The following is a 144,179-nucleotide window of genomic DNA, read 5'->3' on the forward strand; positions in this document are numbered from 1 at the left end:
CTACGGTCAGGGACAGTACATGTCATTTACGGCACACTGGGTGAACGTGGTGCCGGCACAGCCGCACCAGCAACTTGGACAGGTCACGACGCTTTTGCCTTCACGTTTGCACGTCCTTGGTCCAGCAAACATGTCCGCCTCTACCACCTCTTCTTCTGCCGTGTCCTCAGCCGCCACCCCCGTGCCAAGTCCCATTACCCGACCGGCATATCACATGTGCAGGGCGCAACGGTGTCACGCTGTGCTGCACCTGGTATGCCTTGGCGAACGTAGTCACACAGGGGAGGAACTTCTGAGTGTAATGAACAGAGAAATCGACAGATGGCTGTCTCCGCGCAAACTGAAAATCGGAACCATGTTGACCGACAACGGAAAGAACATGGTGTCTGCTCTGCGTCAAGGAAGGTTGTGCCATGCGCCATGCATGGCTCACGTGTTCAATCTGGTTGTCAAGCGGTTCCTAAAATCCACCATCCCACTGCAAGACATCCTTAAAATGTCACGTAAACTTTGCATGCATTTCAGCCATTCCTACACCGCAAAGCACACCCTCCTTGAGCTGCAGCGGCAGAACGGAATTCCACAGCATCGCCTGATCTGCGACGTTGCAACAAGGTGGAATTCAACCCTACATATGTTAGACCGCCTTTACGAACAGCGAAAGGCCATCACCGATTTCCTGATGTTACAAGCGGATAAAGGTACTCCCCTGTGTAACTTCGATGTCAGCCATTGGCAGCTCATGCGTGACACCTGCCGCTTGCTCAGGCCCTTTGAGGAGGCCACGCTATTCGTGAGTCGGCAGGACTATGGGATGAACGACGTCATTCCTCTGTTGCACGTCCTGGAACAAATGCTGTTAACAATGGCTGGTCAGGGTGCGGTAGACGTGGCGCACAGATCTCAACGCCACATGACCCCTGTGGGGGCAGGACAGGAAGAAGAGGAGGAGGTAGAGGAGGACATTGGTGCTCAGGAATTATTGAGTGAAATGGGTGGTTTTTCCACTCAGCGGACAGGAGTGGAGGAGCAGGAGCATCTGGTAGAGGAGGAGGAGGAGGAGACAGAGGACCCAGATGCACCGTGGCAGTATGCTGTGGAGATGGAGGCAGGGAGTCCCTCGCATTCCTTGGCACAAATGGCCCATAGCATGCTCGGTTGCTTGCGTAGCGACAGCCGAATAATAACCATCAGACAGAGGGATGACTTTTGGCTGTCCACCTTGTTGGACCCTCGCTACCGTTCCAAAATGGTGGCCTTTTTCACACCTGCTGAGAGGGAGGCCAAAATTACGTACTATAAAAACCACCTATGTAGTCAGTTGGTCTCTGCCTTTCTGCGCCAACGTCCATCCTCAGACACTGTGGGCCCTGTACGCTCGCGTTCTGCTGCCATGGCAGAAGGGGAGGGGTGGGGTGGTAGGAGCAGTGGCAGCTCCACCAGCAGCGGCTGCCTCAGTCTGCAGTCGATGATGAGTAGCTTTCTTCACCAGCGCAGTGAGGAAACTACTAACCATCCGCAGCAGCAGCATCAGGTGGACCTGGAGCAGGACCTCAAACAACAGGCTTGGGCCTACTTGGACAGCACCCTGCCAACCGAGGTAGACAATCCCCTTGACTACTGGGCAACGAAACTTGACCTTTGGCCCCAACTAGCTGAATTTGCCCTTGAAAGGCTGTCATGCCCGGCCAGTAGCGTGGCATCGGAGCGCGTGTTTAGTGCGGCAGGAGGTATTGTAACTCCGCGGAGGACACGACTGTCCACCCAAAGTGTGGAGAGACTCACGTTTGTGAAAATGAATCAGGTGTGGATTAGTCTGGATTTCAAACCACCAGTTCCTGACACAACTGACTAAATCCGCCATGAATCATGCCCCAAACATGTTATTAGGGACAAATAGGCCGCTGTCTTTACAACTTTATAATTCCATGCAGTATATAGCCCTATCGGCCACTTTCTGGCATCCAGTTGCTGTAGCCCCCATCACCACACTGTGCCACGGGCCCCTGTACCGCCTTCTCCTACTGCTGCCAGATCCATCCTCTGCCATGTGCGTCTTTGTCGTCTGCTCACGCTGCTGGGTTCCAGTTTTAAACCTAGGCCTGTGCCTGCCCCAGCAGCGTGAGCAGACGACAGAGACACATGGCGCAGGGTGGCGGTGGATGCAGCAGTATTCGGAAGCCAAACACAGACCTCGGTTAAAAAGCGGAAGCCGTCAGCAGCGTGAGCAGACGACAGAGGCACATGGTGCAGGGTGGCGGTGGAGGCAGCAGCAATGGAAGGCCATACAGCACCCTATCACAAAATGGAACCCACCAACAGTGGTCTCCTTACACTGTTGGTGGGTTCCATTTTGTGATAGGGTGCTGTATGGCCTTCCATTGCTGCTGCCTCCACCGCCACCCTGCGCCATGTGCCTCTGTCGTCTGCTCACGCTGCTGACGGCTTCCGCTTTTTAACCGAGGCCTGTGTTTGGCTTCCGAATACTGCTGCATCCACTGCCACCCTGCGCCATGTGTCTCTGTGGTCTGCTCACGCTGCTGACGGCTTCCGCTTTTTAACCTAGGCCTGTGTATGGCTTCCAAATACTGCTGCCTCCACCGCCACCCTGCGCCATGTGCCTCTGTCGTCTGCTCACGCTGCTGACGGCTTCCGCTGTTTAACCGAGGCCTGTGTTTGGCTTCCGAATACTGCTGCATCCACCGCCACCCTGCGCCATGTGCCACTTTCAGGTCTCCTTACACTGTTGGTGGGTTCCATTTTGTGATAGGGTGCTGCATGGCCTTCCATTGCTGCGGCCTCCACCACCACCCTGCGCCATGTGCCTCTGTCGTCTGCTCACGCTGCTGACGGCTTCCGCTTTTTAACCGAGGCCTGTGTTTGGCTTCCGAATACTGCTGCATCCACCGCCACCCTGCGCCATGTGTCTCTGTCGTCTGCTCACGCTGCTGACGGCTTCCGCTTTTTAACCTAGGCCTGTGTATGGCTTCCGAATACTGCTGCCTCCACCGCCACCCTGCTCCATGTGCCTCTGTCGTCTGCTCACGCTGCTGACGGCTTCCGCTTTTTAAACTAGTCCTGTGTATGTCTTCCAAATACTGCTGCCTCCACCGCCACCCTGCGCCATGTGCCACTTTCAGGTCTCCTTACACTGTTGGTGGGTTCCATTTTGTGATAGGGTGCTGTATGGCCTTCCATTGCTGCTGCCTCCACCGCCACCCTGCGCCATGTGCCTCTGTCGTCTGCTCACGCTGCTGACGGCTTCCGCTTTTTAACCTAGGCCTGTGTATGGCTTCCGAATACTGCTGCCTCCACCGCCACCCTGCGCCATGTGCCTCTGTCGTCTGCTCACGCTGCTGACGGCTTCCGCTTTTTAACCGAGGCCTGTGTTTGGCTTCCGAATACTGCTGCATCCACCGCCACCCTGCGCCATGTGCCTCTGTCGTCTGCTCACGCTGCTGACGGCTTCCGCTTTTTAACCTAGGCCTGTGTATGGCTTCCGAATACTGCTGCCTCCACCGCCACCCTGCGCCATGTGCCTCTGTCGTCTGCTCACGCTGCTGACGGCTTCCGCTTTTTAAACTAGTCCTGTGTATGGCTTCCGAATACTGCTGCCTCCACCGCCACCCTGCGCCATGTGCCACTTTCAGGTCTCCTTACACTGTTGGTGGGTTCCATTTTGTGATAGGGTGCTGTATGGCCTTCCATTGCTGCTGCCTCCACCGCCACCCTGCGCCATGTGCCTCTGTCGTCTGCTCACGCTGCTGACGGCTTCCGCTTTTTAACCTAGGCCTGTGTATGGCTTCCGAATACTGCTGCCTCCACCGCCACCCTGCGCCATGTGCCTCTGTCGTCTGCTCACGCTGCTGACGGCTTCCGCTTTTTAAACTAGTCCTGTGTATGTCTTCCGAATACTGCTGCCTCCACCGCCACCCTGCGCCATGTGCCACTTTCAGGTCTCCTTACACTGTTGGTGGGTTCCATTTTGTGATAGGGTGCTGTATGGCCTTCCATTGCTGCTGCCTCCACCGCCACCCTGCGCCATGTGCCTCTGTCGTCTGCTCACGCTGCTGACGGCTTCCGCTTTTTAACCTAGGCCTGTGTATGGCTTCCGAATACTGCTGCCTCCACCGCCACCCTGCGCCATGTGCCTCTGTCGTCTGCTCACGCTGCTGACGGCTTCCGCTTTTTAAACTAGTCCTGTGTATGTCTTCCGAATACTGCTGCCTCCACCGCCACCCTGCGCCATGTGCCACTTTCAGGTCTCCTTACACTGTTGGTGGGTTCCATTTTGTGATAGGGTGCTGTATGGCCTTCCATTGCTGCTGCCTCCACCGCCACCCTGCGCCATGTGCCTCTGTCGTCTGCTCACGCTGCTGACGGCTTCCGCTTTTTAACCGAGGCCTGTGTTTGGCTTCCGAATACTGCTGCATCCACCGCCACCCTGCGCCATGTGTCTCTGTCGTCTGCTCACGCTGCTGACGGCGTCCGCTTTTTAACCTAGGCCTGTGTATGTCTTCCGAATACTGCTGCCTCCACCGCCACCCTGCGCCATGTCCCACTTTCAGGTCTCCTTACACTGTTGGTGGGTTCCATTTTGTGATAGGGTACTGTATGGCCTTCCATTGCTGCTGCCTCCACCGCCACCCTGCGCCATGTGCCTCTGTCGTCTGCTCACGCTGCTGACGGCTTCCGCTTTTTAACCGAGGCCTGTGTTTGGCTTCCGAATACTGCTGCATCCACCGCCACCCTGCGCCATGTGTCTCTGTCGTCTGCTCACGCTGCTGACGGCTTCCGCTTTTTAACCTAGGCCTGTGTATGGCTTCCGAATACTGCTGCCTCCACCGCCACCCTGCGCCATGTACCTCTGTCGTCTGCTCACGCTGCTGACGGCTTCCGCTTTTTAACCTAGGCCTGTGTATGGCTTCCGAATACTGCTGCCTCCACCGCCACCCTGCGCCATGTGCCTCTGTAGTCTGCTCACGCTGCTGACGGCTTCCGCTTTTTAAACTAGTCCTGTGTATGTCTTCCGAATACTGCTGCCTCCACCGCCACCCTGCGCCATGTGCCACTTTCAGGTCTCCTTACACTGTTGGTGGGTTCCATTTTGTGATAGGGTGCTGTATGGCCTTCCATTGCTGCTGCCTCCACCGCCACCCTGCGCCATATGCCTCTGTCGTCTGCTCACGCTGCTGACGGCTTCCGTTTTTTAACCGAGGCCTGTGTTTGGCTTCCGAATACTTCTGCATCCACCGCCACCCTGCGCCATGTGTCTCTGTCGTCTGCTCACGCTGCTGACGGCTTCCGCTTTTTAACCTAGGCCTGTGTATGTCTTCCGAATACTGCTGCCTCCACCGCCACCCTGCGCCATGTGCCACTTTCAGGTCTCCTTACACTGTTGGTGGGTTCCATTTTGTGATAGGGTGCTGTATGGCCTTCCATTGCTGCTGCCTCCACCGCCACCCTGCGCCATGTGCCTCTGTCGTCTGCTCACGCTGCTGACGGCTTCCGCTTTTTAACCGAGGCCTGTGTTTGGCTTCCGAATACTGCTGCATCCACCGCCACCCTGCGCCATGTGCCTCTGTCGTCTGCTCACGCTGCTGACGGCTTCCGCTTTTTAACCGAGGCCTGTGTTTGGCTTCCGAATACTGCTGCATCCACCGCCACCCTGCGCCATGTGCCTCTGTCGTCTGCTCACGCTGCTGACGGCTTCCGCTTTTTAACCGAGGCCTGTGTTTGGCTTCCGAATACTGCTGCCTCCACCGCCACCCTGCGCCATGTGCCTCTGTCGTCTGCTCACGCTGCTGACGGCTTCCGCTTTTTAAACTAGTCCTGTGTATGTCTTCCGAATACTGCTGCCTTCACCGCCACCCTGCGCCATGTGCCACTTTCAGGTCTCCTTACATTGTTGGTGGGTTCCATTTTGTGATAGGGTGCTGTATGGCCTTCCATTGCTGCTGCCTCCACCGCCACCCTGCGCCATGTGTCTCTGTCGTCTGCTCACGCTGCTGACGGCTTCCGCTTTTTAACCGAGGCCTGTGTTTGGCTTCCGAATACTGCTGCATCCACCGCCACCCTGCGCCATGTGTCTCTGTCGTCTGCTCACGCTGCTGACGGCTTCCGCTTTTTAACCTAGGCCTGTGTATGGCTTCCGAATACTGCTGCCTCCACCGCCACCCTGCGCCATGTGCCTCTGTCATCTGCTCACGCTGCTGACGGCTTCCGCTTTTTAAACTAGTCCTGTGTATGTCTTCCGAATACTGCTGCCTCCACCGCCACCCTGCGCCATGTGCCACTTTCAGGTCTCCTTACACTGTTGGTGGGTTCCATTTTGTGATAGGGTGCTGTATGGCCTTCCATTGCTGCTGCCTCCACCGCCACCCTGCGCCATGTGCCTCTGTCGTCTGCTCACGCTGCTGACGGCTTCCGCTTTTTAACCGAGGCCTGTGTTTGGCTTCCGAATACTGCTGCATCCACCGCCACCCTGCGCCATGTGTCTCTGTCGTCTGCTCACGCTGCTGACGGCTTCCGCTTTTTAACCTAGGCCTGTGTATGGCTTCCGAATACTGCTGCCTCCACCGCCACCCTGCGCCATGTGCCACTTTCAGGTCTCCTTACACTGTTGGTGGGTTCCATTTTGTGATAGGGTGCTGTATGGCCTTCCATTGCTGCTGCCTCCACCGCCACCCTGCGCCATGTGCCTCTGTCGTCTGCTCACGCTGCTGACGGCTTCCGCTTTTTAACCGAGGCCTGTGTTTGGCTTCCGAATACTGCTGCATCCACCGCTAACCCTGCGCCATGTGTCTCTGTCATCTGCTCACGCTGCTGAAGGCTTCCGCTTTTTAACCTAGGCCTGTGTATGGCTTCCGAATACTGCTGCCTCCACTGCCACCCTGCGCCATGTGCCTCTGTCGTCTGCTCACGCTGCTGACGGCTTCCGCTTTTTAAACTAGTCCTGTGTATGTCTTCCGAATACTGCTGCCTCCACCGCCACCCTGCGCCATGTGCCACTTTCAGGTCTCCTTACACTGTTGGTGGGTTCCATTTTGTGATAGGGTGCTGTATGGCCTTCCATTGCTGCTGCCTCCACCGCCACCCTGCGCCATGTGCCTCTGTCGTCTGCTCACGCTGCTGACGGCTTCCGCTTTTTAACCGAGGCCTGTGTATGGCTTCCGAATACTGCTGCCTCCACCGCCACCCTGCGCCATGTGCCTCTGTCGTCTGCTCACGCTGCTGACGGCTTCCGCTTTTTAAACTAGTCCTGTGTATGTCTTCCGAATACTGCTGCCTCCACCGCCACCCTGCGCCATGTGCCACTTTCAGGTCTCCTTACACTGTTGGTGGGTTCCATTTTGTGATAGGGTGCTGTATGGCCTTCCATTGCTGCTGCCTCCACCGCCACCCTGCGCCATGTGCCTCTGTCGTCTGCTCACGCTGCTGACGGCTTCCGCTTTTTAACCGAGGCCTGTGTTTGGCTTCCGAATACTGCTGCATCCACCGCCACCCTGCGCCATGTGTCTCTGTCGTCTGCTCACGCTGCTGACGGCGTCCGCTTTTTAACCTAGGCCTGTGTATGTCTTCCGAATACTGCTGCCTCCACCGCCACCCTGCGCCATGTCCCACTTTCAGGTCTCCTTACACTGTTGGTGGGTTCCATTTTGTGATAGGGTGCTGTATGGCCTTCCATTGCTGCTGCCTCCACCGCCACCCTGCGCCATGTGCCTCTGTCGTCTGCTCACGCTGCTGACGGCTTCCGCTTTTTAACCGAGGCCTGTGTTTGGCTTCCGAATACTGCTGCATCCACCGCCACCCTGCGCCATGTGTCTCTGTCGTCTGCTCACGCTGCTGACGGCTTCCGCTTTTTAACCTAGGCCTGTGTATGGCTTCCGAATACTGCTGCCTCCACAGCCACCCTGCGCCATGTGCCTCTGTCATCTGCTCACGCTGCTGACGGCTTCCGCTTTTTAACCTAGGCCTGGGTATGGCTTCCAAATACTGCTGCCTCCACCGCCACCCTGCGCCATGTGCCTCTGTCGTCTGCTCACGCTGCTGACGGCTTCCGCTTTTTAACCTAGGCCTGTGTATGGCTTCCGAATACTGCTGCCTCCACCGCCACCCTGCGCCATGTGCCTCTGTCATCTGCTCACGCTGCTGACGGCTTCCGCTTTTTAACCGAGGCCTGTGTTTGGCTTCCGAATACTGCTGCATCCACCGCCACCCTGCGCCATGTGTCTCTGTCGTCTGCTCACGCTGCTGACGGCTTCCGCTTTTTAACCTAGGCCTGTGTATGGCTTCCGAATACTGCTGCCTCCACCGCCACCCTGCGCCATGTGCCTCTGTCGTCTGCTCACGCTGCTGACGGTTTCCGCTTTTTAAACTAGTCCTGTGTATGTCTTCCGAATACTGCTGCCTCCACCGCCACCCTGCGCCATGTGCCACTTTCAGGTCTCCTTACACTGTTGGTGGGTTCCATTTTGTGATAGGGTGCTGTATGGCCTTCCATTGCTGCTGCCTCCACCGCCACCCTGCGCCATGTGCCTCTGTCGTCTGCTCACGCTGCTGACGGCTTCCGCTTTTTAACCGAGGCCTGTGTTTGGCTTCCGAATTCTTCTGCATCCACCGCCACCCTGCGCCATGTGTCTCTGTCGTCTGCTCACGCTGCTGACGGCTTCCGCTTTTTAACCTAGGCCTGTGTATGGCTTCCGAATACTGCTGCCTCCACCGCCACCCTGCGCCATGTGCCTCTGTCGTCTGCTCACGCTGCTGACGGCTTCCGCTTTTTAAACTAGTCCTGTGTATGTCTTCCAAATACTGCTGCCTCCACCGCCACCCTGCGCCATGTGCCACTTTCAGGTCTCCTTACACTGTTGGTGGGTTCCATTTTGTCATAGGATGCTGTATGGCCTTCCATTGCTGCTGCCTCCACCGCCACCCTGCGCCATGTGCCTCTGTCGTCTGCTCACGCTGCTGACGGCTTCCGCTTTTTAACCGAGGCCTGTGTTTGGCTTCCGAATACTGCTGCCTCCACCGCCACCCTGCGCCATGTGCCTCTGTCGTCTGCTCACGCTGCTGACGGCTTCCGCTTTTTAAACTAGTCCTGTGTATGTCTTCCGAATACTGCTGCCTCCACCGCCACCCTGCGCCATGTGCCACTTTCAGGTCTCCTTACATTGTTGGTGGGTTCCATTTTGTGATAGGGTGCTGTATGGCCTTCCATTGCTGCTGCCTCCACCGCCACCCTGCGCCATGTGTCTCTGTCGTCTGCTCACGCTGCTGACGGCTTCCGCTTTTTAACCGAGGCCTGTGTTTGGCTTCCGAATACTGCTGCATCCACCGCCACCCTGCGCCATGTGTCTCTGTCGTCTGCTCACGCTGCTGACGGCTTCCGCTTTTTAACCTAGGCCTGTGTATGGCTTCCGAATACTGCTGCCTCCACCGCCACCCTGCGCCATGTGCCTCTGTCATCTGCTCACGCTGCTGACGGCTTCCGCTTTTTAAACTAGTCCTGTGTATGTCTTCCGAATACTGCTGCCTCCACCGCCACCCTGCGCCATGTGCCACTTTCAGGTCTCCTTACACTGTTGGTGGGTTCCATTTTGTGATAGGGTGCTGTATGGCCTTCCATTGCTGCTGCCTCCCCCGCCACCCTGCGCCATGTGCCTCTGTCGTCTGCTCACGCTGCTGACGTCTTCCGCTTTTTAACCGAGGCCTGTGTTTGGCTTCCAAATACTGCTGCATCCACCGCCACCCTGCGCCATGTGTCTCTGTCGTCTGCTCACGCTGCTGACGGCTTCCGCTTTTTAAACTAGTCCTGTGTATGTCTTCCGAATACTGCTGCCTCCACCGCCACCCTGCGCCATGTGCCACTTTCAGGTCTCCTTACACTGTTGGTGGGTTCCATTTTGTGATAGGGTGCTGTATGGCCTTCCATTGCTGCTGCCTCCACCGCCACCCTGCGCCATGTGCCTCTGTCGTCTGCTCACGCTGCTGACGGCTTCCGCTTTTTAACCGAGGCCTGTGTTTGGCTTCCGAATACTGCTGCCTCCACCGCCACCCTGCACCATGTGCCTCTGTCGTCTGCTCACGCTGCTGACGGCTTCCGCTTTTTAAACTAGTCCTGTGTATGTCTTCCGAATACTGCTGCCTCCACCGCCACCCTGCGCCATGTGCCACTTTCAGGTCTCCTTACACTGTTGGTGGGTTCCATTTTGTGATAGGGTGCTGTATGGCCTTCCATTGCTGCTGCCTCCACCGCCACCCTGCGCCATGTGCCTCTGTCGTCTGCTCACGCTGCTGACGGCTTCCGCTTTTTAACCGAGGCCTGTGTTTGGCTTCCGAATACTGCTGCATCCACCGCCACCCTGCGCCATGTGTCTCTGTCGTCTGCTCACGCTGCTGACGGCTTCCGCTTTTTAACCTAGGCCTGTGTATGGCTTCCGAATACTGAAGCCTCCACCGCCACCCTGCGCCATGTGCCTCTGTCGTCTGCTCACGCTGCTGACGGCTTCCGCTTTTTAAACTAGTCCTGTGTATGTCTTCCGAATACTGCTGCCTCCACCGCCACCCTGCGCCATGTGCCACTTTCAGGTCTCCTTACACTGTTGGTGGGTTCCATTTTGTGATAGGGTGCTGTATGGTCTTCCATTGCTGCTGCCTCCACCGCCACCCTGCGCCATGTGCCTCTGTCGTCTGCTCACGCTGCTGACGGCTTCCGCTTTTTAACCGAGGCCTGTGTTTGGCTTCCGAATACTGCTGCATCCACCGCCACCCTGCGCCATGTGTCTCTGTCGTCTGCTCACGCTGCTGACGGCTTCCGCTTTTTAACCTAGGCCTGTGTATGGCTTCCGAATACTGCTGCCTCCACCGCCACCCTGCGCCATGTGCCTCTGTCGTCTGCTCACGCTGCTGACGGCTTCCGCTTTTTAAACTAGTCCTGTGTATGTCTTCCGAATACTGCTGCCTCCACCGCCACCCTGCGCCATGTGCCACTTTCAGGTCTCCTTACACTGTTGGTGGGTTCCATTTTGTGATAGGGTGCTGTATGGCCTTCCATTGCTGCTGCCTCCACCGCCACCCTGCGCCATGTGCCTCTGTCGTCTGCTCACGCTGCTGACGGCTTCCGCTTTTTAACCGAGGCCTGTGTTTGGCTTCCGAATACTGCTGCCTCCACCGCCACCCTGCGCCATGTACCTCTGTCGTCTGCTCACGCTGCTGACGGCTTCCGCTTTTTAACCGAGGCCTGTGTTTGGCTTCCGAATACTGCTGCATCCACCGCCACCCTGCGCCATGTGTCTCTGTCGTCTGCTCACGCTGCTGACGGCTTCCGCTTTTTAACCTAGGCCTGTGTATGGCCTTCAATTGAAGCTGCTTCTGCTCCGCCACTCTGCCATTGGACTCTTGATAGTCGTCTCCCCACGCTGCTGCTGGGGGGACTTTTTAACATAGGCCTCTGTATGGCCTTCAATTTTAGCTGCTTACGCTCCGCCACTCTGCCATGGGCCCCTGTACCGCCTCCTCATGCTGCTGCCAGGCCCGTAATCTGCCATGGGCCCCCGTACCGACTCCTCATGCTGCTGCCAGGCCCGTAATCTGTCATGGGCCCCTGTACCGCCTCCTCATGCTGCTGCCAGGTCCAGAGTTTGTCATGGGTCCCTGTACGGCCTCCCATTGCTGCTGTCTCCATCGCCACACTCTGCCATGTGCCACTTTCAGGTCTCCTCACACTGCTGGTGGGTTCCATTTTGTCATAGGGTGCTGTATGGCCTCCCATTGCTGCTGCCTCCACCGCCACACTGTGGCTCCACACTCTGGTTTTGGCCCCGTGACTGCCCAAATGAGTGAAGTGTGCGGTGATTCTAAGATCGACGGCACTCATCTGCATGTCATACTGACTGACAGTATTATTTCTCTTCCCCAGCAGACTCCAAGGGCATTTATATTAAAGGTACAGTGTTCTGCACTAATATAAAGGCTCTCTGAAGCCTAGAAACACCCTTTTTATAAGTTAAATTCGCAGCGAATATATTCGCCTTGAATCGAATTTATTCCGCAAATTCGGCGAATCAGCCGAATCGAATTTTTGAATAATTCGCTCATCTCTAATCAGAAGCATCAGAAGTACAACTGAAGAATTATAATTAAATTTAGCTTATAGCAGACATCTGTATTCTTTAATAATTCTGATTCTCCAAAGTCTGCATATTGAGACTCAGCATTAGCTAGCTTAAAATTAACCGTGTCAATGGGCTCTGTAAGCAGGTGTTCAGGTGCACCATGGTATTTTTTAATGGCTAAGAGGTCAGTAGGTCAGTGGCTTCCCATCCTAAAATGTGACACTTGGAATGCAGTGAAGAGTTAAGTAAGAGATAAGAAAATATATTTTATAAAGAGAATCATTTCTAATCTATAATATAGCTAGTTAGTTAGTTATTTCATTTAGTTAGTTAACTAATTACTTAGTTAGGAATAGTGTGTGATAGTATAGTCTCAATGATAGTTGATTATGTTTATGCATTTATGTGTTTTCTGTCCTTAAACTGCAGGTTGAACCTGTTTTAAGGAGAATGTAGTTATGTGATCTTATAGCATGGGAAGATCATATAACAGTCTAATGTAACAGTATTGTACAGTATCTCACAGAAGAGAGTACACCCCACTGCCCGAGGGCCCAGGGTCAGTAGGGGGCCCCGTGAAATGCCCCTGTTACCTTTTTATAGGCTTTTTTGGGTGTGGCTTTGAGAGTGGGCAAAGACACAGGGGCCCCATGATCCCCTATTGACCGGGGGCCCCATGAGTTGTCAGTCCGCCCCTGGTACACCCCTCACTTTTTTGTAAATATTTTATTATATCTTTTCATGTAACAACACTGAAGAAATGACACTTTGCCACAATGTAAAGTAGTGATTGCACAGCTTGTATAACAGTGTACATTTGTTGACCTCTCAAAATAACTCAACACACAGCCATTAATGTCAAAACTGCTGGCAACAAAAGTAAGTACACCCCTAAGTGAAAATGTCCAAATTGGGCCAAAAGTGTCAATATATTGTGTAGCCACCTTTATTTTCCAGCACTGCCTTAACCCTCTTGGGCATGGAGTTCACCAGAGCTTCACAAGTTGCTACTGGAGTCCTCTTCCACTCCTCCATGATGACATCACGGACCTTGCGCTCTCCACCTTCCATTTGAAGATGCCCCACAGTTGCTCAATAGGGTTTACAACAGTCTAACGTTACAGTATTGTATGTTGCTGTCGACCGAAGTATTTTGTAGATAACGTCAGCAAAGAACCATACATATGTTTAGAACCCTTACTAATATGGCTATTACACATTTAGCTCACAATGAATTAGGAAATAGCTGTACAGTGGGATGACTTCTGTTAGGAATGGACTGGCCAGCAATGGTGGGACTCACCTGCCTTTTGATCTGCAGTACCAGGGCTGGCCAGCGGGTGCTCCCAGCAATCAGAGACTCAACCTTTCAGCCAGCTAACACCTGGAACTGATGATACTGGTGTATTTAAGGGATGGCCAGACTTGCAGACTCTGCCTTGGTGTTTGTCCTGGGCCCTGTATCTGTCCTGCATCCTGTTTCTGTTCCTTTGCTGACTTCTCCTGCTCTGATCCTGGCTTGTGACCCTGACCATCCCTCTGTCTGACCCTCTGTACTACGCTGCTTGCTACCTGTTCTGATCCCTGGCTTGTGACCCGGACCATCCCTCTGCCTGACCCTCTGTACTATGCTGCTTGCTACCTGCTGAACCTGGCCTGTGACCCCGACCATTCTCCGCTTGCTCCCCCTGTACCTACCTGCCCAATTGATATTGACCCGGCCTGCCTGACGACGCTTGCTTGTATGTACTGTTATCTGTGGGTGGTTTGGTTTGGTTGCACTGTATTATGTTTTAGTATTGCACTGCGTTTATGTTTGTACTGTTAGTGTTAATAAATTATATTGTTTATAACATATCTGAGGTCTGCGTTTCCCTGCTTCAGTCACACACCTCTGGTCATACCTGGGAGCCCTGACATTACACCAAGGCCAATCCTGACCAGAAGTGGCTGCACAGGGAAGCCATCTTGACTTGTTGATGGGAAGGATGGATCTTGAGGAGGTTGAGTATTTATATCTGCTAGTGTTTGATGACAGGGAGTATGCTTATCAAACTCTGAAGGAGTATCCCCGGGATGAATTGCTAGAATGTATACGGCTCGCTCATGTTCTAGTAGATCAGGGCACAGTGTTCTCTGAGGTGCAGCCATTGATTGAGGTTTGTGCAGAGTTGGTTTCATCTGGTTCCCCCGAATGCAGGGATGAATTTTTGCCACCATTTAGTGCAGACCAGGTAGAGTCCCTGGTGTGGTTATTAGAGGATGATGTGGGTTACTTTCTGGAGCATTATTCCACATGTTCACCACAGACACTGAGAGATTGTAAAAACGCAGTGCAGTCATTGACCAGACAGACTTTGTGTAAGCTCAGCTTTGTTCAACCCCTACTGCAGACATGGACAGATTTGTTGCACCCAGCCTCAGTCAGCTTACAAAGACCCAGTCCTGCTTCTAACTCTACTCCTGTATTCCCACCAGCTCCTCCAGTTACAGCCCAGTATACTTGGCTATCTACCACATGTCAGTCCCCTGTTCCCACTCGCTGCACCTACCCTGCCTTTAACCCTGTAAAAAAGCCCTCTGTAGCAACTGCTCCCTCTCCTGTTCCATCCTCCAGTTCTTCTCTGTCTCCAGCTGCTCCATTCGTTTGCAGACCTGCGTTTACTTGCAGTGCTCCAGTAGTTAAAACCAGAAAAAAGCGAAAATTCTTTCCAACCAATACCATCCTGCCAGTATCCAAACCGGTGAGCCTGCCTTCCGTGGTTCAGACTGATGCCTGTACGCAGCCTGATGCCTCTACTCGGCCTGAAGCCTCTCCGCGGCCTGAAGCCTCTCCTCGGCCTGAAGCCTCTACTCGGCCTGAAGCCTCTACTCGGCCTGAAGCCTCTACTCGGCCTGAAGCCTCTACTCGGCCTGAAGCCTCTACTCGGCCTGATGCCTCTACGCGGCCTGAAGCCTCTCCTCAGCCTAAAGCCTCTACGCGGCCTGATGCCTGTACTCGGCCTGATGCCTGTACTCGGCCTGATGCCTGTACTCGGCCTGATGCCTCTCTTCAGCCTGATTCCTCTACTCGGCCTGATTCCTCTACTCGGCCTGATTCCTCTACTCGGCCTGATTCCTCTACTCGGCCTGATGCCTCTACTCGGCCTGAAGCCTCTACTCGGCCTAATGCCTCTACCCAGCATGATGAACTGATCCAGCCTGACGATCCTATTAGGCCAGTTGACTCGATGCCCGCTGTTGATCCAGATGATCCGGTACCTGATCCGGTGCCCGCTGTCGTGCCAATTGACTCAGAGCCCGCTGTCGTACCTGGTGACTCGGTGCCCACTGCCTTGCCAGATGACGCGGTGCCCGCTGGCAAGCCAAATGACCTGATGCCTGGTGACCTAGTGTCCGCTGTCATACCTGATGACCCGATGCCCGCTGTCGAGCCAGACAATCCGGTACCTGATGACCCGGTGCCCACTGTCGTGCCTGTTGACTCGGAGACCACTGCCTTGCCAGATGACGCGGTGCCCGTTGTCGAGCCAAATGACCTGATGCCTGGTGACCCGATGCCCGCTGTCCAGTCAGACGATCCAATGTCTGACCCAGTGCCCGCGGTCATACCAGTTGACTCGGAGCCCACTGCCTTGCCAGATGACGCGGTGCCCGCGGTCGAGCCAAATGACCTGATGCCTGGTGACCCGATGCCCGCTGTCCAGCCAGACGATTCAATGTCTGCCCCGGTGCCCGCGGTCATGCCAGTTGACTCGGAGCCCACTGCCTTGCCAGATGACGCGGTGCTCGCTGTCGAGCCAAATGACTTGATGCCTGGTGACCCGATGCCCGCTGTCCGGTCAGACGATCCAATGTCTGACCCAGTGCCCGCGGTCATACCAGTTGACTCGGAGCCCACTGCCTTGCCAGATGACGCGGTGCCCGCTGTCGAGCCAAATGACCTGATGCCTGGTGACCCGATGCCCGCTGTCCAGCCAGACCATCCAATGTCTGACCCAGTGCCTGCGGTCATACCAGTTGACTCGGAGCCCACTGTCGTGCCTGGTGTCTCGGTGCCCGCCGCTCCGCCTGGGGGCCCGAGACCTGTTGCTCCGCTTGGGGGTCCAGCGTCCGCCGCTCCGCCTGGGGATCCGGCGCCCGCCGCCCCGCCTGGGGGCCTGAGACCTGTCGCTCCGCCTGAGGGCCCGAGACCTGTCGCTCCGCCTGGGGGTCCGGCACCTGCCACTCCGCTTGAGGGCCCGAGACCTGTCGCTCCTCCTGGGGGTCCGGCGCCCGCCGCTCCGTCTGAGGGCCCGAGACCTGTCGCTCCATCTGGGGGTCCGGCGCCCGCCGCTCCGCCTGAGGGCCCGAGACCTGTCGCTCCTCCTGGGGGTCCGGCGCCCGCCGCTCCGCCTGAGGGCCCGAGACCTGTCACTCCGCCTGGGGGTCCGGCGCCCGCCGCTCCGCCTGAGGGCCCGAGACCTGTCGCTCCATCTGGAGGTCCGGCGCCCGCCGCTCCGCCTGAGGGCCCGAGACCTGTCGCTCCGCCTGGGGGTCCGGCGCCCGCCGCTCCGCCTGGGGGCCCGAGACCTGTCGCTCCATCTGGAGGTCCGGCGCCCGCCGCTCCGCCTGAGGGCCCGAGACCTGTCGCTCCGCCTGGGGGTCCGGCGCCCGCCGCTCCGCCTGGGGGTCCGGCGCCCGCCGCTCCGCCTGGGGGCCCGGTGCCCGCCGCCCCGCCCGGGGGCCCGGTGCCTGTCGCCCCGCCCGGGGGCCCGGTGCCTGTCGCCCCGCCCGGGGGCCCGGTGCCTGCCGCCCCGCCCGGGGGCCCGGTGCCTGCCGCCCCGCCCGGGGGCCCGGTGCCTGCTGCTCCGCCCGGGGGCCCGCTGCCTGCTGCTCCGCCTGGTGGCCCGCTGCCTGCTGCTTCGCCTGGTAATCCGATGTGCCTCTGCCCGGAGTCCTGCCCGATGTGCCTCTGCCCGGAATCCTGCCCGATGTGCCTCTGCCTGGAGTCCTGCCTGATGTGCCTCTGCCCGGAGTCCTGCCCGATGTGCCTCTGCCCGGTGTGCCTCTGCCCGGTGTGCCTCTGCTCGATGTGCCTCTGCCCGGAGTCCAGCCCGGTGTGCCGCTGCCCGGAGTCCTGCCCGGTGTGCCAGTCTTTGATATCCCGCCAGTTGCCAGACCCGGGCGGTGGAACATTTTGCCCAGCTAGGACTGTTTGGAGCGTCCTGAGGCCGCTCCTTGAGGGGGGGGTACTGTTAGGAATGGACTGGCCAGCAATGGTGGGACTCACCTGCCTTTTGATCTGCAGTACCAGGGCTGGCCAGCGGGTGCTCCCAGCAATCAGAGACTCAACCTTTCAGCCAGCTAACACCTGGAACTGATGATACTGGTGTATTTAAGGGATGGCCAGACTTGCAGACTCTGCCTTGGTGTTGTGTTTGTCCTGGGCCCTGTATCTGTCCTGCATCCTGTTTCTGTTCCTTTGCTGACTTCTCCTGCTCTGATCCTGGCTTGTGACCCTGACCATCCCTCTGTCTGACCCTCTGTACTACGCTGCTTGCTACCTGTTCTGATCCCTGGCTTGTGACCCGGACCATCCCTCTGCCTGACCCTCTGTACTATGCTGCTTGCTACCTGCTGAACCTGGCCTGTGACCCCGACCATTCTCCGCTTGCTCCCCCTGTACCTACCTGCCCAATTGATATTGACCCGGCCTGCCTGACGACGCTTGCTTGTATGTACTGTTATCTGTGGGTGGTTGGTTTGGTTGCACTGTATTATGTTTTAGTATTGCACTGCGTTTATGTTTGTACTGTTAGTGTTAATAAATTATATTGTTTATAACATATCTGAGGTCTGCGTTTCCCTGCTTCAGTCACACACCTCTGGTCATACCTGGGAGCCCTGACAACTTCTTTGATTCTTTGAAAAAGAAGTGACCCGTGTAACACACACACACACACACACACATACATTCTGTCTACTTAAGGCCTACAAGACATGCTACTCCAACACCTGTTGTCTTCCCTAAGAGACTGAAAGACTCTTCATTTGCTACTTCACAATAGAATGGGCATGAAGCTCAATATTTTTCTAAAGCTTATTTCATTTCTATAGCTACAGCTTTTATTTCTTATATTTTTGTTTTACTACGCTAAATTGTATTTTATCTTTTGTATCCATATATGTTGTTGCCAAGTCACACTGTTTTAAATCAGCCTGGCACTAGAGCAATTTACCTAAATGAGCAAAATGGTAGTGTGACAAGAACACCCCTACCTGGAAAAAGAAGGTTACTAAATGATCCACGCGGAGTAATATGAATTCAAAAATATTCCAAACAATTCTTTATTTGATCACATAGATCATAAGGAGGTTAAACATGAGCATGGTGTACAAATGAAAAAAAAAGTTTTTGGGTTCCTTCTACCAACAAATATGTGGTACCTCCATGGGAGCACCTTGGGCCCCGGCATATGCATGTTTACATCTAGGTCTATGGGAAGAGGAGTTGGTATATCCCTCTATTCCCTATAACCAATACGCAATAACTTGGTTGCGATATATTGATGATGTCCTGATGGTTTGGGATGGTAGTATTGATGAACTCAAAAGGTTTATGGAATTTCTGAATGATAACGATAGGAACATTAAACTTACTTACACAGTAGATAGAGAGGTGATAACTTTCTTGGATTTGTCAATCTCTATCTACGGAAACGATCTGGTTACTAAAACATTCAGAAAGGAAACAGCGGCTAATACACTTCTCCATGCTAATAGCTACCATCCAAGGAGTTTATATTCATATTACTCCGCGTGGATCATTTAGTAACCTTCTTTTTCCAGGTAGGGGTGTTCTTGTCACACTACCATTTTGCTCAGTATGTACTTTTTGGGTTCATGGATCCACACTTATACAAGTGAGTCGGAGATAAATTAATGACACTAGTTATATGTGTCATTCTGGGTGGCTTGTCTGTGTCTTATTGTTGCAATTTACCTAAATGCCTAAGAAGGACACTTAAATATTATAAGTGTCACAATACTTAACAATGGGCAGTAGTTGTGACAGTAAAAGTAGTACTACCCCAGTATGGGCAGGGCCAGTGCTAGGAGTAGGAGTTACTGGAGCAGCTTTAGTCTCAGTGTAAAGGTAGATTAGGGGTAGTAGTAAAAAAATAGTAAGAGTAGTGATAAAGTGGCACTGTATTATATATAGTTGGTTAATCAGTCATAGTAGTAGCTCTCACATGTGTTAGTAGATGCAGCAGAGGCATAGTGGTAGTAGTAGCAGTGAGTGTTGTAGTAGGTCACCTGCACAATTTTAAGTCAGCCAGCAAAAACTTTAACTAAGCTGCTTAAGCTGTTCAGTGGACCATGTTTGTGTGTGTGTACTTTAACCACTTGCCCTCCAGAGGATTTACCCCCCCCCCCCCCCCGCTTGCTCACCAGGCCCTTTTTTGCAACATGGCACTGCGTTACTTTAACTGACAATTGCACAGTCATGCAATGCTGCACTCAAATTAAATTTATGTCCTTTTTCCCCACAAATAGAGCTTTCTTTTGATGCTATTTGATTGTCTGTGCATTTTTTATTTTTTGCGCTACAAACAAAAAAAATCAACAATTTTGAGTGAAAAACAATATTTTTTACTTTTTGCTATTAAACATGTCCAGTAAAAACATTTTAAAAATCTAATTTTGTCATAAATTTAGGCCAAAATGTATTCTGCTACATGTCTTTGCTAAAAAAATCACAATACGTCTAAATTAATTGGTTTTCATGAAAGTTACAGTGTTTACAAATGGAGGTATATATGTACTAGAATTTTTTTTTTTAAATAGTAATGGCAGCAACCAGCGACTTACAGGGGGACTGAGGTGGGCATTCTGACACTGGGGGGAACTGACTTGGTTTCACTGACATCCCCAATGACACCAATACAGTGATCAGTGCTAATAAAAAGCACTGACATTGTACAAATGGCACTAGGCAGGAAGGGGTTAACATGTGGGGCGATCAAGGAGTTAACTGTGTGCTGTTTCACTGTGTGTGCTGTGTGAGTGCTTTCCACTGTAAGCACACTGCTTTGTATGGCTGTGCTATGCACAGCCATACATAGCAGTATGCAGGAGTTGACGGGAGAGATCTGTATTGTTTATACACAGGTCTCACCCCCTTTGGTAATTCTCAGAGATCGCCGGGTGCCACCGGGAATCACCGTCCGGGACCTGGTGACTAACAGCCAAGGCCGCAAATGGCAGCGGGGGTAAGGTGCACCCATGTGCCGCTCTGTAGCAGTATTTCTGCTATAGGGTGGCGCAGAAGCAGTTAAAAAAAGTTGTTCTACATATTTACTACAATTTTACATGTTTTAATAGGATTTGGGTGTTTAATATACTGTTGTTGCAGTATATCTGTTGTTTTTACAGAATGAGATACATTAGAGGTATTTGGGTAGTCAGCTTGGTACAGAAGAATGGAGGTAACATATGTGTTAGGTTAGAAAAAAAAACAGAGCCGCTTACGTTCCAGAGAAATTGGAACTCCAGAAGATCAATATGCCAACTGTGGCCAACTATGTGCCAGCTTCCCATAGTGTGGAGTACTTAGATGGCTCTTAGGAAGAGGCAAGGCCTCGAAACGCATCAGACTGTAGGTTCTTCACATCGACACCACTGTTTGTCATGTCCCGTGTGCTGGATCTTACGGTTTATGTGACAAGCAGAGATACATCTGTTGGTTTGTGAGTATGAAACTTACCACGCTTTTTAATAATACAGAGAATCTTTGAGGATAATGCATTAGGCTGGTGCGCCCTATCTTTCCTTTATATTTTTGTGGAGGCCTTAGAGATTGAGCCCTTATTGAGTCTGAAAAAATCCTCTAAGGCTCCAGATAAGGTGGCCTTATTGTCTGCATGACGAAGAAAGAAATAGTTCAGACACCAATGATGAGAGGTGGATTTCTCCACTGCTAAATGCAGAACTATAGAAGAAGGATCCGACCATGTAAGCATAGTAATTCCTGAATCAATCAGAGACTTAAGCAGAGTGAGGTAAAAAAAAACATAGTCGTCTGGTATAGACACTATGAACCGATGAATAAAAAGAGTATGGTTCATATGGAGGGTGTTTCACTCACCAGGAGTCAAACAATCAATGTTCCTTGACCCATAGGTGAAAGGAAACAAACTATTTAGACTGCTGCTTAGAAGGTTGGTGGCTTCGAATGGATCTCTGATCCCTTGTTGGGGATATCATTAAATCAAAATCCCCTCCTATCACTATCTACGGAGGAGAAGATTGCAATAAGGGGGAGATAGTATTTTGAAGAAAACCTATTTGGCTGGAAGTGGGGGCATAGACCGTTAGAATCTAAATAGGAGTATCACCATAACTACAATTAAGCAGTATCTAGCAGATGCGAGTGTCTAATTTGAAGGTGGACTTGGAGTGGACGTGTCTGCTTTATAAAGATGGTGACTCCAGCTTTCTCTGGCAGGTCTGAAGACACATACCCTAAGGGGAAATATTTAAAGCAGAACATCACACTCTCAATCAACATGGGCTGTGTTTTTCATTCATTATGCTGATAGCATTAGTAAAGAGATAGGAAAGTATATCATATTTACTTGTTTTAAACTGTTTTTAGAATTGTTCAGTTACTTCCTGGTTTCCAGACCAAAGCAAATTATGACATATATCCCAGGAGGGTTCTCTCAGCCAATGTCTGATCTAAGGGCAGATGGATTCCAGGAATAAAATGCTACATGAATCATATGCCGACGACACACAAATCTATCTCTCAACCCCCCACCTCACCCCCTCAGTCTCTGCCCGAATCACACACCTACTGAGCAACATATCTGACTGGATGTTGCTCCACTTCCTTAAACTGAACCTCTCCAAGACCGAGTTTCTTGTCTTCCCCCCCAGCCCCGGACACCACCCCCCATTGACTTCTCCATCATGTCCAACAACGCCACCATCAAACCCGCCCTGCAGGCCAGAGTACTTGGTGTCATTCTGGACTCCAACCTATCCTTCCAGCCCGAAGTCCAACCATTAACAAGCTCGTGCAGACTCCACCTCCGCAACATCGCCAAAATCCGCACGTTCCTAACCCCAGAAACCACTAAACAGCTCATCCACTCCCTCATCATATCACGACTCGATTACTGCAACTCCCTCCTTACTGGCCTGCCTCCCCGCTGGCTATCCCCGCTTCAGTCGATCCTGAATACGGCAGCCAGACTCATTCACCTTTCCAACCGCTCCATCTCCTCCACCCCCCTCTGCCAATCCCTTCACTGGCTTCCGATTGCACAACGGATCACATTCGAAATCCTAACACTGACGTACAAAGCTGTCCTCCATACTGCCCCAAATTACATCACCGATCTAATATCCAAGTACCACCCAGCACGCACACTCCGCTCCTCACAAGACCTCCTTCTCTCTAGTTCCCTGGTCTCCTTCTCCCATGCCCGCCTCCAGGACATCTTCAGGGTGTCACCCATCCTCTGGAACTCCCTGCCCCAACCCATCAGATTATCACCTACTCTCCTCTCCTTTAGGTGCACCCTGAAAACCCATCTCTTCAGGGAAGCCTACCCCACCCCCTGCTAACTTGCCGACCTCCTCCACTCTTCCTACCACTACATCCCCCACAGCTATCTCCTCCTGTGCCACCATTCCCTCCCTCCCAGATTGTAAGCTCGAAAGAGCAGGGCCCTCAATCTCCTCATGTTTTGCATTATATTGTTATTGTTCTGTCACATGTTCTGTCCCCCTTTGTAATGTACAGCGCTGAGCGAACTATCGGAGTTTTATAAATACTGTATAATAATAATAATATGCCCTTACGCAAGATGGCCATTGCCAGAAATACCAGGGGATGTTTTTCCAAATGAGTAAATGAGTTCTCAGCAAAATAAAGCATGGGGACATGGATGGATGGGTGAGTTTGCTTTGAATATTGACAATTAATTAAATAGCATTTTGGTTTGTGGTGCTCAGATGCAGTGCACTTCCACTTTAAGAGCAAACTTAAATAAACCACTTTTACAAAAGTGAGTTTTCTGTATTAGGATAACCTTTAAAATGGGAATATCTAAAATCCTTCATAGCCCGCCACCTCTTCCTTTAACAGCCACCCTTTAATACTGCAATAAAACAAATATTAACACAACAAAGTGAAGTGGAATATTAGTGTCATATAAATGTGAGGCTCATAATTGGACAGCAACAAAAGTAACAGATTTGTCCGAGAGGATAAAAGGTTCATGTAGAAACAGTAAAAAAAAAAACTATAAGAAAATATATGCCTAGTGAAGGCCCATTAGCCTGACTCATAAGGAATGTAACACAGACAAAACCTGAGACCTATAGCCTTCTCAGGAATCTATGGGGCATACCATAGGTGGTCAGAGGGAGCATGGGGATGACAAGAGCCTCCCACAACCTCTCTATATCCAACGGGTACTCAAAGAGTAGAACAACAGGGTAGATCCAGGCTATGATCCATAAGGGAAGATGTAGGTATCCAAAAATGGATGCAGAGTGGTGGCCATGAATGCCAAGAATAAAAAAGAAAAAACTGAAGTGAACTATTGAGTACTTTATTACCTTCATGTTCCAGCAGAGTGTCTAGAAGTAGGCATGCGTTGACAGACTGGCATGTGGGTCTTCATCTTGGACTTTAGGGTCCAGATCTTGCTGTGGATAGAAATAGGACAAGGCTTAGGAATCTGTACAGACAGTGCCTCATCCAGCAGGGGTGGAAGGCCCAAGGTTTTTCAGAAAGGCCTCTCTCTCCTGAAGATCCCAGATTCTGTGTTGAACTCCATCTTTGGTCACTGTAAGCCTAAAGCAGAACCCCGAGCAATAAGTGACACAATGCTTCTGCAAATAGAGGGTCACTGGTCGCAAGGAGTGCCTTTTGGCCAACGTGATAGGAGAAAAGTCGCTGAATATTTGTATTTTCTCCCCTTTATGGTTGATTGTTAACTTGTTGAGGCTGGGATTAAGCAAAGATTATTTACTGTCATAGTCATGAAAACAAACAATAATGTCCCATGGCCTTATACCTGTCGGTGGCTTTGGGGACAAGTGAGTGATGGGCCTTAACCAATGCGCCAGTCTATATCGAAAACATCAGGAATGTTGTAAAAAGTCTCAATCCTGAAGCTCCACATTCCCGACCAATTCAGTGACTCCCTTGATGCGAAGGTGCTCTGTTTTCTAAGTCCTCCTGCTAGGACTGTAACTGTGATACTTGTTTTAAAATGTGGTTGTCCTCTTTGAGCACCGGACTGTAGTAATGTTAGAAAAAAAAAAAAGTTTGAGCCCCCCACATACGTATGTGTACATACAAAAACACATGCGTTGAGGTGCCTACGTACAAAAATGGCGATTGCGCTACACATGTTACATATCACCGTGCACGCCAGAGCTACTGGGTTACTCCAAACTGATGACCTGTAAGCGCTTTTAAAGCATTGTCTTTAAAAAGAAAATTTTTTAAATACTCAGCCAAGCCCGTCTGGCACCAACAACCATGCCATGTTCAACGTCTCTTAAATCTCCTTTCTTCCCCATTCTGATGCTCGGTTTGACCTTCAGCAAGTTGTCTTCACCACATGTAGATACCTAAATGCATTGAGTTGCTGCCATGTGATTGGCTGATTAGCAAGTTGTGTTACCAAGCAATTGAACAAGTGTACCTAATAAAGTATCCTTTGAGTGTATGTTATATACACACACTGCATTTTGAGCCGGAAAGTGTTCAGTCTGGCATTTTTTTTTCAGGTCTGTTTGCATGTTGCTGGCAGCAGACATTTCTAGCATTGCGACTGGAGCAGCCGCATGATCACCATCTCCGCCGCCCCCCGCTGAATCCACCGCCATCCGGGCAGTAGCGGGCTCCAGAGCAACCACCGGAGGTCCTGCCAACACCCAGGAGGGGCGCTGGGTGTTCTGTCCCTCCGGGGGAGCTCCAAAGGATTGCAGCCTACCGTGGCCTACCATACCGTAGAGGCAGGAGAGGATCAGTGTTTACAGAGAATAGCCGGATCTAAAGGGTTGCTGGTGTGGGCTATATCCTCCCAAATTTCAAGTGCGACCCCCCCCCCCCACCCCCGGCAGACTCTATCCAATAGTAGCTGTCTGCAGGTACTCACATAGCCTAGACACCATACTTCCCCTTCTCTTCCCTTCATTGACAGGAGAGGAGAGAGGGGAGAGGGGATTAATGTACACTGCCTCCTCGCACCCCTCTCCTCCTGTCTGCCCCACCCACACTCCAACTCCTAACCACTGCTGAGCCTGAGAAGATGTGTGGGCGGAAAATTTCAAGCACTGTAGCCTACAACTACATCGTACCTGCAAGACAGGTTCCTTTTCCTGAGCCTGCAGAGACCAACCTGGGTGAGTGAGCTGAGCTCTGCACTACAGCTGAACTCTTCCCATCTGCCTCCCTCTCTCCTCCCTTCATCTCCCTCCTTCTCTTCCTCTCCATCTCCTTCTTTCTTCTCTCCCCCATCCATTTTCCCCCTTCTTCCCTTCTTCTCTCCATCCTCCATTTCCTCCCTTTTTTCTCCCCCCCCTTCATTTCCCCCCTTTTTCTCTCCCCCCCTCCATTTCCCCGCTTTCCCCCCCCCCCCCCATCACCCTCCTTCTCTCCCTACAGCGCTTACCTTGTCCTTCGCTCCCGCGATGCGTCCCCTGCAGCATTCCCGGCCATCTCCTCCGGCCGATGCCGGCATCTGGCTTCCGTGTTCCGGTCCCTGTGACGCCGGGACGTACGGGCGCCGGAACCAGCGGCAAATTTGAAAATTTAAAAAAAATGAAATTTTTTTTTAAACGATTGTTTCATAGCAAAACATTCCTGTATCAAAGCATTTCACATACAGTTTGTCCCTACTGCTTTGTCCTGTGCCCTGCCTGCATTTTGACTGTTCTTTCTGCCTGGAAACTTAGAAAAGTCCACGGCGTCCAAAAAGCGTCCCTTTAGGTCAAAATAGGTTTTAGACCAGCTAGAGAACAGCGATAGTAAATCAGAACCACTTGCAGAATTTAGTGATAATGATTCATGGGGGAAATTCGTCATCAGACACTGAAAACGATTTTGCGACTTTGCTCAGTGATGTGCGAACTTGGCGCTATATATTGTAAATTTCAGTGTTTTTGGTTTGATTATATTATTGAATTAAATTTATTATTATTATATTATTACAGTATTTGCCGGCGTATAAGACGACCCCCTACTTTTCCTGCTAAAATGTAGTGTTTGGGCTATACTCGCCGTATAAGACTACCCCTCTTCCAATGCACACCAGTGGGAGGAATAGTGCCCCATCATCGGTGTCAGTGGGAGGAATAGTGCCCCATCATTGTCATTAGTGGCAGGAATAGTACCCCATCATTAGTATCAGTGGGGGGAATAGGTGCCCCATCATTGGTGTCAGTGGGAGGAATAGTGTCCCATCATTGGTGTCAGTGGGAGGAATAGTGCCCCATCATTGGCATTAGTGGCAGGAATAGTGCCCCATCATTGGTATCAGTGGGAGGAATAGTGCCCCATCATTGGTATCAGTGGCAGGAATAGTGCCCCATCATTGGTATCAGTGGGGGAATAGTGCCCCATCATTGGTGCCAGTGGGAGGAATAGTGTCCCAACATTGGTGTCAGTGGGAGGAATGGTGTCCCATCATTGGTGTCAGAGGGGGGTGGAATAGTGCCCCATCATTGGTGTCAGTGGGGGGGGGGGGGAGTGCCCCATCGTTGGTGTCAGTGGGAGGAATAGTGCCCCATTATTGGTGTCAGTGGGAGGAATAGTGCTCCATCATTGGTATCAGTGACAGGAATAGTGCCCCATCATTGGTATCAGTGGCAGGAATAGTGCCCCATCATTGGTATCAGTGGGAGGAATAGTGCCCCATCATTGGTATCAGTGGCAGGAATAGTGCCCCATCATTAGTATCAGTGGGGGGAATAGTGCCCCATCATTGGTGCCAGTGGGAGGAATAGTGTCCCAACATTGGTGTCAGTGGGAAGAATGGTGTCCCATCATTGGTGTCAGAGGGGGGTGGAATAGTGCCCCATCGTTGGTGTCAGTGGGGGGGGGGAATAGTGCCCCATCGCTGGTGTCAGTGGGAGGAATAGTGCCCCATTATTGGTGTCAGTGGGAGGAATAGTGCCCCATCATTGGCATTAGTGGCAGGAATAGTGCCCCATCATTGGTATCAGTGGGAGGAATAGTGCCCCATCATTGGTATCAGTGGCAGGAATAGTGCCCCATCATTAGTATCAGTGGGGGAATAGTGCCCCATCATTGGTGCCAGTGGGAGGAATAGTGTCCCAACATTGGTGTCAGTGGGAGGAATGGTGTCCCATCATTGGTGTCAGAGGGGGGTGGAATGGTGCCCCATCGTTGGTGTCAGTGGGGGGGGGAGTGCCCCATCGTTGGTGTCAGTGGGAGGAATAGTGCCCCATTATTGGTGTCAGTGGGAGGAATAGTGCTCCATCATTGGTATCAGTGACAGGAATAGTGCCCCATCATTGGTATCAGTGGCAGGAATAGTGCCCCATCATTGGTATCAGTGGGAGGAATAGTACCCCATCATTGGTATCAGTGGCAGGAATAGTGCCCCATCATTAGTATCAGTGGGGAAATAGTGCCCCATCATTGGTGCCAGTGGGAGGAATAGTGTCCCAACATTGGTGTCAGTGGGAGGAATGGTGTCCCATCATTGGTGTCAGAGGGGGGTGGAATAGTGCCCCATCGTTGGTGTCAGTGGGGGGGGGGGAGTGCCCCATCGTTGGTGTCAGTGGGAGGAATAGTGCCCCATTATTGGTGTCAGTGGGAGGAATAGTGCTCCATCATTGGTATCAGTGACAGGAATAGTGCCCCATCATTGGTATCAGTGGCAGGAATAGTGCCCCATCATTGGTATCAGTGGGAGGAATAGTGCCCCATCATTGGTATCAGTGGCAGGAATAGTGCCCCATCATTAGTATCAGTGGGGGGAATAGTGCCCCATCATTGGTGCCAGTGGGAGGAATAGTGTCCCAACATTGGTGTCAGTGGGAAGAATGGTGTCCCATCATTGGTGTCAGAGGGGGGTGGAATAGTGCCCCATCGTTGGTGTCAGTGGGGGGGGGGAATAGTGCCCCATCGTAGGTGTCAGTGGGAGGAATAGTGCCCCATTATTGGTGTCAGTGGGAGGAATAGTGCTCCATCATTGGTATCAGTGACACCAATGATGGGGCACTATTCCTCCCAATGACATCAATTACACTTGCTGACCCTGTTCTAGTATGGTGCTGCTGCAGCCAGCATATGTGGTTGCAGCAGCACCTCTACACTGAACACTTACCTGCTGCAACCACATATATATATTTTTCCTGCACTCGATTTTTGCTGGGCCGCTCGGCTCAGCCCCCTCGTCGGTGATTGGCCACCTGTGTGCCTTTCCTGAGCTACAGTACTGGTGGCAAATCACTGGTGAGGAGGCGGAGCCGAGCAGCCGTGCGAACATCCAGTGGCCGAACTGAAGGAGCAGCCGCTTCATGGGCCGGATCGTCGTGGGACCGGAGCCAGGTAAGAAACAGCCCCTGCCCACCCCTGTACTTAGTGTCCCGACCGTTGGAAGGGGGGGGCAACGGTGGCACCGCGCCGCCCCCCTAAAAAGTGTCAGTACGCGGTATACAAGGCGTATAAGACTTTTGAGAAGATTTTCAAGGGGTAAAAAGTCATCTTATACGCCGGAAAATACGGTATTTTTTATGAGTATTTATTAAGTAAGTAATTACTAAGAATTGCAGGCCTACAATACATAACACCAAATTTCCATGCAAAAAAATGGTACCGCTTTTGGTACAAAATTCCTGACATAATCATACCGCCAGGGAGGTTAAGGAAAGGCTCAGTAAAGCAGCCTGTACATTAGCCTATACATTAATCTTTTTTTTTTGTTCAACAGTGGGTTGAACAAAAAATAAAAATCTCTCATACACAAATTCAACGTGAATGGGGGAATAACTCCCGCTGAGGCAACGAGTTCTGAAAGTTCTGAAATTTCAACACACCCTTTGGTGCCTAGTGCGCTGTGGCATTAGAAAAATTATGCAATTGTTGTTTCTTTGTTTGATTAGACTGACTTTACTCTGTAATTCCTCCAATGCCGCTCTATGGATGCAGTAGGTTTAAAGAGCACACCGAATACTTTAGTTAACTTCTTTAATAACTTCAATCTTCTTCATATAACACTGCTTACAATGGCTTGTTTCATTTATCATACAGTAGCTTATTTCTTTCATATTACAATGGTTTGATTTGATAGCTTATCTCGATAGGTTCAATAGATTCAATAAATTTGTTCTGTATATTTCGATAGATTGATAAATTCACTTGGATTTATAAATTTGTTAGATTACTCTACAGTGACTTGATTCGTAAATTCGTAAGTTCGGTGGAACTACAAGTAAACACATACAACAGTTTTTAGACACAGATCTACCTGCACTGTTAAACAATAGAGGAAAACACAAGTGCATTAAATACCTATTTGGCCTTCTCTGCCTCCATGGAGCTTCTCTGATTGGAACTTTGTTTCCTCTTCTGTCTGGTGAGCATGTGTCTCTAGAAAATCCTAGCAGGGAGTTTTACACAAGCATAAATGTGAAACTGGCTGGGATTGGTTAAGTCTCTGTACAGTGTGAGGCTGTCTGTGATTGGCTCAGTTCTTTACTAACTCTTAAAGGCATATTTTCCTTTTCTGTTTCTGCTAACACAATGAATATATAAATGTCATATAACAATCAAAGACATAAATCACAGCAATGATTCTGCTTTGGCTTTAACATATGCACATATATACTGTACTGAGGTTATTGGCAGGTTTGGTATACACATATATGTGAACCATATTAACAACCTAGGACTGGTCTTAGCTGGCTAGCTACATTTGGGCACATGCATTTGCCACTTATGATGCAAGGATTTGCATGTTTATATATGTATATGTTTTAATTTTTTTGATGGACATATGTTTAATGTTTGACGATTTCAACACACGTTTGGGCACATGCGTTTGTCACTTATGACACAAGAATTTGCATGTTTTTGTATGAATATTTGGTATTTATTGGAGTATATCTGTTTACTACTCGCAATGATATATGTTTATGGTATACATCTACTTATAACACTGGTATATTAGAGCATTATTTGTGCGCTACATATACACTTATTCATTTATTTACTGTATCTGGGAACACATTCTATGCAGGCAGCACATCACTGTATAATCATATCAACACCATATTGCACTGAGGTTTTTTCAATATATATGAGACTCTATATGTATATCTTTATTTTGAATACCTCTCATTGAATTACCCCCTTCTGTTAACACCTTTCACACAATAGGTTACCCACTCTCATAATGTCCACTCATGATCTGTTTATTATCGAACTTTACTTACTCCTGCTGATGTTTATATCAGGAAACATGGAGGCAGCTTCTGGTTTTGCTATTTATACATACCATGCCTTCTTTAGAGGTACACTCTGGGCACCTATATTTCTATAGTTTGCAACTTTTAAGATTTTACTTATCTATCAGTATGCTTGATGGAGCCATGGTGAGGCCTATACTATGTATAGTGCCCACCATGGCACCATATATTCTCATACCCTGTTGATGCATTCCTTAATGGAAAACACTCTATTATTGTACCTGACCAATCCGTTTTCATTGTATTGTACTGACTAATTTCTATCATATTTCTGTTAGAAAAAAACCTAATTAAGAGATAAAGTAAAAAAAAGAATCAAATCACCAATTACATAAAGAAGTTTAAAGAATATTGAAAGCAAACATTTACCATAAGCATAGCAGTATCAATTATCAGTCATACATGACAAGGGGGTTGTACAGATTGATATTGCAGCAGATAGAAATTTATCTGTGAAAGAGCAGAGAAGACATGAGGAGAAAGTGATAGAAGCAGTGATGAAACTGCTACAACACTCGTTAAAGGAACACTTAGAAAAAAAACATGGTGTCTGCAACTGACCCCTGTCATGCAAGGAAAGAAGGCTTTCTCACATCAACTCTGGATATCTTCTTCAAGGAGCTCCATGTTGAAAAGGTGGGTTTGTTCCTTGAGGTAGGCACCATTCTACAAAGCTCTAGAGATGAAAGACATCTCATAAAATCTGGGGACATTGGCGGATCCTGACATTTTGGGTTTGATGTCTTCATCCGTAAATTTAGTCTTGGATGTCAGTTTGAAGTTCTGCAGCACAGTTGTTAAGAAAAGAAACAGCTCCATGCGGGCCAGAGCTTCTCCAACACAAATTCTCTTTCCTAAAAATAAAGCAAAAAGACAGTAACATACTGCATTATATTAAATACATTTTTACTAAGTGCCCCCTACAAAAATGTGAATGGTCATTTTTTTAGTGAAGGTCATGAAACAAAAGAAAGAAACGACTTATTATTGGCAAGAAAGAGGAGAAAGTTTTAAATGCTAATCACAATTGTTTTGTCTAAATAACATAGAAAGTATTGAGACCCTAGATAGTCAGGCGATTAGCATTTTAAAAAGTGGTAGAAAAAGTAGCAAAAGCAGCCTACATATTTCTCTCAAAACTGTTTTCTATATTTCTATATACTGTAGGCCATCTGTCAGCAATTTTACCAAGAGGCTGTTCTTCTGAAGCAAGCACTGAATCTTTATTGCTGAGTGGAGATGTGAGGACCAGAGTGATTGAGTCACTTCATCTTCTGAATATCATATTGTGGAAAGTGGGCTTTGAGCAACAATAGTAATATGACATTGGTTTCACCCTAATTGCATTAAGCGTAGCAATTAGAAAGGAAGAAAGATAAGTGATTGTGACGAATGTGGTGCCCGACCCCTGCCCTTCTCACCAACTCGTGACAAAGGACTGGCCAATCTTACACTGCGCTGTCACTTACGGAACAATGCCACCATTGGCTACACCCTGCAAAAAGATTTTCCAGCTCGTGGGACCATAATCTAGGTGCCAGCAGCCTGAGAGCAATTGTCACTAGGTTAAGTTAACTAAGTGTAAAGCCCTCCAAGTTAGATAAGTTGTTTGTTGTTTTATTTTTTTTTTAGATAGAGGCTGAATAGCAGCTTGGGGTGAGTCAGCCTGGGAGGGAGGTAGTGAGGTCACCTCAGTATAGGCTGGAAGGCTCTAACAGATCAGGGCTTTTGGAGCCAACCCACCTTTTCTAGAAAGTGTAGAACGTTCTGGAATAGGAAGTGGAGGGGGGGAGGCCCAGATATGGCAAATCCCCTGGCAGGAGGCTGGGCATGGTGACCAAGGCAACCCTCAAATACCAGAGAGAGTAGAGGGCAGTGGTCAGTGTCAGGTGGAAGATGGATTGAGGAAGGCTGGAGTGTGGAGCCTGGGAGGGGTCCCGGGGAGGGGGCCTACATACAGGCAGGTTGCTGGAGAAGAAGATCCCCACTGCCTCAACATCTCCTGGGGAGGACAGCCTGTGTATCAGGGAGGGGGCCAGCCCAGCGCAAGGCCTGAAGGTAGCCACCAACCCACTAAGCTAACAGGAGAAGATAGTGTCAGTACTCTTACACCCCCTGGATCAGATAAGGGAAGAGGGCAGTTAGGTGCAAGACACAACTAGCTCTTCATCTGGGACTGTTCTAAATTGGCAGCTCTTAGGCCCCTTGCTCAGAGATACCCTCTGGCAGCTGGGTGAAGAGGATAAATCTGAGGAAGTCTGAGGAGGTACACCAAGGAGCCTTTAGTGTTCTTTAAGGAGAGACAGTTGCTATCAACATTTTGTACATAGTTGCTAAGGAGTTGTCCTCACGCTCTGCAGTTCCTAGGGCATTCCATATACCCCTAGACCCTATCCAAGTTTAACTCCTTAATAAAATTACAAAACCAAGCTCAAACACTGTTTTCTGACTGTTTTGTGATAAAAAATGTGTGTTGCCTGGCAGTGCATATTTTAGGGGGAGCCCAAACTCAGAGACTTCTACTGGTGTAGTGCTACATGTGGGGGCTCATCTGGGATTTCTCTATAGCAACCTGCACGGCTGTTGCCCCTAGCAACCAGAAACCATTGAGCCAGATTATCATGGTATGTTGTATAGTGTTGCAGAGCTGAGCAGGAAAAAACCTGCACAAAAGTCTCGCTGGTGACAACATGCCTGAGAAAGGGGTATGGTCACGCCCTTAAGTCCGCCCAGTATACCCAGTATGCTGAGAATGAGAAAGAGTGGAGTAAGATGGAGGGTATTGTACAAGTTGTTCCACAGTTTTTGTAGTCATAAATGCCGGAGATCACCTTGGTGGACACAGGAGTCCACCTTGAGCATCACAGTGGCTTTGCCCCGGGCTGATGAAGGAACAGAGAGATTGTGTATGATTTGTCCTGAATGCAGGAAGCTTGTGTCAAGTGCAGGCACTGTGGAGAGCCCCCTAACAAACTGATGTCCAGTGAACTGGCACCTCGCACCTAGAGTGTGGATCTGCAGTTGGGCCTATTTACCAGGAAAACTGAGAGTCAGAGCCGGAAAGTGTTTGGAGCTTGGAGTGCAAAGTGGGGTTGAGTCTTGGGACCATGACTCCCCACTCACAGACCTTTGAAGGGAAGGATGGCTGCCTGCCATCACTTATCATCTGGTCAGAGATGTTACTGGAGGGCTGGTGCCCAAAAGTGCTGCCCAGTCAAAACCAGTGAATGCCCCGGACCAGCCAACCTTACCAACCCTGATAGTTCCGTCTGGAAGGAGCCTATCTTCTAGGATCCCCAGTTCTATGGTGATCCAGCGGAGAGTGTCAGTGGTGGGGGGATAGATTAGTAGTCACCCAGATGCTAGTTGAGTTTGGGCCCCTAGAGGCTGATTGTGAGGACTGGTCCCCAGATGATACTGAAAAAGAATGGGACTGGGCGGCGACTACAGAGGACTTGGGCTGACAGGGCCATCAGCAAGTTCCCATACCCCAGAATCAACTGGACATTCCAAATGGACAGAGCCCATGTGGATACCGCCTTTAGACCCAGACAAAATCATCTTCACATTGGCCTATGGCCAGGGCCAATGATGTATTTTTAAAGAAGTGGATTCTTTTGTCCCCATACTCCTGTGTGCAGCCAGGATTGGGTGACAAGTAACTGTTTCCCTGGTTCAGGGAGCTGAAGTCAGGATGTACATATGTATACCTTGCTATTTAAAATGTGTATACACAGTGTTATATTTTTCTACTTTATACATATCCCCTTTCAAGTTTGTTCTCTCTTTTCCCCTCCTTTTTTTTATTTGGGATGCCCTGCCACTGGACTCAGGAGCCATACTTTTTTCTTTTTGTTCAACAGCTAGGACATTTCTGTTTTGTAGTGGAGGGGGGGGGGGGGTGTAATGCCCACCTAGTTAATTAGATAGATCATCTGTTGTAGTTTTGTTTTGTTTTCTATATATAGAGGCTTAGTAGCTGCCTGGGATGAGTCAGCCTGGTAGTGAGGTAGCGAGGTCAAGATGTTCCCTTTGGTTAATGGTACACAAGAGCTGTCAAAGTGTCTTGGTATTCCCTTCTTCTGTGGTATCAAAGCAGTGTTGACAGAGACCATCTGACCAATCAGCTGGTTTAAGGGGTGGTGGCTGGGAGGTCACCACATATATGACCAAGTCCCAAATACAGTTTCCTATTTACAGTCTGCTAACATGCAGATTATTGTCCTGCATGAAATTAGCATTAAAATTGATATACTGTATATATGACAGATCTCAGATATCTGTTTCTCATAAGAGGGGTGTGGAGGCCTAATCTACTCTGGTACCTCCTAGCATAGGGTTTTTTGGGTTCAAAATGCTAATCAATAACTGATGATGGTGAATACATCCTCATTCTGGCTGTACTATTATTATTTTATGAGTTATGAAATGCTAAGGTTTTAGAGTCATGGCTGCTAACCATTCTAGCAGAAATGTAGATTGGCCATTCCCTTCAGCTGAGATCTTTACGACTGCGTATCTGTTAGTTCTCTGGATTGCTCAAGCTTACGAGGGTGCCAGTTTTATTAGGGTTTCCAGACTGAAATTGTGGACTGGGTAATGGAGAGGTCTGGATGTCCAATCAATGGATTGCTAACAAGGTTCTGGCATCAGTTAACAGGTTGTTTATTGTATAAACCGAAGGTGGGGAAGGTCATTGTGCTATGCCTTCTTGTGATGAAATGAGTTCCACTGACACCAATGATGGGATACTTCTGGTGAGCCTGTGATGACCCCCAAGTGTGAGTGACACCATTCCTGGGAGTCTGCTGCAGCCCTAGATGACGCCATTCCAGTGACCAGACCCTGAAATCTCCACAGATTATTAACATACAACGCTCAGTTTGTATGTACTTCTGGTAACTGCATTATTGTACTATCACCTCACGGAGTAGCCAGAAGTATATCACATCACTTTGACCTCTGCAATATTGGAATACTTTACATCAACAGGACTTTTAAGTTTTTGCTTTATGAAGGGATAATCCATTCGAACATTCTGTTTGCATTTGATGGTCAAGAACACAAATAGCTGTACGGGACCTGCATGAGGTCCCGATTCATGTGATCAGTGATTGGCCAATCAGTGATCACATGAACAGTAGTAAACAAAACGTCACTTCGTGACATCATTGTATACTACTTGTCAAATCTGTGAATGATCACAGAGGTCATATGGCACAAGGCTATTCACAACAGCCTTGTACCATGTGACAAGCTGTGACCAATCACAGCTCTCACAGTATTTCTTAATGGCTGTAAGAATGCAGCCAGAGACAAAGAGAAATTAATGATTTTACAGCCTATATGGGTGTAAAAGCAATCAGTGTAAAAAAAAATAAATCTTCATCACCCCCCACAAGTTGTAAAGTGTTACTATGGTGGCACTGTACTGCTAGGGTGACAGTATGTAAAATAAATAAATACATAAATAATATAATAAAAAAATAAAAATGCAACACTTTTTTTGAAAAATAATATTTTTTTATAAGCTAATTTGGGTTATTATTTTTTTACCAAAAAGATAGCTGAATACATGTTGGCCAAGATTTATGAAGAAAGATTATTTATTTGCAAAATAAAAAAAAACAAAACACTTTTTTTTAAAAAATTGTTTGTTTCTTTCATTTATAGAGCAAAAAATAAATAAAAATCCCAGTGGTGAATAAATACCACCAAAAGAAAGTTCTATCTGTCTCAAAAAAATGCTAAACATTTCATATGGGTACAGTGTTGCACAACCGCACAATTGTCAAAGTGTGACAGCGCTGAAAACTGAAAATTGGCCTGGGCAGGAAGGGGGTGAAAGTGTCCAAACTTGAAGTGGTTAACCTAAGAATGTGGCCTGTAGTTAAAATGTAAATGTACTTCACAAAGGAAGAATACCAAGAAGCAGGACTCCTCTTATTTCCATTATTTTGAGTATAGTTGCACCCTCCTTAAAGCAGTCTTTGCATCAGTCAGGTTCTTCACAAACAAAGGGTCATCAAGGAAGATAGCAAAAACAAGACCACTCTCATAAAATGTAAATGTACCTGCTGAGAATGGCATAAAGGCTTCATTCTTCTTAAAGCAGCCATTGCTGTCCAGGAAATGATTGGGGTTGAACATAGTGGGAGTAGTAAACTTCTTGGGGTCTTGATGAACAGAACACAGTAATGGATAGACATCTGTACCCTAAAGACATACAAAGAAGACAGAGTGACCCTGAAGGAGATGGCTTAATAAGTTTCAGAATATAAAATATTATTTAGACAACTAAGCGGCTTGTATGCATTATAACAATGTAAAATATTACCCAATAAATAAAATATACAACACTCTCCTCATAATTTCATAATTAAACCAATAATCGTTCTTTTTTTTGTCAAACTAATGTCAATGATTTGAAATGCGTTTATGCTGACATGCAAGAAAAAATGGTATTGACTACACCTAAGAGAATAATTTTATTAAAAAAATCTTTTCACAGTGAGGAAAAAATCCCCCCTACCTTAGGAATGGTATATCCCTTAAAGTTGATGTCTTTTGTCACTAAGCGTGCAACATTAGCTGGAAAAATATCACTGAATCTCTGGAGCTCATGGATTACAGCATCCGTATACGGCATTTTGCTCCGGTCTTCAATGCTGGGGATGCGATTTTGTCCAATAACCCGATCTATTTCCTCAAGTACTTTGTCTGGGAAATATTAATATAGATATAAAGCAAAAAAGCAATGCTTTAACAATATCAGAAATGTATTTATAAAAAGAAACTTGCTGTGCAAATGTCTCAGTTTCTGCATAGCCATCGCAAATAATCCCTGTAATGTGTCTAATATATTTAATTCCTATGATCGTCACCTCCATCTAGTGGCACTAATGCAGTATTTTTCTGAAATATCTCAACCAGGAAAATACTGCATTATGGCCACTAGATGGAGCTGACAAATAAACAGATTAGACACATTATGGGGGATATTTGCAAGCGTATCATGACCTGCCTGTGTGGAAGATAAGACATTTGCACACAAATTTTATATGAATAGACCCTAAGGCTAGGTTCACATCTGTGCGGGTGGTGCCACTGCGGATCCGCACGAAAATCCGTGCAGCCGCACCACCCGCATAGAGGAATGCGGACCCGCGGGCGGGTGCCATTAGTTCTAATGGCACACCACCCGCGCTGGAAAACGCAACTGTACTGGGAACCGAGGTTCTCGTGCAGGCTGCCTTTTCAGAAGAAGTGCAGGGACTTCTTCCCTGCGTGTCACGGGGCACGGGAGTCCATTCAAATGAACGGGCTCTCGTGTCTGCGCAAAACGTGGTCCGCACGGCCACAGATATGTGAACCAGGGCTAAGTGTACAGTAACACAAAGCAAACAATAAGAAGTCAACTCCCTTACTCAACATATTCTAGATCAGTGGTTCTCAACCTTCCTAATGCCGCGACCCCTTAATACAGTTCCTCATGTTGTGGTGACACCCAACCATAAAATTATTTTCGTTGCTACTTCATAACTGTAATTTTGCAGTGGGAGGAATAGTGCCACATCACTGATGTCAGTGGGAGGAATAGTGTCCCATCGTTGGTATCAGTGGGAGGAATAGTGTCACATCATTGGTATCAGTGGGAGGAATAGTGCCACATTGTTGGTGTCAGTGGGAGGAATAGTGCCCCATCATTGGTGTCAGTGTGGGAGGAATAGTGCCCCATCATTGGTGTCAGTGGGGGGGTGGGGAATAGTGCCCCATCATTGATACTAGTGTGGGGGGAATTGAACCCCATCATTGGTGTCAGTGGGGGGGGGTAGTGCCCCATCGTTGGTGTCAGTGGGGGGAGGAATAGTGCCCCATCGTTGGTGTCAGTGGGGGGAGGAATAGTGCCCCATCGTTGGTGTCAGTGGGGGGAGGAATAGTTCCCCATCGTTGGTGTCAGTGGGGGGGGGAATAGTGCCCCATCATTGGTGTCAGTGGGAGGAATAGTGCCCCATCATTGGTATTAGTGACACCAATGATGGGGCACTATTCCTCCTACTGACACCAATGATACTTACCTTGCTGACTCCTGCTCCAGCCTGGGCTTGCTTCCCTCCCTCTCCCATCTACAGCCAGTATACCTGGCTGCAGCAGCACCATCTGCACTCTACAGACACTTACCTGTCAGCTGTCTTCCTTCTCCGGCCGCTCCCTTGCTCGATCTTCTTTGAGCTTCGCGCTGCTGCTCGGTTCCTCCTCCTCGCCGGTGATTGGCCGCCTGTGTGCCTCTCCTGAGCTACAGTTCCGGTGGCCAATCACTGGCGAGGAGGCGGAGCTGTTGAGTGATCCCGGGGATGTGGCCAGATGACAGGGGCGGCATGTCATCCCGCGCACACATCACGGTCCAGGGAAATGTGGACGTATCTGCATGTGGGCGGACCCGCCTGGAGACTGATAGAGGAGCGGTGTCTCGGTTCCTAAGACCATCGGAAATATGTGTTTTCCGATGGTCTTAGGAGACCCCTGTGAAAGGGTTGTTCGACCCCCAAAGGGGTCACGACCCACAGGTTGAGAACCGCTGTTCTAGATGGTTGAGAACAAATATATGATTTTTTTTTGACTGGCAAAGGCACCTCCTTTCTCCTTTCATGAGTCTTTTACGGTGTTCACCTCACTATTTACCTTGTATTTTAGGATATCTCACAAGTATGAGGAATCCATTTCGCAGGGTGCTGCTGACAGTTTCGGTTCCACCAAAGAACAAGTTGAGTATTGTCAGTATCATGTTTCTTGTGTCAAAGTGTGGATTGCCCTTTTCCTAAAAACAAAATATTATGATGATGATAGGAAATAGGAACTTAAGATTTCTCTATATACAGAATAAACTGAGTTAGAGTTGTAAAGGAGTGTGCCCTTGCTTTGTATAGAAAAGGAAAAATGTTTGTATGTTTAAAAAAAATAGATAATAAAGCAACATTTCTAATAAAATATCCCTCTGCAAAAAAGAAAGTAAGTACCGTACTTACCATTCCCACACAGTTTAAATGAAGAGGAATCACTGACTGAAGAAATCATTATTATTATACAGGATTTCTATAGCGCCAACAGTTTGTTTAGCGCTTTGCAAAATGAAGGTAGACATTACAGTTACAGCACAATTTGGTACAAGAGGAATCAGAGTGCCCTGCTCATTAGAGCTTCCAATCTAATAGGGAAGGTCAAGTGATACAAAAGGTAATAGCTGTGAGGGATGAGCTGATGGGGAAAGTAAAAAACACAATGTATTAGTTAGAAGCAGGATAGGCTTCTTTATCCACTTGCCCTCCAGAGGATTTAACCTCCTCCCTGACCAAGCCATTTTTGCGTTACAGCGCTGCGTTACTTTAACTGACAATTGCGCGGTCATGCAACACTGCACCCAAAATAAATTTACTTCATTTTTTCCCCACGAATAGAGCTTTCTTTCGCTGATATTTGATTGCCTGTGCGCTTTGTATTTTTACAATATAAAAAAAAAAGACCGACAATTTTCCACGCCTTTGCTAAAAAATATCCCAATACGTGTGAATTAATTGGTTTACGTGAAAGTTATAGCATTTTCAAATAGCGGTATATATTACTGAGATTTTTTTTTTTACTATTAATGGTGGCGGTCAGCGACTTATAGCGGGACTGCGGCAGGCATTCTGACACTGGGGGAATTGACTTGGTGTCACTGACATCCCCAGTGACACCAATACAGTGATCAGTGCTAATAAAAAGCACTAACACTGTACTAATGATACTGGGCAGGAAGGGTTAACATGCAGAGTGCTCAAAGGGTTAACTGTGTGCTGTTTTACAGTGTGCTGCAGGGGCGGACTGACCATTTGGAAACTCGGACACTGCCTGAGGGCTTGGGATCAGTAGGGGGCCCCATGAGATGCCCCTGGTACCTTTTTCATAGGCTTTTTTGAGTTTGGGCAAGGACACAGGGGCCCCATGATTCCCTAATGCCTGGGGGCCCCATGAGTTGTCAGTCCGCCCCTGGTGTGCTGTGTCTGTGTGCTTCACTGTAATCACACTGCTTTGCATGGCAGTGTGCAGGAGCTGACAGGGGAGAGAACTGTATTGTTTACATACAGTTCTCTCCCTCCGTCGGTAATGCTCCTCGATCACTGGGTGCCATTGAGTAATCAGCGGTCAGGATCCGGTGATCGACAGCAGAGGGCACAAACAGCAGCACGGGTAGGGCGTGCACGTGTTTCGTGCATGACCCCTACCCAGTGGTGTATTCAGGATTCGTGCTGCCCTAGGCAACACAAAAATTGCCCCCCCCCCCCCACGGAGAGACCCTGACACCAACCAACACCCCCCTCCCCCACAAAAAGCCTGACATTGATCAACAACACCCCAGCCCCACCCCCACCCGAGAGAGCCTTCCACTACCCCCAACCCCATACACTGGCAACCCCCCCACCTTGGCAACATAGAAGACACTCACCTTCACAGCTCTGGACATCCCGAGGAACAAGAGTCAGGCTCTGCATATATCAAGCAGCCCGAAGCCTCTCTCAGATCCCACCTGGTCTCCATGCTGCGTGTGTCCATTTTTCCATCCCTTCTTTCAGGGGGCAGCGCTGCCGCCTGAAAAATGTCACTGCCCCCCTGAAAAATGCTACCCTAGGCAAATGCCTTGTTTGCCTTGTGGTAGATACGCCCTGCCCCTACCTGGAAATGCAAAATTACTATATATATGTGATTTTGCGCACCTGTGCTGCCCTGTAGCTGTATTACTGCTATAGGGGGACGGGAAGTGGTTAACCCCTTTGCGCCAGCGCCTCCTGACCCTTAAAGGGGCTTCTGATGCCGGGAGGCGGGGCGAAGGTTTAGGGTCATGCGACTACAGCGATTGGCTGTCACAGTGGTCACATGATTGGAAAGGTCCCAATCGCAAGAAGATATCGGGACCTTTCCGAGGGACACCGACATGTGCTGGGAGTGCGTAGGGTGTGCGCTCTCAGCACATGTTTGTTTACAAATGGTGCGCAAATATGTGGCCGCTCAGCGTCAAGGCCGCAGAGAGGTTGCATATTTGTATACGCTCAGGGTGAAGGGGTTAAAGAGAAGGGTTTTCATAGATTGTCTAAAAGTGGATAGATTAGGAGATAGCTGAACAGATTGGGGTAGGGAGTTCCAAAGGGTTGGAAAAGCTTGGGAGAAGTCCTGGAGGCGAGCATGGGAGGAGGTGACATGGGAACTAGAGAGCAGGAGGTCTTGGGAAGACCGAAGAGTGCGGTTTTGTTGATATTTTGAGACCAGGTTAGTGATGTAGCTGGGGGAAATGGACAGTTCTGATGTTGTCAATCTCTAGTGTCCTTTTCTCAGTGTTTTCCTTTCACCATCCCCTATATTATTAGGGTGTCCTTTAGTTATGCAAGGGTTGGTGGGATCAACTGAGGAGTGCAGCAAAGGGCTTTGGAGATTGACTCTCATGGAATTGTTGGGTTCCCAAGAGAGTTGGGGATTCACCTTCCTCACCTTGCTGTATGAGGGCATGGGCAGATCTTACTTTGCTGTAATTAGGTTAAATTAATGTACTTGTTTTTTGTAGGTTCCCACAATTATCATATCATTGGTTGCCTGACTGGACAGGCCTGAATGTCTAATATGCAGTAATTCACATACTTGCAGCTGCTTGACAAGAAAACAGTCAATTAAATCCCGAGGACAGTTGGGATCGAACATCTCCTGGTTTATCTTGACTCTCTCCAAGACGAAATTCCTTAATTTATCCAGATGTTCATTTACTCTCTTATGAGGTCCTGGAATGTAGTACATGATTTCTGGGAGCATTTCCTGCAACTGGATCATGCATAAAGGTAGTAGTTTTTTTACAAGTCTCCAAATTAAACAAAATACAAAGCTCAATTTGTGGTACAATTCAGCTGCATTTTGAAAATGTTCATCAAAATTATAGGGGTATTATATTGCAGCCTACCAATTATTAGATATGGGGGCTGCATTCATTTTCTTTTAAAGTTTTTTTTTTTACATTCACACATTGATGTGGCCAGTAAGTCTTCCTTTAACAAACCAAGCTGCCCAGCAAAAGTGGCAGTTTAAAAAATAAAAAAATGCAGAAAAGAGTGAGGGAGATGAGCAAATGCCCCCCCCCCCCCTCCCGCCTTTCCTGATCTGCCAGGATGCATGCTGGGATAAGGGATAGGTATGGATTTTGGGGGGACTCCCAAAGCCATTTTTTTTTTATTTAACATGGAGTTCCCCTCAAAATCCCTACCAGACCTAAGCACATTGTATGGATTGGGGGCCCCCCCATGATGTTTTTTTCTCAAGCAATAGTTGGCAATTCTTTTAATTACAGTCAGCTGTCAGCAGAGAACCCCGCTGACAGCTGATGAGTCATCCGTTGCTAAAGACGCGGCGGCCGGCTTGCCAGCCTGCTCCATAACAACCAGCTGTTCACTGGTCGTTAAGGATGCCAGTGGCCACTAATAAGAAAAACAAATGCTGGAAACCAGCTCTTAGTAGAGGTTACCAAAAATAAGATATTCCTGCGCCAATACAAAATAAGTGCCAAATACAAAATATGCCTCTTCTAAATTGCTGCTGTGCAAAAAATGTGAAAACACAAATAATATTTATAAATAAAACAGCGCAAAATAGACCTTCATGCAAATTTAGTAAATCACAAAACATAAATGTCCCATATTCATTAGTGCATATCTCTATCAGAAAATCTTCAGGAAAGACACCCCAAAACCACTTGTGATGAAAGCTGAGGATTCCAAATGCTTTTAGGAAACTTCCACCTATCGAACCGGAATTGCGTCAACGCATTTCGCCTCGTCTTGAGAACGCCCTGTGGGAGGGGCGAAACACGTTGACGCAATTCCGGTCCACACATCCGACGTCACTTCCGGTGAGTGGAGCGCACGCCGGGCGGTGCGTTCCAGCGGCCATTTTGAGGGATTCAGGCTGGTCTTCTGCTGTTCCTCTGCTCTTACTGGCTTTATTGGTGTGAGAATCCTGGATTTTGTGGCTGTTTGCTGGTTCTTAATATCAGGCTGGTGTTGGCTTAATAAATGCGCCTTTTACAAGTTGTAAAAATGTGAGTGGCCTGGATTTTGTCTTCTGTCATAACATTTATCTGGCAATATTACACTATATAAGTTTTTTCTCTGATACGGTGGAGTTAACAAGGATACCACGGTGAGGACCTGGGAGAAGATCTAAACCTGGTGGGGCAGGTTATCATTGAGCTGATGCAAAGAGGGTTTAGGATTTCCCAAAATCCTTAAAGGCTTTTCATTCACCAAAATCTGGTGAGTGTATTTGATGTTGGTGTGCACGGGTGATAGGTGGAAGTTTCCTAAAAGCATTTGGAATCCTCAGCTTTCATCACAAGTGGTTTTGGGGTGTCTTTCCTGAAGATTTTCTGACAGAGATATGCACTAATGAATATGGGACATTTATATTTTGTGATTTACTAGATTTGCATGAAGGTCTATTTTGCGCTGTTTTATTTATAAATCTTAGTAGAGGTTAGCAGCTTTTAGGAGCATTCAGCATATTTTTCTGCTGGCAAATTGCTCCCATCAACGCAAAATAAAGCGTTTTTTTTCATGCTTCTAGAAGCTGAAGCTTCAAAAAGACTTCTCGACTACCATAGTGTACATGGACACATGGGATAACAAAATTTATGTCTAGGGGCAGAAAAAAAATGCTCAAAAGTAGCTACTAGGGGCTTATTTTTTATATTTCAATGTTTTTTATTAATTTTAAAAAGTGTAAAACAGAGGTAACAAAACACGCCCACGCAGGGGCTATCAAATGCACATATAAAAAATAAAAAAAATAGAAAAAACAGTGCACTAACGCCAGCAGAGCAAAAGGTACATAAATTACAAGAACATTAGTATAACTCTGACTGTAACTCAAACTAAAAGCAGCTATCCACTGCCACACCAAAAACAAACAGAAAAAGAAAAGAAAGGAGGAGTACAAAGAGAGAAAAAATAAATAAATACAAATTAACAAATTAACAAAACCAAAGAGCAGGGGTCCAAGAACGCCAATACCGAACACCATCACATCTCCAGACTAGCCGGGGGGAGCATGGGAAAGGCATATTGCAACCACGGCTCCCATAGGTGCCTATTTTTTAACTCGTGTTTGCATGGAGCCTAAAAAGTGTTAGGTGGAGTTAGGCTTTATTTTTTTTTTTTTTTTTTTGCGAAATACATCTAAATCCACTAATGAATCTAGCACTACCTTTTTCCAAGATTGACAATGCTTCCATCCAAATGTGGATCCATTGCTCCTCTATCCAGAGTGGAGTCACCCTGACTCTAGGTTCACACCTAAGCATGTTTTGCAGAAACGCAGTACAGTCCATTTAATATGATTTCCTATGGGACATGTTCACATCTGTACGCTTTCACCCGGTGCGTTTTTTGTAAAGGGTCAGGGACTTTTTTGAACGCAAAAAGTTGCCTTTTTGGTTCTATAGACTTCAATGGAAATGCTGCAGAAAAGAATGTATTGCATTTTTTATGTGTTTTTGCTGTGTTTTTGAAGCATTTTAAATCTGCCTAGCAACAAGCAAAATAAAAAAAATGAAAAAAAAAACCCCTGCCAAAAACGCAGGTGCAAAAACGCAATGCAGAAATGGCTCAAACACAACATACATAGGTGTGAACTTAGCCTAAGACAGGATGTGTATTACTGGCCAGATCACCAAGTGAAAAAAAAAGAAAAAAAAAGCCTAAAAAAAAAGAAAACAAATGCAGCTACCATATTTAACAGTCTGTACGCTGCAATATGTCCATTTTTTTTGCATATACATTATTTATAATGAAAAATAACATTTACAAAAGTATAATTTTGAACAGCCTCTTCCTGCCCTATATCATTCACTAGAACTTGGTAATCAAAGGGTTTTTTTCAACCATGATTTCAGCAGTTGATTGCTTTCTTGTATGCCTGTTTTTATTATTATTGTTCAAACTGATTATGTCAGCATCAAGTCTTACTATATTGTTCCAAATGAATGATTTAAAGTCGACCCCCCTTCCCAAGTACACAATTGGTTTGTAACATTTTTGGGGGGGTTAAGTGGCTTTTCTTTGGGACTGGGTCCTGGCACTACCTGCTTTCTCACCTAGATGATAATGATGTCACCCCCGCCCTCCTCCCATCCCCAGGCCATAGCCTCTTCAGATACTGAAGCCACACATCGTAGGTGGCTTCAAGGCAATCTACACTGCACTGTTCACCTGCCAGAAACTCTCTGCCACTGCACTGCACATCATCAGGGACGTAGGATCGGGGGGGCTCAAAGAACCTGGACAAAAAAGCTGGCACCCTCATGAAATCAGACAAGAACATGGGGGTGTAGGACCCAAAGTGCTGAGACAGATGGTGGCTGACATCAGACAATGCCAGATTCAATAAGTGGTCGAGTATGTTTTTTGTAGACAACCCAGCAATAAAAATAAAGTTCTTCTTTAAGTACAATGTTCCTCTGTAAGCCGTGTAGCATCAGCACAACTTACCTGTCCCGAAGGGCAGCTCAGGTCTTGGAATGTGGCACTGAACAAGCTCACAAGTTGCCGAAAACTCTGATTATCATATTCAAATCGGTTTCCAAACACTATAGAGCAGATGACATTGGAAACAGCCTGCGATAGGAAGCTTGATGGGTCGATGGATTTTCCTGCAGGCAAATATTAAACATATATTCATTGTACAGGTTTACAGCCCTCCATACTTCATACTGTATAGTTATGACTCCGTATGGGTGTTATGGATGGGGGGGCACATGACATTTTAGAGACATCTCAGTCACTAATTCCATAGTGGTGCCTATAAGCACAGGCCTAAGAGCACAAACCCAATAACAATCCTGCTCTGGCTTGGAAGAATAGGTAGATACCAGGGGCGGACTGACCATTCGAGCACTCAGGCACTGCCCGAGGGCCCAGGGTCAGTAGGGGGCCCCATGAGATGCCCCTGGTACCTTTTTCATAGGTTTGTTTGAGTGTGGGTGAAGACACACGGGCCCCATGATCCCCTATTGCCCAAGGCCCCGTGAGTTGTCAGTCTACCCCTGGTAGATACTGTAGATTCAGTCCCCAACTGGGACTACATATCAGTCAGAGGTGAACTACCAACACTAACCCTGATTATGGACTATTGTACATGGGCATACCACTATGCATGTAATATTCATTTGAAAAATTCAAATCTTCAAGCGTAACTCTTTAGAGAACATATGTTGCTTATTTAAAGTTCCAAAATAATACAGTAGGTGGCCCTCATGTGATATGTTTGGAAACAATAAAAATATGGAGTGATGTTTTGAGTGTCTGAAGGGGGACTGTTGTTCTTTTATTCTTGTCTGGTAACCATTCAGATTCTTCACAACTGGAGGATGCTAGAGGAGACAAGCACAGTTTTTTTTCAGATACATAATTAGGTCCCAATTGGGTAACATCAACGAAAAATGTATCCTGAGAAGCCCTACTGAAATTTTTGTTTTGCACAGCATGTACATAATTTTTATTTCTTTTTCATACATTCCAGGCAAACAAAGCATCTACAAATTTATAACGATAGGTAGACATGTGCAGTTCATTTCATTCCGAATCGAAAATTGGGTGAAATCTTCGTTATTCAGATGTATCCGAATTTCCGAATTACAATAGTAACTAATCCGAAATAACAAAACAAATTGGAAAATTAAACATATTGCTGACTATTGCTGATTTCCTTCAAAAGACTGTGTGTATTAGAATACAGCCATCTGCAAAAATTTTAATTTCGAAAAGAAAAGAATAAAACAGAATAGAATTGAAAAAAAGAATAGAATAGAAAATCAAAGCAAATCAAAGAATGAAATATTCTAGAATAAAAAAGAATAAAAATAAAAAAGAATAAAAAAAAAGTCCACCACCACCCCTCTGTCCCTGTCTGTCTGAGAAATCAGATTAGTCTGACAACTTCTGTCTTTCATGAATCCATGCTGTCTGTTGCTTAAAATATTTTTTCCAGTAAGAACTCATTTATGTGGTCTTTTTATTAAACTCTCCAGTATCTTCCCAACTATAGAAATTAAGCTAACTATAACTATAATTACTTAGTAAAGACTTTGACCCCTTTTTAAATATTGGCACCACATTGGCCTTATGCCAGTCCAGTGGTACTATGCCAATCATTAAAGAGTCCCTAAAAATTAGAAACAATGGCTTTGAAATGACAGAGCTCACTTCTTTAAGGACCCGTGGGTGTATGCCATCAGATCCTGGTGCTTTATTCTCCTTTATACTGTCTAAATATTTCTGGATCATATCAATTGTGAGCCAATGTGGATCATCTGAAGCTGTGTCAATACCATGCCCATTATGGACAAGAGCTCCCCCATGCTCCTTTGTATACACAGAGTTGAAGAAGGTATTTAATAAATTTGCCTTCTCTTTGTCCCCAGTCACCCACTCTAGATTATTTTGTAAAGGGCCTACATGCTCGGACCGAACCTTTTTACTATTAATATATTTGAGGAATGTGGGGGGTTTGTCCTACTTTCTATTGCAATCTGTCATTTCTGGTCACCACTGGAACCTGCAAAACGGGACCTTGTTCAAATATATATCGCTTTGTGGACCAATAGGGTGCTATACAGGCCAAGGGCAGTGGTCACCCATGAGGGAGTAGAGTCCCTGAAGGCCCTTGTGGTGAAGCCCCTGGGAATGGGTGAAGATTGGCCCCTTTGTGGAGAGTACTGCAGCGGGAATTGTGAGTGCCCTGCACCCTACCTGACTTTTTTATTTTTTGGGACTACAGGTCACAGCATGGACCTTTATGCAGATGTTATTTAGAGGCCACTTAGAATGTTCCATACACTGGTGATGCTAATTTTGTTTCCTTCTTCCACCTTTATCTGGGTGGCAGATTAGGCCTACTTGCCATGGTGGGGGGGGGGGGGGGATCATTTGGAACTGTCTGTGTTTTTTATATATAGCCCAGAAGCTCAGATAGCTCCTCTATACAAGGAGCTGAGGGGTGGTCAGGGCTGTGTCAGGAAGCCGTGAGTTCCTCCCTGCACAGGAAGGGGGCAGAGCTGAAATTAAATGAAAGGATGTGATGTTATTTTGAGGCGTTAGCAGCCATATTTGGTTATTAAAAAAAAAGAACAGTGATTTAGCTTACAATACTATGTTTAGTATAACCCTTCTTAATGTTCTGCACATGTTCTCTTAGATGTTTCCACAAGAAGGGTTACAGTAAACAGTATTTCTAAGTATTTTGCCTTGTACCATAACAAGGACCCCTCTTTTCTGAAATTTTGGGGCATTGAGAAATATTGCCCACATTGAAGAGGGAGTAACAATATCCATGCATTGATCCAAATTGAATCTATATGGATTTTTCAGTTGCAAACCTTAAATAAAATAGAATTTGATGTTAATTGTTGTATTAGTGATTATTGAATACTCCTCACCATTTGTTTGGAGATTGATGCCTTTTGGTTTTCTATTGAGAGTGCTCCTTTACGTTAGTGGGTCAATTAGTGGTCTGGATGATTTTAATCTGATTGTTTGTTACTTACTTCTTGCTCCTGAATGTCTTGTTTTTTTCATTTTTTTTGGATAGGGGGTTTATGAGTATTGATTATTCCTAATTTTTTATAATTATATATGTATGGTTTTAACGTAGCGTGTGCCATTAAGATAGTGAGGGTTGATAATGTCTGGTCTAGAGTTATTCTTAGATTGTACGCTCCTTGAGGGTTAGGGACTGATGTGAATGTACCATATATATATGTAAAGCGCTGCGTAAATTGACGGCGCTATATAAGTACCTGAAATAAATATATGAATAAATAAATTCTTTAATCAGCACCTTATTATACTTGCTCCTTGCTTTGTTCCTTAGTTCACCAGAGAGGGAGTTTACTAGTGTTTTTCATTATGTCTTAGGTAGTTTTAATGCCAGCTAATTTTATCTTTATTTTTAATTATTTATAATTTATCATGTATATATATATAGATATATATATATTTTTTTATATGTAATATAGCCTATCCTGCTTCTGTCTAGTAAACTGCTTTTTACTTCCTCCATCAGCCTATCCCCCACAGCTATTACCTTTTGTATCGCTTGACCTTCCCTATTAGATTGTAAGTAGAGATGAGCGAATCGAAGTATCCGAAGTGGAATTCGAGTCGAATATCGGAAAAATTTCGATTCGTGCCGAATCCGAAAAACAGCCTAATTCGGACGCGCGAATCGAAATTTTTCCGAAAATGGCGGCTGACATGTGCGGCGACGGAGCGGGGATGTCGGGGAAGGCGCGCAGACAAGGCGCGCTGCCCCATAATGCATTCCTCAACGACATGTGATCGCATCAGCCAATCAGCAGCCAGCCAGCCAGCACTGTGTAATGGTCGAGGTATATATAGCGGCCATTTTGGAAATCTTCATTTGCCTGCAGTCATTGAACAGAGGCAGACCGCTCTGTACTAGGGACAGGGACAGAGTTAGGGCCACAGAAACGAGAATTGGGGACAGAGAGAAGTTACTTAGGGACAGAGAACCATTACTCAGGGACACAGACTTGTTAATGAGGGCCACAGAATCGTTATTTAGGGACAAAGAAACGCTAGTTAGGGCCACAGAATTCATACTCAGGGACAGACAGAATTTTCACTCAGTGCCAGAGAATTGTTACTTAGGGCCACAGAAACGTTATTAGGGCCACAGAATTTTTACTCAGGGACAGACAGAATTGTTACTGAGTGCCAGAGAATTGTTACTCAGGGACAGACAGAATTGTTACTGAGTGCCAGAGAATTCTTACTCAGGGCCACAGAATTCATTCTCAGGGACAGACAGAATTGTTACTCAGGGACAGACAGAATTGTTACTGAGTGCCAGAGAATTGTTACTCAGGGACAGACAGAATTGTTACTGAGTGCCAGAGAATTGTTACTCAGGGACAGACAGAATTGTTACTGAGTGCCAGAGAATTGTTACTCAGGGACAGACAGAATTGTTACTGAGTGCCAGAGAATTGTTACTCGCACAGACACAAAATTGTTATTGCACAGACACAGAATTGTTACTCGCACAGACAGAATTGTTACTCAGGGCCACAGAATTCATACTCAGGGACAGACAGAATTGTTACTGAGTGCCAGAGAATTGTTACTCAGGGACAGACAGAATTGTTACTGAGTGCCAGAGAATTGTTACTCAGGGACAGACAGAATTGTTACTGAGTGCCAGAGAATTGTTACTCAGGGACAGACAGAATTGTTACTGAGTGCCAGAGAATTGTTACTCGCACAGACACAAAATTGTTACTTGCACAGACACAGAATTGTTACTCGCACAGACACAGAATTGTTACTCAGGGCCACAGAATTCATACTCAGGGACAGACAGAATTGTTACTGAGTGCCAGAGAATTGTTACTCAGGGACAGACAGAATTGTTACTGAGTGCCAGAGAATTGTTACTCAGGGACAGACAGAATTGTTACTGAGTGCCAGAGAATTGTTACTCGCACAGACACAAAATTGTTACTTGCACAGACACAGAATTGTTACTCGCACAGACACAGAATTATTACTCAGGGCCACAGAATTCATACTCAGGGACAGACAGAATTGTTACTGAGTGCCAGAGAATTGTTACTCAGGGACAGACAGAATTGTTACTGAGTGCCAGAGAATTGTTACTCAGGGACAGACAGAATTGTTACTGAGTGCCAGAGAATTGTTACTCGCACAGACACAAAATTGTTACTTGCACAGACACAGAATTGTTACTCGCACAGACACAGAATTGTTACTCAGGGCCACAGAATTCATACTCAGGGACAGACAGAATTGTTACTGAGTGCCAGAGAATTGTTACTCAGGGACAGACAGAATTGTTACTGAGTGCCAGAGAATTGTTACTCAGGGACAGACAGAATTGTTACTGAGTGCCAGAGAATTGTTACTCGCACAGACACAAAATTGTTACTTGCACAGACACAGAATTGTTACTCGCACAGACACAGAATTGTTACTCAGGGCCACAGAATTCATACTCAGGGACAGACAGAATTGTTACTGAGTGCCAGAGAATTGTTACTCAGGGACAGACAGAATTGTTACTGAGTGCCAGAGAATTGTTACTCAGGGACAGACAGAATTGTTACTGAGTGCCAGAGAATTGTTACTCAGGGACAGACAGAATTGTTACTGAGTGCCAGAGAATTGTTACTCAGGGACAGACAGAATTGTTACTGAGTGCCAGAGAATTGTTACTCGCACAGACACAAAATTGTTACTTGCACAGACACAGAATTGTTACTCGCACAGACACAGAATTGTTACTCGCACAGACAGAATTGTTACTCAGGGCCACAGAATTCATACTCAGGGACAGACAGAATTGTTACTGAGTGCCAGAGAATTGTTACTCAGGGACAGACAGAATTGTTACTGAGTGCCAGAGAATTGTTACTCAGGGACAGACAGAATTGTTACTGAGTGCCAGAGAATTGTTACTCAGGGACAGACAGAATTGTTACTGAGTGCCAGAGAATTGTTACTCGCACAGACACAAAATTGTTACTTGCACAGACACAGAATTGTTACTCGCACAGACACAGAATTGTTACTCAGGGCCACAGAATTCATACTCAGGGACAGACAGAATTGTTACTGAGTGCCAGAGAATTGTTACTCAGGGACAGACAGAATTGTTACTGAGTGCCAGAGAATTGTTACTCAGGGACAGACAGAATTGTTACTGAGTGCCAGAGAATTGTTACTCGCACAGACACAAAATTGTTACTTGCACAGACACAGAATTGTTACTCGCACAGACACAGAATTATTACTCAGGGCCACAGAATTCATACTGAGGGACAGACAGAATTGTTACTGAGTGCCAGAGAATTGTTACTCAGGGACAGACAGAATTGTTACTGAGTGCCAGAGAATTGTTACTCAGGGACAGACAGAATTGTTACTGAGTGCCAGAGAATTGTTACTCGCACAGACACAAAATTGTTACTTGCACAGACACAGAATTGTTACTCGCACAGACACAGAATTGTTACTCAGGGCCACAGAATTCATACTCAGGGACAGACAGAATTGTTACTGAGTGCCAGAGAATTGTTACTCAGGGACAGACAGAATTGTTACTGAGTGCCAGAGAATTGTTACTCAGGGACAGACAGAATTGTTACTGAGTGCCAGAGAATTGTTACTCGCACAGACACAAAATTGTTACTTGCACAGACACAGAATTGTTACTCGCACAGACACAGAATTGTTACTCAGGGCCACAGAATTCATACTCAGGGACAGACAGAATTGTTACTGAGTGCCAGAGAATTGTTACTCAGGGACAGACAGAATTGTTACTGAGTGCCAGAGAATTGTTACTCAGGGACAGACAGAATTGTTACTGAGTGCCAGAGAATTGTTACTCAGGGACAGACAGAATTGTTACTGAGTGCCAGAGAATTGTTACTCAGGGACAGACAGAATTGTTACTGAGTGCCAGAGAATTGTTACTCGCACAGACACAAAATTGTTACTTGCACAGACACAGAATTGTTACTCGCACAGACACAGAATTGTTACTCAGGGCCACAGAATTCATACTCAGGGACAGACAGAATTGTTACTGAGTGCCAGAGAATTGTTACTCAGGGACAGACAGAATTGTTACTGAGTGCCAGAGAATTGTTACTCAGGGACAGACAGAATTGTTACTGAGTGCCAGAGAATTGTTACTCGCACAGACACAAAATTGTTACTTGCACAGACACAGAATTGTTACTCGCACAGACACAGAATTGTTACTCAGTGCCAGAGAATTGTTACTCAGGGACAGACAGAATTGTTACTGAGTGCCAGAGAATTGTTACTCAGGGACAGACAGAATTGTTACTGAGTGCCAGAGAATTGTTACTCAGGGACAGACAGAATTGTTACTGAGTGCCAGAGAATTGTTACTCGCACAGACACAAAATTGTTACTTGCACAGACACAGAATTGTTACTCGCACAGACACAGAATTGTTACTCAGGGCCACAGAATTCATACTCAGGGACAGACAGAATTGTTACTGAGTGCCAGAGAATTGTTACTCAGGGACAGACAGAATTGTTACTGAGTGCCAGAGAATTGTTACTCGCACAGACACAAAATTGTTACTTGCACAGACACAGAATTGTTACTCGCACAGACACAGAATTGTTACTCAGGGCCACAGAATTCATACTCAGGGACAGACAGAATTGTTACTGAGTGCCAGAGAATTGTTACTCAGGGACAGACAGAATTGTTACTGAGTGCCAGAGAATTGTTACTCAGGGACAGACAGAATTGTTACTGAGTGCCAGAGAATTGTTACTCGCACAGACACAAAATTGTTACTTGCACAGACACAGAATTGTTACTCGCACAGACACAGAATTGTTACTCGCACAGACACAGAATTGTTACTCAGGGCCACAGAATTCATACTCAGGGACAGACAGAATTGTTACTGAGTGCCAGAGAATTGTTACTCAGGGACACCTAATCGTTGAATTAAATAGTATGTCAGACAACATGCAGAGGAGTGGCAGAGGAGGCAATGTTTTAGGAGCGAGCAGACGTGGCAGCAGAGGAAGGGGTCGAGGCAGCAGTATTCGCAGCCAGAGGCCAGTGCTCCCGGTGTCATCCAGCGGTCGTGTCTCCACCGACAACCCTGCCGTCATTGATTGGTTGGCTCGGTCGTCTTCCTCTTCCCAGGTCACCTCTGACACCTACAGCCAACGGTCGGTGGGTACGTCAGACACAACCGTTAGTTGGCATGGCCCGGGAGCAAGCCCACAGAAATCACGTGTCCTCTACCTGCCCCTGTCCTTTGCTGTTCCCTCACCAAGCGAAGTATCGCATGCTGTGGGCTCAGCCCCACTGTACAGTGAGGAAGAGCTAACAGAGGGCGGTCAGGAACGGGGGGAGACATCGGCCTTTTCAGCAGCCAAGCGAACAAGTACTGGTGAGGAGAGTGGCTCGGTAGCCGGTCTAGAGACAGGTCTGTCTCCTGACCCAGACGCAGCCGAGGGGGCTAGTAGTGAGGCGGAGACCCTACTTGATGATGATGAGGTTGATCGCACTTGGCAGCCTCGTCGTCATCAGGCAATTTCTTCCGCATCATCAGGAGAAGAGGGTGGCAGCTTGGCAGCGAGCAAAACAGTCGGTGGGTTGCCCAGGAGACAGCAGCAGGGTCGCATCAGTGTCAGTGGAGCCAAACGTCCACGGAGTAGAGCACCAGCTCCACTGCAGCCTACCACCACGGCCAGTAGTGGTGCCGGTGCGCACGGAGGAAGTAGCAGTCAGCCAGTGAAGAGTAGCGGGGGCAAAGTTTCCTACTCGGTGGTGTGGCAATTTTTCCTCAAGCCGCCCGAGGAAGTAAACGTAGCCGTATGTCGACTATGTGGCCAGAAATGCAAGCGTGGCCAGGGGGCCCATGTTGGGACTACAGCGTTGCGTCAGCATATGCAGCGTCACCATTCGGTGGCCTGGGAAAACCGTGATAAACATACGGCGGTTCTGCCTGCCCCAGCCCCCGCTCCATCACCCGCTCCGTTACTTGCTCCGTCACCCGACGTCGTCAATCGCCCTCTATCAGCCAGTCAAGGCTCCAACACCTCTGCTGAGGGGAGTTGTCGCTCGTTGGCATCTTCCGCTCGTTCAGATGCTCCTTCTCCTGCTACTCCTCTTCTCGGATTCCGTCAACAGTCTTTCTTGGAATCCGTATCCAAGAGACAACAGTTTGCGAGCACGCACCCGACGGTGCAAAAGCTGAACGTCCTCCTGTCCAAGTTGCTGGTGCTGCAGTCCCTCCCTTTCCAACTGGTGGACTCAGCACCTTTCCGAGAAATGATGGCTTGTGCCGCGCCGCGGTGGAGAGTGCCAAGCCGTCATTTCTTTGCCCAAAAGGCAGTGCCAGCCCTGCATTCACATGTAGAAGAGATGGTGGGCCAGTCTTTGAGCATGTCGGTCTCTGCCAAAGTGCACGGCAGCGCCGACGTGTGGAGCTGTAACTACGGTCAGGGACAGTACATGTCATTTACGGCCCACTGGGTGAACGTGGTGCCGGCACAGCCGCACCAGCAACTTGGACAGGTCACGACGCTTTTGCCTCCACGTTTGCACGTCCTTGGTCCAGCAAGCATGTCCGCCTCTACCACCTCTTTTTCCGCCGTGTCCTCAGCCGCCACCCCCGTGCCAAGTCCCATTACCCGACCGGCATATCACATGTGCAGGGCGCAACGGTGTCACGCTGTGCTGCACCTGGTATGCCTTGGCGAACGTAGTCACACAGGGGAGGAACTGCTGAGTGTAATGAACAGAGAAATCGACAGATGGCTGTCTCCGCGCAAACTAAAAATCGGAACCATGTTGACTGACAACGGAAAGAACATGGTGTCTGCTCTGCGTCAAGGAAGGTTGTGCCATGCGCCATGCATGGCTCACGTGTTCAATCTGGTTGTCAAGCGGTTCCTAAAATCCACCATCCCACTGCAAGACATCCTTAAAATGTCACGTAAACTGTGCATGCATTTCAGCCATTCCTACACCGCAAAGAACACCCTCATTGAGCTGCAGCGGCAGAACGGAATTCCACAGCATCGCCTGATCTGCGACGTTGCAACAAGGTGGAATTCAACCCTACACATGTTAGACCGCCTTTACGAGCAGCGAAAGGCCATCACCGATTTCCTGATGTTACAAGCGGATAAAGGTACTCCCCTGTGTAACTTAGATGTCAGCCATTGGCAGCTCATGCGTGACACCTGCCGCTTGCTCAGGCCCTTTGAGGAGGCCACGCTATTCGTGAGTCGGCAGGACTATGGGATGAACGACGTCATTCCTCTGTTGCACGTCCTGGAACAAATGCTGTTAACAATGGCTGGTCAGGGTGCGGTAGACGTGGCGCACAGATCTCAACGCCACATGACCCCTGTGGGGGCAGGACAGGAAGAAGAGGAGGAGGTAGAGGAGGACATTTGTGCTCAGGAATTATTGAGTGAAATGGGTGGTTTTTCCACTCAGCAGACAGGAGTGGAGGAGCAGGAGCATCTGGTAGAGGAGGAGGAGGAGGAGACAGAGGACCCAGACGCACCGTGGCAGTATGCTGTGGAGATGGAGGCAGGGAGTCCCTCGCATTCCTTGGCACAAATGGCCCATAGCATGCTCGGTTGCTTGCGTAGCGACAGCCGAATAATAACCATCAGACAGAGGGATGACTTTTGGCTGTCCACCTTGTTGGACCCTCGCTACCGGTCCAAAATGGTGGCCTTTTTCACACCTGCTGAGAGGGAGGCCAAAATTACGTACTATAAAAACCACCTATGTAGTCAGTTGGTCTCTGCCTTTGTGCGCCAACGTCCATCCTCAGACACTGTGGGCCCTGTGCGCTCGCGTTCCGCTGGCATGGCAGCAGGGGAGGGGTGGGGTGGTAGGAGCAGTGGCAGCTCCACCAGCAGCGGCTGCCTCAGTCTGCAGTCGATGATGAGTAGCTTTCTTCACCAGCGCAGTGAGGAAACTACTAACCAGCCGCAGCAGCAGCAGCAGCATCAGGTGGACCTGGAGCAGGAGCTCAAACAACAGGCTTGGGCCTACTTGGACAGCACCCTGCCAACCGAGGTAGACAATCCCCTTGACTACTGGGCAACGAAACTTGACCTTTGGTCCCAACTAGCTGAATTTGCCCTTGAAAGGCTGTCATGCCCGGCCAGTAGCGTGGCATCGGAGCGCGTGTTTAGTGCGGCAGGAGGTATTGTAACTCCGCGGAGGACACGACTGTCCACCCAAAGTGTGGAGAGACTCACGTTTGTGAAAATGAATCAGGCGTGGATTAGTCTGGATTTCAAACCACCAGTTCCTGACACAACTGACTAAATCCGCCATGAATCATGCCTCAAACATGTGCCACTTTCAGGTCTCCTCACACTGCTGGTGTGTTTAATTTTTTGACATAGGGTGCTGGCAGATTACGGGCCTCCTATAGCTGCTGCCAGGCCCCTAATCTGCCATAGGCCCCTATATACCGCCTCCTCATGCTGCTGCTAGGTCCAGAGTCTCTCATGGGTCCCTGTACGGCCTCCCATTGCTGCTGTCTCCATCGCCACACTCTGCTGCCATGTGCCACTTTCAGGTCTCTTCACACTGCTGGTGTGTTTAATTTTTTGACATAGGGTGCAGGCAGATTACGGGCCTCACATAGCTGCTGCCAGGCCCCTAATCTGCCATGGGCCCCTATATACCGCCTCCTCATGCTGCTGCCAAGTCCAGAGTCTCTCATGGGTCCCTGTACGGCCTCCCATTGCTGCTGTCTCCATCGCCACACTCTGCTGCCATGTGCCACTTTCAGGTCTCTTCACACTGCTGGTGTGTTAAATTTTTTGACATAGGGTGCAGGCAGATTACGGGCCTCACATAGCTGCTGCCAGGCCCCTAATCTGCCATGGGCCCCTATAAACCGCCTCCTCATGCTGCTGCCAAGTCTAGAGTCTCTCATGGGTCCCTGTACGGCCTCCCATTGCTGCTGTCTCCATCGCCACACTCTGCTGCCATGTGCCACTTTCAGGTCTCTTCACACTGCTGGTGTGTTTAATTTTTTGACATAGGGTGCAGGCAGATTACGGGCCTCACATAGCTGCTGCCAGGCCCCTAATCTGCCATGGGCCCCTATATACCGCCTCCTCATGCTGCTGCCAAGTCCAGAGTCTCTCATGGGTCCCTGTACGGCCTCCCATTGCTGCTGTCTCCATCGCCACACTCTGCTGCCATGTGCCACTTTCAGGTCTCTTCACACTGCTGGTGTGTTTAATTTTTTGACATAGGGTGCAGGCAGATTACGGGCCTCACATAGCTGCTGCCAGGCCCCTAATCTGCCATGGGCCCCTATATACCGCCTCCTCATGCTGCTGCCAAGTCTAGAGTCTCTCATGGGTCCCTGTACGGCCTCCCATTGCTGCTGTCTCCATCGCCACACTCTGCTGCCATGTGCCACTTTCAGGTCTCTTCACACTGCTGGTGTGTTTAATTTTTTGACATAGGGTGCAGGCAGATTACGGGCCTCACATAGCTGCTGCCAGGCCCCTAATCTGCCATGGGCCCCTATATACCGCCTCCTCATGCTGCTGCCAAGTCCAGAGTCTCTCATGGGTCCCTGTACGGCCTCCCATTGCTGCTGTCTCCATCGCCACACTCTCCTGCCATGTGCCACTTTCAGGTCTCTTCACACTGCTGGTGTGTTAAATTTTTTGACATAGGGTGCTGGCAGATTACGGGCCTCCCATTGCTGCTGCCAGACATGTAATCTGCCATGGGCCCCCGTACCGACTCCTCATGCTGTGACGTTGCAACAAGGTGTAATTCAACCCTACATATGTTAGACCGCCTTTACGAACAGCTAAAGGCCATCACAGATTTCCTGATGTTAAAAGCGGATAAAGGTACTCCCTGTGTAACTTAGATGTCAGCCATTGTCAGCTCATGTGTGACACCTGCGCTTGCTCAGGCCCTTTGAGGAGGCCACGCTATTCGTGAGTCGGCAGGACTATGGGATGAATGAGGTCAAATCGGCCATGGGCCACCGTACCGCCTGTTCACGCTGATGCTGGTCCCACAGTGTGACCTGGGTCCCTGTACGGCCTCCCATTGCTTCCACTCTGCCATGTACCTCTTTGAAATCTCCTCACACTCCTGCGGTTGTCCATTTTGTCATAGGTTGCTGGCAGATTAGCGGCCTTCCATAGGTGCCGCCAGGCCCCATATCGACCATGGGCCCCCGTACCTCCTGGTCACGCTGCTGCTGAGCCCACAGTGTGACCTGGGTCCCTGTACGGCCTCCCATTGCTTCCACTCTGCCATGTGCCACTTTGAAATCTCCTCACACTCCTGCGGTTGTCCATTTTGTCATAGGTCGCTGGCAGATTACAGGCCTTCCATAGGTGCCACCAAGCCCCATATCGGCCATGGGCCCCCGTACCGCCTGGTCACGCTGCTGCTGGGCCCACAGTGTGACCTGGGTCCCTGTACCGCCTCCCATTGCTCCCACTCTGCCATGTGCCACTTTCAGGTCTCCTCACGCTCCTGCTGGTTTCCATTTTGTCATAGGTTGCTGTATGGCCTCCCATTGCTGCTGCCTCCACCGCCACACTGTGGCTCCAAACACTGGTTTTGGCCCCGTGACTGGCCAAAGGAGTGAAGTGTGCAGTGATTCTAAGATCGACGGCACTCATCTGCATGTCATACTGACAGACAGTATTATTTCTCTTCCCCAGCAGACTCCAAGGGCATTTAAATTAAAGGTACAGTGTTCTGCACTAATATTAAGTCTCTCTGAAGCCTAGAAACACCCTTTTTTAAGTTAAATTCACAGCGAATTTATTCGACTCGAATCGAATATTGTCCACGAATTCGCCGAATCAGTCGAATCGAATTTTTCATTTCTTCGCTCATCTCTAATTGTAAGCTCTAATGAGCAGGGCTCAGTGTTTCCTTTTGTATCAAATTGTATTGTAATTGTAATGTCTACCTTCATTTGGTAAAGCGCTGCACAAACTATTGGCGCTATATAAATCCAGATTACAAGGGCATCTCCTATGCATAGCCCTCTTCAGATCACCCCACAGATTTTCGATCAGATTCAGGTCTGGGCTCTGGCCAGGTCATTTCAAAACTTTAATCTTCTTCCGGTGAAGCCATTTCTTTGTTGATTTGGATGTATGCTTTGGGTCATTGTCATGCTGAGAGATGAAGTTCTTCTTCATGTTCAGCTTTCTAGCAGAAACAAAGGTTTTGTGCCAATATTGACTGGTATTTGGAACTGTTCATAATTCCCTCTGCCTTGACCAAGGCCCCAATTTCAGCTGAAGAAAAAAAACCCCAAAGCATAATGCTGCCACTACCATGCTTCACTGTGGGTATGGTGTACTTTTGGTGATGTGCAGTGTTGTTTTTGCACCAGACAATTCTTTTAAAATTATGGACAAAAAGTTCAACCTTGGTTTCATCAGACTATAACACATTTTCCCACATGCTTTTGGGAGACTTCAGATGTGTTTTTGAAAAATTTAGCCGGGCTTGGATGTTTTTCTTCATAAGAAAAGGCTTCCATCTTGCCACTCTACCCCATTGTCCAGACATATGAAGAATACGGGAGATTGTTGTCACATGTAACACACAGCCAGTACTTGCCAGATATTTCTGCAGCTCCTTTAATGTTGCTGCAGGTCTCTTGGCCACCTCCCAGACCAGTTTTCTTCTTGTCTTTTCATCCATTTTGGAGGGACTTCCAGTTCTTGGTAATATCACTGTTGCGCCATATTTTCTCCACGTGATGATGACTGTCTTCACTGTGTTTCATGGTACTGTATATCTAATGCCTTGGAAATTCTTTTGTACCCTTCTCCTGACTGATACCTTTTAACAATGAGATCCCTCTGATGCTTTGGAAGCTCTCTGTGGACCATGGCTTTTGCTTTAGGAAGAAAATGTCAGGAAAGACCTACAGCTGAACTTTATTTGGGGTTCATCAGAGGCACTTTAAATGATAGCAGGTGTGTACTGACTCCTATTTAACATGATTTTGAATGTGATTTTTTAATTCTAAACACAGCTACATCCCCAGTTATAACAGGAAGTGCACACTGAATCCCCCTGCACATTGCACATTTTTACAGCTGCTGTTTTTGGCTTTTGACATTTTTTTCTACAGCCAGTAAACTCTCCAGCATGTTATTCTATGTGTTCATGCACACATAGACTGTAATCAACATTTTTCAGAAGGGGCGTTTTTTGGCTGGAAAAAAACCCAGGACTAATGGGTTTCTAGAGGAGTTTTTTAGCTGTAAAAATGCTCTAATGCTGCAAAACATGGCAAATTGTGGTAAATCGTGGCAAACCGGCATTTTTTGACTTTTTTTGACCAAGAGGCGGCATCAGATGGACTGAAACATGATATTCCAGAGGTGTTCTATTGAATTTAGGTCAGGTGAGCATGGGGGCCATTCATGGAGCTGGGTATTGTCGTGCAGCAGGAGGAATCCATGACCCATTGCACCAGCATAGGGTCTGACAATGGGTCCAAAAATGGGTCCAAGGATTTCATCCCGATACCTAATGGCAACCTGACTGCCATTATCTAGCCAGTAGAGGTCTGTGCGTCCCTCCATGGATATGCCACCCCAGACCATCGCTGACCCACCACCAAAACGGTCATGCTGAATGAAGTTACAGACAGCATAATGTTCTCCACAGCTTCTCCAGACCCTTTCACGTCTGTCACATGTGCTCAGGGTGAACCTGCTTTCATCTGTGAAAAGCACAGGGCGCCAGTGGTGGACCTACCAATTCTGGGGTTCAATGGCAAATGCCAATCGAGCTCTATGGTGCCAGGCAGTAAGCACAGGGCCCAATAGAGGATTCCTGGCCCTCAGGCCACCCTCATGAAGTCTGTTTCTGACTGTTTGGTCAGAGACATTCACACCAGTGGCCTACTGGAGGTCGTTTTGTAAAGCTCTGGAAGTGCTAATCCTGTTCCTCCTTGCACAAAGGAGCAGATACCGGCCCTGCTGATGGGTTAAAGACCTTCTACGGCTCTGTCCAGCTCATCTAGAGTAACTGCCTGTTTCCTGGAATCTCCTCCATGCTCTTGAGACTGTGCAAACCTTCTGACAATGGCACGTATTGATGTGCCATCCTGGAGGAGTTGGATTGCCTGTGCAACCTCTGTATGGTCCAGTATTGCCTAATGCTACCAATAGTGACACTGAAAAACACTGCAAAACTAGTGAAAAACAGTCAGAAAAGATGAGTAGGGAAAAAATGTCAGTGGCCTACACCTGTAAAACCATTTCTGTTTTGGTGGTCGTCTCAATGTTGCTCATCTAGCGCACCAAAGCAACTGAAACTGATTAACAACCCCCTCTACTACTTAACTAACCAGATCAATATCCGAGGAGTTTAATTGACTTGATGCTATTCTCTGATTGATTAAACAGTGTTCCTTTAATTTTTTTGAGCAGTGTTTATATATATATACAGTATATACATCCCAGGGCTTGTGTTAGCAGGTCAGCTGGGTGTTTATTTTGTATAATATGCTGATTTTTTTCACATACTGGTTGCACTTCCTATTTTTATTTCATACTATGTGTGCCATGTGTTGGAAGTTCAGCCTGGCACTTATTTGTTGAATTTAATTTGCCTTTTATAGGTGGTTTATATTATTTGTGTTAAGGGTTTTTTGGTGATTTGGGTCACTTACATTCTATATGTTATTTGTGTTAGACCCTCAAATGTTTTTTTTATCAACGCAGCAATATTTTTTTTTTTCTTATTGTCACATTTCTTAGTGTGAGAACACGTTTGGGTACATGGAGCTGTAGTTTAGTTTTCTCTCTGGCACTTTATAGTTTGTTTAATCCTGCACAATGTCCTTTTGTCTCAATGTCTTTTGGTCTCTTTCATGCAGTTGAACATGTCCACTGCGCTTACGCTCATCAGACGCTGTTTTCCTGGAAACCGTATATGCTGTCATAACCTTTGATACTGTACCTCGCGATACGGCAAACAAATTTGTGACTTCAGTCACAGAGGCACCAGCCATCTGCCCTCTTTGAAGCTCAGTAAGCTCTAATATGACTCTGTATTTCTAGCAGCGCACACAGTGAATGATGAAACTGAGGCTTCCCACTTGTTAGCTAGGTGTCTCATCACAAAGCAGGAGCAAAGCTTTCAATGTGAATCATGTCATCACTTTCACACCTGAAAATCATGTAGTACTTCCATTTTTTCGTCTAACCCCTGTACCTCCATCACTGCTTCAATTACCACATTAAATAAAATATGTGTGACAAAATCTCAGGCTTAAATCTAAGAGGGTGAGATTCTACCGTTTCCAATGAAAGCCCATCCTACTAGGAGTGTTGGGATTTCCTGGGCTATTCATTGACAGGGCTCAGTAGCTCAGATTTGTTAGGTGGCTACCTAGGCTTTGGTTCATATCTTTACTAAGTGGATGCTTCTTTTAGTCAGCACAATTTGCAGGCAGCCGTGTGAGATTCTTACCTAATTGGGATCGGTGGTCGTTAGTTGGTTTCTGTTTGCCTTTCAATTCAATTATTTTGAATTTGGAGATGCTCTGTGTCCCAGACTATATGACAAAGACAGATTTTTGGTTACCTGTAAAATCCTTTTCTTTGAGTATATCACAGGACACAGAAGAGATCCCACCAGTCTTGCTGGTGTTTTATGGCTTGCTACAAGAACTGGAGCCTGGTCTAAACAGGACAGGGGATTTCCTGTCTTTGGTTATTTTTTGTCCAACCACCTGGAGGTGCCAGCATAACGTTATCATTGTGAATTTGAAGTTGCTATGTGTCCTGTGATGTACTGAAAGAAAATAATTTAATAGGCAACTAAAAAACTAACTGTAGCGCACTCCAAATGTGGAGAGGTCCGCTAGGTAAATTTTAGTTTGGCTCCCTTGTAGGAGGAGGAGGAGGAACTGGGGTTGATTAGTTAGGGCTGCTCAGTGTTTCACAGGGTGCTTCTCCATTACTTCCCCCTGTCTTCTAGAGGATTCTAGAATCACAGTGGGAGGAAGGACGGGTAATGGAGAAGCACCAAACAGGGTGCTTCTCCATTACTTCCCCCTGTCTTCTAGAGGATTCTAGAATCACAGTGGGAGGAAGGACAGGGTATGCAGCCTGAATATTGATGAGACTCTAGCCAATCCATGGCGTGGTGTGCCCAGTAGGTGGTGAGACAGCTCATAAATAGTCTGAGGCCTGGGCAGGAGAATGTAGTGTCCATGGGTCCAGTCCTGCTTAAATAGATCCATGTGCAGGGGCTCTGCCCCTGGTGCAGGATCCTAGAGGAAGTCTTCAATTAAACACCAAGGTCCCAGCTAGGCTTAGCTGAGGGGCCTATTTGCAAATCTGCATCCAGGGATGGAGAAGCTTACTGGAGAGTGCTAGGAGGAAGTTGATGAGAAAGAGTCCAGCTGGTGGTGTGTTTGCATCTCCCTCACTAGTAAAGGCCTGGTTGATATCAGCAGCAGGAAATCAATGATCCTGTGGCTATGCGAGTAGATGACCCCAGTGCTGAAGAATAATGACTGTGTTTAGCTTTTAACTCTAAAAGAAGTACAGGTCAACAAAAGCATAGAGATCCTGTGGGACATTAATTTGTGTGCAACACAGCTAGCAGTTGAAGAGTCCTCAAGTTGTTCAGTTTATATAGTTTATTGGATTATCCCATGCTCCCTATCCAAGTAATTTGTTCCCAATAAACACCCCTCCCCCAAACACTCCCCCCCCCCATACTGTTCATTGAAGCCAGTGAAAGAGTACAGAGAATGTGGTGTGATTGGCTGTGCATGCTCTAAATGGGACCAAATACAACAGTGGCTCCTTAGGGGGTGCGATACACAACTATCCATCCAGGACACACAAGCAGACAACATACCTTTCTGAGATTTGATCTCTGCCACCAGGAACCCCGCTTCTTCCTGTATTCTCTCCTCAATAGATTTCTTCCCCATCCCAAAATTTCTGAGCATGGTGAGTGAAAACCTGCGCAAATCTTTCCATAGTTCCCCATTGCTGAAGACCATTCCTACAAAACAATGAACAGTAATGTACAGCAAAGGAGTAAAAAGTGCAGTTATATGAAAAATTTAATTACCCTTAACATCCATAATTATTTCAATTAAAACACATGGAATTAAAGAAATGTTAGGCCAAATTTAGGCCATAAATTTGGCATAAATTTATGAAGCAATTTGATTTTTAACATTTTTGGGGGGAATGTTTTATAGCAGAACATAAAAAATATTGAGGTTTTTTGTTTCCAGATTTGTCAGACTTTTTGTTTATAGCGCAAACATTTAAAGTCAAATTTAATTTGGGGGCAGCATTGCATGACTGTGCAATTGTCAATTAAAGTAATGCAGTGCCGTATTGCAAAAAATGGCCTGGTCAGGGGGGTAAATCTTGTGGAGGTCAAGGTGTTAAAGCGGGGTCAATTTTTTTTGTAGTTGTAGGAGGAGGTTAGGAGGAAGTTGTAGGAGTAGTTAGAACGTATATGTTAATTACATGTCTCCATTGGAAAGATTCCACCATTGAGTTATGTCACTAGGACAGGAATTGTTTTAAGTACTTTTAGTAACAGAATGTATTTCAGGTTTCATGTTGTATTGCTTCTTCCTTTCACACCTCGTCCTTGCTGGACAAGCACTGGAAAAGGTTGGTACCAAGTCAAACTCAAGTATTTACATTGCTTGCATTAAAAAATGCACTTAATTATGTATTAATGATTTCAGAGCTACATGCGTGTTCTTTTTTTATTCATCTAGAGTTCTCAGCATTGGTCATCAGTGTCCTAAGAAGGTTTTTTTTTTTAAAAAAAAAATGAATAAAACCTTTTTTTATCAAAGGCCTTTTTTTAATAAAGGACTAGCAGTCTATCTATTAGATTCTGAATTTAAAAGTGAACTGTTAATCAATAAATTTTGTCTGTAAAACAAAGATGCAGTCATATAAGTTGAAAAAGAATATAGAAAAGATACATTAAAAAAAATCTTTTTCATTGTTCGAATAGTTTAAAAGTATTAATTTATTTTTTAGACAATGGGCAAAAAACAGAGTAAAAAAAACAACCTGAAAAATGGAAAGCAACAAATGAAATGGAAAGGAGACAAAAGGTAATGAAGGGTATTTTTGGTTACTGTTTTGTCCCATTTGATAATCAGTGGTGAAAAAAATAACTCTCAAAAATTAGTGCACACAAAACACAATGAGCTTTTTCATTTTTTTTAGACAATAGGGGGAAAAAATGTAGTCCAAAAAGCAATTTGAAAAAAATCTAAGAGAAAATTCAGTTTTAAAAACTCTTTTTTTTCTATTGCTTTTAATAATGATGCATTGTCCCAGGCTCAGGTTTCCCACTGATACATTTACGTTTCACATTTTAGGCTGGTGTGCCTTGAGATTTTGCATAATTTTAAAGGGTATCGTAAAAAAATAATACCAACAGCTGGAGACCGGAGCAACTCAGAACAAAGGATATGTCAACAGAAATTCAGGAAATTCCATAATAGGGTCCAACGCTTTATTGAGCAATCACAACACAGAAAAGGATAGCAATGTTTCAGAGCCATGCAGGACCTCTTCACATGCCTGATGAAGAGGTTGTGCATGGCTCCTAAATGTCACTATTATTTGCTGTGATGTGATTGTTCAATAATGCCTTGGACCCTATTATGGAGTTTCCTAGTGTGCTGGTGACATATCCCTTGTTCTGGAAAAATGTTGAGAAACACTGCTCTAAACCACCATAATTTCCCCTTACCCAATGGTTCCAATGAGTTTCTCCAATGAAATTCTACAGAAAATTGACCAATATTGCTCTTCACTAGTCAGTTATGTGTTCAAAATGATAAAATAAGCTACAACCAGCTCCATTTTTATTATAATCTAAGTCAAGCCTACATCCTTATTTTGAAAAAAACTTACCATGCCCTTTGAAAAAATCCTCAAAAGCTGGACTCCTTCCACGCCCACCGAATTCCTCTGCTCGGTCCAGTAATGCCTCTTTTACAGTTTCATAACCACTTAGGACGACAATAGGATTATGGCCAAAATAAACAGTATATACTGATCCGTATTTCTCTGCAAACTGAAGTAGAATATGAGGAATTTTTATATTTGGCATACATTACGCAAGAAAAAAACAAGGTTTTCACCTACTACAGTTTAAAAGCATGGAGACTGGAAGAATCATCACTATTCCATGACTGAGCGGACCCTGATGGTGATCTCACGAACTTTGTCTATTGATGGCTACAGGCCTATAAGCCTTTTTATCGATCAGCGAAGACAATTCTTGTGGGCTAACTTTTGAGCTGCTTGCCTTCTATTCCCCAGTGAGGGACTATATGCACATACTGGCCGTAAGGGTCATTATATCCTTTCAAGTATAAGGCCTTTTGATACTATTAGCCTGAAGATTGTTGAACTAATACATGGAGTTTGTACGTTTGAGGTATCTCGTGGGTCTCTCGCCTACCCATGGCCTAGTTTTTCCACCCCCATAACCGACTTTTGGATGTCATTACCCATGTGTGGACCTAAGGGAACCTGCAGTTGCATGCCTTGGGGAGTCCATTACTGCGCAATGCACACTGGTTAACTTTATAAATTGCTAGCCCCTGAAGAAGCAACATTTTGTCATGAAACATATTGTGTGTTGCTTGCACAGCTTGAATATCCCCTACCTTCCTGAAGAAATATCCTGTTCGTACCAGTTGTACTGTACATATCCATTGGAATTTATCTTTCTATGGTCGGTTGGTTATGGGATGTTAGCTGTGGGCTAATTGTGCAATGTAATTGTATACAAGATACATTTTAGAGGCAATATGTTAATAAAAGAACATTCATTTTATTTATTTATTTTTATTTATTTCAGGTACTTGTATAGCACCATCAATTTACGCACTGCTTTACATATATAGTGTACATTCACATCAGTCCCTAACCCTCAAGGGGCATACAATCTAAGGTCCTTAACTTACATTCATACATACACACACATACTAGGGCCAATTTAGACAGGATCCAATTAACCTACCAGCATGTCTTTGCATGTCTTTATTTCTGTGTGAACTGCGGTTTTGTGCCTACAAAGTCCATCCAATATCCTTCTTTCCAATATTTAACTTCCTGAACTATGTACAAGTGGTTACAGCAAACAAAATCCTCTTCTTGAGAGCTAGCCAGGGTCTCCTGTAGTATCACCCCAGACCCCAGAAGCTCTTCTTTCTGGCTGCCTGGAGGAAATCCAGTTGGAGGCTAGTTAGGATTCCCTCCCAAATGTCCCCCCCTACTCCAGTCCATGGATTTAGGAGTACCCACTATTCCTCTCCTGCAGGCCTGTTGGGTTGGTGGCTGCTACCAGGCCTTTTGCTGGTCTGGCTCCTTCCCTAGCTCTACAGGTGGTCCTCTCTTTGGGGACCGGTGAGGTTGAGTGTTCCTCCTTTCCAGATCCAGGCCTCTTCCCACTGGACCCCCTCCCAAGTTCCTGCACCTCATCCTTACTTTTACATCCACCCAAACTCTCCCCAGCTGAGCATACTCAGTTACGCTTAAAGGTTTGTCCTGGCCCCTTGCTTAGCCTCCTTTTGGGGATTGGCCAGGATCCCTTAGGAGTACAGACCAGCCACTCCTCAGATCCACCTATAGCCTCTAGATCTTTCTCCAAAGTTCTAGAACGGGGAAATTGCAGATAGCTGATCTTCAGAGCCTCTCAGCTCTGACCTAAATTTGACTCACCTGGCTATCACAGCCAGGCTGCTACTTAGCCCTCCTAATGGACAATTGAAGCTAGAGCCCCCCCAGCTAACAAGGAAGGTGCTACACTTCTTATGTTTTAGTTGCAATGTATTTATATACTGTACACTATCATATGTTGTCTGACATAGCTGTTCCTATCTTTGCATTTTTGTATTGCTCAATTACTCCTTATTGATTCCAACAAAAGTTTTATGTTACCAGTTAACTCTAACCAGTCCACTCTAACCAGTCTGATATCCTCTTCTGTTTTCCTTTATCAGATTTTATAAATAACCACAACACCCAACTGGTTATGGACATGTAGCACTTACCCCCAAAGGTGCAGCTATTTTCTCAAGTCTCCTGTTCCCAGAGCCCATAATTCTGTAAGCAGCACAATGCTCTCTCATACACCCAGGCTAAAAAGGGGATGTTTACTGTGACTATATATATACTATATATATTATAGCATTGAAAATAAGCCAATAGTCCAGAGGATGATCCTTAAGCTCTATACTGGGGATGACCCTGCCTAAGGGGCAAAGGTACAGTAACACTCTGTCAGTCTGTAATAAACCCTTTCCCTACTACCCAGCACATTGGAGCCCAAATCTGGCACTGGAGCACTCAAATTCTCCAAACCCGTATATAGTAGCCTGCACTGTGGCCCAAATGAACAATATTGTTACACTTTAATATGGTGCAGTATGGTTTGGGTTGTGGCCTCTCACCAACTCCTGGGGTGACAGTTGGTCTCCCTCTGTTCTCTTTCAGAAGTCAGCATCAGTAGCATTCTCCCCAACAATCAGTAGGCAGCAGCAGTCAACAACAGTGCCGTTTTCCCCAATGATCAGGTGGCAGCACCAGTCAGTGACAGTGGCATTCTATCTAATGATCAGGTGGCACTAGTCAATGCCAGTGGCATTTTCATGTACCAGGAAATATTCCCTACTCCCTGATGCGGTGACAAAAAAGGTCAGGGCCAAAGACCAGAGTCAAAGGTCAGGGTCAGTATTTGTGGGGGCAAGATTTTTATTTATTTAATTTACCAAATAATTGAATTTGCAAAAACAGAAAATAAATAAAGACTGCTTCATGCACTACAGTATCTAGCTACTTGATGTAAAACAACTACTTAAAAAAATGGGCGCACTTTCTCTTAAAAAGCATCTAGTTAAGCATCTAGCTTATTATTGTCTATACCAGGGGCGGACAGACAACTCATAGGGCCCCCGGGCAATAGGGGATCATGGGTCCCCTGTGTCCTTGGCCAAACTCAAAAAAGCCTATGAAAAAGGTACCAGGGGCATCTCATGGGGCCCCCTACTGACCCCCGGCCCTCAGGCAGTGCCCAGGTTTCCAAATGGTCAGTCTGCCCCTGGTCTATACATACATACATTTGTCCATCTGTACGGATATACACTCTTCTATGTTATTATTTGATTTTTTCCTTACATTTATTTAGGTTATTGTATATATTGAGCTCCCATTATCAATTTTCTTTATAAAAATATGGTTTGATATAGTTGCAGTGGATATAAAAAGTCTACATACCAATATTAAAATGTCAATTTCTGTGATGTAAAAAATGAGACAAAGATAAATAATTTCAGATCTTATTCCACCTTTAATGTGACCTGTACAACTCAATTGAAAAACAAACTGAAATCTTTTAGGGAGGAAGCAAACATAGAAAACTAAAATAATGTGGTTGCATAAGTGTGCACACCCTCTTATAACCGGGGATGCTGCTGTGTTCTGAATTAAGCAATCACATTCAAAATTATGTTAATTAGGAGTCAGTACACACCTGCTATCATTTAAAGTGCCTCTGATTAGCCCCAAATAAAGTTAAGCTGTTCTAGTAGGTCTTTCCTGACATTTACTTAGTCAAACACAGTCAAGACAATCATCATCAAGTGGAGAAAATATGGCACAACAGTGACATTACCAAGAACTGGACATCTCTCCATATTGATGAAAAGACAAGAAGAAAACTGGTCTGGGAGGCTGCCAAGAGGCCTACAGCAACATTAAATGAGCTGCAGAAATATCTGGCAAGTACTGGCTGTGTTGTACATGTGACAACAATCTCCCGTATTCTCCATATGTCTGGGCTATGGGGTAGAGTGGAAAGACAGAAGCCTTTTCTTATGAAGAAAAACACCCAAGCCCGGATAAATTTTGCAGAAACACATCTGAAGTCTCCCAAAGCATGTGAGAAAATGTGTGTATGGTCTGATGAAACCAAGGTTGAACTTTTTGGCCATAATTCCAAAAGATATGTTTGGTGCAAAAACAACATTACCCATCACTAAAAGAACACCATACCCACAGTGAAGCATGGTGGTGGCAGCATCATGCTTTGGGGCTGTTTTTCTTCAACTGGAACTGGGGCCTTAGTCAAGGTAGAGGGAATTATGAACAGTTCCAAATACCAGTCAATATTGGCACAAAACCTTCAGGCTTCTGCTAGAAAGCTGAACATGAAGAAGAACTTCATCTTTCAGCATGACAACAACCCAAAGCATACATCCAAATCAACAAAGGAATGGCTTCACCAGAAGAAGATTAAAGTTTTGGAATGGCGCAGCCAGAGCTCAGATCTGAATCCAACTGAAAATCTGTGGGGTGATCTGAAGAGGGCTGTGCACAGGAGATGCCCTCGCAATCTGACAGATTTGGAGTGTTTTTGCAAGGAAGAGCAGGCAAATATTGCCAAGTCAAGATGTGCCATGCTGATAGACTCATACCCAAAAGACTGTGTGCTGTAATAAAATCAAAAGATGCTTCTACAAAGTATTAGAGAGAAAACAGGTGGCGCACACACCTAGTGCATTATCCAAGGTTTATTGTAGGAATTAAATCATAAAGACATACTCACAGACGAAGCATGTATCTAAAAAGCATAGAAAAATGACAATGGCCACAACGGCGGGCAAGGTGTTCTCACTGTCAGTGCGGTCAACAGCAGGGCTCTTACTTTACTTTCCATTCATCGTGCATCAGCATCAGAGGTTGGTCATCAGCTCTGAGGAAAGGGATTTGTCCCCGAAACGCGTCAGCCATTTGACCGCACTGACAGTGAGAACACCTTGCCCGCCGTTGTGGCCATTGTCATTTTTCTATGCTTTTTAGATACATGCTTCGTCTGTGAGTATGTTTTTATGATTTCATTCCTACAATAAACCTTGGATAATGCACTAGGTGTGTGCGCCACCTGTTTTCTCTCTATCCAGTGGCTGATTTCCCCGTCTGAGGAGGGCTGCACCCCTGAAGCATTTCCTTTGGTTGTCGCTGTCCTGGTACCCTTGGCTTCCCTTTTGGCTGTGCATATCCTGAGGCGCTGGAGAGTACATATTCTACAAAGTATTAGTTGAACCCCTTCACGCTGATGTCACACAAATATGCGGCCTCACAGAACTGGGCTTTGTTGCGTGGGGACGCATATTTGTGTACCTGCCTTTCTTCTGAGAGCGCGCCGCACAGGGCACTCCCAGCACAAAGACAGGGGTGTCACTGAGAGCTCCATGTCCTGTTTTAATGGTCGGGACCTGGGACTCCCGATTCCGGGTCACATGATCGCTATGATAGCCTCTGATTGGCTATCACAGTGATCAGTCACTGTATAGCCCACCCCCCCTTATTTTATTCTTCTGTATGAATGGAGGAGAGAGATACATTGTATCTCTCTAACACCTTGCATAGAGAGAAAAATAATGTTTGTTAAAAAAAAGAAAAGATAAATATTAAAAATTAAACCAAAAAATAAAGAAAAAATACCTAGATCAAGGTTTGATCTAGTTCAGTGCCAGGGTTAGTGTTTGGGTCAAGGTCAGGGTCAAAAGTCAAGGGCAAAAGGTCAGGGTCAAAGGTCAGGTTTTTTTTTTTTTTTTTTTTTTTTAAATTGGTATCAGTGTTAGTTAATGTCAGGGTCAGTGTGTTTTAGGTAAAAAAAAAAAACAAAAACAAAAACAAAATGTGCACTATTATTTCTGGGCTGTACTACGGGTACAAACAACAAATAACATACACATATATGGTATCGCTGTGATTGTTAAGAGCTGGAAAATTTATTTTGGATTGTTCTTTGGTGGTAGGTTTTGGTAGTAATAAGAAACACACAGCTAAATTTAAAAAAAAAATTCTTTACTATTTTGGGTCAGTTTTCCTTTAGTAATAAAAAAAACATAAGGAGCTATCCATTACCATTTACCACCAAATGAAAGCCCAATTTGTCATCAAAAAACAAGGTATGATTCACCTGGATGTACAAAGTATTTATGATGATATGTACGGTTTTACTAACACATGTCAACATTGCAAAATTGTGCTTAGGCATTTCAATTTGTTTTACCCTTAGGCATGAAGGGGTTAAGGATTTACACACTTATGTAACCATATTATTTTAGCTTTTAGTTTTACTTCCCTCCACCTAAAAAATTTCAGTTTGCTTTTCAATTGAGTTGTACAGTTTATAGGTCACATTAAAGGTGGAAAAAGTTCTGAAATAATTTATCCTTGTCTAATTTTTTTTACATTACAGAAACCTGACATTTTAACAGGGGTGTGTAGACTTTTTATATCCACTGTATATTGTATGCACAATTGCACTTTGGAATTTTTAAGAGACAGCGTGCCCATTTTTGAAGGAGTTATTTTCTTTAATTAGTATCAGTGTTCGTGTGTTTCAAGTAGGATTAAAAAAATAAAAAGCAAAATACACATTATTGTTTGTGAGCTCTACTACGGCTACAAACACCAACTAACATATACATATGTGGTATTGCTGCGATCTTCAGTAGCAGGAGAATTTATTTTTGGTTGTTCTTTGGTGGTAGGGTATGGCAGTAGCAAGAAACATATAGCTAAATTAAAAAAATATATTTTTTTTTTTACTATTTTGGGCCAGTTTTCCTTTGATAATAAAAACAAAATCAGGAGATATTCATTACCATTTACCACCAAATAAAAGCCCAATTTGTCCTGAAAAAATAAAACAAGGTATAATCTACCTGGATGCACAAAGTAGTTGTGATGATTTGTATGGTTTTACTAAAACATGTCAAAGTTGAACAATTGTGCTTAGACATTAACATTTGATTTTCCCTTAGGCAGGAAGGGGTCAATTAGCATAAGAGTTAACACCTAACCAATACCAAGCACACAAGCATTGGACAAGCTCAGCTTGCAGAGATGTTTCTAACTTTTTGGAAGATTTCTACAACTGCTTCAGAACGGTATTTCTCCTATAGAGAAATAGACTACTTATTATACCACTTTTCCTTACCCAAGCCTCAGAGAAGAATCTTGATAATACTGACAGATCTCATAATACCGCCCATCCTCTAAGAGCTCTGTCATCTAAACAATGAATCCAAATCTTAAGATTCTATTTTCATTAAACTGACCTCCATTAGGGATTGAACTAATTTCCCTCTCTTTATCTGTAGGACGTTGCCCACAATGGGGAGCGGTGTTGGTCCTGGTGGCAGGTTACGTCTCGGATACATGGCATTCCATGATGAGTAGATGATACAGGAGATGATCAGAGCCAGGAGCAGAGTGCTTATCCATGTGATATCCATCTTGTATGGGAGCAGAAAATCAGAATACCCTGCAGATCCACTTTTTTATAGTTAATAAATAACTGATTACAAAACAAGTTCCTTTTCTAGCCACAGCTTGCACTGGTTGTGCAACTAATGAAATGCTTACGTCTATTTTCAGCCATAGGTTGACATCATTCTTACATTCAACTATGAAATTATTAAGTACACTATGCAACCTGCAAAATGCAAAGTCTGTGATTACATCCTATCCCTGTTGTGTCTTCCCCGCCTATACTCCCCCCCCCCCACCCCCATGAACACACAGCACTAAAAGGGCTTGCTGTGTATGTGCAGGCTCCAAGTTGGATTACATAAAGAGTGCAGGAAGTACTTTAGATTCTGGCTGCCTGAGGGAGTAGTGGGCAAGTGCAGACATACTGCACTGCCACCTCACCTTGACATTTGTTGCCATTTTCTATTCACATAAGCACTTTATGATTGCATTTGTCACTTATGCTTTAGAGCTGCACTTACATTTGAATTGCTAACTGTGGGTTTGTTACCTTGCCTTTTGTGCTAGCGGCTACCATATTATCTGCGCTCGCCTCATATCTTGTGTTATATCTCTGGTTTTGGGTAACAACAGGCTGAGCTGCGTTTTAGTATACATTATGTTTTTGAAATGCGTTCTAAACGTCCTGCTATTACGGATGACGTATTCACTAAAGATGAAGTAGCAGATAACCTACATGGCTTGTTTTTGCACCTTCAGAATTTAACCACTTCAGAGATTCGCACTTTATGGGACATCTCTTTCCTTGAGAAATACATTAGGGAGAGATGGTCCCATGCTCTCTACGCTGGGAAGTCCCACCAGAGAGAGATGACAGCAATAACAATATCGAATGGTATCAGTTTTTTACTAATACAGGCTTAGATTTTCTTAAATTTTTAATCTTACACAAAAAGAAAAAGCTGATGCGTCTAGACACGGAGATTGACACAACCCATGAGAATCTCAATTTTGTAGAGAATAAGGATTATAAAGTTGAGTCTGACAAATTGCAACAGATACTAATACAGAGAATGAACAAAAGACTAAAAAGAGAAAAAAGTATTTACGGGATATTAAGGATTATAAGGAGGATACGATCTTCAAGTGGCAGATACCAACTGACATGAATGCGGAGACTAACAAAACACATAATGTCAGATCTGACACTACAGGAGCCCCTCCATCACTTAAACCCTTTTTTAGGAGATTCTCTAGTGCTGATTTGAGGGGACACTATCCCCAGGCACAATATTACAGAAGAGATACCCTAGATAGTGCCTCCTCCATGGGAGGAATTCCCTATCCCCACTTCTAATAGGTTTCAGGCACTTCAAGACCTACAGGATGATGAGATAGGCACAAGAGACATGAGATCTGTACCCTATTCAGATAATAACTACCGGAATGGGAGACAAGGAAATTTTACTCCAAAGGGAGGTGCCCCCAAAAGGAGACCAATGGTCAACTCAAGGAGGACACCAACATACCGTGACGTCATTGCTGCCGGAACCACGAGGAGGTCCGAAGGCCATTTTTAAACTGGTTAGTGCTGCCATAACTCTGCATTGTACCCTTTTTTTAAAAACATTTATACATTTCTGATTTGATTATAAATACTACACTATGGGCATTCGTTCTGTGGCTCTTTTATGAGCTATTCAGCCTACAGATGACCCATGCCTACCAGTATCCAGAGGAAGGGAGCTCTGTAACCAGCCGAGCACCCATCCAACCTAAAGGGGACCTTTGAATTGGCAGATCTCTACCTAAAAACCAAGACCTGCTGCTGCGCTGACCTATCCCTAGAAGGAAGCTCACCAGTTACCTGCCATACCCCGCCTGCCTAAGTGGTCCACGGTGGATATATTTACATCCGCATTTCCTATGCGCTTCTGGTGTTTCCAGGCACAAGTTTTTCACTACAAGGAGGGATCCTATGCACATTTTATGAACTTCATTTATGAATCTTATGAACTTTCAATTTTAGGTCATTTTTTCTTATCTTAATATTAGCGCTGCAGTTCTTACACTTACAGTGGCCAACACTGGTTATGCATCTCCGCATCACAATAGAAAGGGCTCTAATAGAAACAACTTTCTCACGAGATGACTATAGAGCTCCCCCTATACAGAACTGGGACTCTCATAATACTAATAGGCCCTATACCTATTCAAAAACCAACTATCAAGGCCAAAGGAACTCTCAGTACACTGATTATGCTTATGGCCACCCATCACGGTTCCATGGTCATTCCCGTGGCTATAGGAACACATCACAGGGTGATATACAATACTCTAAGCACAAGACAATCATATAACCACTACCCTTCAGCCCAGGGGTCCCCTTCTCCCGCGTACATAACAATGGACCACAGCTCGGTATGAATCAACCCCATAATCAGAATTTTTTAGGGGTGGGATACAACAGCAACAAAAGAAATCTATATCCAGAAGAGGTACCAGAGGAGGAAAGAAGGTCAACAGACCCCAAAAGAAGGTGTACCTAGCCAGTAATGGCATATTCAATCTCAGTAAAGTAACACTAACGCCTGAAGAAACTAATTTACTTAACAAAGGTCTGAAATATGTACCTCAAGCCAAACTTAATACGTTTCAGGCTTACATTAATATCCATACAATTCATATGCAACGTCTCATTAAAGAAATACTTTATAGAGAATTCTATAAAGACTAGACCTCCTACTATAAACATTAGTAAAAACTCCAATCTCAGAAACCCCTCCCTGTTCAACCTTCCTGCAGGTAATAATCCACTCATAACCACGTTTAAAAACATGGTACTCATGGATCTTGAATCACTCCAAATTAAACAGGTACATCAATCACATGCTGTCTCTAAAAATATCACTAGCCTCTTGTCCAATAAAGATTTGGTCAAACGACCAGCTGACAAAGGCGGTGGTGTAGTGGTCCTGGATAAATTGGACTACATGACAGAAGCACATAAAATACTGAACGATGATTGTACGTACCAGACCCTTCCCAGGGATCCCACTCTGACGTATAAGAGATTACTAAAGAGTTTAATTAAAACAGGCTACAAAGAGGGTTCATCACTAAGAAAGAAAAAGAGTTATTATGTCCCTCTGCTCCTAAGATAGCTGTTTTCTACTGGCTACCTAAAATTCACAAGGACCCGGTACATCCCCCAGGTCGTCCAATATTAGTGTTATCAGTTCTCTGTTTTCCCTGGCAGGGGAATACATTGATACATTTTTACAACCCATTGTCTGTACCACTCCTTCCTTCTTAAAAGATACCAAACAGGTTTTACAGGATAGCTATTATTCCCAACACATTTTTGGTCGCAACAGATGTGTCTTCTCTATACTGCAACATTAAACATGATGATAGTTTGAAAGCTGTCAGGTATTACCTCCGTGATATGGAAGAGCTTAGAGACCCTCATAAATCATTTATACTTAAGTTATTGGATATGGCTATGTCACATTTCTGGTTTAATAAACAATTTTATCTACAAACCAGAGGAGTAGCCATGGGGGCGAAAGTTTCCCCCAGTTTGGCTAATTTGTTTATGGCCTGGTGGGAAGAAGACCTTATATACGTGAGAGACTGGCATGAATTGATGTTTTACAGGAGATATATTGATGATATCCTCTTTCTCTGGCAGGGAGATAAGGAATCCCTAGATAATTTTATTAGCACTTTAAATGACAATACTTTGAATATTAGTCTTACCCACACTGCCAGCCGTGATGAAATCAACTTTTTAGACCTAACACTTATAAACAATGGGACTAATACAGTAACTAGATCTTTTTTCAAGTCTACCAACAGAAACAGCTACATACCTACAGACAGCTGTCACCACCCACTTTGGTTGAAGAATATTCCCAAAGGACAATTTATTAAGATTAACTATCATAACCTGACTTCCACCTACAGGCCAACACCCTAAAAAACAGGTTTCTGGAAAAAGGATATGCTAGTCACATTCTAGAGGACACCATCTCCCAAGTAGCCAGGTTGGATAGGGCTTCCGTCTTCAACAGACAACTAAATCGAAATCCTGTATAATTTGTCCTTTCGTGACTTCTCGATACAACAGGTCAAAAACATTATGTCCAAACATTGGAGCATGTTAAAGAGTGACCCTATACTGAAATATTTCCTCCCACCAAAACCAGAGGTTATCTTCAGAAGAGCTCCATCCTTGAAAGCCAAAATCGCACCATATGTAGTCAATCTCCCACAGGAGATTTCTTTGTTTAAAGACGTGAAAGGCTTTTGTCCATGCAACTGATGCATGATCTGCCAACTAGATGGAGGGAGGTGATCTAAAATGACCTCTTTTACCTCTAACGTTACTGGTAGGACCTATACCATTAATTCCTTCATCTCATGCAATTGTCAATACATTGTATAACTTTTGGAATGTTCCGGTAGTAAGTAATACATTGGAAGGACCACTAGACGCATGAGGGACAGAATGAGAGAACACGTGTACAACATCAAAAAAGGTTTTAAGTAACACTCATTGTCTAGACACTTTAGAGAGTGTCACCACAGAGATCCACAGGGCATTAAATTCACAGGGATTGACATTTTAAGCCCCCATTGGACGGGGTGTAGTAAGAGAAGAGTGGTATCCCAACTTGAAACCAAGTGGATATATCAATTACGCTCCCTGATGCTCATGGGCCTCAATGTAGAAATTAATTTGAATTGTTTTATTGATAATAGCTGAATTTGTTAGGTAGATCATGTATTTCTGCATTAAATCGCCTGCTTTTTGATTTGATTGATTTTTTACTCATTCTATTCAATTCTTACTCATTCTATTAATTTTACTAGTTTACCCATTCTATACATTCCTTTTTTCCTTTGTCACCTTTTTTGTAGTATGGGATCCACTTGTGCACATTTTTTATCCCGTTTTATTTATTTTATTTATTTTGTGACATTGATATTAATTTTATGCCACATATGAGTTCTCATCCGGATCGGATTTATCACCTTTTTTACACTCTTACATCATCATCCCCCTTCTTTTTATGAAGCATATCTTGGTAATACATTTTCTTTATATGCCTCTTTGCAGAGAGTGATTCTGCCCTTTTAGTACATTTTTATAATGATCGTTTGTTCACAGCAGTTTTCTCCCGGTTTACATCGTTTCTTAGCAGTATTTGTTAGGTAGATAATGTGTCTCTGCATTAAATTACCTGCTTTTTAATTTGATTGATTTTTTACTCATTCTATTCAATTCTCACTCATTCTATTGATTTTACTTGTTTACCCATTCCATACATTCCATTTTTCCTTTGTCACCTTTTCTATAGTATGGGATCCACTCGTGCATATTTTTAATCCCTGTTTTATTTATTTTGTGACATTGACATTCATTTTTATACCCCATATGAGTTCTCATTCGGGTTGGATTTATCACCTTTTTCACACACTTACATCATCATCCCCTTTTATTTTTATGAAGCATATCTTGGTAATACGTTTTCTTTAGATGCCTCTTTGCAGAGAGTGATTCTGCCCTTTTAGTACATTTTTATAATGATTGTAAGTTTACAGCAGTTTTTCACTGTTTACATCGCTCCTTAGCTGTACATATGTCATCAAGTTTGTACTATGGGATCATGGCTCCTGCTATTCTGTGATCACTTCCTGTCTCCAACAAAATGGCGCCAACCAATTTAGATGGTGCCCTGCAGACTATTTAAACAGAGTCTATCCATGACTTTGGCTAGTAAGTGTGCCCCTGAAGACAAGCATGTGCACAAAATGCATTGGATGGAGCCTTATGTGCTGACGTCACGCATCCGTGGCCGGAGCTCGGAATGGTGGCCATTTTGGTATGCTTTTATGCATTTAACTCCTTGCTGTATCCACGTGTATTGCCTTTAACTATTTACAATAAATACTACACTATATTGCCATACCTGGTGGTGAGCTTCTACCCCTAGGAGGATCCTTTGCTGGTTTTGCATAGCCCTGACCCTGGAGAGGTCCGTTCCCTATTTATGGCTTCCTGAGATCCCCATAAGGATCAGCATTAACGCTCTTATACAAGTAGCATTCTGGTGAGTGCACATCCATATAAGGTGGCGGATTCCTATGGTGGATCATGAGCACTCTTGAGCATTCCAGCTGGTATTGCTGCACCTTGCAACACGGGGCATTGCTGTGACCTGTAGTGCCATGGACTAAGTATAATAACCATTATTGCTAAATAAGCACACACATATCACTTGGCACTTCTGTGACCTGCAGTTCCACGGACTATCCACTATTTATATTCAGAATTTTAGAGTTTTTTAATGATTTTATGATTCTATGTTATCTGAGATTTTTTTTATTTATTTCACTGGAATATTGTATGAACACTTCTATTCAAATAAGCACTTTATGATTGCATTTGTCACTTTGTCACTTATGCTTTAGGGCTGCACTTACATTTGAATTGATTACTGTGGGTTTGTTACCTTGCCTTTTGTGCTAGCGGCTACCATATCATCTGCGCTTGCCTCATATCTTGTGTTTATATGTCATGTCATTGCAAGGGACTGCATTCCTTAAGCTCGGGGTGTAGGCAGGTGCAGTCTTTTTCTCAAAAATGTAAGGTTACCACAAACAAAATATAAGCGGGGTAGCCTAATAGAATGAGCCCATACTTTTTTTTATTATGTTTATATTTCTTTTAAATGGGAGTGGTTGGGGGGGAATCTTTAAAATATCATTTGTTTAAACGGTTCCATGATATCTCACTTTTGAGACAGAGAAAGGGACTGAGGATTCTCCAGTCCCTTTCTCTGCAGCCATAGCTTCAGTGAAGATCCTGTTCATTCAAAAACTGAAGCATAGTGAATACAATTTGCTATGCTTTAGTTAGGAATGAACATAGTGAGTGGCTTTTACCAATCACCCACTGTGTTCATTCAGAGAGGGAAAGGGCTGAGAAATATGACATATTTACTGCCCCCCCAGCACTCTCCAACCTGAAATGATCCTCCTGTATGCTCACAGCAGCTGTTGGGAGGGAGAGAAGGGATTCCCGCAGTGTTGTGAGTAGAAATAAAAAATAACACACAGGAGGGTCTGGGCAGCATGAGGAATCAGATAGTGGACAAGGAGGGTGATCGTTGCAGCAGAAGGGGCAATTACAAGAACTGATCCCCTGTGTGGCTCTCCCTGCAGCAGCTGAAAGCCAGCAGTAGGGAGAGGAGAACCAGCTTTCAGCTGCTGTAGGGAAAGCCACACAGGTGATTGGTTCCTCTAATTTCCTCCCCCACTGTACCGATTACCCTCCTATTCCATGATCCAATTCCCCCTGCTGCCTGGGTCCCCCTGATGAACTGTTGGAGCTTGAGCCCCGTACAGGAGGACAGGCTGCAGTTGCCATGTTAGGAAAACCGGTATCTACTTCTCTCAAAAATTTCCTGGCCATTTTAGGTCACAGATATGCTATGTATAAAACAGTCAAGGGTCCATTACAGTAGGGACATTTCAGATAGGGACAGGACCTCAATTTGATAGGTTAAAAAGGACTGACCTAATTAAATCTTAAATAAAACTTGACCATGTCAACTACAGCTGTACTGATTTAATTAATATACTGTTTTTAGTTTGTGACTGACATTTTATTAAAAACATTTTATACACACAAAATAGAATCATTTTTATAACACGTTTTCTTATCCAATCTTCAGAGACAAATCTTGATATTACAGACAGATCTCATAATGCCTCCCGTCCTCTATGAGATCTGTCAATTAAACAATGAGACTAGATCTCTAGAATACATTTCCATTAAAACTTCCATTAGGGGTTTGACTAGTTTCCCTCTCTTTATCTGTAGGACATTGCCCAAAATGGGCAGTGGTGTTGGTCCTGGTGGCAGGTTACATCTCTGAAACATGGCATTCCATGAGAAATAGATGATACAGGAGATGATCATAGCCAGGAGCACAGTGCTTATCCATGTAATGTCCATCTTGCATGGAAACAGAATGCCCTAATACTCTACAGAACTACTTTTATGAAGTGAATACATAATTGCTTATCAAAAATTTACCTTTTTTGGCAGAGCTTGCCTTGGTTGTGTAACTATTGAAATGTTAGAAGCTACAAACATTTTCAGCTATTGATTGGCATCATTCTTATATTCAACTCTGAGATTCCTATTTACCTATTGCAAAACGCTGCATGCAAAGTCTACAAATGCAGAGCATACATAATCCTTTATTGTCCTGGCTGGCAGAAAAAGAACCAATAACTTTTCTGGGACTAGTGTTATAGAGTTACTATGCCTTCACTCTTTGTGTTATAGGATACATTTCTAAGCCCTAAGGCATGTCTCCTTTGAATTATATATTCTTTTTTTTTCATTTATTTTTTTATTACAATTTTACCATGACAAAAATCCACAATGTGTCTAACAATTCTTAAATACATAAATACTACAAACTTTATGCCTATTCCCTACACCACCCACCCTTGCTACCACTCCACCAATTCCCCGTTCAGCATTCTATATTCTTTCCATGTCTTCCTCTATTTTTCTATCTATGTCTATGTCCCTTTCCTTCATCTAAAGACCCATAAAAAATCAGTTGCCCTTTCAAACTCTCCCAACTCCTACTACCTTAAGCTCCTACCCAATATCTTTTAGATGATGAATTATATATTCTATATAATACTGAGTATGTAATATGAGTCAAATTTGAAAACAGCGCAGCCGTGTGGGGCTCTGTCCACACGGCCGCATCATTCAATCATGGATTTCTATGAATGAATGAACTGCAAGTACCAACAGCCTTAGTGACTGTGGGCTTGTAGTTTTCAATGAACTGTGTAACTACCACAATGTGGTAACTACCACAGAGCTCTGGAGCACCGTGGTAGTTCATTGAAGCTTCCTGTCAATATATATATATATATATATATATATATACACAGTATATACTCTGTAAATAATTTTGTTCTATTTAGTTTTTACCCAGTTGATGAACTGAAATGGTATGGTTTAGTATACATGTTGTTATATCTGCCTGAAGTTTTTATATATTGATTTTGATACTTCCAATACTTTTGGTAATTGGGTTTTAAGCATGACCCAGAGGAGGGGATGTTGTATTGATATCTGATTGACATGGGGATATCCTTATATTTTTCTAGCCCTGATGAAAAGTGCACTCTTGGACTCCCAAATCGCATCGGTTAGTTTTTGGATTGTCCCCCTGACTTTTCTTAGAATAAAGTTGTATCTGGACCTCTTGAGTTAATGAATATTGCCATAGGACGTAGAAAAAAAGAAACCACAAGTCAGACTTTGCTATTTTGAAGATCTGTTTATTCACTAGAACTGGACATTGTAGGGTTTTAATTTGAGATACAGTTTTTATACCCCTTAAGTTATAGGAACCAAGTAATGGTAGTATGGGACTGGATATCTAAATAATTAAAGTAATTTAAACAGGATTACATTACTGAGCCCAAAATCAAAGTAAAGAAATCAACATGACAAGTCACATAAGTAACAATGACAAGTAACATGGTCAGTAACTTTACCTCCATTCCATGTTTGATTGCACAGCAGTCAGCAAAAATCTTACTAGGTATGGCTTGCTTTTGTATTTTTTGATTTGCAATTTTTGTATAAATAAATATGATAAAATCTTTATGATTTTCATTCAGCTGTTCTGTTATTACTATTGTTATTAGCTATCTATTTAAGCTATTGGCATTTTTTTAAGTCTTGCTGGTATCTAATATAACTAGTGATGATGATGATGATTCATGAAGTCTTGTGAAAGTGGTAGGACAACATATTTGGCAATCCATTGGGGATCTATAATCGTGAACATGTTAAGAGCCCCTTGGTTAGTACTCTTTAGGGATGATTTACTAAAACTGGAGAGTGCAAAATTGGGTAAAACTCTGCATAAAAACTAATTAGCATCCATATTTTGTTTTTTTGTCAAAGCTTAATTGAACAAGCTGAAATTAGAAGCTGACTGGCTACCATGCACAGCTGCCCCAGGTTTTGCACTCTCCAGTTTTAGTAAATCAACCCCTTTTAAATATTTGTTATATTTTGCATGCAAGGGAATAAGAATCAACCAAGCCAAATATATAATACCTGTCATTGTAATGTGGAAGATGTTTATGACCAGCAAACGACTAATATTTGTTTGATAAGCAGGTCCATGTTCTAAACACCAGAAAAATGACTTGTAGATATAGTAGTTGGGGCAACACAAAAACCTTTTCTTTCAGGTATGTTTTGGTCCCATTGAAAATGTAGAATGGAATAATTTGATATAAAATTTAAATTTTTGTTGCAGAATGGATACTAATCTAAAATGATCTAACTCGAGGAATGAAGGACATCTCATAAGATATGGGAGCACTGGCAAATCCAAGTGTTCTGGGTGTGATGTCTTCGTCTGTGAATTTAGTCTTGGAGGTCAGTGTAAAGTTCTGTAGGATGGTTGTTAAGAAAATAAACAGCTCCATACGGGCCAAACCTTCCCCAAGACACGTCCGCTTCCCTGAAAAGAGAAAAATCTTAGTTAGATATTTTATTGGGATCATGACAGAGTAGGGTGGCCTGAAAGTCACATGTATTTATCTTAAAGAGGTACTCTAGGAAGTAGTTAAAGCAAACCTCCAGTTAAAAATTACAAGCCTTTCCCTTACTTCTCTGTCAAGATCAACTATCAACCCGTCCCCACATGCCAAGATACTAGATATAATCCTGGGCTCTGAACTCTCCTTTCGGCCCCACATCCAATCAATGTCCAAAGCCTGCCACCTTAATCTTTGCAACATCTCCAAAATATGCTTCTTCCTAACCAATGACACCACCAAGCTCCTACTTCACTCCATGGTCATCTCTCTCTTCGACTACTGCAACTCCCTCCTCATTGGCTTACCTTTACATAGGCTATCCCCTCTTCATCCATCGTGAATGCTGCTGCCAGATTCACCCACCTTACCAGCTGCTCAGTGTCTGCTACCCCTCTCTGCCGATACCTCTACTGGCTTCCATTCACTCAAAAATTAAATTCAAAATACTAACTTTAACTTACAAAGCCATCCATAACTCTGCTCTCAGCTACAGTATATCCCTGACCTAGTCTCAAAATACTAACCCACTCATTCTCTTTGTTCCTTCCAAGACCCCCTGCTCTCTAGCTGCCTTGTCACCTCCTCCCATGCTCGCTTCCAGGACTTCTCCCAAGCCTACCCCATCCTCTGGAACTGCTACCCCTTCTACTTTGTCCACTTTTAGCCAAACCATGAAAACCCTTGTCTTCAGAGAGGCCTACCCTGCTCCCTCTTAACAACTATATCTCCACTTTCTCCATCAGCTCATCCCCTACAGGTATGACCTTTTGTATCTCTTGACCCTCTCTCTTAGATTGTAAGCTCTAACCAGTAGGGCCTTCTGGTTCCTACTGTATTAAATTGTATTGTATTTGTACTGTCTGCTCTTATGTTGTAAAGCACTGCATAAACTGTTAGTGCTATATAATAATAACAATAATAATAATCAAAAGATAAAGTAATGCAGCCTTTGTTGGAATATTCAGCTTCAGTTCAGAGATTTCCACACAGTACTATCTTTCTCCAAATAGATGTCTTGTCTTCAGTTTAGTTACCTTTTATCATTTGCCCCACTTCCTCTGAGCCCAGGTGTTCCTGGACCCACTCCAGCTTGTTACTGAATAGTGAAAGGACAAGCAGCCCAGGGATCTGCTCATCAATGTCACTTTTATTTCTTTTCCTATTAGCATGCTTCTTGATTAGCTCCTTGTGCTGCTTCTTCATCTGACACTTCAGTCCTGCTGTACAGGGGCAGCAAGAGGCTGATACCAGGTCAAACTGAGATAATTACACTGTATTTAAAAAAAATACTTTTAATGATGTTTTGATGATTTACAGTCCAGCATTAATTTGTGTCTTTTATATCTATGTAGAATTCAACTTTAAGAATTATCTAACAAACTAAAATATATTCTGTGGCGCAGGAGTGTATTAACCTTTTTTTAAGAATTATCTATTTACTCCTGAGCAGGGCCAGAACAAAAGGTGGAGCAGGTACCCGGGGAGCAGTGTGGGAAGGGGCTCCAGATTGCAAGCAGAAAAATCTGTCCACAAAATAATCTATCTGCAACACCATTGTATGCCCTGTGTTACCTGACCAAAAACAGAGTGGATATACTCTTACTTGCTGTCTGCCGCTTATCTGCGGCAGCAGGCATGCCCCTTTTGAGGAAATAAAAAAAACTTGCTCTCTCCTGGCCTCTCTCCTTGCATTCCTGTCAATCTGCCCCCCTGGGTCAGGACTGTTACAGTCCTAGCGACATTACAGATGGGTGGAGCAGGAAGAGAACCTTAAAGTGGAGTTCCACCCAAAAGAGGAAGTTCCGATTTAATGCTTTGTCCCCCGCTCCCCATTAAGGATTGGCATCCATCATTATTCATTATTGACATCCCAAGAATATTGCTACACTGAAACAGTTTTGTGAAGAGGAGTGGTCCAAAATGACTCCAGATCGTTGTGCAGGTCTGATCTGCTTACAGGAAACGTTTGGTTGAGGTTATTGCTGCCAAAAGAGGGTCAACCAGTTATTAAGTCCAAAGGTTCACATACTTTTTCCTCTCTGCACTGTGAATGTTTACATGTTATGTGCAATTAAACCATGGCAACATCTAATGTTTGTGTAGTATTATGGTCAGCAGACTGTGTTCTTCTATTGTTGTGACTTAGATGAAGTTCAGAGCACATTTTATGCCCAATTCATGCAAAACTCCACGTAATCCCAAGAGGTTCACATACTTTTTCTTGCAACTGTATATGTATGTAGGTGCAAAAGGCTGCATAAGGAGTAGTGCTGTGCACTAGGGTGTATATACTCCTTGTCTTTGCACTCTGTATTTTACCTGCTCTTGACTCCTGCACAATGTATATTAGAAATGTCCAAAATCCATGTAAGGAATGGATCTGTGTTCATACCTATGAGCACAGATCCCTTCCTTACACTAGCAACGGATGGAGTCTGCCATTTGTTTTTATTCAGACAGAGTGACCTTTAATATTGTTTACTGAATTATATGCCATTGGTCCCCCTCTGGACCCTGTTCCACGGCTGCTTTTCCTTTTTTTTGTCATGGCATGTGGTGGGTGGTTGACCCTTAGGTTAAGATGGTATTTCATAATTATGACACATGTATACTCCTTTTTTTCTTTAGATCAATTTTGATACAATACTAGACTGGCAGCTCCTGAAGAAGTGGAATATTCCATGAAACGCGTTGGTCCACAAAAGACCAGCATATATACTATTTTTATCAAATGTTTTGGTGAAACTAATGAATAATATTGTATTATGGATTGATTTTATGAAATATTGTATGTTATATTAGTAGGTTTATATTTAATTGAATGTATATTTTTAATACATGTCTCAAAAATCCCATCTTTCACAATATGCTACTAGAAATTTACATAACAGAGGTGTGGCACTGTACAATTTATTTATGGTCAGTGATATGGTGTGTTAAGATTCCTTTCTTATGGAATATTTCACTTTTTTTCAAGGCATCTTATGATTGTGCAATGCTGAATCATCAATAATCACTAAATGTATTTAATATCACCTGGATTGTTGGATTTTTGCATCATTTTACAGTGTAAACACATAAATTGATACTTATCCCTTTAAATAAGTTCACTGTCTGTAGGTACCTGCAGAGAATGGCATGAATGCATCATTTTTCTTAAAACAGCCATTGTTGTCCAAAAAATGGTTGGGGTTGAATTTATCTGGAGTAGCAAACTGCTTGTCATCTCTAAGAACAGAGCACAACAGTGGGTAGACATCTGTACCCTAAATAAAAATAAAGAACATAGAGACTTTGATTTTGGTTATTTAGAGTTAAGTTGCTTTTTTACCTGTAGAATGGGTTGGCCAAGACATTTCTTTCATGGCAGTGAGCAACCAGGCCTACAATAGATTTGGTCATCTATCTACTGGTAACTCTAAGTTGTTGTCAAGATGCATGCCCCCGTTACAGCAGTCCTGTCATTTATTGCAGCCCAAAGTTCCAGAATATTGTCAAAGCCACTAACACCTGTATTCTAATTGGCTTAATATATGATATCTGAGGAAGATTATAAAAGTAGGAGTCTAAGCGAGTAGTGAATATTTATTATCTTAAAAGTAAGACAAAAGAATAGTTATTCAGAGAGAGAATGCAAGGTTTTACGCAAGCCTATCTGCAATGGGAGACACTGTCCTTTGAGACAAACACAGTTCTGACACTTCAAAGGGTGGGTGTTCATGACAAGCTTACAGGATTGCAAAAACCAACTGTATATCAATTCCCATTTGGAGTTTACTAGAAGGCACGTAAGACACAAATTATATAAGTGGAAAAAGGCTCTGCCAAGGCCAAAACCAAAGTTGTGGTGCTAGCTCAAAATGTTGTGTGCGGTGGAAAGCTCAAACTGGTGAAAGATGGCGGTGGAAGCACCATAGTGCGGAAATGTTTTTCATCAGCATTGTACATCCTGGCTAAGAATCATGTCAGAAGAAAGGTTCTGCTTAATGATACCAGCTATCAATGAACGTCCAACCTGATCACTAACACTCTGCATCTTTATAGATGTTTTCAGCACAGAAGGATGTAAGGAAAGGAATTTAGTGGCTTTGGATCTGATTTTAACAGTAGAGTACAGTAATAGTACAGGCAGCCAAATCACCCAATACCGGCACAGTCCAGGCTGCCCTGCCTGTAGAGATGAGTGATCTTCAGAAAAGTTCAATCAGCTGTGGTTTGGATAAACTCTCTCCTGAAAAAAATTAATAATAGGAATCTAAACTAGGCTCAAGAACAGCACATAATGCAAAATTGTGTGGGATAGTTTGGTAAGCTCCTGGCAGCCTTGGCCAATGAGATGATGGGGCCAAAAAACTGCCCAAGCCACCTCCTTTAAAATATATATATCTGAGATATAACAATAGAAGGATGAGACTCAGAAACACTGCCAAGCAACAGAAGACATAAGGCAGAAACATCCTTTGGAACAACCTTTGGTCCTTATTTCTCAGAAGCCTTTTGAGAAATTAAAGTGCCAACAAAAAAAATCCAATGAAATTTGGATTCGGCTTAGAACATCCAAATTTAAGAAAATGCCTTCCAAATCTAACAGCATCAGAATTCCAGGGTCAACTTAACTTGCTGCTAATCCAGTCAAAAACTGACGCACCTTGGGGATGGTGTAGCCCCTGAAGTTTACATCCTTTGACGTTTGATGTGGAAGATTTATCGGGAGGATGTCACCAAATCTCTGGATCTCATGAAGTACAGCATCCATGTAGGGCATCTTGTTCCGGTCCTCAGTGTTTGGGATGCGATTTTCACCAATCACTCTGTCTATTTCTTTGTGCAGTCTGGCTGTGAAACACAAAGTTATAACCTATACAACCTTACACTTACTTCACTGTGTTTATGGAGTGATCCATGGTTACCACCTAAGCTAGACTTCAAACATTTCTATATTTGCCACTGTGGTGTTTATACCTCTGTCCTGCAGTTGTTTCATCTCTATACCCTGTACAAATTAGTTTCAGTTCCTCTTATGATTTGCTCATGGATGCCTGGACCTTTATAACTATCTGCTTCCCAAACTACAGGAAACAAATATCCCTCTCCATTACATGGGTGATGAAAAGATAAGTATTTTATAGAAGGAAGACAATATCTCTAGTTTAGCTGAAAGTGACAAAGAAACCACATTTCTATCAAGATTCATGTGTATTTTCTGTACTTGGTGAAAATGTTCTTAGCCTTATAAATGGAAACACATGTAATACCCCCACCTAAGGACTGGTAAACTGCAATATATTATAATTTTATTTGTTGGCATCATTTCAGTATTAAAAACTGTGTAAATCAGTCATTTGAACTATGTTGGAATGTCATGGTATTTAACCACATAAGATCTGCCCTATAGATGTTTTACTGCTACAGGGTGGGCTTCCTGTGCAAAACCAAGTATATGTATGTGATTCTGCACTTCCGCTATAGGGGGGCGTGCACACAACGCAGGCAGATCACTTCTGCTGTGAACACTCACAGCAGTAGCCGATCTGCAAGTGCCGGTGAACAGAGAAGCTGATCTGCAAGTGCCAGTGGACGGATGTCCCCACAAAATCGTCAGGCAGGACACAGAACAGAGATCTGCCTATGTCAATAAGTTAGAGCTCTGTTCTGATGGGGGGGAGTGAATATTTGTGTGTCCCTGCAAATCTGGGAACATGATCCTCTGCTTCCACTAGTAAAAGCACCACCTAGGGGCAGCACAGTGGCTGAATGGTTAGCACTTCCGCCTGGCAGTACAAGGGTTGTTGGTTCAAATCCTGACCATGGCACCACCTGCCTGGAGTTTGCATGTTCTCCCTGTGCCCGTGTGGGTTTCCTCCTACACCTAATTAGATCCTGTCTAAATTGGCCCTAGTATATGAATGTGAGTTAGGGACCTTAGATTGTATGCTCCTTGAGGATTAGGGATTGATGTGAATGTACAATATATACAGTGGGGATCAAAAGTTTGGGCACCCCAACTAAAAATTTGTATTAATGTGCATAAAGAAGCCAAGGAAAGATGGAAAAATCTCCAAAAGGCATCAAATTACAGATTAGACATTCTTATAATATGTCAACAAAAGTTAGATTTTATTTCCATCATTTACACTTTCAAAATAACAGAAAACAAAAAAATGGCGTCTGCAAAAGTTTGGGCACCCTGCAGAGTTAATATCTTGTACTGCCCCCTTTGGCAAGTATCACAGCTTGTAAACGCTTTTTGTAGCCAGCCAAGAGTCTTTCAATTCTTGTTTGAGGTATCTTTGCCCATTCTTCCTTACAAAAGTCTTCCGGTTCTTTGAGATTTCTGGGCTGTCTGTCACGCACTGCTCTTTTAAGGTCTATCCATAGATTTTCAATTATGTTGAGGTCAGGAGATTGTGAAGGCCATGGCAAAACCTTCAGTTTACACCTCTTGATGTAATCCCTCGTGGATTTCGAGGTGTGTTTAGGATCATTATCCATTTGTAGAAGCCATCCTCTCTTTAACTTCAGCTTTTTCACAGATGGCATCAAGTTACCATCCAAAATTTGTTGAAATTTTATTGAATCCATTTTTCCTTCTACTCGTGAGATGTTCCCTGTGCCACTGGCTGCAACACAACCCCAAAGCATGATTGATCCAACCCCATGCTTAACAGTTGGACAGAGGTCCTTTTCATTAAATTCTGTGCCCCTTCTTCTCCAAACGTACCTTTGCTCATTCCGGCCAAAAAGTTCAATTTTAACTTCATCGGTCCACAGAACTTGTTTCCAAAATGCATCAGGCTTGTCTATATGTTCATTTGCAAAGTTCAAACGATGATTTTTGTGGTGAGGACGTAGAAGAGGTTTTCTTCTGATGACTCTTCCATGAAGACCATATTTGTACAAGTATCTCTTTATAGTGGAATAGTGTACCACAACTCTAGTGTCTGCCAGATCTTTCTGGAGGGATCGTGCAGTCAAACGTGGGTTTTGAATTGTTTTTCTCACAATCCTGCGAGCTGTTCTGTCTGATATTTTTCTTGGTCTTCCAGATCTTGCTTTAACTTCCACTGTTCCTGATGACTGCCATTTCTTAATTACATTCCGAACAGAGGATATTGACATCTGAAAACGCTTTGCTATCTTCTTATAGCCTTCTCCAATTTTGCAATGCCTCATGGGACTTGTAGTTTGGCAACAGCTAGAGGGCCGCCAGTTTGACACCTGTGTCCTAGATGTTAACCCCTTCCCAACCAGTGTCACCAGTACAGTGTCAGTGCATATTTTTAGCACTGATCAATGTATTAGTGTCACTTCTCACAAAGTGTCAGTTAATTTAAAGATGTCTGCTGCAATATCGCAGTCCTGTTATATGTCGCTGATCATCGCCATTATTAATTAAAAAGAATAGTTTGTAGACGCTATAACTTTTGCATGAACTAATCAATATGTGCTTATTGGGATTTTTTTTACCAAAAATATGTAGCAGAATACAATTTGGCCTAAATTTATGAAGACATTTGTTTTTTTAATTTTTTATTGGATATGTTTTATAGCAGAAAATCAAAATATTGTTTTTTGTTGTAAGTCTTTTTTTGTTTGTAACACAAAAGTAAAAGTAAAAAATGCAAAGGCACTCAAATGCCACCCAAAAAAGTTCTATTTGTGGGGTAAAAAATAAAAATGTAATTTATGTAGAGCATTGCATACCCATGCAATTGTCAGTTAAGTAACGAAACACTGTATCACAAAAAATGGCGTGGTCAGGAAGGGGGGTAAATCGTCCGGAGCTCAAGTGGTTAAAAAAAATAGGACATTGTATACAAATAAAATTGCACAGCAATGCCTTTAAACAGCAGCAGTCCTACACATCTGCTTAGGAAAGGAGGTGGCAGAAGAAATGGACAATTTTAATTTATTATATCGCTTACTATTGTAGTGCAGTCCTGTTTGCCTACCTTGTCCAGTGTTAGTTGCAGGCACTTTAACTTCTTTTCCCACAATCCTCTGGGTTCCCACAAGCCTGTGGTCACACTCAAGGAATGTACTATATATTTCCATATATCAGTGACAATTTAGGGATCCCTGCACTTTCTCAAGCTAAATACTATATTTACGAGGGGCGTTCAAGTCAAACTAGGACTTTTCATTTTACAGGTAGAAAAAGGGATGCTAGCATGGTGGTACTACATGCAGTAGTAAGTGGCAAGTGTATCCTTTTACTGATAGGCGGCGCACATGTTGCGGGCCTGTCCAGAGACCTTTAATCAAGTTGGCAGACAGCAATGTTAGGGTGTGCATGGAGCAGCTTGTGGTGATGAAGTTTCTTGTGAGTGAAGGCGTAAAACCCGCAGATATCTACAGAGGACCTAAACCATAGTACGAAGATGAGACGCTCAGCCGCCGTAAAACATTTGTCTGTCAGTGACAATCCTGGCTATGGTGGTTCCCAGCCCACAGCAGTTATTCTTGTGAACATTCAGCAAGTGGAACGCCTTATTCTGGATAATCAATGCATAACCTGTCATGAAACTGCACAAAAGGCAAATCTTTCTGTGGGAACGGTGAACACGGTGATGACGAAGTGAAGCAGGTTGTCCTAGGATGGTTCAGGAGTACTGACAAATCTTTCTATGCAGAAGCTTTCCAGGCATTAGGCAAATGCTGGGATAAGTGTATAAATGTAGTAGGGGAGTATGTCAAAAAAAGGAATGCCACTCCTTAAAATTTGTTCTTTTGTTATACAAACTCAAAAGTCCAGGTTGGACTTGAACACCCCTTGTGTATACACATATATATATATATATATATATATATATATTTACGGCATTCATTCTCAGCCTACAAAGAGTTTTCTGCCTTTGCAAGTTCCTTCTATTCCTTACCTTGTATTTCAGGGTATCTCATAAGTGCAAGAAGGCCATATCTTAGGGTGGTGCTTACAGTTTCTGTCCCAGCAAAGAACAGATTCAGTAAGGTCATTTTCATGTTTTCCATATTAAAATTGGGATTGTCTTTTTCCTGGAAACATGAAACATCATAGAATTTAGGCAGACTTTTGACATTTTTTATCATAACTACATACTGTAAGTAGAGCTACGAAACTATAAGCAGAATGTATCCTTACATCTTATACAGTATTATCTAAGGTACCTCCACATTTTATTTATCTGCATATACTGTAAGGCACTGGTTCCCAGTCATAGTCCTCAGCTACCTCTAGCTGGTAATGTTTTAGAAATTTCTCTTGGATAAAATAGCTGTCATAAATATTGAGCCAATCACGTTCATTTAAAGCACCTCTGCAAGGTAAAGGAAATCTTGGCAACATGACCTGTTGGGGGTACTTAAGGAATGAGGTTGGGAGAGGTAACATTTTAACTTAGTATATCTAGAAATAGCCAGAGTAAATGAGGATGATCGACTACAAGGAAGCCTGCAATACAGCACACTCTGCTTTAAAAATATGAAAAAAAGGTCTTTTTAATGAAAACTGTAATGGGAACAGAAATGTTTACTGCAATTAGACTGATTTAAAGTGACACCAACCTTCAATTCAAGTATGTGTTCTTAACTCAAAAAGTCCCTTCTATTGCTGACAACCTCCTCCAAATCTCCAAATTCGTTTTTCTGTCTTTTTTTGCTGCAGTAAATCCAACTTCTGTTTAGAGGGTGGCTACGTTCATTCTCCATGGTCCTAATGGATATAGGAATGTAACCACCTATTCTTGCTTGCTCTCTACGTGGACTGTGGAATATGGGATTTACTGTATAGTGTGCATACAACAGAACACATGACCGCAATTAATATGCACACCCCCGTTCCATATAATTTGACTGTGGTCCCGCATATGCACGTATTTTACACTGTACACATACAGGCATACCTTGGTTTATGAATTTAATTCATTCTGCGGGACTTTTCATATTTCAAAAAATTTGTAAACCGAAACACAGTTTCCCATATGAATGCATTGAAAGCCAATTAATCCGTTCCGGAGGTCAGAAAAAAGTTTTAAAAAGTCTTTTATCTGTTCAAAACTCTTTATAAGGTGCACTTTAAAGGCATAAATACTGTACAGGGACATGATTAAAAATGAATTCGTAAATGCATTGAAAACCAATTAATCCATGTCCAAAGGTCAGAAAAAAGTCAAAAAAAGCTTTATCTGTTCAAAACCCTTTATAAAGTGCACTTTAAAGGCATAAATACTGTACAGGGACATGATTAAAACAAAATTCATAAAAGCATTGAAAACCAAATAATCCGTTCTGGAGGTCAGAAAAAAGTCAAAAAAAGTTTTATCTGTACAAAACTCTTTATAAAGTTCATTTTAAAGGCATAAAGGGACGTGATTAAAAAAAACATTGTAAATGTATTGAAAACCAATTGATCCATTCTGGAGGTCAGTAAAAAGTTAAAAAAAGTCTTATCTGTTCAAAACTCTTTATAAAGTGCATTTTAAAGGCATAGTACTGTACAGGGACATGATTAAAAAAAATAATTTGTAAATGCATTGAAAACCAATTAATCCGTTCGTATTGCGAAAAGAATTTGTAAATCGAGCCATTATTTTCAGTGTATTTTCATTCGTAAACTGAAAATTATGTTAACTGAGGTGTTGTAAACCGAGGAACGCCTGTATATATACTTTTCCTAATGTTTACATGCATACAGCGCAAAAGTTCAACTACCCTATTAGAGTACAAGAGCCGACTGAATCCCAGCAACAGGGTTAACTAGAGTATAGTGCTGTTTACATTGATCAAACGTTACATCCACACAGTGTACAGACCACTATGCAGAATGTTGCTGCCAGCAAGATCTTGCCTACTAGCTGCCAGATTTTCATATGACAATATTTTTTTTTTCGGATTCAGATATCATTTAATTTTATCAGTCTGGCCATTTATGTTGACAGTTTTGGCACTGTTGCACATAAGTATTTGAGGCCGTTTGCAAATATAGCATACAGGCTGTTTTCCTGTGTTGTGCCAAATGAAATGACTGAGTAGACATGTGTGATCCATTTTGTTCCGAATCGAAATTCGCACAAACTTTTCATTATTTGGAAATTTGGATGTCTCTAAATTCCGAATCACAATGGTAAGAAATGTAAACTAATCTTCTTGAATAACTAAACAAATTTCAGCCAAAATAAGGAAATTCAAATTTGACTCAAATTTGGAAACAAATATGAAATGTAAACATATTACAATTCTTAAATGTGAAAAATTTGAATCGAAAAAAAAATCAAAGTTCGAATGCTGACCTGAATTCAGTTTGACTGAATTCAGAAAATTTTAATCTGATTTGACAATAAATTAATTAAACTAAAGGAATTAAAAAAAATGTAATGAATTTATCTAAACAAAATTAATTTATTAATGTCCCTGTCTATGACGGAGTTCTGCTGAAGTCCTGAGCATCTGCAACCCTAACCCTTTCTCCAATGGACTGTGACTAGTACAATTCTTTTTGTGTTTTCATCTAAAAATGACTGGCTCCCATTTGCCTACATGTCCCACTGTGCCTAAGTAATCTACCCCTGTGGTAAATGGTAGCCCACTCTGTCTCTTGGGGGGCAGCCACATTCCCAGGAGTCAGAGAGAGGGCTACAAGGAAATATAGGCAGGAGAAAGATCCCTGCCAGGGACACAGGTAACAGTAAAAACCTGGCAGCCATTTTAATCCACTCTATCCATTTCTCAAAAAATGGTTCTCCTTTAGTTATACTTTATGTTGATGGCTTGGGAGCTGGATGTGATCTGTACGTCAGATAAACAGTTGTCCTTTTATGAAGCATACAGGCATACAGAAGGTATATAGTATATTTTCAATCAATGTACCTGCTGCTGTTTGATGAGGAAACAGTCAATAAAATCCCGGGGTGAGTTAGGATCAAATGTCTCTCGGTTCATCTTCACTCTATCCAAGGCGAAGTTGGCGAGATTGGTCAGTTGCGTGTTTATTCTCTTGTGATGTCCTGGTACATAGTTCATGATATTTGGAAGCATGTGCTGCAACTGGACAACAGAGAATAAGTATTTGTCCTAGAGAATCACTATGAATTAAATTATGCTCTGCAGTGCTAGATTACACCAGCATGTGGCGCTGTAAGTGAAACATGTAATTGCAATTGTGGTATTGGTGAGGCTCAGAGGCAGTAGAACAAGGCAGTAAGACATCATAGTCAAATAGGTAATTTTTTATTTAAAGTATAAAAGCAATGCCCTGTGTTATAAACTCAGCAGCTATCATGACTGGTGACAGTTCCCTCGGGATAGCAATTGGTGACAAAAGGGTTAAGGGTAGAGGATGGTGCAAATTAGGAGTTAGGCTATTGGTGTAAAGTGTAGGAAGAAGGGGCCTGCCTTCACATGTGTCTCCTGATCTACGGGTCCCTTCAGTCTGCTCATGTTCAGGAGAGAATGAGTCCCTCCCTCCCGCCTTTGTTACTTGGCTTTGTTGTCTGGACTTTTGTCTTAAAATAAAAAAATATAAAATATGTCTAAAAATAAATGAAACATATGGCTTTGCATGATACAAGACAAAAAACAAAACAAAAACAAAAAAAAAAAAGTATATATATATACATATATATATATATATATATATATATATATATATATATATATATGGCAGTACGAGTACCCTACTCACGCCGTCATTAACGGCCGTGGTTGTCAATCACCGGGTCCCAGCCGGTAATTACTCGCCGGCGCCCGGTGATTTCCAACAATCACTGACAGGGAGGAATACTGTTTTGACTAACAGTCCTCCTCCCTGTCGGCTAGGGCACACTGCTCTGGATAGCTGTGCACAGCACAGCCATCCAGATAGGTATAATTACAGTTAAGCACATAGTAAAAAACTCCCAGCGCATAGTTAACCCTTTGATCACCCCTCATGTTAACCCCTTCCTGCCCAGTGCCATTAGTACAGTTTCAGTGCTTTATATTAGCACTGATCACTGTATTGGTGTCACTGGGGATGTCAGTGACCAAGTCAGTTCCCCCCAGTGTCAGAATGTCCGCCGCAGTCCCACTATAAGTTGCTGATTGCTGCCATTACTAGTTGAAAAACAAAATTCCAGTATCTATACCGCTATTTGTAAACACTACAGTCATGGCCGAAATTGTTGGCACCCTTGATATTTTTCCTGAAAATCAAGTATTTCACACAAAAAAGGTATTGCATTAACACATGTTTTGCTATACACATGTTTATTCCCTTTGTATGTATTGGAACAAATATAAAACAGAGGCAGAAAAGCAAATATGACATAATGTCACACAAAACCCCAAAAATGGGCTGGACAAAAGTATTGGCACCCTTAACTTAATATTTGGTTGCACACCCTTTGGAAAACATAACTGAAATCAGTCGCTTCCTATAACCATCAATAAGCTTCTGACACCTCTCACCCGGAATTTTGGACCACTCTTCCTTTGCAAACAGCTCCAGGTCTCTCTTATTGGAAGGACACCTTTTCCCAACAGCAATTTTAAGATCTCTCCACAGGTGTTCAATGGGATTTAGATCTGGGCTCATTGCTGGCCACTTCAGAACTCTCCAGCGCTTCTTTGCCATCCATTTCTGAGTGCTTTTTGACGTATGTTTGGGGTCATTGTCCTGCTGGAAGACCCAGGATCTTGGACGCAAACCCAGCTTTCTGACACTGGGCCCTACAGTGCGACCCAAAATCCTTTGGTAATCCTCAGATTTCATGATGCCTTGCACACAGTCAAGGCACCCAGTGCCAGAGGCAGCAAAACAACCCCAAAACATCATTGAACCTCCACCATATTTTACCGTAGGTACTGTGTTTTGTTCTTTGTAGGCCTCATTCCGTTTTCGGTAAACAGTAGAATGATGTGCTTTACCGAAAAGCTCTATCTTGGTCTCATCTGTCCACAAGACGTTTTCCCAGAAGGCTTTTGGCTTACTCAAGTACATTTTGGCAAACTGTAGTCTTGCTTTTTTATGTCTCTGTGTCAGCAGTGGGGTCCTCCTGGGTCTCCTGCCATAGCGTTTCATTTCATTTAAATGTCGACGGATAGTTCGCGCTGACACTGATGCTCCCTGAGCCTGCAGGACAGCTTGAATGTCTTTGGAACATGTTTGGGGCTGCTTATCCACCATCCGGACTATTCTGCATTGCAATCTTTCATCAATTTTCCTCATCCGTCCACGACCAGGGAGATTAGCTACAGTGCCATGGGTTGCAAACTTCTTGATAATGTTGCGCACTGTGGACAAAGGCAAATCTAGTTCTCTGGAGATGGACTTGTAACCTTGAGATTGTTGATATTTTGCCACAATTTTGGTTCTCAGGTCCTCAGACAGTTCTCGTCTCCTCTTTCTGTTGTCCATGCTTAGTGTGGCACAGACAGACACACAATGCAAAGGTTAAGTGAACGTCTCTCCTTTTTATCTGCTTTCAGGTGTGATTTCTATATTGCCCACACCTGTTACTTGCCCCAGGTGAGTTTACAGGAGCATCACATGCTTGTAACATTCTTATTTATCCGCAGTTGTGAAAGGGTGCCAATACTTTTGTCCAGCCCATTTTTGGAGGTTTGTGTGACATTATGTCGAATTTGCTTTCTTTCCTCCCTTTTTTTGTTTTGTCCCAATACACACAAAGGGAATAAACATGTGTATAGCAAAACATGTGTTAATGCAATACGTTTCGTGAGAAATACATGATTTCCTGGAGAAATATCAAGGGTGCCAACAATTTCGGCCATGACTGTATAACTTTCACATAAACCAATTCATTTACACGTATTAGGATTTTTTTTAACAAAAACATGTCGCAGAATGCATTTTGACCTAGATTTATGATGAAATTTGATTTTTTAAATGTTTTTACTGGACAAGTTTAATAGCAAAAAGTCAAAAATATTGTTTTTTTCTCAAAATTGTCGGCATTTATTTTTTATAGCGCAAAAAATAAAAAAACTCACAGGCGATCAAATACCTCCGAAAGAAAGTTCAATTCCTGGGAAAAAAAGGATGTAAATTGTATTTGGGTGCAGCGGTGCATGACCGCGCAATTGTCAGTTAAAGTAACGCAGTGCCGTAATGCAAAAATGGCCTGGTCAGGAAGGGGGTAAATCCTCTGGATGGCAAGTGGTAACTATAATGATAATAATAATAATAATAATAAAAAATAAAATAACGAATGTGAAAAAAGTAAATTAACTACCGAATGAAAATGACGTGGGTTTTTTTCTTATCCAGTGTATTCACTTGTGTGGGGTTCATCATAATTGCGTTATTTCTGTTATACGTTTTCATGTCATAGCTGGTGGTTATCCCTTTTGTGGGCTGAGGTGGCAGGTGGCGAATAGATTTAGGTGAATTGGTGGCAGAATGTCCAAGTTAGCCCCTGAGCCTAACCAGGATGGCTGGAGGCTGAATTGGCTCCTGATAAGGAGAGAGAATTTGTGACACCCACTCAGCCCTGCAATAGGGATTCTGAAGCTTTATTATATTAGTGGTTTTGATTGTTCATTATTTACATACTGTATATCAAGCTGTGGCTGATACTTAATAAAGTGTAAACCCAGTCAAAAAGATCTTGTGTTGTCGGAGTGGTTATTTAAGGTTATGTTTTTGTTAAGAGAGAAGTGAACAGAGGATCAGTCATGCTTTTTCTGATTCATTATTCTCCACCTGCTGATCTTCTCGTACAGCTATGGAACCCTAGAATTGTTCCAGAGGTTGCTCTGGGTTCCTTGAGCTTTGGGTGACTGATGTCTTATTTGATGGGGCTCGCATAATAATGGGTCAATACCACTTGGCAGAGTCAGCTGTGTGACACCAAAGAATTTTTCATCTGTCTACAGGGCTGGCATTCTGACCACCGCTATAAGTAAGACATTCTTCTTGTTGGTGTTTAGGTTTTAGCAAGGGTTGAAATTGGTTTTAGCAGAGGTTCCCTAAGATCTGAAAATTATTTTACGGGTTCCTCTGTGGTAAGAGAAAGTTGAGAAATATTGTTCTAGACCAGCAATGGGCAAATTACTGCCCGCGGGCCGTATACGGCCCGGCAGACCTTTTAATTTAGCCCGCGGAGCGTGATACTGTCAGGATGGCTGTCAGGATGTGTGTAGGCGGGGCAGCGTGACGAACGTGAGGGGAGCTAGGCTCCTCTCACAGTCCGCCCTGAAGACCGGAACGACGCGGGAACACGGCGAGAGGAACGCGTGGAGCAAAGGTAAGTAAATTGACACAGGGGGGACTTGGGGACTTAATATGGGGGATGAATTACTATAGGGGGGATGAATTACTATAGGGGGGATGAATTACAATATGGGGGATGAATTACTATGGGGGATGAATTACTATGGGGGATGAATTACTATATGGGGGATGAATTACTATGGGGGATGAATTACTATGGGGGATGAATTACTATGGGGGATGAATTACTATATGGGGGATGAATTACTATGGGGGATGAATTACTATGGGGGATGAATTACTATGGGGGATGAATTACTATATGGGGGATTAATTACTATGGGGGATGAATTACTATGGGGGATGAATTACTATATGGGGGATGAATTACTATATGGGGGATTAATTACTATGCTTACTATGGGGGAATATTACTATACTTACTATGGATGACACATACACATCATTCATCTACTCTTGGTCCGGCCCCGGGTCCAATATATGAACCCATTGCGGCCCTCAAGTCAAAAAGTTTGCCCACCCCTGTTCTAGACCTTCCACGGGAGGCAGAATACAAAATAAAAAAAAAAACCCAGCCACTTCTACAGCCACCTTGTTGGCAATAATTTAGTTCAGTTTCTTTTACGTGCGGAGCTCTAGTACCACTTACCTGTCCCCAAGTGCCACTCATGTCCCTAAAATTGTCAGCAAACAGGGTGAGGAGTCTCTGAAAACTCTCATTACTGTATTCAAACCGATCTCCAAAAACTATGGAGCAGATGATGTTGGACACACACGGGACTAGGAGGCTTCTAGGATCAACGGCCTTTCCTGCAAATATACAGTATACAATATGTGCAAAAGGTGACTGTCATGAGACAGAAAACACTATAAAGAAGGTGGAGACCAGGATTGTTTCATAACAAAGTTCATGCTTTGTATCATAAATACATTGAGCTAAACAGGTTACAACACCAGTTCCTAAACCTGAACTTTAACCAACTGAGCTCCGGAAGATTTTACCCCCTTCATAACCAGGCCATTTTTTGCTATACTGCACTGCTCTATTTTAACTGGTACTTGTGCAGTCATGCAACACTGTAACCAAATTATTTTTTTTTCGCACAAATTGAGATTACTTTTGTTGGTATTTGATCACCACTGGGCTTTCTATTTTTTGCAATATAAATGAAAAAAACCTGAAAATATATAAAAAAAAAATAATAATAATATTTTTTACTTTCTGCTATAAAACATATCCAATAAAAAAAAATCAAATTTCTTCATATAGTTTGACCAAAATGTATTCTGCTACAAGTCTTTGGTTAAAAAAAAAATCCCAATAGGTGTATATTGACTGGTTTGTGTGACAGGTATAGCACCTAGAAACTATGGTATATATACTGGAATTTTTTTTCTTATTTAATACTACTAATGGTGGTGATCAGGGACTTATAATGGGACTGCGATAGTTCGGTGGGCAATCTCACACTAACTGACGCTGGGGGGAACTGATTAACTGCCATTGAAATTACCATTACAGTGATCAGTGATAATACTATACAGCAGTGTTTCTCAACCTTTTTTCCGGTCAAGGCACCCTTTAAAATTATGGACTGTCCCGAGGCACCCTTTAAAATTAGTGCCTCAAGACTGTCCATAATTTTAAAAGTGCACCCCATTCTAAAATGTGAAAAACTATTCAATTAGCTGTATATAACGCACCAATATCCACACAAGTAGGACACCCAACAGAGGTGATTTATTCTTCCAAAGCAAATACACTTTTGCACACTGGTACTGACTAGTATGCTAATGTTTCTCTTCTCCCTCAGTTTTTCACCATCATTGAGCTAATGTGACCCCAGCACTGATGGACAGGGGCAGCGGAGAGTCAAACTAGGATGCTGTTCAGGCAACTGACATCCTTCTTATCAACTGATGATGTCATTGGTTGTCAGGACGCCGGAGGCTAGCAGGCCATAATGGTGCACAATGAAAACCTGCGACTTTGTGTAACTAAAAGGCAGGCTTGCTTCACCTGCTAGCTTGTATACAAGTTTTGGATAATTTGTAGACATTTTGCTAAGGTACACCTGAGGAAACCTCAAGGCACCCCAGGGTGCCTGGGCACCCTGGTTGAGAAATGATGGTATACACTGTCACTGTACTATTAACACTGACTGGGAAGGAGTTAAAATCTAGGGTGATCAAGGTGTTAAATGTATGCCTAAGAAGTGAAATGTGCGTAAAATGTGCTGCTTTTACTAACAGATCTGGCTGTTTTTATTCCCTGCTTTTCAGGGACTGTTATGTTTACTATGTGTGGATGTGAATGTACAATATACAGTAAATGTGAAATGTTGTGTAAATTGACGGCACTATATAAGTACCTGTAATAATGTGGAAAGTGTGCTTCTTTTTGCAATGCAGGGATGAGAAACACAGAGAGTGCTCCCTCTGTACAGAGCTATGAGTTGATTGTCAACACAGAGCTCTGGGCTGTGATTGTACACATCCGATCAGCACGTCCCAGTCAAGAATCATTGGCTAGGACTTGCTTACAGGCTCCCGCCTGTATACAATCACAGCGAGTGCCAGCCATTAGGCATGCATGCAGCTGAGACCTGGAAGTAGGCTACGACATACATGCCGTCTCTTGTGGCTGGCTTGTTCTGGGTACATAAAACATAAAAGCAAGCTGTTTTATCTGCCAATATTTTATTTCTGTTTATCTAGTCCTGAGATGTACTCAGCCATGCTACACAGCCCAGCCTTGTCTGGCAGGGGAGGAGACCTGATTTTTCTCTGCTTAAAGCAGAACTTCAACCTATTTGTAAAGTTGTTGTGATCAGAACCCTTTCCCCCTGCTGTCACACTAATGGACAGTAAAAATGTTCCTTCACTACTTCCTGTCTGGATTCCCTTTTTTTTTTAATGGTTGAACTGGATGGACTTTTGTCTTTTTTCAGCCAAACTAACTATGTAACTATATCATGTAGGCGGCAAGGTGCTCATCTCCTGCCAGTGCATTCCCCGCTGCCCCTACCCCAGCGATTATTTCTGCTCCTCATTCTGTGGGATTATCGCACTCTTAGAGCTGTCGAGCCATTGGAGGATCATTCCTCTGCTCCTCACAAGGACCAGACATGCCTCTCCACCTTCTGAAAACCAGATCCATAGCCTTTGGACACGCCTCTCTGACCTCCTCCCCTGCCCTCTCAAAGCTGATCTATAGTCTCTAGACATACTTCTCTGTCCTCCTCCCCTCCCTGCTCTGCCCTCTCAAACATAGTACTTTCAGGAGTAAACAAAAAAGGCTATCTGAGGACTCCTGGGATTTGTGATGAAGATATCCCAGGAGCCATTGGTAGATAAAACAAACATGTACTGACCCGGCACAGTAAAGCACCGCCGGACCTCCTCGTGGTCACGGCTGTGCAGAAAGTCACACGTGCTGTTGGCTCCTCCTGAGGCCTTTCGTGCTACGGCACATCATCAGGATTGTTTTATCTCTCTGTCCACTTAAATGCTGGCAGTGTGTTTTTATGCATGTACCCCTGGTTGTTACTTTTTGCTTGTGACCAAATAAATTAGCTTGAACCTACTACACTATTGGCACTCCCTCTCTGTTTTGACCCTCTCTCTGAGGGTTTCAGATCTACAGCAGCTGGTTCCTAGTGCATCTTGTGTCCAGGAGAGGGAGCTCATCCATCTTCATGCACTGGTTGTGAGTGCTCTCTAGACCTTGCTGCATGCTACTACACCCAAGGTTGATGATCCACCTGGGAGGGATGATCCGTAGGTCCGTGTGTCTGGCTGATTACCTGGATAGACGGTCATATACATGCGCATATTTAATGCGCGGTCGGTGAGTGCGCATTTTATCTATACGGTTCCAGTCACCTATTTGATATAGAGGAGATTTTCACGTCAAGTTTTCTGCAATCTTTTCACGCTCATGAAGAATTTATGAACTTTATGCTCACTTATTTGGTTTTATATACTTATATTACAGCGCTGCACTATTTTTTATTATTTATGTTATGAGGTCTGGTGATTCCTTGGAGTGTTCTACCAGCTGATTTTGTGAGCGCTCGCTATATCCATTTCTAATTTCATCTAAATTTTATAGTTATGTTCAACTCAGTTTGCTACTGTTTCTCAAGTTACACATGCTAAGGCCTGGGTTGTTCGGCCTACATCTGTCCTATGCTGGTCAAGCTGTGTTCTTGCTTCCACTACAGTCTGCCCCATTCGCCAAAGAACTCCCTCATTGTTGCAGTTTCCCACTGAGGTCCAAAAAGGGACTAATCCCTACAGAAGCATGTTTTTGCCAGTTCTTTAATCTCTGCATAATTTAACATCTCACCCTGTGTGTGCTAAAGGAGTACTATTTAAAATTTAATATCACTTAAATGGGCAGCTCCCTTTCATTGTGTTCACCCTATAATAGGAAGCCTTTGCTGCAAGTACGATTTTCATCCTTATGTGCAGCAATTGGGGCCCCATTGAGCATGCAGAATAGCAGACACTGCAGTTTAAAGGGCCTATTTAATTGAAGAGCTTTTCTTTCTTCAGAATTAAACTCAGCCATCAGTCACTGAGAGCCCAAAGTGAGTAAGCCTCTCTACTTGTTAGTTTTTTTTTTGTAGCTCACTGGGGAAGAAACATCCAAGGACTGGGCCATCATTTACATTCTGAATTGCAGGACATCTAGAACTGACTGAGATTTTGCTGTGTTGTGACCTTTGCTTAAAGTTATTAAGGGTGATAGCAGTTATTTCATGCACATACTTTTTTGTTGTCTTACTGTGCTTATGTTTGACCTCAATTCAACTAAAACATCAGTTCACTTTAACTGACTGTGAGTCTATTTTGTGGTTGCATCCAGAGGGTTCCTCTAACCAGAGGTTTAAGGTGGTGTCAGCAGAGGTTGGGCTACCTGAACATGAATCCCAAATAATTACTCCACAGCCCTTGAAGTGGTAGTGCTACAAGTTTATTCAGTTTTATCCTAAACTTTGTAACACCTTACTATGCACGTACCTTTGTGTGATTTAATCGCTGACACCAAGAATCCAGACTCTTCTTGTATCCTCTGTTCAATTGATTTTTTGCCCATCCCAAAATTTTTCAGCGTGGAAAGTGTAAACCTGCGCAGATCTTTCCATCGTTCCCCACTGGAAAAGACAACTCCTAAAACAGAGTAAACGCAAGAAAGACCAACTAAGGTACTGCTAGTAGAGCTAAATATTAATTTTTCAGAGCTAATTTTTCAGAAACCTACCATGTTCTTGCACAAATGAGTCAATGGTTGGAAGTCTTCCACGGGTTGCAAACTCTTCTGGATGGTCTACTAATGCTTCTTTAACCACCTCGTAGCCGCACAAGACAACAATAGGATTATGGCCAAAGTACACGGTATATACTGAACCATATTTCTCCCTAAACTGATGTATAAACACAGCAGACTTTTTAGAGTTGCACGTATTCCACTGCCAATGATTAAAAATATATACAAGCATGTGTTTTTACTACATTTTTTAACGCCCTTTTCCAAGGAAAGGAAAAATGCTCCTTTGAAGTGGGGCTGCCCCTACACTGCAAAGATAAATTGTCCTCTTAGGTTTAGGGTACCTGGGAACATCAGTTTTACTTACTTGATCCTTCACTCTCCTAGCAGCCAGTGCTCTTTTCTACTCCCCTATGTTCTGGCACTGGATTGTTCTTCAGTGTAGTTATATCCAATGCAAGGCTATGTGCTTTGCATTGGAGACACCAGATGACTTGTGATAAAGCATAAGGAAAAAGATTGAGGGAACATGTTCTTACAGCCCGGTGGAAGCATGTGGGAGAGGGGGTTTTGGGCATATGTAGCACTACTCCTGTAGGAGCAGCAAAGTTACTGGCCACATCTTCCCAAAACTTCAGCCCTGCAGCCAGGCACACAGCAGGCTCATTCACTCTTTCTCCAAAAATCATTCTAGAGGATGTTTTTTTTTTTTGGTTTGAAAACTTGGAAAGGGTAGGGGATTAAGCTTGGATACTCCAGGTTAGAAACCATGTACAGTGAGGACAACTTCCTTGAAAGCAAACTTGAGCAATGTCCCAGTACAGAAAGGGTTAACGGATAGTGCTGTACAGAACACCAGTTTTTAAGAGACCCACACTGACAATAAGGCACCAGAGAGGTAGCAAAGCATAGAATTCCCCAGATCATGCAGTGTCTGTACTCACATGGCCTAAGTACAGGATTGGTAGACTCCTTCCAATCTTCCAAGCGATGCCCTCCAGTGATACCAGACAGATCTTTGGCAGACAGCTCCCCTCAGTCAGCTCCTTAAGCCTCCAGGCCCTCATATCACATAATATTTAAAAAATCCAGGGGAAAGACTATAACTCCTGATAATGGCAACAGGTGTGCAGACCCAAGAATTCAAGTAAATATCAAAAGAGTTCAAAGGGTATAAGCTGTAACTGTAGATGTTTGAACTCTCAAAGAATCTACTAAAAACCAAAATATCAATATTGGATGAACTGACCCTTTACGTTTACATTATGGAATGTTAATGTTCCAAGGAGTGTGAGGATTAGTGTTAGGTTTAGTGTAAGGATTTAGGGTTAGAGGGACGGTAAGATTTAGTTTTTCAGGGAGAGTTAGAATTAGGATTAGTGGTGGTTTTACAAAATTGGTCAATAGGCCAGGGCATTGCTTTCTGTACCAAAAAGTACCAGCAAGATTACAGTGCAAAACTCAAAGGGTTGCCTATATAGATTCAGCTTTGAGCACTTCATTATGCTCACACCACTGACAGATTTACAGCTTAGGACATTCTACAGTTTAGACATGCTACAGGTAAGGTTAAGACTGGAGACATGCTGCAGGAGACAACCAGAAAGTGGGGACATGTTACAAGGGACTGCTAGAAATCATTGCCATTACAATCCCTTTACAAATCAATGCTACCACTTCCATTACTGACTGCTGGAGTCCAAGGGACATACAAAAAGTACTGAAGGGCCACATGGTATTGGAAGATCAGACACTTCCCCAATCAGCAAGAGGAACAGAGCAGGAATCCATTTTATGTGATGGTAGTGATATATATGAGCTGATGTACAATATAAGCTAAAAACTTTCAGAAATTTTTACTTTGCAAGGGAATTTTCCCTGTTAAATGTGGTGAAGATTCACTTTGCAAAAAAATACCCAATTATATGCTTGAAAAATACAAAATACTTGCATGTGAAAATTGAAGTCAGCAAAGCTTCACCTCATTCACTAAGCTAAGGGAAAATGCCTATGAAAAACAGCCTATTTTCTTTTAGTAAATTAAACCCACAATCTCAACTCTGTTTTTCTTTTTTTTTCTCCTGAGTGGCATTACTATTTATTACTCAGGTTAACAGTTGCTTTAAAACTAACCTCCAATAAGGATTTGACCATTTCCCCTCTTCTAATTTGCAGCACGTTCCCAACAATGGGCAGTGGTGGTGGCCCCGGTGGTAGGTTACCCTTCCGCCACATTGTGTTCCATGTAGAGTAAATAATACAAAAGACAATTAGAGCCAGGAGTAGGGTGCTTAGCCATGTGGTATCCATCTCTCGTGGGGAAAAGTGTCCAGTTGTGCTTGCTTTCCTGAAACAGCTATGCTAAGTTAATCAGCAACTGCTTATCATATTGCCAGAGTTCATTCTGGTTGAATAACAATGAAATCTTTACAAGAACAGTCTGAATTCAGCCATTGGTTGGAGTTATCTTTATACAAATTATAACTCTGAGGTAAATTTATAGGAATGTATTTGGTCCAAAAGTCCTTGACTGCAGTGAAGATTTATCGTATTATTGTGTTCTGCTTTACATGTTCTAGTTAGTCATATAAGACATTTTTATTATAGGTTAGAGGGTGTAGTGACTGACTTAGTTTAAAGTATAATATATTTTCAACAAGTACATATTTTGAGGGATTATTACAAGTTTTACTTTACAATTATTTTTCACCACTAGAAACATGATAGAGTAACTTGTACAATGATTCTGCCCAATTTTTAAAACCTAACTCCAACCCCCTCTTTCAACTCTTCCCGTTGTTGCCTCTATGTATGTATACTTACCTTTTCCAAATGTCTTTAGGCTGGTCACATTACAAGTAGGCTCTTCTTTCCTTTCACCTCTTCTTTGACAGTTAGGGATTGGCTTACTAAAACTAGAAATCTCAGAGGAACCCTCTGCATACTGCTAATTACCCTTTCCAGCAAACGTTGCAATAAAAATAGTGATTTTTGGTTCACACATATTGCAATACATGTTTAGGCTGGCCAACTGAGTCAAAGTAATCCCTCTATGAACAGTCCTACTCTGCTCTGCCAACGTAATTGCTACTGTGGACACAATGCCAACCTGGGGCAGACAGACACAAAGTGGGGGAGAGCTACTAGGTTTAGGTCTGGTACTAACCCGCTATGCAATAAAAACAAGATATTTTATTTTTTATTAGCACTGATAACTGTATTAGTGTCACTGGGGATGTCAGTGACAGTCAGTTCCCCCCAGTGTCAGAATGCCTGTCGCAGTCCCGCAGTTCCGCTACAAGTCGCTGCCATTACTAGTATTGAAAAAAATAAATGAAAACATTTCCAGCATATATACCGCCATTTGTAGACACTATAACTTTCATGTAAACCAGTTAATTTACATGTATTGGGATTTGTTTTTAGCAAAGACATGTAGCAGAATATATTTTGACCTACATTTATGATGAAATATGATTTTTAAAGTTTTTTTACTGGATATATTTTATAGCAAAAAGTCAAAAATATTGGTTTTTTTTTTCAAAATTGTCGGCCTTTTTTTCTTTATAGAGCAAAAAAATAAAACCTCAGAGGTGATCAAATACCACCGACAGAAAGCGCCAGTGAGCTAACTATGCTTTTACCTAGCAATAATTAGCGTCACTCTGCCTACAAAGTGACAGCTACATTTACCTATCAAAATCATAACTAATCCAATCTACCCAATCCTAGCACCTACCTAAGAGGGTACTACATATATATCTATCTATATGAATATATAGTTTATAGCGGGAGTCAGCACCCAGTAGATCAAAATCCCACCAGTAGATCTCAGCCAGATGACTGGTAGATCACTGTCCCACCATTCCAGAGCATCAACCAGAGTGCAATGCAGAGGGACTACTGATAAAGTTGAAGCTATAGTAGGGAGCAAGAGCTGCATAAGCCAATGTCTCCTCTTTAGTGCCGGCTTCTACGACATGTCATGGTTGGTGGCTGTAGCACCTGCCAAACATGACCCATTCAATTGAATGAGGCCACTCTGCAAGTGACCTGCAACCTTGTGCAGTACAGCAAACAAGCAGTTAAACAGGCAGTGGTGTGTTGTCTTCTCACCACCTGCTTTAACCCCTTGAAAAAAAGCATGCAGCTACGGGGCACTTGCAGCGTGGCCCCATTTACTAGAATGGGTCTCAATTCACAGGAGCAGGGGCAGACTGACCATTTGAAAACTCAGGCAGTGCCTGAGGGCCCGGGGTCAGTAGGGGGCCCCATGAGATGCCCCTGGTACCTTTTTCATAGGCTTTTTTGAGTTTGGGCAAGAACACAGGGGCCCCATGATCCCCTATTGCCTGGGGGCCCCATGAGTTGTCAGTCCGCCCTTGGACAGGAGGTAGCACCCACTAAAAGCAACAGGGGGTGTAATTCCTGCTGTGACATATGCACAGCTTTGACTGGTATCTCATCATCTAAAGGGGGTAGTGATTGGGTGTGATAAAGACGTGACTCAACCACAGGGTGTTGCCACTACCCAACTTTACATGTGAACCTTTGCATGTGAGTCCTACGAGTGCCACTGCCGGATGTAACTAAGGGCTCATTCGCAAGTGCAGCACACACTGCTGCCCCTCTGAAAAGTGATCTGAGCGTGTTTGGCAGGTGGTGAGGAGGCGATATGTTGCCTCTTCATCAGCTGATTTAAACCCATGATTGCCATGCAATACACATGATTGTGACACTGTAGTATGGCAATTAGAGGTTTGAAAGAAAAGTAGGGCTTTTTTCCCCTTATTTATACTTACCTAGGTGGATGCAGCATCGGTCCGATGCTGCTTCTGTCCCCCACTAACTCTAAGGGTGAGAACTCAGCGATCACCTGATCATTGAGTTCTCACAGCCGCTCTGAGCAGAGAGCGGGACTGCTCAGCCCCCCCAGCGCTCAATGAAGCGCTGGGCTGTGGAGGGGGAGGGAGTGGCTGTCTCAGGCTCTCAGCACTTTGCTGAGAGGCTGAGCCAGGTGCCTTTCCAGACTCTGGGACTCTGGGGTGGATCCCGACTTTGAAGTTGGGATCTTTCCCCAGCCTGGACCAACTGAGCGACGTCAGCAGACAGTGGACATCAGCCATCAGCTGAAAATGGGTCACAGGAGTGCAGAACAAACTGTACTCCTGTGATCCACAAGAGAAGTACAGCCAAAACAGCTTTGGCTGTACTTCTCCATTAAATCACGTGTGAGGAGGTGACACTGTGACCTTCTCCCATGTTGCTTAGGTAGATCTCCACCTCTTTAAGGTTCCCTAATCCTGCTTTATAAGGTTCATAAAGTGATAAAAATAATAAAGATTGTGCCACAAGCAGGGGCAGACTGACAACTCATGGGGTCCCTGGGCAATAGGAGATCTTGGGGCCCCCTGTGTACCAAGCCACACCCACACAATGCCCCACCTACATATTGCTGCTCAGTTGCATAGGGGGGTATTTGAATATCTACCGCAGCCTAGCCTGCAAGGAAGTTCCTGGCTTCTTTCCGTAGAAGCCACTGGGCACTTCCAGGTTTAAAAATGGCTACTGCATGGCAGTCATCGTTATGATGCAACCAGGATCATTTTCTAAAGCAGTGGACCCATGTGCAAGATCATAATTTGGGCCCTGACAGCACAGAAAAAAATGCGACGTGCACAAAAATGGATGCCTGTAGTTATTGGATGCCCAATGACTGACAGGTTAATTGCCTTGAGCGGCTGTTTAGCTCCCACTCAGCCTTTTTCCTGGCAGGGTGACCAACCCCCCACAACTTTACTGACAGACCATGGAAAATCTTCTTAGAGTGCATTTTTACTGAAATATGACAGAAACTCCTGTTAAAAACTAATAGGGATAAAGGGGGTAGTAGGATAGAAACAGAAGAGGGGAAGGGGGGGACGGAGGAAGAGGAGAAGAAATAGGAATAGGACGGAGAGATAGAAAAGTAGGAGAGAGATGTAGGAAGGGGAGAAAAGGAGGGGGGAAAGTGGTGAGGGGAGAGGAAGGTGAGAAGGGGGAGGAGAGAGGGGATGGTGGGGTGAGAGAGAGGGGGTGAGAGAGAGGGAGAGAGGAGTGAGAGGGTGAGAGAGAGAGAGGGGTTAGAGGGATGGGGAGGGGGGAGAGAGAGGGGGGGAGAAGGAGGGGGAAAGACGTGGGGAGAGAAAGGGGGATGAGAGAGACAGGGGGGAGAGACAAAGAGGGGATTGAGAGGGAAAGAGAGAAGGGGGTGAGGGAGGAGGAGGATCCCCTATCCCTCCATTCTGCACCAAGAGACCCCCCCACAAAAAATGTCTATACTGTAATCTGCATAGTCAACAAGACATAAAATAAAAGAAAATACATGATTTATTAAAAAAAAGTAACAATTCAAATAATTCCAGCTTATTTAACAACAAAGAATATAATATAATTGCCCATCTAATAAGATTCAATTAATAAAAGCCTATGTAATACATAACATCAGAAAAATACATACGCTAAAGGCCAGTTCTACTGAAAATGGGCTGATATAGAAGAGTGTGTGGTGGGGGTTACAGTATATTATCTACACTATATTGCCAAAAGTATTGGGACACCTGCCTTTACATTCACATGAACTTTATTGGCATCCTAGTCTTAGTCCGTAGGGTTCAATATTGAGTTGGACTGCCCTTTGCAGCTATAACAGCTTCACCTCTTCTGGGAAGGCTGTCCACAAGGTTTAGGAGGGTGTCTATGGGAAGGTTTGACCACTCTTCCAGAAGCGCATTTGTGAGGCCAGGCACTGATGGCAGATGAGAAGGCCTGGCTCAAAGTCTCCACTCTAATTCATCCCAAAGGTGTGCTATCAGGTTGAGGTCAGAACTTAGGCCAGTCAGGTTCTTCTACCCAAAACTCACTCATCCATGTCTTTATGGACCTTGCTTTGTGCACTGGTGCGCAGTCATGTTGGAACAGGAAGGGGCCATCCCCAAACTCTTCCCACAAAGTTGGGAGCATGAAATTGTCCAAAATGTCTGACGCCTTAAGAGTTCTCTTCACTGAAACTAAGGGGCCAAGCCCATCCTCTGAAAAACAACCCCACACCATAATCCCCCTCCACCAAACTTTACACTTGGCACAATGCAGTCGGGCAAGTACCGTTCTGACAACTGCCAAAGCCAGACTTTTTTTTTTTTCTAGAAACCAAGGAAACTGTGGATGTCTGCTAAGATATAGAAGCTGCTTGCTTTGTAACCAGATCACTTACACTAACATAAATACAAACCTTTAGGAAAGCAATACCAGTTGGACAACTTTTGCGTTTAGTGCTAGCCTTTCACTTTTACTTGCTGAAGTTTATCTCATTTTAAACATATGCACACAGATGAAGTCCTTGAGCAGAGATGAGAACAGGGAGTTTTTATTGAAGAAGGCACATAACAGTGTTTAAAAGGTACTTTGATGAGTTTTGCAATACAGTCTGGTATGGTCCGGTCTGATCTTCTTGTCCTCATTTCATGAGGAAATTGCATATTTCATGTTTCCTTAAAGTTTTCTCACAATATCTAAGAAAGCCTCCAAAGTCTAGTTACCTTAGATGACTTCATGCTAAAGGAATATCATTACAAACTGACCAAGTCCTTAAAAGGTCATGTTGCTCCAATGAGGGTGGGTTGACCATTTCTTTACATTCAAGTCCTATATATACAACAGCAAAAACGTAGAATATGTGTCTCGCCTCAGAGCTGCCATCAGGTATGTGTTTGATGCTGATCATCTGTGCCACGCCATAAGATGGAGGGACCGTAGCAGAAACAGGCAAACTATGTAACCATGATAAAATATGGACAGAGTTGTGGAGTTGAAGGAATGAGAGGAGCCTGGCTGCAACATGATTACAGTAGTGGCAACAAAGCTTGTACATATTTTTTTCATATTTAGAAGAGATAGGGTCTCTTTAGTTCCAGCTTGAGCAATATCAATATTTTGCATATCTGAATTGTTGTGATGGCAAACTGCCAAATGATCAAAGCAATCAAACTGGTATGTAAATTTCCAATATGGTGGGATTATAGTCCTCTCTTAACATTGAGTCATGATCCTACTCACTACGCCATCTTGCCAAGTGCCTGGTAATCCAACAGTTTCTGTATTCTGAGTAGACATCAGACTGACTAACCATTAGCTTTAGTTGTTGCATGCTTGTCCTACTGTAGGTCAGTGACTAAGAAAATGTTAAACCCAGTCAGGCAACTGGTATTTTCAGAAGAAGGTCAGAAACGTAAACGTATTTATTTCTCTCTTTTAAGCTGTGAAGAGTTTTGAAAACGAGGAAAGCAAGGCAACATAGTATATTTGTAAACATGGATACTGCACAGTAAAGGAAAAGGTAAATGTCTAAGAATTATTATGTACAAAGCCGAGGAATTATCAATAACAGCAAAGTTATTTTTCCACATAAGTCATTTTATTCCATATTTGAAAAATTGGGCTTAACTTGATAGTAAAGAAAGTCAGTTAGCAATTGGCATCCGTAATAATCTAAATCCCCATTTTCCAGTTGCTATGAACTACTTTTTTTATGCTTTTATTTGTGTTTGCCTGATGTCTGAATAGGAGTGACAGGCTATAAAACTGACCTATCTTCTAACTGAGCTGAGTGCATCTAGCAGACCCCTAGAAAAAAAGATCAGTGTGGAAGCAGGGCATCCTCTCTAGGGGTCTTACATTAAGACATATTTAATAAAAAGTAAAGCTGGACTTTGAGAGTGGAGATTTATATTCTTACAAATGTCAATGTCTGAATTTCTGTTTCTAAGTTACAATAGGCGAGGTATAAAGGATAGCTTATAGTCTATGGGAACATTGGCAAATCCAGTCATTCGTGGAGCAATATCTTCTTCTGTAAATTTTGTCTCGGAGATGAGCTTAAAATTCTGCAAAATGGTTGTAAGGAAGAGAAAGAGCTCCATCCGGGCCAAACCTTCTCCTAGACAAATCCTCCTCCCTGAAACACAGAACAAACTGTTTTTTCTTGGCACAGCACAAAAGGATAGCCTAGAATAAATGCAGAAAGCAGACTACAGTGCCACACTCTGGTTTGAAACAAAAACACAAAATAGTCATAGTTAACCTTTCATATTGCCCAAGAAAAAAAAATGTTTTAGTCCTAACTGGGGCTGAGAGGAGTGATTTGGTGAATTAATTTTGCCACAAAAATCACTAATTTTGCCTGGATGTCCTATGAGGCTTCAGGACCCCTGACCCTCTGTCTAGACAGTGCTGATTGGCCCTGTGCCGATCACATGTACTCTCCCAAGAAAAAAAACTCTCTAGCAATACACCAAACTGACCATGTGCAGCTTGCTCCCAAGGCACTGTTCTATATCAGAAGATGGATTGGGGACAGTAGAAGAAGGGGAGGATCAGAGAAAACAGAATCAAACATCCTTTTTACACAATGCTACAGATTAACCCCTTAGGTTCCACCGTGAGTATAACAAGCATGCTTTACTGCATACAGTATACAGACTGATTTTTTGGTTGTGGGTTTAGTAATACTTTAAGGGAGCTTCTGTAGCCTCAATAATTTCACCTTCCTCATTGATTCCAATGCATTGAGCCTAAATGACAACATTTTACCAAAATCTCCCAGTTTTCACTAACTCTTAACTCTTAATTTTACTCATCTCTATTTTTGACATAAAAAAATACATGACAAATTAGATGCATACATTCCTTTTAATGGAAAAAAAGTAATAAATAAATCAGATCTAATTATATTTTAAATTCACATACTGCAGCTTGTGGCTTGTTTCTTAATTTAGTTTACCTTTGTTGTTTTTTTTTTTATTTTAATTTTACTTTTTTTTAAATAAATGTGAGATATACCTATGGAAAATGGCATGAAAGCATCACTCTTCTTAAAACTCCCGGATTCATCAAGGAAATGGCCAGGATTGAATTTGTCAGGTGTGGAGAACTGACTGGGATCTCTCAAGACAGTACACAGCAGAGGGAAGACATCTGTTCCCTGGGTTGAGGAAAGAGCGGTATTACGAAAAGATAAAATTATGAAGTGTGATTATAAAAGAGATATAATAAAACAGATTATGTTCCTAATAAATGTATACAGTTTGAATAGATATTGGGGTTGATTTACTAACACGGAGGGTGTAAAATCTGGTGCAGCTCTGCATAGAAACCAATCAGCTTCCAGGTTTTATATCTGTAGATTTACTGAACTAAATAAAAAGCACCATATTTGTAACATTACAATTTGTAATTAACACCTCCTGATTGCCTCCCAGTGCATAACCTCACGTATTCCATAATCTTACTGTATGTGTGCTGAAGGTTGTGGGTAGACAGCATACAGCATATTATTGGTATGTTGAAATTTGTAGATGATTAAATATATACAAAACTGAATAGCTAGATATATTTTTTTCATTGTTTCACTTTAGGGTATAATTCTTTCAATTCTTCACCATCTGAAATTAGCTGGAATTACACTGTTATTATTTTATACTTTAAAGTGGTTGTAAATGCTTACATATACCCAGTGAAGTGACTGGCCTCAGGTGATACACAGAGAAGAAAAAAATCCTCCTACATACGTTGTACCTGCGGATCCGCATGAAAATCCGTGCAACCACACCATCCGCACAGAGAAATGCGGACCTGTGGGCGGGTGCCATTAATTCTAATGGCACACCACTCGCACTGGAAAACGCAACCGTACTGGGAACCGAGGTTCCCGTGCGGGCTGCGTTTTCAAAAGAAGTGCAGGGACTTCTTCCCTGCGTGTCACGGGCACGGGAGTCCATTCAAATGAATGGGCTCTCGTGCCCGTGCAAAACACGGCCTGCAAGGCAGCATATATATGAACCGGGGGTCAAAGTGCTGAATTTTTAGTTGTCTAAGATACCGGTCATACCGGGTGTGAATTGGCATGCGATTTTCATGCCATACGACTTGCAAATCGCATGGCAAGTCGCACCCTGTCTGCAATTACAGCGGGATTACACGGGAGTCCATTCAAATGAATGGGCTCTCGTGCCCGTGCAAAACATGGCCTGCAAGGCAGCATATATATGAACCGGGGGTCAAAGTGCTGAATTTTTAGTTGTCTAAGACACCGGTCATACCGGGTGTGAATTGGCATGCGAGTTTCATGCCATACGACTTGCAAATCGCATGGCAAGTCGCACCCTGTCTGCAATTACAGCAGTGTGGCTCTGACTTGGTCGGAGCTGCACTGATTTCTAAAGTAGTCCATGCACTACTTTTGGTGTGATTTGCATAGACATCTATGTCTTTCAAATCACACCTCAAATCGGCATGTAATCAGACTTTGAAATTGTGCGACTTAATTGTAAGTTGCGCAATTTCGGGGTCGGGATCGGTGTGACCAGGGTGTTAGAGTTCAGAAAAAAAGGGGTGGAGAGCTGAAGTTACACTCTGCAGCATTCAGTGAGGAAAGCTCTGGAAGCTGATTGGAGGGAAGGGACACACTCCCTTTCACACAGCACACAGGAATAGAGCTGAGGCTGTCAATCAGCTGGAGATCCCTCCTCCGTCACCATTTTTCTCTTGGTGTCAGGAAACTTGTCAGAAGTTTATTCATGCTGATAGCAGAGGAATGAAGAAGCAGACAGAAAGGTCACTTTGTGCTTTTAATTGTGACATGTACACACTGTAGAGCGATATGCATTTTCCATATTCATGTGTGAGGTTTACAACCACTTTAACCACCTTCTGCCCGCCATATAGTACAATGACGAGCGCAAGGTGATTCTCTCGTTCTGATAGGACGTCATATGATGTCCTTCCATTCTCACTGTGCATGCGCGGCTCAGGGAACGCGCAGTGCGGCGATCGCTGGTGCGCTGTGTCCCTCGGACACAGCGGATCACGGAAAGAGCCGAAGATGTTGGCTCGGTCATGTGATCAACTGTGTCCAATCACAGCTGATCACATGTAAACACGGAAATGCCGGTTATCGGCATTTCTCTCCTCTCGAGCTGTCATGCTGCCAGCTCGAGAAGAGAGGAGAGCCGGTAATCGACTTTACGCGGAGGGGACATGTACACTGATAATCAGGGCACTGATGATCAGTGTGCCCTGATGATCAGTGTAGCCCCAGAAGTGCCACCTGTCAGTGTCCATCAGTGCCAGTAGTCAGTGCTCATCAGTGCCACGTGCCAGTGCCCATCAGTGCCACATCAATGCCACATATCAGTGCATACCAGTGCACATCAATGCCACATATTAGTGCCCATCTGAGCTGTCTTTCAATGTCACCCATCAGTGTCAGTCAGTGCCACCTATCAATGCCAATCAGTGCCACCTATCAGTGCCAGTCAGTGCCGTCTATCAGTGCCAGTCAGTGCCGCCTATCAGTGCCAGTCAGTGCCGCCTATCAGTGCCAGTCAGTGATGCCTATCAGTGCCAGTCAGTGCTGCCTATCAGTGCTAGTCAGTGCCGCCTATCAGTGCCATATATCAGTGCCATATATCAGTGTCATGTAACAGTGCTGCCTTTCAGTGCCCATCAGTGATGCCTGTCAATGCCCATCAGTGCAACCTACCACTGCCTCCTCATCAGTGCCACCTATCAGTGTCCATCAGTGCAGCCTATCAGTGCCCATCACTGCAGCCTCATTAGCGCACATCAGTGAAGGAGAAAAATCACTTATTTACAAAATTGTATAACAAAAACTAAGAAAAAACATTTTTTTCAAAATTTTCAGTGATTTTTGGTTTGTTTAAGAAAAAATAAAAATCCCAGAGGTGATTAAATACCACCAAAATAAAGCTCTATCTGTCACCAAAAAATTATAAAAATTTCATATGGGTACAGTGTTGCATGACCGCGCAATTGTCATTCGAAGTGTGACAGCGCTGAAAGCTGGAAATTGGCCTGGGCAGGAAGGGGGTAAAAGTGCCCTGTAGGAAAGTGGTTAAACTAGACTACTCAATTCTCTGTCTCTCTCCCCCCCCCCCCTCTCTCTCTCTCTCTCTCTCGGCCAGACTGTAAAAACTTAAAGAGCAAATCCAGCTAAACATATACCTACTTATGCTAACTGAAGTCTGTCCACTGCTTCTGTGCTACATGGATGCATGCCAGAAGGAAAACATTTCAAAGCGTTTGCATTTCTAAAGGCTGCATGCAACTGTCCCAACATGTACAGCTGTCTGATATTTGTATGGCTGTAAAATATCACCGCAGAGGTGACACTCATTTTGTGCTCTCCGGGTCCTACTGATCAACAGGAGAATAATGCTACATTTCAATTTATTACACTTGCTCAATGTATTTTGTGACGTTTGAGTAAGATATGCTTTAACAACATTCATATGCAGGAATAGAAGTTATGCCGCTTGCCTTGGGGATGGTGAATCCTCGGAATGTTGTATCTCTAATGACAGTATGGGGAACATTCATTGGGATGACATCACTAAACCTCTGTATCTCATGGATAACGGCATCCATATAAGGCATTTTGCTCCGGTCCTCAATATTCGGACTGCGGTTCTGACCAATCACCGAGTCGATTTCCTTATATAACTTATCTATTACGAGAAAAGCATGTGGCCAAAATCTCAACAATTTTAACGTTTATGGCATAGTATACAGTTTAACAGTGATGTCTGCAATACTACCATAATCCCTGCTAAATTACAGGTCAGCCTACACAATGTTTACCCTCCAAGGTGTGGAAACGTTTTTCTCCTGGGTATGTTAGAGACCCATAGGAATAAAAGATGGCCATTGCAACTGAAGGCATCTTTCTAAGGGTGTAGGTACAACCACAGAAGATGAGGTGGGTTATGGAAGTTCTATGTTTGTACTGATTGAAAAGATCCATCTTTCTATTGAAAATTATATCACAGTTCATATGGTTGTGTTAATAAAGTTGGTCTTGGCTGTTTCTTTAGGCAACTCTGCAGAGTCAACAATATCTTCTAAAGTAGAACTATGGTCTATCATGAAAAATATAAGCTGCAGAACTGAACTTAAAGTGCTTGTAAACTTTTGTTTTTTTTTAATAATTATAAACACATGAGACTTACCTGCTCTGTGCAATGGCATTGCACAAAATAGCCATAATCCACCTCTTTTGGGGTCCTTTGCTTGTGCTCCTGGCTCCTCCCCTCTGTTGAGTGCCCCAGTAGCAAGCCGATTGCTATGGGGACACTTGTGCTGGCTTAATCCTGAGTCGCATTCTGTGCTCCCTTCTCAAAGGCTGTGATTAACAAAAGCAGGAGCCAATGGCTCTCACTACTGCATCCATGGCCAGTGAAAAGAGAGAGATATGGAAATTGCGCTCAGGTCAATATTTAGGGGGCTGGGGGGATCCTGGTAAGAGAAGGTTTTCAATTTTAAGGCAGAATAATATAAGTTCATATTCACTTAGTTTTTGCTAACCCCTGCAACTAGCACATTATGCTTTTACCTTGCAGACATTTTGGATGTGGTTTACTACCACTTTAGGCCTGTAGGTTGTCAACCATCACCTGGCCATACCTAGTCCTGCCTCCTGCTATCTGGTATGATAGCAGTGCTTCTGTTGCTGAAACCCACTCACTGTGAGCTGCAGTGTCTGGAAGGAGGAGTGTGTGAGTCACAAAGGAAGGAGGATTTGGCTCAGTCATTTAATTGTTTGCTTTATGGGTTTTGTGCATTACATAGTTGCTTAATTTGCTACTTGTTTAGAGTGTCATATAAGAGCCTTTAGTTGTACTTTACCAGTAGTTTTTCGCTCTCTCTTTCTTCCTCACTCAAGAGGTAGCCTCTCCCAGTTTCTGCAGGACTCATGGCATACTCATACAAAAAACAGGTAGGGTTGATCTTTAAATTCAAGTTGATCCACACCAAACATGCAAACTAAATTGGCAGAATTCACCAGTACCCCCTCATGCGCTACTACAGCCAGAATCATTCACTTAGTTTTGGTACTACTACTGCCAATAAATGACATGCCCTGGCCTCCCAACCGCCATTACCGCTTAGAATTTGGTCAGTTGGTCAATGACATCACCTGGGACCACCTGATGGTTTGTTGACATTCAGCAACAGGCTGGAGTACTGTCATTTTAATTGGGAATAGGACAACAGAGGATTATACAGGCGCGGGTTTTCATTCCTGTGATGGTGAATCATTGGAGAGTCACTCATCATAACTGACGATGGCTTCACATCACTTGACGACATGATTGTCGTTGAATCTACATTGTGGGGCATGTTTTTGTTTCACAATATCTTGATTTTAATTACTTTGTTTTATGTGAATTACTAACGAGAAGTACTAAGTACTCAATAATCATTCACAGGGAGGGGTCCATACATCTGGAGGCCTCTTTGTTTTAAAAGAGGCTTCAAAATATGTATAAGCCCCCTTGTAGACCCCCACATCCACCAAGCCAGACACCTTCCCAATGTTGAAGGCATGTGGTTCAGGAGTAGGGGGCATGCTCCTTGCACCTCCCTTTCCTGGCTAGCCAGGCTACATGACTGTATAAGGTTCTGGTATCAGTTTTTAGGAGGACTCTGTGCCATTTATTTTCTTCTTCTTCAGCTTACATATACTAACATGTTTCAGGAGGGAGGGCACACATTTGCTGTTCCATTTTTTCCTGGACACCCAGTCTGCATGCCTGGATAATTTGGATTGGGTTGAATTATGAGTGGCCCCAAAGGGAAAAGGATTTAATATTACCTTGTATCTCTGGATATTTCAGGAGAATGAGGAATCCATGTCTTAGAGTCGTACTGACTGTCTCTGTCCCAGCAAAAAATAAATTGAGAACAGTCAAAAGTAAGTTCTTCATATTAAATTCAGAGGCAGGGTCTTCATTGTCCTGAAATAATAGGTGAAAGTATGTTAATCCATTGAAAACACTTTGTTCCCTGCACTTCACATTCTATAAATTAGGGCAGGTAAGCATGGTTTAGACTAATGGGGGTCAACTCATTTGTTATAGGCCTCAAGTGCAGTTTTTGACATATTCCAATGGGCTATGCAATATATTTAGTAAATGTGATTCATGTTAGAGGATTTGTTGGAGACTTTAGGAGACAATCATAGACTGGAGATACATTACTTTAAACTGCAAGAGATCACTATCAGTCCACATTTGTGCTCCATACAACCTTCTTAAAATTTTCTTGTAACACATTTGATATCTTTCTCCACAAGGTTAACTATAAAATCATAAACAGAAAAAAATAGATGGACTGTGCAGAAAAAAACCAGGATAGTGTGGAAGGCGGAATAAAGAATATATTTCCTTAAATGGCTTGAGTAAGACCTTAGGTATGGAAAACATAGACTACTCTCTGCAGCACAATAATGGCGAAAGGACCGCAGATTAATTACCAAGGGTTAGACAATGGTTCCCTCCACCTTTAAACTTTTGATGTCTACAACACATAGAATAGTTTATAAGCTCTTACATCTTAGAACAAAACAAACTAAAAGGCTGTGTTAATAGAGCACAAAATATAATTCCTAAATGCCTTGTCACTCGCTTCTGATGCTTCTAGGAAGTGCAATGGTGTTCCAGTGCCTTACCGCTGCCTCCTGGGAAAGGTTTAAGCTCAAAATTCCAAAGAAATGCATTGAAGCACATTAATGGGGTGCATTCTTGTGGAATTTTGGTGAGGTATGATGATGTCATCTGTGTCTCCTGGAAGTGTTGGAAGTCAGGATTGAGGTAGTTATTTCTTAACTTTTTTTTTTTACCTTTATTTTGAAGCTTTTGGTATTTTGGAAGTGAGGAATGTAATTAAAGTAGATCAACCATGTTTATGGAAACTCTATATACTTTTAATTGTACCTGCTGCATTTTAGTGATGAAACAATCAATGTAATCTCTTGGTGAACTTGGGTCCAATGTTGCTTGGTTCATCTTGATCCTCTCGGACACAAATGCCAGCAGCCTCTCCAAAATGGGATTGATTCTCTGGTGCGGCCCAGGAACATAATCCATTATCTTTGGGATTATTTCCTGCAGCTAAAAAAAAGCCTTACTTTAACAAAGTGTCTTTCAGAATAACTGTTTGCATTGCCTAAAGGCAGTCAATACGTTTACAATCTAAACTTCATAATGCCAAGTAATGAAATGCTTAGGGCTCTATTTATCAATGTTTTATCCAAGACTCACACAACTAGATTTATCCATTTTCTAACTGAATCATATGTGGGAAAGCGTGAAAGTTGTGTGAATCACATGGCATTCCCCAGAGCAGGTTTTTCTGATGGTGTAATTAGTGGAGTATGCCTCCACATGTTTTGTTAAAAAAGTCATTTGTAGATACCATTAAAATTATAACAGGGTGACAAATGTGGAGCACAGTGGGGAGACAAAGAGTGTTGTCACCCTATAACAAGAAGTGCCTAAACAAGCATCTTATGACAGGATTACCAGATATTATTTTATGAAAGCTGCAAATATAAAGATATTAAAAATGACTTTTGATATTACATTGACACGTAAAATCCTACATGAAGTTTTAGGCTAGGTTCACAAATGTGCGGGTGGTGCCTCTGTGGATCCGCACCAAAATCAGTGCAGCCACGCCACCCACACAGAGGAATGCGGACTGAGATTCAGTTTTCAGAAGAAGTGCAGGGACTTCTTCCCTGCGTGTCACAGGGCACAGGAGTCCTTTCAAATGAATGGGCTCTCGTGCCCGCACAAAACACGGCCTGTGTGGCCGCATATATGTGAACCAGGGCTGAGTCATTGGACATACACATACTTTCAGCACAACTTTGTGAAAAATAGAATTTTTGTTCCTAGTAAAATCTTTCACATAAATAGAACTTAAGCCCCCCAAAGTGGCCTATTTTGGTTAAATTACAGCACCTGTCATCACTTTATTCTGCTGAAGCAGGGACTAAGTCCTAGTTTATAGTTATGGTTGGGGATGGAGGGAGATAAAAACAGGCGGTTGAACCAGTTTTTTTGCTTCCCCCAAGCTGAAATGATTCATAGCAAAATTTATCCTCCCCTGTCATATCAGTGGGTGTTATAGCTGGACAAAAGTGAAGCAATCAAGTGAATGGTGCCAGACCAAACCCTCCCCACAATGGTTGGGAGACCATATAAGGCTTTCTCACCCCCTGTCAAATGCCTTCTGAAATATAATCATAATAGGGGTTGATTTACTAAAGAAGTAGATACTTTTCACTTAGCAATCTGAAAATTTACTACGTTTATTAAGCAAGGAGAAGCTGTGCTCAATTGGAATACACAATCATGTGCAAGCATAATTAAGTAAAAGGATTTTAACTTGCTTGCGATTGAAGTAAACAGTTTTACTTTACGTGTACATTGATCCCAGAGTGGGGCTTTAATGCAGTGCATGCATTGAGCTAGGGCTAACTAAATATCCTGAGCAAGATTCCAACCAGGGCAGGAGTGCCAGCCACGGTGCTGCCCTATAATGCATACACTTTTTTTGAAAAGTGGCCAAAATTGAAATACACATAAATCAGGGTGTCTGTAGTGAATGTAGGTACCTGCCCACAGGTAGAGCTCATTATCTGGAATGTTTCATTGAATAAGCTTATTAGCTTCAAAAATTTCAGATCTTCATACTCAAAGCGGTTTCCAAAGACAACTGAGCAGATGACATTGGAGATGGCTTGAGCAAGGATATTCCTAGGATCTACAGACTTTTCTGTGAATGAGATGAAAAACAAAATATAATATAAATTGTATTGTTAAACGCGAGTATGCACACAGGTTAGTGACTGTTAATGGAGGAATTGGAAGAATAGTACTTTTTTATGTAAAGCTGCAAGTCCATATGCAGCCAGCCTGCTAGAAACTTCTGTAGTTCTGCAAGCAGTTTTGTCCCTTACAGCAATTATAAAACTTAAAAAATAAAGGTTTTCTACTTAGAAGCTTAAAGGCAAAATCATTCTGAGGACAAATGTTTCATTCAAAGTAAAATATAGCTTTTGTCCACATTTCACCTTCTGGTAAATACGTCTATCAGTTTTTTATTAAATGGTGAAAAATTTTAATTTCAATTTAAATATTATATTAAAATTAGAATTAAATTAAAAATGAATTATAGTTTTAAAATTCAGCCATAAATTGATGGCAAAATATGTGGAAAAAAGGGTGAAAAACATCATCACAAAAAAAGATTAAAAAGTCCCAAATGCCCATGCTTCCCAAGAAACTGAGAGAATTTAAGTTTGCCCATACAGTATATAAGCAGATATGCGGTGTAAACACATACGTTTGAAGTTGTGAAGCTCTTTGATCAAGCACTGAGCTTCCTCCTGGATTCTCTCCTCAATACTCCTCTTCCCCATCCCAAAATTTCTTAGGGTCGTGAGGGAGAAACGACGGAGCTGTTTCCAGCGCTCCCCGTTACTGAACACAACACCTGCAACACAAATTCAGACAGACTAGCTAATGATCCAATTTTAAAACAATACAGAATACAGTACAATTTAACAAGAATTTAAAGTGGAAATATGGATTTGGAAAAATAATAAAAATATGTAGCCCTGGAGAAAAGGGTTTTGCTACAATAATCTTTAGTTTGTTGTTGTCCTCGCTCCAAGATGAATGACAGCAAACATCAGTCCATACACTTCCTCGGAGTCCAGGATGTCATGGACTTTCCCAAGGGTACAACATCAAGCTGGCCTAGGCTTAGAATATTACTGCACCGAATGACACTTACATGTCCTTACATAAGCACCTGTCAGTACAGGACAAGGGACTGTCCACCATCACCACCACCAGTTTGAGGGTTTGGTAAAACCTGGAGTAATTTAGAAGTTACACTTTACAGCTGGATTTCTGTTTGTAGCTATCTGCCCATTTGTGATGTTCAAGTGGGAACAAAGAAACACCTGGGGAAGTTAAAGCTTACTCATGGGGATTTGTTGTAAAGGTTCAATGTAAGTAGGTTCAGTTCTTTACTCATCCATGGTTAGGACCTAAAGTACTGCGTATAAGCAAGGAGAGTATTACAAGTAGTGATGGGCCAAACACTCCCCTGTTCGCTTCGTGTTCGAATATTTGAACCTAACGAAAGTTCCACTGCGAACTTCGAACCAGGACAATTCACTAAGAGGTATCTTACCACATCTGAGTGTGCGGTAAGATACTACACAGCTACTAAAATACCGCATGAGTTATTATTAAGTTATGCAGTATTTTAGTAGTCAAAACATTCTTTAATGTTTTAGCTGTCAGTGGGATTCCCCACTGACAGCTGAATGTAAAAAAAATTGCCAGCAATTCAAAAATTAACAAAATTAAAAAAAATGTGTCCTCCCCCAAATCCTTACCAGATACTTATCCAAGCATACAGCCAGGTAGGTCAGGAAAGGGGGGTAGCGAGTACCTCCCCACTCCTGAACCATATGAGGCCACATACACTCAACAAGAGGGGTGCTTTGGGGCAGAGCCCCCTCAAAGCACCTTGTCACCATGCTGATGGGGACAAGGGCCTCTTCCCCACAACAGTGGCTGGTAGTTGTGGGGGTCTGAGGGGTGGCTTATCGGGATCTAAAAGCCCCCTTTAACAAGGGGGCCTCCATATCCCAGCCCCCCCCCCCGCCCCTTGTGAATGAGTATGGAGTACAAGGCACCATTACTCTTTCACACACAAAAGAAGTGTAGTGTAAAAAATGACAGAAGACAGTCTTTGACAAGTCCTTTATTAAAGACAAATATAAAACAATGTCCCCCAAAGTAGAGCCAACGTCAATCACGAAGCCCGCCTCTACCTCTGACCTGAAAAAAGAAAAAAAATGCTCCGCTCTCGACACTGGCTCCTGCCATCTGACAGATGCACCAGCCTGACAGTTCTTAAATATCTAAGGGGTGGGTCCATCAAATATCTAAGGGGGGACTGTTGTATTTGTTTTGTAACCCATTGGATTGTATATCAGCCGATGTGGCTTGTCAGGAATGGACTTGCCAGTGGTGGTGGGACTCACCTGCTTTGTGGGCTGCAGTACCAGGGCTGGCCAGCGGGTGCTCTCAGCAACCAGAGGCTCACTCCTGCAATCTGCCATCACCTGAGGCTGATTGCAGGAGGTGTATTTAAGGAATGGCCTGACCTGCAGTCAGTGCCTTGGTGTATGTTTCCCATGAGCCCCTGTATCTTGTGCCTAGTTTCCTGTGCATCTGTTCCTGAGAGAAGTTACCTTGTGCCGACCCTGCCTGATCCTGATTCCTGTTGACCATCTCCTGCTCTGACTCCTGGCTCGTCCCTGACTATTCTTCTGCCTACTCCTATGCTGTTTGACCTCCTGTTGCTGTACCTTGGCTCGTGACCCGTTTACTCTTTGCCTGCTGCTCTGTACTGATCCGCCTCCACCGTTACCGACCCGACTTGTCTGACTACGCTACACTCCATACTGTCATCCATCCATCCCGCACGGATCCAGTCACTACTGTCCGAACCTGCCAGCCCTTTCACATCAGGCTTTACCCTGGTACATACCCTCGGCGGACCCCCTCTACCACAGTTGGGTGCACTCGGGGGCCGCGACCTGGTCTCAGTCCTGCGCCAAGTCCATCCCCACCATCAGGGGCTCTGGTGAAAAGGCAGACTGGGGCTTAGACTCCGTGCCCTGGGGAATCCTGTTCTGTGGTCACTAGAGATCCCGCCGGGCAGTGCCTGACAGTACCTTACGGCCTGCCTGACCATTTCACCTCTCCAGTTCTGACTACGCCTGTGTTCCTAAAGCCTGCTACTTCCCTGTGTCAGTCCACACATTTCTGGCCATACCCGGATCCCTGACAGGCTTCTATGGTGTATGAGGCAGAGTATTCTCATTGTATTCCTAAAAACAAAAAGAAATTGCTCACTTGGTTTAGATAAACATCATGATAATTGCTGGCTGGATTGCTGTACTGGTTACTTTTCTGTGTCTCACTGTCTTGGCCATCTTAGTTCTGGATGAAGAAGTATCTCCTCTTTGATATACAGCACAGGACAAGCACAGCAACAGATTCAGAGCAGGAGGCAGAGATTCTGAGTTGCATACACATTGCCTATTCCAACAGTGGACTAACTGATTGGCTGCTTGCACTGTACAAATGGCCGTTGCACTTTGCATGTTGTCATAAAAGAAGATGTATACATGACTATAAACTCTGTGGAAAATACTATGAATAAGCAGACCATCCAGCCATCATCTTTACTCATGCACCTTCAGGGTGAGGTTCTGGCAAATGCAGGCAGTCAGCATCTTAAAGCTCTGACCTTCCCCCTTGGCACTGGCCATATCATCAGAGTGTTGAGGTTTTGACTTGGTTGTAAAGGATTAATGTTTTTTAAATTAAAATAATAAATGTTATACTCACCTGCTCTGTGCAATGATATTTCACAGAGTGGCCCTGAACTGCCTCCTCTAGGGTACTACGCTGGTGCTCTTGACTCCTCCTCTTCTCTGTATGCCACCATAGGAATCTGCTTCCTACAGTGGCACATCTGCAGGCTGTGTGATCCATAGACACATACAATGTAAGACAGACCTGCCCCCACTAACTCCTCACAGTATTTGATTGCCAGCAGCAAGAAACCTGTGCGTCATGGCACCACCTGCTGGATGGAGAACTATGAAAAATATGAAAACCCTAACTGAAAAACTAATGGGCTTTAAGAGGCACCATACCAAAAAAATGAATGTATACTCAAAGGATATAAAAAGTAAAACTGGCATCAATAAGTTTGTAGGAAGCAAGTAAGAACCATGAACATTGGATCCAAAAGGGAGGAGATGCAGAGGTGCGCCAAATGGACAAAGCTACATATCCAAAAGTATTTTCCGGTCAAAAGTCCCCAATCAGAGCAAGTGTATTTGGCATCAACAAAAGTACAGGTCCTCTCCGGAGGCATAGCCATGTCTTGGGTCCAATGTTCATGGTTCTTACTTAATTTTATTGTATGGTGTCTCTTAAAGCCCCTTTAGTTTTTCAGTTATGGTTTTCATATTTTTCAGTGTCCTGTTAATAAGGGATGTAGCACAATTAAAAAATATCAACAAGGGGTGAGACCTTGATATGGGCCTCCTTCTCCCCCTCCCTCCATTACTTATGTCTTGGAGGAGAACTATGCCTGCCAAGAATGCATATCTACACTTTTCAAAGCCCCAATTTAGAATATACCTATATCTATTGTTCACAGACAGCTATGCATGCTGGATCCACCTTGTGACAATAATCATGCCCAGTTTTAAACAAATGATCAGCTACTTCTTACCAAACCCTTCAAAGATTTTGTCCACTGAATGCATCCTCCCTCTGCCACTGAACTCCTCCCCACAGTCAACAAGAGCTTCTTTTACTGCCGTATAACCATGTAGGATTACTATTGGTCGATGGCCAAAATAAAGGGTGTACACTGGCCCATACTGAGCTCCCACCTATACAGAGAAACAAAAATATGCACATGAGAAGGTTATTAACAGATTGTATGCTGTATGACTTTGAAACTTTGTGTCTTTTTACCTAAAGGTATGATGAATCAGTTCCTAATTGTCCTGTCCCAAAATGCATTGCTACAATAAATTTTAGGTTTGATACATGTATTAGATTTAGTAAATGTTTGAACCAAAATTCACACAAATTTCAACCAATATTCGTACATTTTCTAATTGGATTTAATGGAAACGTTTATGTGTAGTTGTGTGTATTTTGGATAAAAACAACTATAGATAGACTATACTGTATACTTTTGGTATTTGGGTGCATTTTAAGGAGTCTTCTACATCTACACGGTAAATATGGGGAGAAGGAAGATTTTAAATTATGCTGTAGACAAGTTTTTTTTTTTTCTATTTTTTTTTCTGGAGATAGATGGCCAAGAGAACTATAAAGAGAGAAAATATCTACTTTTCTATTTATATGATATTAAATTAAAAATGGGCGGTTTCAATAAAATGTTTTCCTCTTTTACTTTATATTGTAATGAATAGGTAAAGAGTAGATTTACTCATATTACCACATTATCTTGAGAGAGAAGGCTACTTTTTGAGCTCCACTGTTGATTACGATGGGCATAATGGTTACTATTACTATTAATACTGATGGAGGCAATGCTGGGACAAAGACATCTAGCACCCAGGGCAAACATGCCAAACGGTGCCCTCCCCCCAAGTGTTTGAGCATTGTCTGTGAGCAACAACCCTCCAGCCCTCAAAAGAAATTCAAGCACTAATCTTCACACTTACCCCCTAAACAAAAATTCCCTTTGCATGTCAAAATTCTCTCTAAACAAAACATTTACCCTCTTCCAGTACAAATCTCTTCCTGCTCAAAACCACTCCATCCCAAAATCTCCCCTCTTAGCACACATTCTCTACCTTTCAAATTTCCCCTCTGAGCATAATTCCTCTCCTCTTCCAAATCCCCCTCTCCCAGCACAAATTCCCTCAAATCCCCTCTGCTAGCATTAATTCTCCTCTAGATTTCCCCTCCTAGCACAAATCCTTCCCTCCAAATCCTCAATCGTGCCTAGGGCAGCCGTACGACTGATATGCCAGGCTAGTATCTGTGGGAAAAGGGGGGATGCTATAAAAATATATAGAGACAAAGGAAATGTCAAGTTTTTCTATCTGTGGTTGTGACCATGATTGCAAGGAGTACTCAACCTCCATTAGTTTCATGGTGTACCCCATGCTGCTTTATGGTGCCAGTGACTCATTCTCCTACAAGGCATCTAAACGCTGCTAATATGTATGACCTGCAGTGTGGATATGCCACACCAATAGAAAACAGTGCACATTTATGACAGGCTAAAAAAATAAATATACACAGATCTCAACTTCTTTCAATCTACCTTCTCACCATTTTCTATATGTTCTACAAGTATGTAACTATGTTAATAAGATAACACCAGCTAAAGCTGGCCGCTTCCGTTCAACGTTCATAGATACCCTAGCCAGGATTCGCAAATATAAGATTTCTAATATCTATGGACCTCTAAATCTACACTGTATACGACCTTTAGAGACATCCTCTACCAACTCTCCCTGGATCAGACTTCGATAACACATTCTCAATGGATCAAATCCTCACTGGATTCAACAATACCTGCGCTTTTAACACCAATGAGTTCTGGCGGGAGCAACAACTCAAGCTAATGCATCATGCCTATATGCCATGCTTATATGTTCGTGGAAATCCTTCAGCCTCTACCTGCCCTTTATGTGGTCATTACAAACCCTCATTAAAACACAGATTTTGGACTTGCCAACCCATATCCACTTTCTGGACTCAAATACTCAATTACATTGCCTCCATCACTTTTCTTTACTTACCAAGAGACCCCCTACCTCTTCTTTTTGGCAATCTAGAACAGCTTCTGCCACGGGCTTGCCCGCCTCAGCTTGCTACAGTTCGCACCTCAAAACCATGGCTGTTCTCCTGCCTGATGGTCGCGAGAAGAGCTATTTTGAAAAAGTGGGTCTCCAACAGTCCCCCGGACATCTCAGATGTCAAAACAGACCTTAATGCCCTTCTTCATCTGGACCAGCTTGATTTTCTATCTTCCTCTAAGCAGCACAGAGAGGAGAAATATAATCGAAAATGGAGACTTTATATACAACAGTCCTTCCCGACCCCAGAGCAACAGCTACTTCTCTGTGACTCATATGTAATGACCCAACCCGGAAACACAATCCAGTAGTCCGGATATACCATATTGATCCATCCTGTCTCCTGTAATCATGATTATGTATCATAGGCATACAAGGCTCATTATGTTACTACTCTCTTACCACTCCTAGTCAGCCAAGCTAAACTTCTATCTCACTACTCTCTCCACCGTCTCCTTTATACTTCAATCCCTTTTTCTAACCCCTATACTTCGTCCTTTCACATCCCCCAACTAGTGAGGCCTTACAAAATCAACAACACCTGCAGTACCCTCCACCCCATATTGCCTACTTCTGCCATCCCCCTAGTTCCTTAATACACCCTTCGACTTACTACTAAACATATACAATGTCTTCTGGCAAGGGCCCATCCAGCTCGCTCCTACATCATCTCTCCTTCTCTTTTCTTTTCTCCTTGCTCTTCAGTCTAATCTCTCTCCCACACCTCTTCCTTCTCTCTATAGCTCCCTCTAACTTATCGTCTTCTCCTTCCTCTCTTTCTCTCTCCTTTCACGTACAACAGTAGTTTTCGACCCATATACATGACACTCAACATAGTCTCAGTTCTTCGGCACATAGCCTTTACGTCACAACCTGTTATCACCTATATACCTCAAGGTATGTTCTCGCATACTTTTACGCATCCTTCTACATCGCTGACTCACAACACCAATCTTCTTCTTTCTTAACAGTTTTCAGAGTCTCTGCTCAGATTTTCCTGATGATACTATTGCAAACAACTGACTTCTCTTCCTCTTCTGAAAACCTTTCAGAGATATCATATATTTGGTGAATTTCTGTGTTTAGATTATCTATACAAATCTAATACTATTGCTTGTGTTGGTTATTGTCAGTACAACTACCAAAAATGTTATGTTGTTGAGATATACCCTTGAAATATTTAACCTGCTCAGGTTTTGTATAATTGAAAACCCAATAAAGATTCTTTAAAAAAAAATATATATATATAGATTGCTAACCTTCAGAAGAGATTTTACCATCTCCCCTCTTTTGATCTGTAGCAGGTTTCCAACCACAGGTAGAGGAGTTGGTCCTGGGGGTAAATTCCTTTTCCTGTATAATTTGTCCCATGTAGAGTAAATGATGAGGCAAGAGATTAATATAGCCAAGATCAAGGTTCCGAGTGCAGTCAGATCCATCTTGTTGCCAGTTTGTCAACAAGCCCACTATTGAATCTCTATATATAGAGTGAATCTGGGGGTTCGTTAAAGACATTACGTGACATTCACAGGATTCTTAATTCTTTTATATAACAATTTTGCCTATAGTAGAAGTAATTTCATAGCAGGCCCTTGTTGTAAATTGAAAGAGAGGATTTTAACAGCACACAGAGCTCATATCAAATATCACCAACCATTTATTGTGATCTCTTTAAACCTTTAATCCTAATCCATATTAGCCATACCCATGCCATGCTGAAACCTGAGCCAAATTCTGCTGTTTTTTTAGTTGGATATCCCAGACTGGGATATATGTGATTGCGTGTGACCAATTTTTCTTAGCCCTTTGTATCTGTTATCATTTACTTTGCTGTTGTGCTGTGAGTATGTGTTCAAAGATACACCATGTACTGTACACAGTGACAAAGAGTTTTCTTCTTAAAATTTGTAAATTATTTCTGGTCTATTACCTTTAAAAATGCCCTATTTTGCTTTATACTTCAAATACTAACATGACATGATGGTGACACCATATACTAGGGAGACACTATACTCCAAGACTTGGGTGACACCATTTACTAGGGAGACACTATACTCCAAGATCTTGGGTGACACAGTATATTAGGGAGACACTATTCTTCAAGGACTTGAGTGACACCATTTACTAGGAAGACGCTATACTCCAAGGTCTTGGGTGACAGAGGATGACACCATATGCTAGGGAGACACTATACTCCAAAGACTCAGATGACAGCATATACTAAGGAGGCACTATACTCCAAAACGTGGGTGACATCATTTACTAGGGAGACACTATTCTGCAAGAACTCGGGTGACACAGTATACAAGGGAGACACTAGTCTCCAAGGACTTGGGTGATACCATATACTAGGGAGACACATTTTCTCCATGGACTCAGGTGACACCATTTGCTAGGAAGACACTATACTTCACGATCTTGGGTGACACCATATATTAGAGAGACACTATACTCCAAGGACTCAGGTGACACCATTTACTAGGGAGACACTATATTCCAAGATTTGGGTGACACAGGGTGACACCATATACTAGGAGGACACTATAATCCAAAGACTTGGGTGACACCATATACTAGGGAGACACTATACTCCAAGATCTTGGGTGACACGGGGTGACAACATATACTAGGGAGACACTATTCTCCAAGAACTTGGGTGAGACAGTATACTAGGGAGACACTATTCTCCAAGGACTCGGGTGATACCATATATTAGGGAGACACATTCTCCACAGACTCGGGTGACACCGTGTACTAGGGAGACACTATACTCCAAGGTATTGAGTGACACCATATACTAGGCAGACACTATACTCCAAGATCTTGGGTGACACAGGGTGACACCATATACTAGCGAGACACTATTCTCCAAGAACTTGGGTGACACAGTATACTAGGGAGACACTATTCTCCAGGGACTCGGGTGACACTGTGTACTAGGGAGACACTATACTCCAAGGTCTTGAGCAACACCATATACTAGGCAGACACTATACTCCAAGGTCTTGGGTGACACAGCGTGACACCATGTACTAGGGAGATGCTTTACTTGAAGGACTTGGGTGACACAAGGTGACACCATATACTAGGGAGACACTATGAGTTTGATTTACTAAGAATAAGGTGAAGAAGCAGATGCTAAACATTCAACTTCACCCATTTAAAACAATTAAGACCTTGCTGTAGCGAACAGCAAAGCTTCATCGCCTAGGCGATGTTCTACTAGTGAATGTCAGTGAATGTCAGATCAGAATGGTTATGGTTGTAGAAGCAATGCCGGACATAGTTCCTAGGTGGCACACAAGCACAGGCTTTGTTCACGTTCATTTGAATGCAAGAATAATAATTTTGCAGGTGTGCTCTTTTTTGACTTTTTGTTTTTCTGTGTGTGTATATTTTGCTGCTATTATTGGTGCCTCTGTTAATTATCTTTCCTTTTTAAAAAAATATGATCTGCAGACTAATGCATTTCCTAATGAATGTTACAGAGTAATACATACTATTTTCTAATGTTAAAAATCTTCAAAATTATATGCCAGATACTTTTAGTGTCTAATTAGAATTTTAAATTCTAATCATATATCTTCATTCTTTAATCATGGTACTATAATACATTCCAGCTAAACCTCTGGTCATTACAGTGGCTTAGTGGTTAGCACTCCTGCCTTGTAGCAGTTGGGTCATGGGTTCTAAACCCAGCCATAGCACCACTTGCCTGGGGGTTGCATACTCTCTCAATGCATGTGTTAGTTTTTGCCAACACTCCAAAGACATGCTGGTAGGTTAATTGGCCCTAGTATATGTATGAATGTCAGTTTTTGGCCTTAGATTGTAATCTCCTTGAGGTTACAGACTGTTGTGAATGGCCAAAATATGGAAGTAAGTTGCCTGGGCTCTATAAGTGCCAGAAATAATTATTATGAATTTGGCTACTGACTAGAAAGTGGAGAGGGAGTAGAATAGCTGACTGGTGTATGCTTGTGTCTGTGCCTCCAGTATAGTTAGGAATAACTTCTTCTATGGAATACCTGGAACCTAAATGTACCTAAATGTGTATATTAATCTGACATGTTTTCTACTGACCATACACTAATTATTAGTATTGTTTTGCCCACAGCAAGCATGAAATAACCCATTATTTCTATAAATTTAGTATTATAAAGCATCACTAATTCTCATTTTATGAATGTACCCAACTATGCAGTGTCCAGATCTGTGTGCCCAGAAAGGACAATCAGAGTGGCTATTCTATGGACAAGGTACAATTTTATTTATGGCTGAGCTATGTTAAGCTGCATTAGTCAATGCATTGCAATGGGCAGACGTATATTTACACAAACCAAATGAGCTCAGGTATCCAAAGGTGAATTTTCCTTCATACCAAACCTAAATTATGTACTGTACGGTCCTTGCCCATTCTAAATGAATGCATTGTTCAGGCAGGTCCTCCTAATACAGCGTTTAGCTACATGATGAGGAAACTGCACAGAGTTTTGAACAATCAGATTGCATAGTATATGGCCACCGTAAGTCTAGGAAATAGAATCAAGGTGACATGACACTTTTTTTTGTTAAAAAATTATCTTTATTAGACAAATCAAAGGCAAATACAGGGCCTGATTTGTAGACAAGATTTTAAAGGAGTCTGAAAGTTCACAATTGCTTGAAAATCAAAAACAAGGATCTACTCTTTGCCAGCACATGCCGCAACCACAATTGTAAAATATGGGGACTCCAACATTCGTTGCAAGTTCTTTCAGAAGCAATTATGCACCCCCACCAGCAACATAGAGGAGAGGGATGGAAAGTTGCTGTGCTACTTTCAAACCACCTCTGGCATGTCAGGGTGTTTATGTAGGTCCTTGATGCCAGTTCTTGCCTGGTGCCATAAAATATCCACTTTCTACAAATGAAGGCGAGTGGAGGACATGAAGGTGGATTTCTCCCAGCTTGAACCGCAGTCAGGGCCACTCCTGTAATATAAGAGCAAAGAATAAGTGACATTTCATCATGACAATCACTTCTCAGTGCAGTCTAGCTAGAGTGTATTTTTCATTCTTTTGCAGTTCAGGAGTTAAAATAAACATTGTTTCTGCAATTAGAGTGGTTAGAAAGGCAACAGGTATCAGAACACTCCCAGCCACACTAATGCTTACTTTAGCCCCATCATGATCCCCCGATTGGCTTGAGAAAGTCTGTTCTCTGGGATCATTGGCTCATGAGTAAGCCTTCTTGGGAGCACCTCAGAACAAGGTGTTTGCTCTGGGGGCACTTGGCAGGAGAGAAGGGCCAAGGATTGCTGGCGGGAGAGCCAAGCCAATGAAGAATCAGGGTTGCTCTGTGCCAAACTACTGCACAGAGCAGGTATGTATAGCATGTCTATTATCTTTCTATACAAAAAAATGTAATATAACTTTTAAAAACACACCTGTGACGCCAGACAGCTCATCACAACAGGCTTCCCAGGGTGCATACCATGCCTTACACCCAAGATGTTAACCACTTGCCTTCCAAAGGATTTTCTCCCCCTCCTGACCAGGCCATTTTTTGCGATACAGCGGTGTGTTACTTTACCTGACAATTGCAACACTGTACATAAATGAAATTTATGTCCTTTTTAACCACAAACAGAGATTTCTTTCAGTGGTACATGATCGCCTATGCGTTTTTTATTTCTTGTGCTATAAAAAAAAAAAAGACCGATAATTCTGAGAAAAAAACTATATTTTTGACTTTTTGCTATGAAACATGTCTTGTAAAAAAATTTAAAAAAATCAAATTTCATCGTAAATTTAGACCAAAATGTATTCTGCTACATGTCTTTGCTAAAAAAAAAATCCCAATACGTGTAAATTATTTGGTTTACGTGAAAGTTATAATGTTTATAAATGGCGATATATACTGTATACTGGAATTTTTTTTACATTTTTTTTTTACTAGTAATGGCAGCGATCAGCAACTTATAGAGGGACAGCAGGACTGCGGCAGGCATTCTGACACTGGGGGGAAACGACTTGGTGTCACTGACATCCCCAGTGACACTAATACAGTGATCAATGCTAATCAAATCACTGACACTGTACTAATGACACTGGGCAGGAAGGGGTTAACATGTGGGGCGACCAAAGGGTTAACTGTGTGCAGTGTGCTGTTTCACATTATGTGCTGTGTGTGTGCTTCACTGTAAGCACACTTCTTTATATGGCTCTGCTATGCAGAGCCATACAAAGCAGTGTGAAGGAGCTGACAGGGGAGAGATCTGTCTTGTTTACATGTGTGGTGTGAGGGAATCTCCAGCTGTTGGTGGAAGGGGGCACGCTTCCTCCAGAGAAGAGGTGGAAGCTGAGGTGCGGACTTCACTTGTGCCCGCTACCTTCCCTTCCAGCCCTGGAGAAGGGACATCAAGGGGAGGCAGAAGGATGGGTACCCGGTTTCTTCCTTTCTCTTGTGCAGAGACCTGGGCCCTGGTGGCATCTTATATACAAAGATATAACAGTATCTGTGGGCCCAGGTCCTATCGCAGTGGCCAGGCTGAAAAGGACTGTGGGAGGAAATCGCAGTGGCCATGAATGCAGTGGGGAGCAGGGTGCACCGGACCATTGCCAACCTCAAGAAACATATGCATGATATGAAGAGGCTTCTGAACAGCAAGCAGGCTCTGTGGGTTAGACAGGGGCATGTTACCAGGCAAGAGGTGCAGCCCGCCTATTATGTTGCTTCTGACTGATGACCAATGGGCACTTCTGCCAGTCATCAGCCTGGACATGATTTTAGGAGTTACAGCTCATAGAGATACTAATGATTGGCAGAGTGGTAAGTACATAACACATGTCCAGATTGTGTCTTCAAAGATTGTTTCTACATTTTTTAAGGAAAATGCGTAAAATAGTATTGCTTTACATTTGTCAATCATTTTGTCTTGTGTTATAGCCTGTCCAGAGGGAGCGGCAGCCCCTGCCAGCCCACAGGAAGAGGAGCCAGCCAGTCGTGCATACGCTGAAGAGCAACATATGTCCCCTCCTGGTAAGCACTCGATGGGAACATGCTGATATAACATCAGCCATCACCTCACATGTCAATGTCATATTAGCAGCGCTATATCAGCAGGTCAGCAGGAAGAGGAGAGGGCCACTGTAGCAAGGCCTAGAGGAAGCTATTAGTATGTATTGTTAATTTGCTGTTCTTGGCAAATCCTAATTACTCAAGATGAACCAATGAGCATCCATTTCTGAATCCAAACCAAATCAATGGAATCCTCTGTGCTAACCCAAATATATCTCAAAAACCCTATGTATTAGTTTGCCGCCCAAAACCAAATCAATGGAATCCTCTGTGCTAACCCAAATATATCTCAAAAACCCTATGTATTAGTTTGCCGCTCCTCAGTGTTGTGCATTCAAACACCAATAGAACTCAATTTGAAAAAGTGTAGCACCACAAAAATGTGTATATTCCAATATAAATATGCCAAAAATACAGTAAACAAAAAGACAAACGCACATAACTACATCAAACACAATTTGTGAAATAACTGATGATATTAATAGATAAAGTGCAATTAATCCCAACATCCCTTACATATACAGAGTTTAATAATTCATAATCCCCCTATAAACTTCATAAATATTCCAAGAAAAATGAAATAAACACATACACATTAACGTAATATGAAGAAATGCAAAATGCACAATTCAGAAAAAGTACCAGAATATCCAGTGTGTTTAGTGACATATCATGCATGCTCAATATAAAATAACTGATGTGCTCCCCCACAGTGAACCATCACCTTCCAATTATGCCACTCACCTCAAGGTTTGACCCACAGAAAGGTAAGGTCAAACACGCTTTGCCAACACTCTGGGTGTCATAACTGGTAATATTCCTCCAATTCACTTGTAATAGGTAAGTATCACTTTAAGACCGCAGGTCTTCAGCCAAATTATTGTGAAAAATAAAACCAAAAAGATCCCATGGTGTAGTCTCAGGGTAACTTGATATTGTTTATTAAAAGAAGATTCAAAACACTTACAAGTATGGTGCACCTGTAACATCCAGGGCGCTAGATTGATCGCTTGTTTGCATTTCCATTCAAAGAGTTTATTGCCCCCTTAACCACCTCAATAAAGGGCAATTTTACCTCCTTCTTTTTAGCCCAGACCAATTTTCAGCTTTCAGCGCTCTCACACTTTGAATGATAATTACTCATGAAGCACTGTACCCAAATGAAAATTTTGCCCTTTTTTTCACATAAATAGAGATTTCTTTTGTTTTTTTATTTTTTGCGCTGTAAATTAAAAAAGACCAATACATTTGGAAAAAAAACATTTTTCTTTATCTCTGTTATAAAATTTTGCAAATAAGTAATTTTTCTTCATAAATGTGGGCCAAAAATGTATAGTGCTACATTGCTGTGGTAAAAATAATCCCAACTGCTGTGTATTATTTGGTCTGTGTGAAAGTTATAGAGTCTACAAGCTATGGTACCAATCATTGAAAATTGAACACAGTTTTTGAACCTGTAATTTTTTTTCCCACAATTCTTTGGAAAATGAAGAAAGTCAATAAAATTTTTTCTTTCCCACACAACTGTTATATTAACAGGTTATTCCTCTCACACATTCTGCTGCTTCTCCTGAGCATGGGGATAATGAAAATGTACTTATTTTACATAAAGTTGTCCATTTATAAGATATTTCTAACACATAGCATGTACATAACAAAAGCTACATCCCAAAATACATTCTGCTACTCCTCCTGAGTATGTGGATACCACATGTGTAAGACTTTTCCACAGCCTGGCTACATACAGAGACCCAACATCCAAGAAGCACCTACAGGCGTTCTAGAGGCATAAATTACAAATCTAATTTCTTGACTACCTGTCACGTTCTTTAAGGCCCCCAGAGCACCAGGACAATGGAATTACCCACAAAATGACCCCATTGTGAAAAGAAAACACCCCAATGTATATACTACGAGGCATAAGTCTTTTGAACATGTCATTTTTTTTCCACAAGTTTTCAGAAAATGTGGAAAGAAAATTAAAATTTATTTTTTTTATACAAAGTTGTCCATTTATAAGATATTTTTAACACATAGCATGCGCATACCAAAAATTACACCTCAAAATACATTTTGCTACTCCTCCTGAGTATGGGGATACCACATGTGTAAGACTTTTCCACAGCCTGGCCACATAAAGAGGCCCAACATCCAAGTAGCACCAACAGGGGTTCTAGAGGCATAAATTACACATCTCATTTCCTAACTACCTATCATATTTTTGAAGGCCCTGGATCACCAGGACAATAGAATTACCCACAAAATGACCCCATTTTGGAAGGAAAACACCCCAGTGTATATTTTACGAGGCATAATGAGTCTTTTGAACATGACATTTTTTTCCACAAGTTTTCAGAAAATGTGGAAAGAGAATTAAAATGTATTTTTTTTACACAAAGTTGTCCATTTATAGGATATTTCTAACACATAGCATGCATATACTAAACATTACACCCAAAATACATTCTGCTGCTCCTCCTGAGTATGAGTATACCACATATGTAAGACTTTTCAACAGCCTGACTACATACAGAGGCCCAACATCCAAGTAGCACCTATAAGCGTTCTTGAGGCATAAGTTACAAATCTAATTTCCTGACTATCACAATTTTGAAGGCCCTGCAGCACCAAGACAATTGAATTACCCACAAAATGACCCCATTTTGTAAAGCAAACACCCCAATGTATATTCTATGAGGCATAATGAGTCTTTTGAACATCTCATTTTTCTCCACGCGTTTTTATAAAATGTGGAAAGAAAATGAAAATGTATTTTTGCTAGACAAAGTTGTCCATTTATAAGATATTTCTAACACATAGCATGTACATACCAAAAATTACACTCCAAAATACAATCTGCTACTCCTCCCAAGTATGGCGATACTACATGTGTAAGACTTTTCCACAGCCTTGCCACATCCAGAGGCCCAACATCCAAGTAGCACCTTCAGGCTTCTAACATATAGCATGTACATACCAAGAATTACACCCCAAAAATACATTCTGCTGAGAAAAGGGTAAACAAAAAAATTACCTGTGGTTTTAGTAGTGCAGTTGTCCACAGAGGAGAACATTGGTCCAGGCAGCAAGCAGGGATGTGGTTAGTTAGAGTGAAAGGGATTGCCCAGGCAGCAGGAAGGAATACTATTCCATAGTCACTACAGGCAGCAGGCACCAAAGCATTGGTCCATGAAGCAAGAAGACATGTGGTCAGCAACAGCCAAATGAGTTGTCCAAACAGACACATGATCAGAACAGCCAAAATATCAGTCCTGGTAGCAGGCAGGAACATGGGCCATAGTCCAGGTAGCAGGCAGAGGTGTGGTCAGTTCATGCGGCAGGCAGAGGCATGAAGTCAACAGCAGGCAGAAATATCAGGCTTAGGGCCTTGGTCAGGTAAGACCTAGGCACAGGGGTAGAGGCTTCATCCCACCCAATCTCTTTGAAACCTCTGGACTAACAGACCCTTTTCTGGGAATTACAAAACCCAAAGCTTTGTTTTCTCCACTCGGAAAATCTATTCTGGAGCCCCTCACATACATGACACCCCTGTGTTATCTTGAATCCAACTAATAGAGTTGCAGGGCATAAGGTCAGTTCAGGAGGCAGGCAAAAAGCATGGTCAATTACAGGCCGAGGTCAATTCATATGGAATGCAGAAACGTTGATAGTTCAATCGGCAGGCAGAGGCATCATCAATAAACAGTCCAAGGTCAGTTCAGACAGCAAGCAGAGGCATTGTTGATAAACAGTCTAGGTCATACAGGGAAATAGGAGACAGTGGACACTGGAAAAATATCTTGACTAATAGTGTAATGATGTGTGATACAGAGTCCTGGCTGGGAAGAACATTGGGGACAGTAGTATCGGGTGTCACGGCGAACTTCGTTACTAAACATACACAACATTTTTTGGGGGGTTTGCAGCCTGTTTGGGTAAGAGGGAGGATATTGGGGAAATGGAGTCTGGTCAATGAATCAGAGCAAATTTGTTCAGCTGCATGGCTATCTTGATACTTCAGGTAGGTTAGGGATCTTTGTGTGCACTTAGAAAAGATGACACACGAATTGTAGAGGGCTAGCTGAAACAAGTAGATGGCAAACTTTTTATACCAATAGAGTGATCTCCTGGTGGCTAAGTAACATCTGGTCATTCATATCCAAACCCCCCTGCCCCATGAACTGGTTATATTTATGTAAGCATCTTGATTTCTGGATGGGACCTTGTCTTGTTTGAAGTTCCACCAAGGTGTCATCATGACAGGATATGGACATCTCTTTTATCTCTCCACTTTAGGGCTAGGATCTCTTAATTCCACAAACTGGCTGTTTTACCCCGTTTTAATTTAATAGTGGCCAATCACTGTGGGAAGGACTTGCGGTTGGCCCGTGCTGTCCCACAGATGTTATTCACTGGTACTGATGTGTATTTTACACTAGTACTGTGTGACAGATACTGAGCACTGGTAAACTGACAGATGTGGATCAGTGGTGCAGATGTGAATTGTACACTGGTACACCGTGACAGATGTGGATCACTGGTACAGCTATGGATGACCATTGGAACACCACAACAGATGTGGATCGCTGGTACAGATGTGGAATTTACAGTGGTACACAGTAACAGATGTGGATCACTGGTACACCTTGACAGATGTGGATCACTGGTATACCATGACAGATGTGAATCACTGGCACCATTGTGGAATTTTACACTGGTACACCGTGACAGATGTGGATCTTACACTGGAACACTGTGACAGATGTGGATCACTGGTACAGATGTGGAATTTTAAATCGGTACGTCGTGACAGATGTGGATCACTGGTACAGATGTGGATTTTGCAGTGGTACGTCGTGAAAGATGTGGATCACTGGTAAAGATGTGGAATTTACACTGGTATGCTGTGACAGTCGTGGATCACTGGTACAGATGTGGATGACCACTGGTACTGTGACAGATGTGGATCGCAGATGTGGATCACTGGTACTGTGACAGATGTT

At 43.8% G+C, this 144,179-nt stretch overlaps 3 protein-coding genes and 2 long non-coding RNA genes across 5 annotated transcripts; 2 read left to right on the forward strand and 3 right to left on the reverse strand.

Annotated features, from left to right (window-relative positions):
• Nucleotides 1-29,329: 29,329 nt before the first annotated feature.
• On the reverse strand, nucleotides 29,330-74,670 carry LOC149445157 (cytochrome P450 2G1-like). The gene is made up of 9 exons (XM_089654216.1): nucleotides 74,451-74,670; nucleotides 67,222-67,384; nucleotides 65,174-65,323; nucleotides 46,181-46,341; nucleotides 42,291-42,467; nucleotides 39,306-39,441; nucleotides 37,156-37,343; nucleotides 36,698-36,839; nucleotides 29,330-31,477 (listed from the first exon to the last, which is right to left on the reverse strand). Exons 1-9 carry the CDS (start codon nucleotides 74,625-74,627, stop codon nucleotides 31,290-31,292), a joined length of 1,482 nt encoding a protein of 493 aa, XP_089510342.1. The 5' UTR covers nucleotides 74,628-74,670; the 3' UTR covers nucleotides 29,330-31,289.
• Nucleotides 66,343-74,704, forward strand: LOC149445158 (uncharacterized). The gene is made up of 2 exons (XR_016306469.1): nucleotides 66,343-66,410; nucleotides 74,493-74,704. It is a non-coding gene; the product is annotated as an uncharacterized LOC149445158 (long non-coding RNA).
• A 9,266-nt stretch (nucleotides 74,705-83,970) lies between these two features.
• On the reverse strand, nucleotides 83,971-109,099 carry LOC149445159 (cytochrome P450 2G1-like). Its single transcript, XM_089654213.1, has 9 exons — nucleotides 108,891-109,099; nucleotides 106,752-106,914; nucleotides 106,511-106,660; nucleotides 102,132-102,292; nucleotides 97,117-97,293; nucleotides 94,152-94,287; nucleotides 89,921-90,108; nucleotides 88,397-88,538; nucleotides 83,971-85,193 (listed from the first exon to the last, which is right to left on the reverse strand). The coding sequence occupies exons 1-9, from the start codon at nucleotides 109,065-109,067 to the stop codon at nucleotides 85,000-85,002; spliced, it is 1,488 nt and encodes a 495-aa protein (XP_089510339.1). The 5' UTR covers nucleotides 109,068-109,099; the 3' UTR covers nucleotides 83,971-84,999.
• LOC149445160 (uncharacterized) lies at nucleotides 84,985-88,307 on the forward strand. The gene is made up of 2 exons (XR_016306468.1): nucleotides 84,985-85,108; nucleotides 87,901-88,307. It is a non-coding gene; the product is annotated as an uncharacterized LOC149445160 (long non-coding RNA).
• Nucleotides 109,100-114,146: 5,047 nt separating the features above from the next.
• LOC149445161 (cytochrome P450 2G1-like) lies at nucleotides 114,147-133,553 on the reverse strand. The gene is made up of 9 exons (XM_089654212.1): nucleotides 133,374-133,553; nucleotides 129,999-130,161; nucleotides 126,006-126,155; nucleotides 125,275-125,435; nucleotides 123,587-123,763; nucleotides 122,467-122,608; nucleotides 120,132-120,319; nucleotides 116,634-116,775; nucleotides 114,147-115,749 (listed from the first exon to the last, which is right to left on the reverse strand). The coding sequence occupies exons 1-9, from the start codon at nucleotides 133,551-133,553 to the stop codon at nucleotides 115,562-115,564; spliced, it is 1,491 nt and encodes a 496-aa protein (XP_089510338.1). The 3' UTR covers nucleotides 114,147-115,561.
• Between the last annotated feature and the right edge of the window lie 10,626 nt (nucleotides 133,554-144,179).

Source organism: Staurois parvus, unplaced genomic scaffold (assembly GCF_062004578.1).
Source record: "Staurois parvus isolate SC_StPar_1 unplaced genomic scaffold, SC_StPar_1.0 ptg000746l, whole genome shotgun sequence".
In the NCBI taxonomy this organism is placed as follows: Eukaryota; Metazoa; Chordata; class Amphibia; order Anura; family Ranidae; genus Staurois; species Staurois parvus.

Bases quoted from the DNA above. Each gene is read 5' to 3' on its own strand.
- LOC149445157 (XM_089654216.1), bottom strand. From the start codon at position 74,627: ATGGATATCACATGGATAAGCACTCTGCTCCTGGCTCTGATCATCTCC. The intron at 42,468-46,180 runs GTAAGTTGTGCT...TGCATGATCCAG, and splicing joins TGAGCTGCCCTTCGGGACAG to TTGCAGGAAATGCTCCCAGA. The intron at 31,478-36,697 runs GTACATTTACAT...CTTTATTTTTAG, and splicing joins CTTTATGCCATTCTCAGCAG to GAAAGAGAATTTGTGTTGGA.
- LOC149445159 (XM_089654213.1), bottom strand. From the start codon at position 109,067: ATGGATACCACATGGCTAAGCACCCTACTCCTGGCTCTAATTGTCTTT. The intron at 94,288-97,116 runs GTACATTGATTG...TCATGTTTCCAG, and splicing joins TCCTCATCAAACAGCAGCAG to GAAAAAGACAATCCCAATTT. The intron at 85,194-88,396 runs GTACCTACAGAC...TTCTCTTTTCAG, and splicing joins ATTCATGCCATTCTCTGCAG to GGAAGCGGACGTGTCTTGGG.
- LOC149445161 (XM_089654212.1), bottom strand. From the start codon at position 133,553: ATGGATCTGACTGCACTCGGAACCTTGATCTTGGCTATATTAATCTCT. The intron at 130,162-133,373 runs GTTAGCAATCTA...TTCTCTGTATAG, and splicing joins TGGTAAAATCTCTTCTGAAG to GTGGGAGCTCAGTATGGGCC. The intron at 122,609-123,586 runs GTACAATTAAAA...CTATTATTTCAG, and splicing joins TCATCACTAAAATGCAGCAG to GACAATGAAGACCCTGCCTC.